General features: G+C 49.6%; 2 protein-coding genes, 1 non-coding gene and 2 pseudogenes across 3 annotated transcripts; 1 reads left to right on the forward strand and 4 right to left on the reverse strand.

The window, feature by feature from the left end:
* The first annotated feature begins 7,086 nt into the window (after positions 1-7,086).
* Positions 7,087-8,479, forward strand: LOC142422371 (protein FAM114A2-like; annotated as a pseudogene).
* A 3,239-nt stretch (positions 8,480-11,718) lies between these two features.
* L3MBTL1 (L3MBTL histone methyl-lysine binding protein 1) lies at positions 11,719-46,087 on the reverse strand. The gene is made up of 21 exons (XM_075528735.1): positions 45,952-46,087; positions 45,567-45,793; positions 45,072-45,213; positions 44,724-44,874; positions 44,491-44,614; positions 43,808-43,892; positions 32,428-32,510; positions 31,814-31,918; positions 30,813-30,948; positions 30,353-30,444; positions 28,864-29,015; positions 28,243-28,319; positions 27,670-27,755; positions 27,402-27,512; positions 26,208-26,322; positions 25,337-25,436; positions 24,972-25,169; positions 24,824-24,873; positions 19,747-19,904; positions 19,179-19,241; positions 11,719-14,301 (listed from the first exon to the last, which is right to left on the reverse strand). The coding sequence occupies exons 1-21, from the start codon at positions 46,085-46,087 to the stop codon at positions 14,203-14,205; spliced, it is 2,490 nt and encodes an 829-aa protein (XP_075384850.1). The 3' UTR covers positions 11,719-14,202.
* Positions 39,986-40,108, reverse strand: LOC142423667 (small nucleolar RNA SNORA32). The gene has a single exon (XR_012779271.1). It is a non-coding gene; the product is annotated as a small nucleolar RNA SNORA32 (small nucleolar RNA).
* Positions 46,088-51,989: 5,902 nt separating the features above from the next.
* LOC142423593 (U7 small nuclear RNA) lies at positions 51,990-52,055 on the reverse strand (annotated as a pseudogene).
* A 10,300-nt stretch (positions 52,056-62,355) lies between these two features.
* On the reverse strand, positions 62,356-67,663 carry SRSF6 (serine and arginine rich splicing factor 6). Its single transcript, XM_075528736.1, has 6 exons — positions 67,428-67,663; positions 67,059-67,207; positions 65,715-65,839; positions 65,365-65,573; positions 65,150-65,233; positions 62,356-65,068 (listed from the first exon to the last, which is right to left on the reverse strand). The coding sequence occupies exons 1-6, from the start codon at positions 67,532-67,534 to the stop codon at positions 64,705-64,707; spliced, it is 1,038 nt and encodes a 345-aa protein (XP_075384851.1). The 5' UTR covers positions 67,535-67,663; the 3' UTR covers positions 62,356-64,704.
* Positions 67,664-142,949: the final 75,286 nt, after the last annotated feature.

A 142,949-nucleotide genomic window follows, 5' to 3' on the forward strand; every position in this document is an offset into this window, starting at 1 on the left:
TCGGAGGCTGATGTCATCCACTTTCCTTCTACCTGGCTGGCTGCTCCGTCTCACACGCCCCTGCTGGCTTGTCCTCCCCTCGCCACCCTTCCCTGCTGGCCAGTCTCAAGCTCCATCCTGGGACCCCCTTCTTCCCACATTGCTCCCAGGTGGTCTCACGCAGTGCCATGGCTTTGAACACCTTGGGGGATAAGGCACTGGGCTGCCAACCTCAAGGTCAGCGGTTCCAGTTCACCAGTTGCTCCAAGGAAGCAAGATGAGGCTTCCTGCTCCTGTAAAGGCCGGCGGCTTCGGAAGCCCAAAGGCGGGCGCGGGGTTGCTGTTCACTCTGTCCTGTAAGGTCGCCAGGGGTCAGAGTTGACTCGATGGCCATTAGCTTTACACTCAACAGTTTCCCAATGGCTCTCTTGAGTTCCGATTCACTGCCCAACTCCGGGCTCATGTATCGAACTGCTTCCTCCTCGGTGCCCTAGCTCTATGCCTACAAGCATCTCAACCTTAACGTGCCCACAAAAGAATCTTGATTCACCGTCCTCCTACCCGGCCTCTGCCTGGTCCTCCTCCTTCAGTCCTGCCAGGCTCAGCAAGTGGCACTACCATCTCATAAAATGTTCAAGTGGGCGACTTGAGACTAACATGAGAAAGCTTCTCACCACCTCCACTCCCCAGTGGAAACGTATCCCCCAGTCTCCGCTGTTCCTTGGCCCTGCTGCAGCCACCCGGCCTCAGGCCCCATCCTCACTGAGCACTAGCGGCCCTGCCGGGGCAGGCTCAAGAATGGTCTCCCCTCCCTCCGCAAAGATAGCCACATCCTAACCCCTGGAGCCTGGGCCTGGTACCTTATGAAGGTGGCTAGGGTTCAAGGTTAAAGGTCAAAGGTCTGGAGGTGTGGCGATGAGCCTAGATTAGGAGTGGACCCTCAATAGAATCACCGGTGACCTCCTGAGAGAGAAGCAGAGAGAAATTATGGAGGCACAGCGGTTACACGTTGGGCGGAGACCCATAAGGTAGGCAGTTTGAAACCCCCAGCCGCTTCGAGAGAGAGAGAGAGGAGGCTCCCTTAGTCGAAGCAGAAACGGTTCGACTCTGTCCTCCATGGTTCCCGCGTTGAGAAGCCGCCTCACCACACAAGTTACAATGCCCTGCAGAAGTTGCAGTCCTACCTCCCGCGTGGCCAGTTCAACCAGCTGAGCCTCTCAGATGAGAGCTGGCCCCAGGCTGGCCCTGGCTGGCCACCCACGAGCTGCGGTTGGCTCATCCGTTGCTGCGTCCCAACAGCCCAGTGTGATGGCCCAGATGGCGACCACAGCAGCCGGTGTGGCTGTGGGCTGTGCTGTTGGGCACGTACTGGGCCATGCCGTCACCGGAGGCTTCAGCGGGGGGAAAAGCACCGAGCCCCCCAGGCCTGACATCACTTACCAGGAGCCTCAGGGAGCCCAGCCGGAGTAACAGTGGCAGCAGCAGTATGGCCCTTGTCACTATGAGATGACGCCGTTAGGGGAGTGTGCCCAGAACCAGGGCAACCGCAAGCTCTGTGAGGGTCTCGGCAAGGTACTGACGCAGTGCAAATGTGCACATGGATTGGCCTAACCACCTTCAGATCAAAGAACTGGGAAGTCATCTCTCATGACCAAGTCACCTTCACCTAAACCGATACCTCTGTAATGTGCACAAGTCAAACCTCGCCTCCATCATCAATCGCTTCCTTGCCTTCCGAATCACCATGGAAGAAGGCATTCTTCTGTATTGAGAGGATGTCAAGTTTGGGGCTGGGTTTGTGTGGCCCCCTGAACCTAGCTGCTATGATGTAATTATTTGAATGAATGAAAACAATGTTATTTTCTTCCAAAAAAAAAAGAGTTCTGGTCTCGGAAACGCAGCACGACAGTTCTCCCCCATCCTAGAGTCACCATGAGTCAGAATCGACTTGATGGCAGTGGGTTTCAGAGAGAAATTGACACAAAGGGAGGGGAGAAGGCAATGCTAGCAAGGAGGTAGAGGGTGGGCACAAGCCAGGCCATGCTGGTGGCCCTCGGAAGCTGGACAAGACCCAGAATAGCTCCCCCTGCCCCCGCCCCGTGACGTGAGTGGGCACAACCAGAAAGGAAAGGTAAACCTATGTCGATCACACTGGGAACGTATATGTGATACACTGTCAAGTTCAAAAAAGATTCCCAAACATTGGGTAGAATCACAATAGGACAATAGACAGTCCTGGACAGGGTGTGAGGAAAAACGTAGCGCAAAATCATAAAAAAAGACCAAACAAACCCACTGGTCCGAGAGCCTGCTGAAACCCTGGAGATGCTGGCCCTTTGACCGCCCCCCTTCAAACCTGGAACTGGACCCACTCCTGAAGACCAGCTGAGAGCCAGACCCCAGCCAGGCTAGGTTGGCAGTGGTACCCAGGAGGAACAGGCTCCTCCAGCAATCTATCCCTAGGGACCCCAAAGGAAGGGTTTGCCCCCAATGTTCAGAAGGTGGCAATGGGCAGGAAGAAAGGACGGATGGAAACAGGCAACCCGGGGAGGAAGTGGGTAGAAGGCTGTCCTGTGGACGATGTCACAATGAATGTCACACAGTACAGTGCGTCTACATTGTGATGCGGGGGACAAACTGGCTCTGAAACGTTTGCCTGCACCACAAGACAATATTCCTGTCTATATGTGGCTGTAGGAGGGTACCACTTTTGTAAAAGCAAAAAGTCATAAGCCCTCTGGGTACGCGTGGCTAGGTGCCGTGGCGTCCGTGCTGACTTACAGTGATCCCACGAGACCGAGTGGAAGTGCCTCACGGGATTTTCTCGATTGCAGTCCTTTATGGAAACACATTCGCTAAGTCTTTTCCTCCCTCAGAGCTGCTGAGTGGATTCAAACCATCAACCCCTCAGTTGGCAGACCAGCACTTAGCCAGTGCACCCCCAGCATCTCTTCGCTGGTAGACCGAAAAGGCTGAAGAGCCATGGCCTGAGGGCACCGCGGTGTCGCGGGTTGTTCTTGTTAGTTCCTGGGTGTCCCCATGTCGGCCCCACCCACAGGGATCACACACAACAAAAGGAAACCGCACTGCATCCTGCGCCAACCTCACCATCGTTTCCATCTTCGAATCATTGCGTCATCGAGGGTCTTATTTTGCTCGGACCCTCTACTTTACCAAGCATTGTGCATCTGGCTTAAGCCAAAAAAATCCCCCCAAACGAAACCCACTGCCATTGAGTCAATGCTGACTCATAGTGACCACTTGTGGGTTCCTGAGACTGTAACTGTGTAGAATAGAAAGCCCAGTCTTTCTCCCGAGGAGCTGCTGGTGGTTTCGAACTGCCCACCATGCAGATCGCAGCCCCATGCATAACCCCTGTATCACCAGGGGTCCTGTAGGTCTGGCTTAGGTTAGGCTTTGTACGACATGTGACTTTTCTCAAGACAGCACCAGCACCGTTGAGGAGCTATTTAGCAGCGGGCATTGACAGAGTGGCGGTAAGTTTGGTTTTGCATTTGGAAGACAGGTGGAAACATTGACATGCCCCAGGTGATCCTGCTCCATTCACCTTGACTGCATCTAGAGCCACATCCTGGGGCAGCTCTCAGCTCCTAAGGTTTCTTTCCCTCCTATTCCACTGTCTCTGAAGCTTTGGCCAGAGGCTGGCCATTAGCACCTTCTCCTGACTGTAGCCTCCCCCCCCAACCCCCACCCCCACCCCGACTTGACCTGGGTGGGGGGGAGGGGGCTGGTCATGAGTCTTCAAGGCTGTGCAGCCGGTCACACTTCCATCTCCCTGGACCTGCTGAGTTCTCTCTCCTTAGAACACATCTTCTAGCCCACCTGTCCCTTGTCACCTCCCCCAGAAGCCTTGCTTGGTCCCCTCCTGCTTTTGAAGTTACATGGCTTCTTGCTTGTATAATGAGCTCATTTGCATGCCTGCCTGCTGGCGCCCAGCACAGACCACTGCTAGCCCAGCTCACGTACCAGCCTGATCTGACTTGACTCTCACAGTTCCCTGACTTAGGAGTTACCATCCCTGTGTGGAGGAGGAGGAAACGGCGGCACGAAAAGGCGGCATGACATCATTGAGACCCACAGCTAATAAACCCAATAATTAGAATGGGATTGCGGGCCATCTGATTCCAACACCCATGGCCTGGAATTGCAGGAAAGGAGTAGGAAGTTAGGTAAGTAGGAAGGGAGAAGGAAGGAAGGTGGGTGGGTAGTTAGGAAGAATGTTGGGTAACTGCGAATTCGGAACATCAGTCAGTGGGGAACTGGAGAAGGAAGGCGAGAGGGAAAAGCAGCCAGAAGCAAAGGTATTAGGAAACAAGGGAGAAGTTAGGGAGATAAGATGAAAGGAAACGAGAGAAGAAGCCAGGAAGGAAGGAAGCTAAGAAAGAGGTTAGCGGGGTGACTGGTCAATTCAGCAGACTCAGCAGCCAGGAAGGCAGGCAGCTACCCCAGCTCTCACCTGCAAACTCTGGATCCCAGCTCAGGTGCTGGGGAGCAGCCTGGAAAACGGCTCAGCCCTCCTCTCTCTCTCCATGGTGCTTCTCACCTGAAACCCAATCCTGACTTTCTCAGCAACCTCCCCTGTCTGGAGCGACCTGTCACCCACTCACCAGAGCTCCCAAACCGGCTCCGAGCTCCCCGTCCCAGCTCTGCCGGCTATGAGCTGCCTTCGAGCTCTCCCGGTTACTAATTAACCACTGATCTGAATTATGATGCTGGTTGCACCCAGTGGCTCCTGGGCAGGCCCTGCCCTGGGGACCCTCTGGGCATGGAAAGGTACTGTGTGACCTTGGCCCAGTGACTTCAGCTCTGATGTTTACATCAGTTGCTGCTGGCAAGTGTCCTGCCTTGCAGGGAGGGTCTCTGAGGCCTCCTTTCAACACTGTCCCCCGTTCCCAACCCCTAAAATCCCATCTCCTAGTCAGGCTCTAGCCCTAGTTGTATAGTGGTTATGAGTTGAGCTGTGATCTGAAGGGTCAGCAGTTTGAAACCACCAGCCGCTCATCGGGAGAAAGCCAGAGCTTTCTGTTCCTATAAAGACTTACAGTCTCAGAAGCCCACAGGGGCCGTTCTACCCTGTCCTATAAGTTGCTAGGAGGCGGCATCAAGTCGATGGCTGTGAGTTTGGTTTGGGTTGTCAAGCTCCACTCAAATACAGGACTCTTCCAAGAAGCATCCCCTGGCCACCACCACCCACCCACTGTGCAGCCTCCATCCTTTCCCAGAGACCAAGGAGGGCTGAGGAGGAGAGGGGTCGCCTCAAGCCTCTTCCCGGTCCCCTGTGCAGATGGGTTCCTCCAGAGCCTGTCCATTGTGTGACACGTCTGATCTGCTTCCTCCTCCCTCCCTGTCCGACACCCCTTTCCTTCTTCCCACCCCCACCACCACCCCTGGCCCAGACTCGCTCTTTGTCTCCCAAGGTGGCTTCTTTGGGTGAGAAGACCCCTTTTCTTTGTTCATGAGAATGGTGTCGGGCAGGATGTGCCTTTGTGAGGTCCGCTGACTTTGCTAAGCATCAAATCTTCCAATCCATCCATGTCATGCGGCGTTCGGGAGTTTCATCATTGTGTTTTAGAGATGAATAGTCCATTGTGCGCATGTGCCAGAGTTTACCCCATCCCTTCCTCCACAGGCCGGCTACTGGGTTGGTTCTGGTCTGTTCTTGTTTGAAGCCAAAGCCTGCCTCCCACAGCCCACCCGTCCTGGCACTTCCCTGGGAGATGAATCACAGCTGAATTGAGACCCCAGCCCCCTCTGCTCTTTAGAAATCCCAGGTCTGGGAAGACTTGCTCTAGATTGACCCCCAGCTGCCCAGGCTGAGAGCCCTAACCGGAGACAGCCGCAGGGCCTGGGGGACAGGTGAGGAGGTCCGCCAGTGATCTGTTCTCAGGTGGCAACTCAGCCTGATGTTCACCTGGCTCCATCCGGCACTCTCTCATGAAAAGGTCCACGGCGTGCCAATGATTCTATGGCCTTAAAAACTGTCGGCTCTGACATGCTCCGGAGGATCCCCAAATTGTCACACTCCCCTCCCCCTTCTTCTTCCCCAGACACTGGCCTGTAGGTCTGGCCCCAACCCAGAGAGGGGAGGTGGCTGGTCCCAGCGCACAGAACAAATCAGGGCAGAGCCCAGCGCCCCACCCCTTTGCAGGGCTGCTCAGCAGCTCCACCAGGCTCCGCCCCCTTTGCGCTCACATGCCAGCCAACACACACACACACACACACACAGTGGTATTTCGTAACCTGAATCACAGCATTCTGGCACATGTGAAATAAAAAGCAAAAGCTTCTTTCCAACGCATCTTCGACCTCATTTCCAAAGGTGACCAAGCCCATCGCTATAGATTGTGACTCAGAGTAACCTTCCAGGACAAGGTAGCGGTGCATCCTTACAAAGCGCCACATCTTCCTGCAGAGCAGTTCCTGGGTTCCAACTGCCCACCTACTGGTGACCAGCCGGGAGCTTAAGCACTGCGCCCCACGGCTCTTAGGAGGGATTCCTGTGAGGCACCATCGAATCAGTTCCAAGGCATGGGTCCCCGTGTACAAGGGGACATAGCAAGGCGCAATCCTGAGCACCTTCACAGCCATTGCTGTTTGAGGCCATGGTTGCAGCCACTGTGTCAGTCCATCTCTGAGGGTCCCCCTCTTTTTCACCGACCATCTACTTTACCAAGCATGATGTGCTTCTCTGGGAGCTGGCCCCTCCAGACAAACCGGCCAAAGGATGACAGATCAAGCACATGTAGTGGGAGGGGGAGGGGGAGAGGGGAAAAGAGACTCTGATACCAAGGGCTATCAGTAGAAAATGTTTGGAGGGTGGCGGCGGCGGCTGCGGTGAGGGCGGAGGCTCGCTGGGCGTGGGGCTGCCGCCCCGTGAGGAGGAAGTAGGGGGCAGCGGTGGAGTGGGGGGTCAGTGCGGGGTGTGAGCGCGCGTGGGTCGCTGCAGCGCAACGTTGGTGTGCGGAGTGGTCGGCGTTGGCAGCGTCGGAGAACTCAGTGACTCGCGCGAGCTGGTGTCTGGTCTCCTAGGCGAGGGCGGCTACGTGCCAGGCTGGAGGCGCCGCCGCACCCAGCGATGCTCTAATCATGCCAGATAAAGATGAAGTTAAGACACAAGTGGAAACCAAGGCAACTCCCAGCCCTGAGGATGGGAATTGTGAACCAGCAAGGAATTCTGAGTCTGCTGACCAAAGCACCAAGCCAGAGAGCAAATCAGAACCTGTAGTTTCCACTCGGAAACGCCCAGAAGCCCGATCTTCTCATGACCCTGACACTTCAGATGCTCACCCTGTTCAGGAATTTCAGGCTTTAGGCAAAGATCCTTTTTCCAAAGAGGCAGCCCAGACTGGATGGGGCTACTGGGGCAGCTGGGGCAAGAATGAAAGCACTTCCCCAGTGGCTGGACCATTTGGTGTCTTCTCCAGCATCTCCACGGCTGTTCAGAGCACAGGAAAGAGTGTAATCAGTGGGGGTTGGATGCTTTAGAATTCACTGGGAAGAAGACAATGGATGTGATAGCAGCAGAAGGAGATCCAGGGTTTCGGAAAAACCAAAGGTCTGATGAACCGGAATTCTACATTGTCTCAGGTTTTACGAGAGGCCAAAGAGAAAGAAGAGCTGGGGACCACCAAGGAGGTTACCATGGAAACGGGCAGGAAAACTCATTATGGGTTACTCTTTGATGAATTTCAAGGTCTTTCTCATCCAGAAGCTCTGGAGACGCTTTCCCGAGAAAGTGAAATAAAGGTAAAATCTATTCTGAATTCTCTGAGTGGGGAAGCATTAGACACTCTAAAACTTGATTTAGAGCAACTCAAGGAAACATTTTCCTTAGAAGAGTTCTGTGATGAAGAAGAAGAGAAAAAAGGGGATGACGACTTTACCAAAGAAATAATGGAGTTGTTTTCCCAGCTGCACGTCTCCTCTAGACCAGAGAAACTCACCAGAGCAAGAAATACTGCTTACGAATGGATCGAGACATCTCTGAAGAAGCCATTAGTAGAGAAGGAAGAAGAGGAACAATATTTGGAAATACAAAGTACTGAGCAAGTCAATAAAAAATCAGTAGCGGATATCCATGCATTTGCAATCTGGAGCCTGGCTGAACTGACTGCTTGTTCAATTGAACTTCTCCACAAAGCGGCAGCATTGGTTCTGCACGGTCAGGAGCAGGAAGTGACCGCCATAGAGAGGAGCAGAGCCCTCTCCCAGATGACAGTTGTGCTGTGTAAAGATTTGTCCGTTATGTCTAAAGAGTTCACCGCCTGCCTCACAAGTGCTGGGGTCAAAGAAAAGGCAGATGTCCTGAATCCATTAATCACGGCAGTATTTTTAGAGGCGTCCAACAGTGCTTCCTATATTCAGGATGCCTTTCAGCTACTCCTACCTGTGCTGGAGATTTCACTCATTGAGAGCAAGACGGACCCGCCGCAGGCATGAGCTGCAGTCCCTGTGGCCTTTGTTAGGACATCGAAGAACTGAGCAGATTCAAGCTGGACTAGTAGCGTGGTCTGGACGTGCCACATTCTATTGGATGGATGCTCATGCAGAAGTGAGGAGAGGGTTTAGTATTGAAAGATTCAGGCAGGCGAGCAAAATGTAAAAGGAAAGTTGTTGCCTTCCCTGCTTAGCTAGTCCCACTTGTTATAATTAAATATGAAAATATTCTTTTGTAGAAGGCCCAAGGATAATGGCTGTAGATAAAGGTCAGTGGGGCACTCAGGAAAGTGCTCTTTTCTTTGGTAGCATGCACAACACTAAAAATTTTGCCATGAATGTAATTGGCTTTTTTCCAAAGGAGAAGGAACTTGATTTAACATTCTAGAATTCATATGTGTGGCCTATTATTGGCATCTAGAGTCTCCAGTCTAGAAATACAATCTATGCCTGTAAGAAATTTGAGTATGTATAAACTCTAATGATTGCTCTTTATAATGTGAATTTTTAGAAATGGTTATAAAGTTGCATCTGTTCTAAGCAAAGAGTTGAGATTAAGGAGGAAGTTGCAGAAGACTACATATGTAACCACATACATGAACTATTGCAGCATACTCTTGACTTCAAATAGCACCTATCTCCACCCTAGGGTGTCTGGATTCAAGAGCATTACGTGGAACTTGTAAAAATGTCTTTGCAGATATTGTTTCTTCAGGTTATTTTTCATGCATACCCTATATGCAGGATAAACTCTGTAACAGCCAACTCCAAAGGAGTGTTAAAGTTCGTTTAGTAATTGGAGTTTTTATTGTTTGAATATTGTTGAAAAGGACTCTGGAGTCCTATAGAAACTATGTTCCTTTGTAACAGTCTATTTTTCCTCATTCCTTTTTGTTTGTTTGAATGCAATGCTTAGTGTATTTTTAGATGTAACTTCTATCCTTACAGCCTTAAGCTTCTTTTGCTCAGTTCAACAACTTAAGAGACTAGTGAGGGCCCATCTTCCTAAAGGTCATTTTGGTTTCTACTTTTTGTGAAAAGTTCTCCAACATTGTTGTTTTTAATGATCCCTTAACTTTTGTGAGTTCTCTCATTCATCTTCTAAAACTTTCCAAATAAAATTTTAAAATTGTGTCAAAAAAATGTTTGGAAACGATGATGGCAACATATGTACAAATGTCCTGGATACAACGGATGTATCAAGATTTTTATGAGCTGTAAGAGCCCCCAATAAAATGATTTATTACAATTTTTTAAAAGCAGATATATAAAATTTTTTAAATCAAATAGAACTGGCAGGTCGATTAAAGATAAATCAGTCCCTTGCTTCATTCTTTGGCTGTCTCCACGGGTTTCAATGGCACGATTATATTGGCATCCCTCAATCTTTGTTTTAAAAGTTACCAAGGGGCTGCAAACTGATGGTGCTAGCAATGGCACGTCCTACTTGACGTGATTGAAAGTTGGAATGATACGATCTATGTATTAAATCCCACCTAAGAAGAATAATAAAAAAATAAAAGTTAGAAATCGTCACACGGACACCAAGTGGCTCCCTCCCTCCTATGAACACAAGGTGTTAGCTCCTAACCACTCCAACACTTGCTTGTATGACCTTTTACTTCCCCTGAAGCTAGCTCGGGTCTCATTGACTGGTTTCAGCTTCTTCGGACAGTTAACGGGGAAGCGCCATTCTCTGTCTGCACATTGCTGGAAGCCCCCTCATAAACGACCCTCATCAGCGCTACGGGAAAGATGGTAAAACCCTCCTTCTGCCCTCTCGCTCATTGTGCTTGTGGCTTCTTGACCTTGCTTGACCTTGGTCTTCACCCTGCCAACTGCTCTCACTGGACATCGGTCCACGTGCCAACTGGTCCTCCCTTTGCCTGTCACTCTGGAAACCCCCTTTCCTTTTTGGTTCTCCTGTTATCTCCCTCTTGATTTTTCATTGACTCATTCATCCGCTGTGGAAATATTTGTCCTCAGGAATGGCGAAGGCGTTCTCTCGCGCCTTCTCGTGTCCAACATGGAGAAGTGCCAGGTGGATTCATACCCCCATGGAGGAGACCTGCCCGCTCGTCGCTGGCAGCTTCTCGCTGCTCTCCTCATTCTGGCATGGTACAAGTCATGCAGCTTGGCGCCTCCGCTTTCGCAGCCACGGTGCTGGGCATTCGGTGAGGCCCTTCCACAGAGAGAGAGTTTTTCCCAACTCTTGGTCAACCTCCTTTTTCATTTACAATGCTCTTGTTTTCTCTCCTACTAAGACGACTCCCCATTCTTCCTTATTTTCCATCTTTTTATTCTGATTCCCGAGTGATAGGAGCACCATCCTCCAACCTTCCTGTGGAATTTGATCTCTGTAATCACATGCCAATTTCCAAGGGCTCTTCTTGTCCCATAATGCTCACTGGTACAGCAGGCGTGACTGGGTGGATGGGGTCACGTCTTCCTTAGAGGGAAGGGTGAGGGAACAACGGGTAAGGGTGGGTGCAGACTTACCGAGGTGGCCAGAAGGCGGCGTGTTTCTTCTGATGACGTCCCTCGGACACAGATTATGAGGACATCTACTGAGATGGCAGGGAGATCAGGGGGCAGAGGCTTGAGGAGCTTCAAAAAGGAAGCCAGAGCAGGACAGTTGGACAACTGCCCACGTGCCAAGCTGGCCCTTGTACAATTCCTCAGTTCCTCAGACATGTAAGCACCTAATCAAAGTGTGAGAAAAAATAAAGGGGGGGGCAAGGAGAGGGCTTGGGCGGCATCCTTGGTATTCTTTTAGCCAACTGGTTTGTACAGGTAGCAAAGAAAATAGGGGAACGACGGCAAGAAAAAAGGTCAGAGCCATCAAATGGGGCAGGCCTCCCAATTCCCTGCCTGCTCAGGCTCTGGGAACCTTCAGGAATTCTCTTGATGCTGCTGGATATTTCCACCACCTGAAAGTCTGGGGTTTAAGAAAATGGAAGTCCACACTCAATGGTCTCTGCTCTTAGACCTTTATACAATGGCTATTTCACATGGCTCCAAGGGGCCCCGCTGCTTAGACTCCCCAACCCAGAGAAGTAAGCCTCCCCACTTATCCCTCTACCTGGATTCCTGGCTTTAAGACGGTGTCAAGAGCAGATCCTTCGGGGCCTTCAAATCATAGCAGAGACCACGCCGTCTCTCCAGCAGAGGCAAGGCATGAAATCATTCTATGTTTGTACCATGAAAACAGAAACAGACTCAGGCTACATACCAACCAGTTGAATTGTTCAAGTTTATTTATGTTGTTCCAAACACTGACAAAACACACCACATCTTGTCACTTTTTCTCCTCCTGTGTGCCAACGACACAGATTCACAAGTTAATTGACCTCAAACCAGAGGATTCTCCTCAGGAGCACATGCTCACATATATGTTCTCTTGCGCGCGCGCACACACACACACACACACACACACACACACACACACAGGCAACACGAAGGTAACTCCACCAAAGCGCTTACAAATGAAAGTGCAAAGAAGCTTCGTTTTCTCATCTGCGCCCACTCACTCTGCTTGGGAATTACACTGAAACACTCTTACTGCTTGGGACCAGGGCTGGGCTGGGCAAGGGCTGGGTGAGGTTGTCGGCAGGGGGGCAAAGGGCAAGTTTGGAGAATCGGGCAGAGGGCACTCGGGCACCAAACCACCACCAACTCCCTCTTCCTTGCTGCGCTCCCAGGGCAAGGTGCAAGCGTTTCCTTGGGAGCATGGGCAGGGGTGAAGGGAGGCCAGGTTGGGCAGAGGCAGCTTTCTTACGTTCAGGGATTGGGTTTATCTCCCAGGAGGCGGAATTTATGCAAAAAGTGTGGAGGCCTCAGCACTTGGAGGCCTGGGGCCGCTTTCTCCAAGGCCGTGGGCCCTCCCCACTGCCTTTGTCTTAGGCAAGTATCCGGGAGTGCAGTTGGCAGATCTATGAGGCACATCTCAGCCTCTCTTCAGAAGCTCGGCAAGGTACCAGGGCCCCAGTGGTGCATCCCTGCTGCCTGCTACTCATATCACAAAGTCACTGAACTGAGGCCAGGGAGCTGCTGCCCCAGCAACCAAGATCAGAGATGCCCCGACTGGCTCCTCTTCCCCTGTGGTGAAGGGGCCCCAGTGCAACCTCTGCCAACCCAGCCCTCACCAAGTTGGCTTGTCCCCTTTCCTCCTGGGAAGGCTATGCTCAGAGCTGCCGCTAAAGGCTGAGAGGGGAGGGCTGGGTCCGAGATTTGAAATCCCGAGAGAGTTCAGCTGGGGCTGAGTGGTTGCCCTGGACTAGCTACCTGGGCCCATGGAGGGGGCCTTGCTAGGCTCGGGCAGGAAACCAGCAGAACTTGAGGTTTCTCCATTCTATGGGAAAAGTAAATGTCCTACTTTAACAAGAATAGCCCTTAACATTTTCCCAACACCAACCTTCCTATCTGCACCCTGTCCAGCACTGTTCTACGCGCGCACGCGCGCGCGCACACACACACACGACTGCAGGCCCCTCTTAGCACCTGGGGCACAGCAGCCTGGCAGTCATTCCTCATCTGCATGTAGGGCAGGTTTGTGCTAGGGCGCTGGCCCTTCCCACCCAGGCTGCTTCTCAGGAACGGGGCCTGGGAAGCAGGTTTGGCAGTGGCTCAGTGGAGCCTGGGTCCCCACTAGGATAGAAAGTCCAAGTCCCAGGCCTAGCAGGGATCTGGTTGGCAGTGCAAGACCGGTGGAGAGTGGGGAAAAGGGCTGTAAGGGAGCTGGGAGACTCAAAAGACGCTCACCTTCCTGACGCCCAACCTTGAATGGTCTTTGTAACTTTCTCAAGAATAAGCAGTGGACATTTAAGGGATAGTTCATATGTGACCTTATGGTGCATGCCTGCTAGACAGAGCACTACATTCTTATGACCATAGGCCTGGTCAGCCTGGGACCCTTCTCCCCTACTGGAGGGCTCTCGGAGCAGAGATCCTCAGCTCGGGAGTGGGAGGCTATGCCCAGCACTGGGAGCTACCAGGCCCAGGGGAGCTATCTCTCTGGTCCAGAGCCCCAGAGTGTATGCGATGTATCCTGGGGCTGGTCTCCTGGCCCAGTGACCAATCTAGCCTCTCCAGACCTACACAGGAAGGATATGTGTCTCCTTTGTGGAATCCCAAACTTTGCCACCTGCAAAGCCAACTCGGCTTACCCACACTGCCTGCTACTGGAACTTGGCATGGGACGGTACAGTGACCAGGGGTCCAGCGCTGGGCATGTCTAAGAAAGCATCCCGGCCCAGCCAGAGACACCCCATGGAGGCTATGAGAACAGTCTCCAAGGGGTCTGGCTAAGCGACCAGGCCCATCCAGGGCAGCAAAACCAGCAGGTGGAGCGGAGGCTGGTGGGATGAGGAAGGAGAAAGGAAAGAGTGGGAGAATGAGGCTTTGGGCAGAGGTCTCCGGCTCTACCAGACCGTCCTTGACCACTGAGCCCAGTGGCAATGACACAAGGCAGCTAGAGCTGGGGGGGCTGCCAGCGGCAGGGCGCTGCCCAGTTTCTCCGTCAGTAATGCTCCCCGTGCGCACTACTGCCTCACCTCTGGGGCTGCTGGCCGCGAGCCTTCCGCAGGACTCAGTGGCTAGGACTGCCCCTTCCCGGGTCTCCTCTGCACCTTCTAGGACGCAGCCCTGGAGAGGAGACCAAGTCAGGTGGGAGGCAGGCGTGGGTGGGGGTGGGGGTGCTCGGATGAGATGGGTGAAGCCATCGTCTGCAGAGGGCAGCCGAGGAGGGCCTGGCCCAAGCCGAGCCTGTCACTTGAAGGTGTCATCGGCGTTTTTGAACATGAGGATGGAGTTATAGATCTTCAAGGCTGGGCCCAGCTTGACGCTCATGATCTTCACAATGTCCGCCTGTGTCAGCAAAAGGAAGGCCTCGCCGTCAATCATCTGAGGGGGCGGGGCGGGGACAACGGAGAAGGTAGGAGGGGCCAAGAGGGCAGGGGGCGGGGAGGGGCGATGCGTGGGGAGTGGAGAGGAAGATTAGACCGTGAATTGGAAATTAAGGATACGTGGGGGAGGGGGGAGGAAGGCAAGGGTCAAGGAGAAGGGCGGAGAAAGGAAAAAAGCAAGACAGCAGTGGGGACAGAGAAGGAAAGAGAGAGATCCAGTTTCCCCCTGGTCCGCAGGCATGCACGCTCCCCGCTTTACGCCCGACTGGCCTGAAAGCCAGTGTTCCTATGCGCAAAATGCCTTCGGGAGTCCTTACTGTCCCACCGGTCAATCTGAGAGGCGCTCAGAGTGGGACCGGCCAACGCTGTGCGCATGCCGGTGTGATGTAACACCAAGTCCACAGGTGACCCCTGGGCGGCTGCCCTTGACCGAGAGAGAGGCAGGGAGGGAGGTGGAGAGATTGCGGTTGAAGTTCTCTAACTAAGTATTGGGGTCTATTTTCCCCGGGGTGGCGGGACAAGAGACAGGGCACCGCAGGAAAGCCACAGGCCAAGCACGTGATGGAAGATCTTTCTCTGTGTCGTGAGAAAAGGAAAGCGGAAAAGGAAAGGGGACTTCCTACATTAGAAGATATTTCCGAAACAGAACGCAGCTTGGACCCTGGTTTAAAACGCACCAATTGCAAAAGCTATTCTGGGACTTCCAATCTAGGCCAAGGACTAGATGGAATCAAGAGATTCCGGTCAATTTGGCAGGTAGGATGATGATATTGTGGTTAGGTTTTAGACACGCCTGCTAAAGTACCTGAGGCGCCCTGGTGATGTAGTGGGTTACCAGTTGGCCAGCTAACCACAAGGTCAGCAGTTTGAAACCACCAGCTGCTTTGCGCTCCCGAAATAGGCTTTCTACTCCCCTGAAAACATACCATCTTGGAAACCCACAGGGGCAGTTCTACCCTATCCTACAGGGTCCCAAGAGTCATCATCAACTCAGTGGCAGTGAGTTTGTTTGGTTCTGTTTGAGGCGGTGGGGTCGGAAGTGAGCTTGGTTTGGGCTGCAGTACTCAGCGGTGAAGCGTGGGGATGACTTTAATCCACTGAAAAATACTTCCTCCCCCAAAGAGGGGAAGCAGAGAGGAAGCCTCTGGTAGGCAGAACTAGAGGGTCTGGGGTATAGGCTGGGGCAGGGAGGGGCAGAGCTTGAGCAGAGGGAGAGATGAAGAGGGTGGGGGTAGGAAATGCTGCATGGGGTTAGGGACATGGCGAGGGGGGCAGGGGACAAGGAGGTGCCACTTGGCAAGGTGTGCTTGGCTGGGCTGGAGAGCCCCTGGATGAGATCACATGGCCCAAAGGACCCCCTCCTCTGGGCACCTGAACCCCCTTTTGGGGGAGATTGCCCTTGTTCTCATGTGCGATCCTCAAGAATTGCCGCCGATGTAACATCTATAGGGTACACTTCTTACCTGCCCAGGCCGTCTTACATGCTTCCCTACAATGACCTGTTCCCTCCTGGCAGCCTCCCTGTGAGGGGCTACCAGCGGCGCCCCCATCCCATTTTCCACATGATGACATGGAGGCTCAGGAGCTATGGGAGATGCCCAAGGGGTATGTAGTTCACGGTTCCAGAAGGGTGATTTTAACCACAGTGGGTGCTGGCTGGAAGATCATGCAGCTCAGTGTGTGTCCTGCCAGCCCAGCTCTCCCCACCACTTCCCACTCCATCCCACCCCACCCCCCAATGGCTGCTTCTCCAGCACTGGGTGTTTTCTGCTTTTGGACTCACTCCGCCACCCCGGACAGCAGGCCCTGTACAACCCCTCCTCCCTCACCCCCCAGCCCCTAGTGGTCCTCCCCATGCTCAGAGCGTCCCACTCCTATGGTGGCTTCCGTCCTTCCCAGAGCTCAGCTCCAGCAGCCCCACTCCTCCAGAGGTACCAGAGGGCTTAGGTGAATCTGCAGCTAGGGAGGGCCACCTGTCATTATTTGCTGACTGATTTAGACAAAAAATACCAAGGCTACAATGAGGTAGGCCGAGTAAAGGCTGGACGGATGATCTAAAAGACCAGGTGTCCACTCTGCTCTGAGCCCTCCCTCGTGAAGCAAGCCCCTGGTGACTAGTCTGCACCTCAGCTGGTAAGCACCCTGACCATCGGCGCAGCCATCAGAGCCGGCCCTCAGTGTAGCCAAAATAAGTCTCCTCCCCACAGCCTGGTCCCATCTGGAGAAATGGATCCTAGGAAAAGATCATCTTTTGCCCCCACCAGGGGCCAGATTCTGTCTGAGATCCCCTGTGATGCCAGCAGCCCGCAAGTGCCACCCCCGAGCCACTGTCCCTTCAGCGGTTGCTAATCTATATCATGGGCAGGCTATGCTGAACTACGAAAAGGAGCGTATGTTCAGGGGTGATGTGGCCCTTCTCCACCCCAGGGCTGGGCTGGAGGGCCAAGCACTTCGGTGGCTACCCAGCTGGCTGTGTCAACTGCCCTCCAAGAGGGCAAAGCCTAAGTAAGGAGACTCCCTGATAGAGTCACAGTGCTCTGGTCTGTCTCATGACACATGCATGCTGAAGACATGGATGAGACACAAAAGGCTGGTGAGCAGCATCGATGACAGAACCGCGATGGAAAACAACGAGACGACGGAACCAACAAGATAGCCTTTAATAAGGATCCATGTGCCGTTTTACATTATGCTCTGGAATGCAAACCCAGTGGTACAGGTACACGCTGGGAAATTCCGCTTGAAGCTGATGTCAAAAGCGCTGGGGCAGGCTTTCGTGAAGCCCAACGGGGCAATGTGGGGCTGCCCTACAGCGAGCGCACACATAGACCTCGCTAATAAAAATGCAGTGCTCTCAGCGAGGGCAAGAGAAAGCAACCTGACTATCCATGCACAAGAAGCCTATGCGGGCACAGTCAGACCACAAAACATCCCCCAGAACGGACCGCCGTCCACACAACACGGGCGAACCGCCAAGAACCACACAGTGACTAAAAATAAGACAGGCCACCAACCTCACGCCTGCTGTGTGGTTCCCTTTAGCCTGGGAGCAGTGGGCAGCGGAGCACACACCTTCCTGCACGGAGGAGATGCCGGGTCTCCCTTTCAGTGTGGAAGAGTCATGATCAAGGCCTTTCTTAGTTAAGGAGCACTGTGCATTCCAATGAGAGGGAGAAGAGGCAGTAACAATGTTTCCTCTTGGAAACCCTATTAGAGTGGCCGTGAGTTAGAATCCAGTCCGTGGCAGTGGGCTTGACTTATTGTTGTTGATATGCATTAAAAAGCGGAGCTCTGGTAGCTCACTGGTTAAGCAACTGGCCAAGACCTGGAACTGTCAGTGGTTCAAAACCACCGGCTGCTCCGTAGAAGAAAGATGACAAGTAGGTACCGCCTTGGGGACCTACTCTGTCCCAAGGGGTTGCTGGGCCTTGGGATCACCTCGGTGGCACTGGGTCTGCATTGACAAACTAGAGTTACCGTGACTTTGTTTCTGTCTTGTTTATTGAGCTGCAATGAGCATAGCACACAATTCACTGGTTCACAGTTCACGTCCAGGGTCACTCCACGGGGTGAGCCTGCACAGAATCCCCAACACACAGTGACCAGAATGGACAAAACCCCACAAATCGATCGTGAGCACTGTAAGGTGCTTTTAACAACTGGACTCAGTCTTTGCTTCTTTTTGTAAATCTCAAACTCTTCATTTATCTTATATGGAAACACTGATAAATTCCCATTGTTTCTCACTAATAATGAGTTATGACGAGGCGCTTATGGCAAAACTCACGATGTTTAAAAAAAGCTAGCAGTTTTATTGGCACGTAAGTCGAGGTACCGTTTCTCGGGCTCCCACTAAGCGGCAGTGAGGGTTAGTCCGCCGTGGCGGGATGGTGTGTTGCTACCTATTCGTACACAGGAGGGCGGCGATGACGCAGACTCGGGCGTCAGGATGCCATCGAGGCCAGCAGGGGCTCTGCCGTTGGCCATCACCAGACCCGTTTCGCTCGGCTTTGTTGTGCTCGGTGCCATCCAATGGGCTTCAACTGGGCGCATGGCCACGTGGCAGAGCGGAACTGCCCTAGGGGTTTTCTTGGGGGGCATTTTTACAAAAGGTCTTCCTCGCAGTCTTTTATACACCAGCTTTCTCCCAGGTTGGCTGCTGGGTAAGTTCTAACTGCCAACCTTTCAATCCGCAGCGGGACGCTTAACCACTGCACCACCAGGGCTCCTTACAGCTCCTTTTTTTTTTTCCCAGTTAAAATTTCCAGGCCAAGAGACGGTGGACAGCAGAAACTGGCAGAGCTGGTGTTTAAACCCAAACTCTCCAAAACCAGCCTTCTTTCAGCTACAACTTACTGCTGCTTAACTTGGGTCCTGATCTATAAGGGCGTGCTCGGATATACTCAAAAGAGGCTTTCAAATATCTAGTCCCTAGTGATCCGAAAAGTCCAGAGTTCGAAACCACCAGCCGCTCCTCAGGAGAAAGATGAGCTTTCTACTCCCGTACACAGTTCCCGTCTCAGAAACTCAGAGGCAGTTCTATCCTGTCCTATAGGGTCAGCAGGCGTCGACACTGACTCCATGGATGGTAGTGAGAGAGAGGGACTCTCGCTGGTGGAGGACAAAAGACGGGGCCAGAGGACAGACGAAGGGACACAACTCTGTCTCCCTGAGCGTGTCTCCGCCCAAGGGTGATCAGGACACAGCTCTCGGAGGCAAAGTCCACCCAGACCTCCCCCCAGGAATGGAGGTTACTCCAACTGGTCTCATCCAGGTGGGGACAGAGCTGGTGGGACACAGACACCCCCCTCTGTCTCCCACTCTACACGAGCACCTTACCTCATCTTTGAAGAGTCGTGCCTGGTCCTCATAACCCGTCAGAGTCTGAACAAAGCCGAAGACCTTGGAAACCAAAGAGGACATATTGTTAAGGGGCTGGGGGAGAGGTTCCCATGTCTCTGGGAGGTGGGGCGGGCTGAGTTTGGGGCTTGTCTCCCTGCTGGATTCCTAGCCACTAGCAGCACACCCAGGGGTGTGGCAGAGTGGCTACACGTTGGGCTGCTGACCATAAAGTCCATAGTTTGAAACCACCAGCGGCTCCATAGGAGAAAGATGAGGCTTTCTACTCCCATAGAGAGTTCCAGTCTCAGAAACTCCAAGGGGGTAGTCCTACGCTGTCCTCTAGGGTCCTTATGAGCCGGCGGCATCCACTCGATGGCAGCTGAGTGAGAGCAGCACCCCCACTCCTCAGCCAGCAGCCCCCACCGGGCAGCTGGAAGGCGCTGTGGACTGCCCCGCTGAGCTGGCAGTTGTCTCAGGCTCTGCCAGAGGGCCCCTCTTGAGCCCTCCCACCAGGGGGTGGGGAGGTGGAGGACAAGCAGAAGAGCAAGTGCCCCTCACTCCTCACCTCATCGATGGTCCACTTGGCCACTTCCGAGGCTGAGATGCCCGCCACTCCAGGCAGGAGTTTGCAGTGCTGCTCCCAGCACACAGAGAGGGAACGGTCGGGGTGTGTGGACAAGGCCGACATGAAGAGGGACCGGCGCATGGCCTCGGTGGTGAGCGCTGGAAGGCAGAAGCAGAGGCTGGCAGGGCTGAGAACTGACCTGATCTCCCAGGTCTGCTCCTACTCACACCACTGGGGAGACCAGTCGGCAGAGCTGATAGGGCCAGAGTCCTTTTCTGAGACCATCTCTTGCAGAACCCAGGGGGTGGTCCAGATCTCCTCACTCTCGATCCAGAGCTCACTGCTTCTAGGGATGGGCCCTCGAGCTACTGGCTCAGGTCAGCTGGGAAAGGAGCCGCCTGCCATCTCTCTGAACGGGCAGTTTCTGGAAGGTAGCTCCCACCAGCCTGGCCCCCGCAGTATCCCAGAAGCACTATTCTCTGGATACGGTGCCTTGAAATGGCCCCAATGTCCAAACGAGCTCAGCTTTCTTCTTCTAAGTCCTTTTGGGGCTCAACCAGCTTTCCTACCCCACCCGCTGAGCCTCAAGTCTCCACTTCTCTCCTCAACTCCATCAGCCCGGTCAATTCGGCCTCCGGACATTCCCGTCACCCAGGAAATCTCTGGTCTCCTCGCCAACTTCACAGGTGCCTGTCACTTTCCTTCCTGATCAGTTCCCAGAATCCTTAGCTCCTGGCCACCAGCTTCCAAGTTGTTCTGTGGATCTGGTGATGGGGATAGGTGTTCAGTCCTCTTTCACCAGGCCTGGAATGTGCCCACCTGAGCTGTGTCTACCTCTGTTTGGAAAGGCTTGGCCCTGCCCACCTCTACTGGCCACCATGGAGCTATGCTGCACTGTGGTTACTGTCTTATGGGGCTTGCCCAGCTTCTACCACGGTCCAAAACAGCTGGCTCTTTCCTGCCCATGTGGGGCCAGCTCGAGACAAAGGGGAATATGGCCCCTCCATGGCCCTCTTCTCAAAGGCCATCACTGTCCCCTACCCCCACCTCCCACCCCGGGCCATCTTTCTCTTCCGGCTCAGCCTTTCCTCTCAACTCTTCTGCATCCATGATCGTACCCAGAAGGCCTAAAATCCCTCTACCAGGCCCAATGGCAGCTCTTGGGTAACACTTGCTCCTTGCTGTCTTCCCTGTCCATCAGGCCCAAATCTGAGCTCCTGACCCCTGTGCGACCCCGTCCCCCGCACCCCAAATAGTGACCACCTTCAGCACCACCAAGGCATCTGCTGCCTCCAGACCAGTTTGGAGCACATCAGAGCCTCCCATAAAGGCCACCAGCACACACACTTCTTTCACCTGGCCACAGCCTGCCACCACACCCCCTGGTGCTCCCTCCTTGGAGCTGGGTCTCTGGTCTACCAGGAAGCTTGGGGTGGGGGTTGGGGTGCAGAGGAACAGGTTGCAGGTAGCTCCCCTCCGTATCCTTCCACACCAGGGCCCCACACGGGGCACTCACAGCAGTTAGGGTCTCTGATCTCACTGTAAACCACCTAGCTGCAGGTCAGGAGAGTGTCCCGCTCTTTCGAGTAGCTGGTGCTCTTGTGGCTCGAATGGCCCCCAGAAGTACAGTGAGGACAGTGATCAAGCCCTGTCCTCTCTTAGCGATCTACCAGCACACCCGGAGGCCTCTACAGAGGTCTACCCTGGATGAGTGAGAAGATGCCTCTGTGGCAGAGCCCACAGCGACCACTGTGAGAGAGCAGCCGGAGGAGCAGAATGCTGGCCAACCTGGGCTCTTGCCCCTGCTTGGTCCAGGGGCCTGGAGACCTTAGGCAAGTCCTTCCTCACTGTCCCTGGGCCTCCACCTCTGGAAAGACTTAATGTCCCAACAGTTCTACTGGGTATTTCTGGATAGAACCCAGTAGTCAAGAGCCCTCTGGTGGGCAGAATGGGAGTTGACCTGGGTACCAAGGTGCGGGCAAGCCAGTTCCGACACACAGCGATGCCTTTTGACCGTGTGCAAGAGAGCCAAACATTGGCCAGTCCCGCGCCATCTTCGCAATCGCTCCTATGTGGGAGCCCCCTATTATAGCCACTGTGTCAATCCACCTTGTCAAAGGCCTTCCTCTTTTACATTGCCCTCCACTTTACCCAGTGGACTCCAGCGATGAGTCTCTCCGGGTAACAGTCCAGTGTGTGAGACGAAGGGTAAACAACCTGGCCTCTAGGGAGCGTTCTAGCTGTACGTCTACCAAGGCAGAGTCGTTGGTTCTTTGGGCCACCCACCGTATTCCATGATCTCTGTCGGCACCCACAATCCACATGCATCAATTCCAGTCTTCCTTAACCATGGCTAACTTCCATGTGGAGTAACTGAAAATTACCATGGCTTGGGTCAGGTGCACCTTGGTCCTCAAGGTGTTTTAAAGAAGCCGTCTGTCGTCGTCGGTTTACCCAATGCAGCGTGTCCTCTGGTCTCTCCACTGCTGCTTCCCCGAGTAGCGATCGTGGCTCTAAGCAAGATGAAGTCCTTGACAACGTCCAGCTTCCCTCCACTGATCATGTCACATGCCCATCCAGTCGTGGGATCTGGGTCTTCTCGACTGAGTTGACATCCAACCAGCAGGCGGCAATCCTTCATCTTCCGCAACAGGTGCTTCAAATCCTCCTCACTTGCAACAAGCAAAGTTGGGTCATCTGCATCTCACAGGTTGTTAATAAGCCGTCCTCCGATCCTGATACTGCGTTCTTCTTCATATAATCTGGATTCTCTATGTGTGTAGCATACAGAGTGGCTAAGTATGGTGAGAGGACACAACCTCGACACTCACCTTTCTTTGTATGAAATAAAGTAGTACGTACTCCCTTGTTCTGTTCACAAAACTGCCTCTTGGTCCATGTACAAGTTCCACATGAGCAATATGAGGTTCTCTAGCATTTTCGTTCTTCTCAAGGCTGTCCATAGTTTATGATCCTCACAGTCAAATGCCTTGGCATAGTCAATAAAACACAAGTAAACATCTTTCTGATATTCTCTGCTTTCAGCCAACATCCCACGGAGAGGCAAGGAGAAGTCTCCTCACCAGGAGACACAACCTTGTGGTTGGGGGAATTGCTTTCTTCCACTAGGAGACAATAGAAGTCAGGCCAAGGGTTATTCCAGCAGACAGCTGTGCTCAGCACTCTGTGAGTCTTCTCCTCTAATCCTAGGCCAGCCGGAGGTAGCCATGACCATGACCATCATCATCATCATCATCATCATCTGTATTTTATGAACAAGGAAGCTGAGACCAGAGAGGTGGATCACCTGCCCAAGGTTGCACAGCCTGTCGTGGGTAAGGTGAGCTTTCCATCATGACACTACATATTGCCCAGGTCACTGGGACAACTTGGGTCCCACTCTGTTGTGCAATGAACCAGATAATTTATCCTGCAGCCTTAAGAGGAGAAACAATCAATGCAGCTGAGCCAACCTCCCCGGCACCTTGCTGTGTACCAGGGACTGATGCGAAGTGGTTAAACAGAGGCCACCACCCGGGGGAGGGATCGCTCGGCCCCTCCCCTTGAAGGGGAGTGAGACAGGAACTGACCCCAGGGTCAGTGATCTATGTCAAATACTCACTCCATACCTGAGTTATAAGTGAGTGATAGCCACTGCCGTGTGTCTACGCCGGAGCAGTAGCGCCCGGCTCTTATTTCGCCATCGTTAGTTCTTAGGAGAAAGAGGAGGCTGTCTGCTCCCATAAAGCCTGACCCTAGAGAGGGTCACTGTGAATCAGGGTCGACTCGATGGCTGTGAAGCCCTGCTGGCACAGTGGTTAAGCACTCAGCTGTTAACCAAAAGGTCAGTGGTTCCAACCTACCGACCGCTCTGTGGAGGAGAAATGTGGCAGTCTCCGTCTGTCAAGATGGATTGCCCTGGGGGCTATGGGACAGTGCAACCTAACAGCAGGGCCCGGGTGTTAGTAACGCAGGGACTGACTGTCCCAGCGACCCGTGGCAGGAGTCAGACCTGAGGCCCAGCTCTGCCTTTCCAAGCTGAATGTCCTGGGGCTGGTGCCGTCGGTGGCCGAGCCGCACCTCCTGCAACGGGATATCTGGGAGGACGAGAGCTACAGGACGGGATGCCTGTGAGAGGGACGGAGTTCTGGTGACCCAGATGAGCTGCTAACCACAAGGCCGGTTCTTCCAACCCAGCAGCCACTCCCAGAGGAGACCACGGAGGCTGCTCCCGCAAAGTTTTCTGAAGCCTCATAAGCTCTGTGTGGGGTCGCTATCATTGGGAATCAACAAGTGGGCAGCGGGGTGTGGATTTTCAGGTCACGTCCTGGGTTGGTTCCTTGTGGGGCTGCTGACCTTGTCGTCTGCCCCTTCCAGCTGTGCGGTGGGAAAAAGGGGATCCTGTCCTCTCCTGCGTGGACTCCGTGGGAGCAAGTGTCCTCGGCCCTGTGAAGTCCCCGAGTCTGAGCTGACTCGAAGGTGGTGGGCGGCTGTGCGAGCTAGGAAATACCGTGGGAAGCGCCGCAGTGCCCGTCCTGCTCCCTCCACGGGAGTGTTAACTACGATATGTCACGTGGCTGAACCTTAAAAAGCAGGTGTGTTAGCTGCTCTCACATGAAGAAACGAAGATTGGCTCAGAGATGCTAAGTGACTTGCCCCAGGTCCCACAGCTGGGCATGGGGGCCACAGCCTCCCGCCTAGGAATCCTAAACTCACAGGAGCGGAGCTGAGCTGAGCCAGGGGGCACTCCCTGCTTCACGGTGGAGAGCAAAGCCCAGGGAGGCCTGGCACCTTCCCCGCAGACACAGAGGGGCCAGAGACGCAGCTGACTCTCATGTCCGGTCAGGCCCTCAGTCTCAGTGAGAAAGAGGTGCTCACAATTAACCCAGGGCTGAGCCACGGTGCGCTATGCCGGGCAGGACTGTCCCCTAGAAGCCATGCTTGTCACCGTTATAGCTCCCAAAGTATCTCAAAGAAAGAGGCAGCCTCCCCACCCAGCTTCTCGCCTGGGGTCCCCTGAGCCTTCAGCCAGCAGGGACCGAGCGCACCTGTGAACACTTTGTGGCCAGGAACTTACCCTGGAAGTCGTCCTGCGGCATCTTCTGGTACTTCGGGGGACGTCCAATCCTGCAGGGAGGGACCAGGAGCACGCAGGGACTCAGAGCCTGGCCGTCCTGGGGCACCCCAAGGCCCTGAGCCCCTGCCTGCCTGCCCGCCTCCCGCACCGGCCGGGATGGCGGGGCTTCTTCCTCGGGGAGAAGCCCGACAGGCTCCTCTTCCTCGCCGAGGGCTCCGAGTCAGACAGCTCTGCTTTCAGCCGGCTCTGGTTCCTCTCAGCCAGCGGGCAGCCTGAGAGGCAATGGTGGGCTGTGAACTTGCCTGTGACGTGGCCCAAGCCATCACAACCAGGAGTCGGGCACTTCCTAGGGGAGGAGGCGCGGTCAGCAGGGCTGGCTGGGCACAGTGGTCCCCACAGAGCCCTCCCCTCCCACCGCTGCCTCCCGTTGGCGCCTGGTGAGCTGGCACACAGGGCCGTGCCACACAGAGCCTCCTGCCCACCACCCGCAGGGCTCCGGGGACCTGCACGCACCGCTGATGAATGCTGTATTTGGAGGTCCTAGTGTGTGGCGGGCTCTTACAGCTGAGAGGGGGGCACCCTCCAGGGGAGGCCATGCTGGACTCTCTGGGCCCTGGAGAAGCAGTAAGCAAAGAGTCAGCAGAGGGCTCTGGGGTGGGGAGAAGGGAGGGCAGGCCGGTCCAGACGTTAGACCCCCAAGTCCAAGGTGCCATGCCAGTCTGTGCCCCATTTCCGGCGACTAGCTGTGTGCCAGGCACTCGGGCAGGATTCTCACAGGCCGTGCCCTGAGAGGACTCTCCTTGGGGACAGTGACCCAGAGCTGGCATGGGCAGCTGCACTTCCCGAGTCACACCAGACTTCTCTCTGAATTTTCTGTTTTCCCATTTTCAGCCCTAAAATCTTGCCAACTCTCTTCCAGGCTCTCGCTGGGCAAGGAGTAAGAGCATGTCAGAGACGGACCACCATCCCTGGGAGACGGGGTGGGGGGTGCTGGGGGGGAGTGTGCATGTGGAGAAAGCCCTGGGTGTATGGGTAGTCCTGAGTATGGGGGAACCCTGAGTGTGGGGATCCCTGAGTTTGGGGGCCTTGAATGTGGGGGGTCCATGAATGTGGGGGAACCCAGAGTTTGAGGGGATCCCTGAGCATGAGGCTGGTTGAGGGGTGCCGTGCTGTGAACCCCGCTCCCTGGCTATGCAGAGGCCCAGCATGAACTCTCAGGAGCCAACCCACTGTGTGGCTGTGCAAGCTGCTGCGGGAACTGCCCAGTCCCTAACTGCCTCCTAGGCAGCGTTCCTGGGGAGCTTTCCTCGTCACATTCAATCCCCCCACTGACCAGACCCCTTAGGGAGACAGGGAAGGGCCCACATGCCCTAGGGATACACACGGAGAGGAGGCTGCAGGGGGTGTCCGGTCTTGGAGCACCAGCCTGCGGGGTGGATGTCGGGGTGGTCGGCGTCCATCCAGAAGTCGTAGGCGTGGCTCCAGCCGTCAAAGTGGAGCTGGGAGAAAAGGCCCCCGGAGGTCAGCAGCTCCTCATGGAGCCCAGCTTAGCCAGCAGCCACTTGGGGCTCCGGGAGGCCGTGCCCACCCAGGGCCCACCCCCAATAGCCCTGCTCAGCTGCCATGCTTCCTGCAGGTGTCACTCAGAGACGGGAAACGACTGGCCTCCGTCCTAAAAGGTAGGTCAAGAGAGGGGGCCAATACAAGATTCAAGATCTTCAGCTTCCTGGTTAAATTCTCCTCCACAAAGGTTCTAGAACTGCTGGGGGTCATGACTGTGCAGATCTTTTCAACTGAACTACTGAGTCATGTGCTGCATGAACCACATGTCAGCAAAACGATCACCAAAGCAGAAAGCGGATCAGACCACGCGGTAAGAGCCCCTGAGGGTATCAATATTCCAGGCTGCAAAGCAGCCACAGGACTCAGAAGTGTTGAGAGAAGCCTCCAGAAGGCAGTCTCCAAAGACTTACTGATATACAGCTGCACAAGCTACGTCCCGGTGGCATAGTGGTTACTGATTGGACTGCTCACCTGCAAGGTCAGCAGTTTGAAACCACCAGCCCCTCTGGGGGGGAAAGGTGAGTCTTTCTACTCCCGTAAAGAGTTACAGTCCTGGAAACCCACAAGGGGCAGTTCTACCCTGCCCTCCACGGCTGCTGTGAGTTGAATCAAGTTGGTGGCGGTGAGTTTGGATTTTTGCTTGAATTTTTTTGGCCAGGTGCCACATGGAATATCAAACAGACTATGAATTCTAGTTACAGCAGAGGCTGGAAACCTTGGAAGGAGTTGGAGGCAGTGACGGGGGTACCAGATGTTTATAATGTTCTCGCAAAATAAAAGGTGGTTTTGCATAATCATGTAATAATGATTCATTAATGCTTCATGCCACTATTTTAATAAAACCTGGAAGGTTAGCAAAAAATATATATAATAAGTGAAATAAAGACGAAGCGGTCTTCCCCATGATGCGCGGCCGCCCTCCTGTCTGCCACTAGCCTTTCAGCTCTGAGCACTTCCCAAGCTTCCTTCCCAAGCCGTGGACTGTCCACACCCCTGCCCGGGGTCCCAAGACCACCTTGATTCGGTAATCCTCCACATCCTCCACGCTGGCCACGCGGATCAAGGCCGGGTTCCTGCGGTCCACAGCCTCCAGCTTCATGTTGACCAGGAAGTTGTGGGGAGGTCGCTGCGGAGGGAGCAGGGGGCTTCAGGCCCAGGTTGAGATCCAGAGGGTGGAGGTGGAAGACTGCAAGCGTTCTGAGGGAAGGCAGGGTCCCCTCTTGGCCGTCTCCATGCACCTGTCTTTCTGAGCACAACTTTAGGGGCAGAGAGAGCTGACTCACCACTCTGAAGGCCCAAGTGGGCACAGCGGAGGTCCCGGTTTCTTCTAGATATTTCTCCCAGCAGAAGCTATCCGGGTCTGGGTAGTCTAGGGAAAAGGGTGAGATAAGGGAGCTCTGGGCTTCCAAGACCAGGAGCAAAGGGCAGTGGTCCTTGGGGCACATGCCCCCTGCACCATCACCACAGGGTCCTGATGGGCACTAACCAGACTTCACTTGCAGGGTGGACTGGAATCCTGGATCCCATTACCTCTGGGCCAGTGGCTCCCAGCCCAGCCCATCTACCTGAGCCCCGGAATTCTCCTCCTTAGCTTTAGGCTCCCAGCTTCCTTGATGAAATGGTCAGCTAACTTTTTCTCCCTAAATCTTGGTGGGGCCAGGGTTTGGGGAGGGTTCTTCTAAAATAACCCCCAAACTATAAAGGGTTCTTTACTCCCAGGCCATGAAGTGGAGGCCCCAGGACCTGCCTGTCTCCTCATCCTAACTGGAAGCCCCAAGGAACGAAGTGTTGCCGGAGGGTTGGGGCAAGAGGGGCAGGGGCCTGGCCAAGGGTGGCTGCTCGGGCTGCAGGGTCACCTTGTGGAGGGGTGAGGGGCTTTCCTTGTCTCTGGCACCAGCCCACCGGGTGGATGTAAGGGCTGCCGGCATCACACCTGAAACACAAGAAGACCCCAGGACCCCAGGTGACACCTGTGGCCAGGCCACCAAGCTCAGGCAGCATGGCTGCAGGGGCCCCCTCATCCTTCTTCTGGGCAAGCCTTAGCCTGAGGGGAAGCTGCACTACTGTGCCGTTACCTGGCACCTCCGTCACAGCAAGGCAGCCGTTCTCAACCTGCAGGTCGCGACCCCTTTGGGTGTCGAATGACCCTTTCACAGGGGTCGCCCAATTCATAACAGTAGCAAATTGATAGTGATGAAGTAGCAATGAAAATAATGTTATGGTTGGGGGGTCACCACCACAACATGAGGAACTGTATGAAAGGGTCGCGGCATTAGGAAGGTTGAGAACCACTGCTCTGAGGGAAGTGCCCAAATCACCTGTGGGGGGTTGCGCACCTCAATCTTGCTGTTTCTAGATGAGGCTTCTAAATAGTAAGCAGTCAAGACCGGGCCACAGGGTGCCTGCCCTCTGAAGGGTGCTGCCCCCACCCCTGCCACCCCTTAGTCCCCAGCGCAAGGCGGGGACCTGCTGACTACCAGTAGTCATAAGTGTCGTCCCAGTTGTCAAAGTGCACCAGGAAGCGGCCGTCCACCACGTCGGTCACGCTGGCCACGCAGATGAGGGACGGGTTCATGCGGTCGACGGCCTCCAGCTTCATGCCCGCCTGGAAGCCCAGTGGTGGGGCACTCTGGGGGCAAGAAGAGGGGCTGCAACTCGAAAGGTTAGATGAGTGTCCAAGTGGCCGGAGAGCCCATGTCCACGGGGAGGGGAACCACTCAGAAAGGAAGGCTATCCCCACCATCGCTCAACTCTGCACGTACAGACCGCTGCATGGGTGTGGGGTGTGCTGCACTGTCCCAAACAACAACAACAAAACCTACTTAAATCTGTATACATTTACCCCCCAGAATGGAGGAGGAGCCTCCAGAGTTGGGACTGCCGTCAGCCCAGAGCTCACAGGCGGACAGGGAGAGGTTGTAGGTGCCATCCCTGGGAGACAGAGCTGGGGGCAGGAAGCGGGAACAGGCCCGGGAGAGAAGGTCTCTCCAAGGCAGGGTCATAATCCAGAGCTGCCCTGGAAGCGCATGGCAGGGTGCACACATGTGGCTGGAGCAAGGTGGCCAGCATGCTGAGCTCAGAGGAAGCCTCGCTGGTGACAGAGAAAAGCAACAGGCAGAAAGCCATTCATTCACCCAGAGGGGCAGGCTGAGCACAAGTCCTCCCCCACCCAGGGGTCAAGGCTGGCCTGGGCTCAGGCAGTCAGGTTGCTGGTGGGTGAGGACCAGGGAGGACTGGGTACCTGCTGAGTAGCAGGCATAAGCTTCAAAAGAGGCTCTGGACAACCACTCCCCATGAGAGCAGGATGATCCCCACTGGTGTGCACGTTAATATACCTGCCGGGCCACATGCTAGCCCACGCTAGATGCCGGGTTTGAACGATCTGGCTTGGAAGTCTGTATGCCCCATCACAACAATGGATGGGAGCCCCTCCCCCACCCCCCAGCCACCTGGGAACCTAAAAGTAGGGCCTCTGGGGGAGTGGGGGCTGGGAAACACATGCCTTCGCCTCAGTGGCATGGTGGTGCCCTTGGCTGGCCAGGGTGGCGGCCTTACGATGTAATTATTTATCATGGGAAACCTGAACTGCTGGCAAACGCTGCCCATGGCCTGGGGCATGGGAAGGCAAGTGGTGAGCTGCTGGGAATGGGGGAGGAGCTCCAGTGCTGGGCAGAAGGAAGGAGGAAGGTGCCCCCTGAAGAGGTGCTCTGACCTGGCGACACAGAGCAGAGCCGCAGAACCCAGCGAGACTCAGACTCAACACCGCAAGGCTAGGGGTTGTGAAGGGAGATGGTGGAGAGAGCTTCTGCACCAGGGAAGGAAAGAGGGAACTGCCCCCTGGCCTCGGCCCTGGCCTGGCTGAGCCCTGATTTGGGATGAGAAGGCAACGACGGTCAGGTGCCCAGGCTGGGCAGCCTGTTGGGGACTCCGTCCTGGGGGTGATGGCACTTTGCTCAGGGCACTCACGTGGCTCTGGCTCACAAACAGGTGCTTGGGGGCAGCCTGCGCTCTTGTTCTGTGCAGATACTGGCTCCAGCTGAACTCCTCCTCCTTGTAACCTGGGCCCCTCGGGGGGAGGGGGACAAACAGAGTGCCGTGCAGACAGAGGCGGGCTGCAGTGAGGGTACCCCATATGGAAGCAGCCGCATCAGGCAGGTCTGAGGACCCTGCAAACCCTCAAGCACCTGCCCAGTGTCCCCCTGCAGAGCAGGGCAGGACTTGGGGCAGACACTCAAAAGGCAAGGCCAAAGCAGAAGTCCTGGTCCACCTGGCCTTGGGGAAGAGTCAGAGTCCTGGACAGATACAGTGACAACCAGGCTGGCTTGGGACAGGGCCCACAGGGCTCTGAAAGCACAAAGCTGGAAGGAAGGGGTCAATGGGCAGAATCTGGGGACTCACTGCCTTACTTTAGGGGGTGCGACCTTACCTTTGGGGGGCTGCAGCTTGTGCCCAGTCTTCTCAAACCAGCCAGCAGGGTGAATGTCAGGGGAGTTGGCATTGATCCAGAAGTCGTGGCACTCCGAATACCCGTCAAAGTGCAGCCGGAGGCGGTAGCCACACACCTGGCCCCATGGGAAAATCACAGAGACTCCAGTGCCAGCCGATGTCTCCTTCTCCCTCCTCTCCTCTGGCCTGGCCCAGCCCAGCTGGTAGACCTGGGAACCCCTAAAGCTAGCAGGCTCTCCAGGCTTCGCCTTTTGCCCCACCCCTCTTGCCCCACTCTCTCCGATCCACCAATGAAGACAGCACCCACCAGTTCCTGTACTTGGATCTCTGGGTGCCAGCCTCCCTGAGATGCCCAGGGCAGAACCCCAGGGCACCTGCCAAGTCTCGGGCCCTCACGGTCCTCTGATGAGGACCTTCCTTCAGTGTCTCTCGCTGCTCTCTACACACCTGGCGCTTTTGCCTCAGTAGCTGAACTAATGCCTGCTCCTTGGCCCTGGAGGCCTCTTCCTCGGCCCAGAGCCCACCTGTGCTGCTGCTGTTGCTGCCACTGCCCCACCCACTCCCTGGGGAACCCTGCTCCTCGGCTCCCACCCAAGCCTTCTGGCTCCCACCCAAGCCTTCTGCCCCTGGGCAGAACTAACCACTCTCCCCTGTGCCTCTTGACACCTACATGTCACCACCCTTGTGTTCCATCACCATTGTGCTGACCTGGAGTATTCCCTGGGTAACTGAACTCCCAGAACAGCGTTCTCAACCTGTGGGTCACGACCCCTTTGGAAGGTTGAAGGACCCTTTCACAGGGGTCGCCTGATTCATCACAGTAGCAAAATGACAGTGATGAAGTAGCAACGAAAATAATTTTATGGTCTTCCTTCTCCAAGCCCACATTCTCCAGGGACCCCCGGCAGACTGGGCGATCGACCAAGTACGGTGTGATTGGAGGCAGAAAGACTACCGTGATGGTACCAGCCCTCGGCTCACCTCGGCCACAGTGAGGATGAAGTACATGGACGGGTGCTGGGGGTCGATGCCTTCCAACTTCATGCCCAGCTTGAAACCATTCTTGTGATGGGTCACTGCCTGGTACTGTCAACCAACACACAGATTGGAGAGGATCCCGCTTCCCTCCAGGGTGCTCCGTGACTAGTGGGCTTGGGGTGGCGGAGCTGCCTTTAGCCCCCACCCACCTGGTACTGCCCAGAGTCTGCTTCAGTGGAGACCTTTAAGGAAGGGACACAGGAAGGGACAGGACAGCTCCTGGACCCCTTGGAAAACATGGGCTGCATCAGGGGCAGCCTGAGGGCTTCCTCCTTCCAAGGGAAGGGAAAGGTCAGTGTGCAGAGCTGAGTAGAAGGAACCAGAATTCAAATACCGGAGAGATGAGCCAGCCCGGGATCCACCTCTGTGCTTCTTCCCACCCAAGCAGCCCCTGCCTGTGTGTACTCCTAACGCTGGGCCCTTCAGCAAGCTGCCCCTTCCATGCTGCCAGGTCATGCGGGGTGTCAGGCCCAGAAACCCCCCGCAGGCGGGAATTTGATGCCGAGTCCCAGGACTGGGGAGACAGGCTCTTCCTAGGTGGAAAGTGTCCAACTCACGTCCTGGAAGAGGCTGACAGGGGCAGTGATGGCTTTCTGCTCTTCCAGGTAGCACTCCCACGACCAGGCTTCCTTCTTCCCACCTGATGAGGCAGAGAGGAGACCAACGCTCGACTCCGGGGGGTGGGGGTGGGGCAATGATTCTCCCCAGATAAGCTCTATTTTTGTTGCCTAAATAAGTCCATTTGTAGCCACCTGGTAGCCCCTGGCTCCACCCAGCCATGAGGATGCCAGACACCAGGGGCTCAGGCCTGAAGCTAGCAACCCCCACCCCCCAGGCCACTATCAGCACAGGTGCTTTGGGGTATACAGCAGCTAACAGCTGCTCAGTATGATCAGCGGCTAGTTTCAGCCTCGGGGGAGTTCTGCTCTGTCCTCAGCCATGTAACCTGGGACAAAGCTGCGTGAGGACTTCGTCACAGTGCCCCTGTTATGGATGAATGACACCTTCTTAAAATATATGTCCCATGATGCCCCTCAGTGACTAAGGGCGATACAGGGGACAGCACCGGAGACACAGTGTGGGAATTGCACCTGACCTGATCCCACCACACCGAGGCAAATCACTGGGGGAGTGCAGCGGAACAGCAAGGGAATGGAGTGGCAAGGTCCCCAGGGAATGCTGAAAGTGGACTTCGGGGCCAGGGCGTGGTGCCCCAACAGACTGGACTGGAAAACTTGCTCCTAAGGGCCAGCAAACGATCCCTGAACTAACTACAAGCTTTTCTCTTGTGAACTGTTTTATTCTGTTCTTTGTCAGTGGTTTGTTTTTGTTGTTTTGTTGTCTGGTTGTATACTGTTGCTTTGTTTTCCTCTGTCTAGTTTTCGTGCATGTTAGTGACTCCACAGGTCTGTCTGAATAGGACAGGCTGGATGAACTATCTGGAGGAAAAACAACGGGACCGACAGTTTTGGGGGGACTTGGGGTGGGGGGGTAGGGGGGGTAAGGAAGTGGTGTTAACAAACCCAGGGACAAGGGAAAAACATGGGACCCCAAATGGTAGAGAAGTGGGAGTGGCAGGCCTGCTGGGAAATGATCAAGGGTAAGGTTGCTTAGAGAAGAGGTATACTCTAGCCCAGGTGGCGATGAAGCATGGTAGTAGGGCAGGAGGAAAGTCAAGGGAGATGGAGGAAAGAGCTAGGAGTCAAAGGGCATTCATGGAGGTCTAGACAAAGACATGTACATGCAAATATATATAGGAGGATGGGGAAATAGATCTATGTGTCTATATTTATAGGTCAAGTATTAAGGTGGCGGAAGGACCTTGGGCCTCTACTCAAACACTCCCTCAATGCATGAATACCTTCTTTTATTAAATTGGAACTCTACGATGCTCACTCTCCCGACACAACGGCTGGAGCCAAAGTGTGTGAACAAGTAAATGTGGTGAAGAAAGCTGATGGTGCCCGGCTATCAAAAGAGATAGTGACTGGGGTCTTAAAGGCTTGAAGATAAACAAGCGGCCATCTAGCTCAGAAGCAACAAAGTCCACATGGAAGAACACACCAGCCTGAGTGAGCGAGTGGTCCCAAAGGGATCAGTTACCAGGCATCAAAGAACAAAAAATCATATCATTGACTGCACACCTCCATGATAGGATCGCTGAAGACAAATGGGTGCATAAGCAAATGTGGTGAAGAAAGCTGATGGTGCCCGGCTATCAAAAGAGATAGTGTCTGGGGTCTTAAAGGCTTGAAGGTGAACAAGCGGCCATCTAGCTCAGAAGCAAATAAGCCCACATGGAAGAAGCACACCGGCCAGTGCGATCACGAGGTGCCCAAGGGACCAGGTATAAGGCATCATGCAAAAAAAAAAAAAAAAGATATAAGTGTGTGTATGTATGTGTATATGTATATATGTATGTATATATATATCATATTAAATGAAGGGGGAAGTGCAGAGTGGAGACCCAAGGCCCAAGTGTCGACCAATGGAGATCCCCTCATAGAGGGGTTTAGGAGAGGAGATGGGTTAATTAGGGTGTGAGGTAGTATCGATGAAGAACACAGCTTTCCCCCGGATCCTGGATGCTTCCTCCCCCCAACTACCATGATCCGAATTCTACCTTGCAGGGCTGGATAGGACAGAGGCTGTACACTGGTGCATATGAGGGTTGGAGGTACAGGGAATCCAGGGTGGATGATACCTTCAGGACCAAGGGTGTGAGGGACGATGCTGGGAGAGTGGAGGGTGAGTGGGTTGGAAAGGGGGAACTGATTACAAGGATCCACATGTGACCTCTTCCCTGGGAGAGGGACAGCAGAGAAGGGGGGAAGGGAGACTCCGGATAGGGCAAGATATGACAAAACAACGATGTATAAATTACCAAGGGCATATGAGGGAGGGGGGAAGGGGGAGGGAGGAGGGGAAAAAAAAGAGGACCTGATGCAAGGGGCTTAAGTGGAGAGCAAATGCCTTGAGAATGATTGGGGCAGGGAATGTATGGATGTGCTTTACACAATTGATGTATGTATATGTATGGATTGTGGTAAGAGTTGTATGAGTCCCTAATAAAATGTAAAAGAAGAAAAGAGAAAAAAATGATTAGGGCAAAGACTGTACAGATGTGCTTTATACAATTGATGTATGTATATATATGAACTGTGAAAAGAACTGTATGAGCCCCAATAAATTGTTAAAATTAAAAAAATAAAATAAAATAAAATAAAAAGAAAGAGAAAAAAATATATATATATATATGTCCCTGGTGGTGATGCAGTGATGTGATGGGCTGCTAACTGCAAGGTCAACAGTTTGAAACCACCAACAGCTCCACTGGAGAAAGACCAGGTTTGCTACCCCATAGAGTTGCAGTCTTGGGAACCCAAAGGGCAGTTCACCCTTTCCTATAGGGCCCCTATGAGTTGGCATCTGCCCGATGACAGTGAAGCTTTGTTTATATATATATCCTGTAACTCCTAACCTTGAAACCTATAATCCCACTTGGGAAGAGGCTGTCTTTGTTATGTTAATGAGGCAGGATTTGTGTAGGGTGTGTTTAAGTCCATCTCTTTTAAGAGATCAGAGATTCAACAAGGAAGCTAGAGAAGCTGAACAGGGGGGTGCGGGGGGGGGGGGGGAAAGAGAGATGTCAAGCTGAATGGAAATCACCCAGGAGCAGCAGCCCAAAGAGACAAGGTCCTTCCTCCAGACAGACACAGAGAGAGACAGAGAGAGAGAGAGTCTCCCTCCAGAATCGGTGCCCTGAACGCAGGCTTTTAGCCTCCTAAACGGTGAGAGATCAATTTCTCTTTGTCAAGGCCATCCTCGTGTGGGATTTCTGTTCACAGCGGTGCTGGACCACAAAGACAGTCCTCTACGCTCCCAGAGGAAGAGCAGGTTCAAAAACAGAAGGTAAGCAGGGACAACAAAACACCGTTTGATTCATCTTCCCATGACCATGTCTCTGCCCACGGAGACACGGCATGCACATGTATGCGTGGTGTGCCCAGAGTTCACGGGTGGGCTCCACAGCCCTCTTGGGCATTCGCACTGTGTGCTCACAAACATCCAGCCTTGGGTGTTACACGGTCATCAACGCCCTCAGCCCAGGTCCTGCCCAGAGCGCAGTCTGTTTCCCTGGAGGGCGTCGCCGACTTCAGTTGAAGTCCACAGAGGACAGGAGCGAACTGCACAAGAACGGATGCCTGGCTCTCTGTTCTCGGGAAAATGCAAGGGATCTCAGTGACCACGCAGGTTCGTCCTTCATAAGACCGCCCTACTTTCTGCAGATCACTGCCTGCTGAGCTCACCCGCCCGTCTCAAGAATCATACCCTCCGAAGGGATGCCTTTCTTCTCTCTGCCTCTCTTTCCCAGACGCTAGCATGAACTCGGGGCTAGTTCCTCGCCAGGTGACTCACCTCAGGTACAGCTCAGGCTGTTTCTGGGTCTTCAACGTGAAGTTTACCTCCCAACTGGCCAACCTCTAAGCTCCCCATGCCACGGCAGAAAACAGCATGGATCAACCTCCTTTTCTTCTTCCCCTACCCTTATCCCCATGCCCCTCCCTGGACTTTTAATACTTTGCCATGCTCACCAACTAATAGTCTTGGAGTTTACCATCATGCACTGCTTCCTTTTAGCTAAACCAAGCTTCTGACTAGTTTTGGTGGTGCCGCTATGTGTGCTATGCTTACTGCCATGTGGCACACAGAGATGCCCCAGAGCCTGCGCACACCTTGCCTTTCATCTTCAAGATGCCTAGTGTATCTTTCACAATCCGAAAGCAGATGAGATGTCCACTAGACAGAGGCCCAGCGCTCTGGTTGGCGGAGTGGTTCCACATTGGGTTGTGATCTGTAAGGTTAGCAGTTCAAAGCCAACAGCCGCTCCTGGAGAGAAGGACGGAGCTTTCCACTCATAAAGGGTCACAGCCGCGGAAACTCACCGGGGCAGTCCCACCCTGCCTTGTGGGGGCACTATGAGTTGGCATCCGTGACAGTGAGAGAGAGGCTCAACACTAAACCATTTTGCAATTGGATTTCCTCCGTGCAAGCCCCTGCCTCTTCCTGTTTCCTGCAGCCTCTTCCCTGGTGGAGCAACTCTAATCCCAAATAAGGCCAGGGTTTGGTCAATGGCTGCGTAATTGGATATGGCTGTGTCGTTTGTGCACTGTTCATAGGTGCCCGGCCCAGGGAGGGGGCGGGTCCTGAAATCCTGCCAAGTGATGGGTTGACTGTATATGAAGAAAGGTGAGCCTTTCCTGCTTGGGCTTCCCAACAGAGAAGAGGGACCTTGTAATAAATTAGACCAGGGAACCGGAGCAACTAGCCACGGCCCGGGTCCTCCCTGGACTTCTAGAAACGGTTCTCTGCTCTTTCCTTTTCCCTACAACCAGCTGTTCTTGGCTAGCACTCGCTTGGCTAAATCATCCTGTCCAAAACCAAACTGGTAACTTCTCTACCAAAGCCTGTCCCCCTCTTGGTATCCATTTCTCGGTCAACTGGCACTGCCACCCATCCACCCAGCAATGAAGCCAGAAACTTGGAAGGCTCCTTGCTTCCTCATTTCCGGCCCCCAGGACACTGCAGTCACGGAGTTCGGCTGATTCCAGCTCCGAGATCTCAGATCTGCCTCGGGCTCTCCGCGAGCACCATCCTTCTTGCTATGAACCTTGTCCAACAGCCTCTTCATGGAGCTCACTGGGCAGAATGGGCTCTCAGAATAGTTCTAAAGCAGAAGCTTCTCAAATGTCACGTCTCTGTTTTCAGTTGGACCGGAGCGTCTCGCTTTCAGCCCGAACACTTTCCCACACAGTCTTCTGTGAACCAGCCCCTCCTTAATTTTCTCCAAGAAGATTCCTCTTCCTGGGAGACCCTGTCCCCGCCCTGACCCAACCTCCTGTCTTTGCTACCATCCTTCAAGCTCCTGCGCCTGGAAGGGGACTGGACACAGACAGATGCTGAGCACATGCTTGTGCAAATGGGTGAAGAGATGGAAGGAGCCTCAGCCCACTGCCCCCAGGAAGCCGGTCCTCACTCTGCAGGCAGAGTTGGTTCCATGGTGATTCTAGATCAACATCCACCAACCTATTGCATAGTAACTAACCAAAGTCAACCCACCAAATCTGCTGTCATCCAGTCAATTCTGACTCACAGTGACCCTATATGAGATTCTGTGGCAGTCACCTAATCTGATGTCAATTTAAGGATTGAGTGTAGAGGTGGAGTCTCAGCTGTCAATCTGGAGATAGCCAATGAAACTTCTGTGGATATGGCCTTCTCTTGAGATTCTGGGAAATCTGGGACTTCCCCATTGGAGGCAGGCGGAAGACACCTCTCTTTCTCTGCTACTCCCTGGGAGACATTGCAGAAGACAAGCCACATGGACGCAACCAGACCTCAGAAGCTGGAGAAGCCACAATGAGACCCCTGTCAGCGCTGAGATGTTTCCAATGACACTGGATCCAAAGACTTTCTACCCGCTGCCCTGTGATCTTCGGCCTTCGGCATCATTGCATGTGTTTTGTGAGTCTGAAGAGGAATTTATAAATTGCTATCAGAAATATGGGCTAATATTGGACTTATGGACTTGATCTGGACTGGGTTGGGATGTTTTCTCAATGTTTAATTGCTCTTGTATATAAATCTCTTTTTTATACACATGTGTGTCCATGGATTTGTTTCTCTTGTGTACCCAGACTACCAGTTTCCAAGGCTGTACAGCTTCAGAAGAAAAGCTAAGTAAACCCAATGAAAACAGAAGGATGTGAAAAAGGAAGAGACGAATCAAATTGGCAAGACTGGTAAAGAAAAAGAGAGACAGGATTTAAAATAATAAGAGGAATCAAAAAGGAAACAACTTTGGAAACTGATTGGATTCTGCTTGGCTTGACTGAACTATGGAATGATATATGTCTTAACTCCCAATTAATAAAAAATTAAAAACAAAAACAAGAAGGAAATCACAAGACATGTCCTGCAGGCATTAAAAGACAGGAAGCGATTACGAGTAGCTTGACGCTCATTTGAATTCCCAGCTTTATCTTTTCTCATCCACCGGTATGGAAATGGCTCACCCCCAGCGCCCAAGTCTTCTTCTTCAGCCCTCTGGATCTCCCTGTCCCACCAACCACACATCCCATCTTCAAACTTCCTTCTGCCCTGCACCCTCGTCCTCCTCTTCTGTTTCCAAGACTGATTTCGCTCTTCGCTCTTCAATGGTGGATTCCAAAATCCAATACAGTATTCCTCTCCCATCTTCGCTGTAGTCACCTCCCATGGCTTTAGTCATCTCAGGAGAGAAAATTTGCATATGAGTGCCTCGAAGCCAGACCTTTCACCACCGGAGACCAGGACAGCAGCAGAAATGAACAGCATGCCGAAATACCAGAACAACTGGTCACCAGGAGTCCACAGGGCGTCACAGGACCCTGCTCCTGGTTTAGAAGCGCTACAGACATGTCCTCGTATTTCTGTTTATTTCTTCTATTCATAATTGGCTCGTTTCCATACGGTTTAATCTAGAGCTCAGAACTAGTGTTTCATATAGGTCTCCCAGCACCCATGTTTGGGGATGCCCTAATTGAAGAGGCTGGCTTTGTATCCAATGGCCTACTTGTTTACCTGGGGAAAGCTATGAAAATGGCCATCTGTTTCCATGAAGTATAAATGGACCTTTTGGAAGTCTAATGAAAGCCAGTCTCATTCTAAACAGAAGGCGTTCACAGAATTCTGCACGGAAGTCTTGCTGACAGTGGCAACCCCATCAGTACCATCCACGCTTCTTTACATCTTCTCCCGGGTCAAAGTTTTTATTTCACAAGTCTTATTTAATGTGAATATGTTTTACACGTCCTTCATCTGCTGCCCACAATCAAAGGCACCTTAGTTTCTCCAGAGCTTGTAAAGAGTCATCTTCAACAGAGCCCGTTGTAACCCCACTGTGGGGTCAGTATAGCTTCCCAGAGAGCATCAGGGAATTACTTCCATGGACTGAACCGTCCAGTAGGTCTTAAAGAATCAGCACAAAAGCAAAATGCATTTTCCTGACCATAATGATGAAGCTTAGAGAACATGTAGAGTGTTTATATTTTTATTAGTGCTGATGGCGGCAACTGATGTTCCCCATCAGTTGAATGCTAGCTAGGTAGCAAAAAAACTTAGTGGGTCATTTTTCCGTTTTATAGTCATGCCAACAGCAAATCAGGTATCGCATTCTGGATGCCTGAGTACTGGCAATTACAAGCCACTCTTTGCTAAAACATTTTTTTAACTTGTTGTTATTCCAATCTACTCTTGAATGAAATTCCACACAATTCGTAACTTGTTTCTGAATTCCATGTAGTTTTCCTTCTACTTAAATTATCATCTCTGTCCTATAGAAAATGTTTGCAGATAAATAAACAAGTATTTCTACTCCAGCTCCAGTTGATACAGACCCAGGTCTACGCCAAACAAAAACATGTTTCTGCGATAGGCAGGTGGCTACAGATAAGCTCTTCCAGTAATACATGCCTGTCTTGGGAGAGGGGCGCGTCTGATCAGAGCACACAGGAGCAAGTAAAGAGGGAAGGAGAGAGTGGAACACGCCCTGGCCCACCAAGGCCCGAGGATGATATTCCTGCTCGGAGCAGCCAATGCGCAGAGAGAACCATAGGGCTGGTCACATTACTCACTGACCCATAGCACTACAGTGGACAACACTGGAGACACAGTGTGGGAATTGTGCCCGATCTGACCCCACCACACCAAGGCAAAACACTAAGGGCGTGCAAAAGAACAGCAAGGGGAGCAAAGCAATGAAGTCCCCAAGGAATACCAAAAATAGACTTTGGGGCCAGGGCATGGTACCCCATCAGACTCCACTGGAAAACACTCATAAAGGTCAACAAACAGACCTGGAACTATTTATAGACATTTTTGTTGTTGTTTGGGGTTTTTGCTTTGTTTTTGTGCTTATTATTGTTTTTGCATGTCTATCTAGATAAGAGGCACGATAAACAATCTGGAGGAGAAAACAATGGGTCTGATGGTTCCAGGGTGACAGGGGAGAGGGGGAAGCAGGGAAAGGAAGGGGGCTACCAACAAACCCAGGGACAAGGGTGCAACAAGTGATCTAAAATTGATGGTGAGGCGGGCATAGGATGCTGGTGGGGCTTGATCAGGTGCAATGTAGCCAAGAGGAATTACTGAAATCTGAATGAGGGTCGAACATGATAGTGGGACAAGAGAAAAGTAAAAGGATATAGAGGAACAAACTAGGAGGCAAAGGCCATTTACAGAGATCTAAATATAGGCATGTGCATATGTAAATACATTTATATATAACGATAGGGGAATAGGTTTATGCACTTATATTTATGTTAAGCATTAAGGTAGCAGATGAACAATGGGCCTCGACTCAAGCACTCCCTCAACACAAGAATGCTTTGTTCTAATAATTCAGCATTCTGTGAAGCTCACCTTCCTGACACGATCACTGAAGACAAACATAAGCAAATGTGGTGAAGAAAGCTGACAGTGTCTGGCTATAAAAAAATATAGTGTCTGGGGTCTTAACGGCTTGAAGATAAATAAGTGGGCATCTAGCTGAGAAGCAACAAAGCCCACATGGAAGAAGCACAGCAGCCTGTGCGATCATAAGGTGTCATCAAAGACCCAGAACAAAAAATTATATTGATTTGAATGAGGGGGAGGACAGAGCGGAAACCCAAAGCCCATCTGTATGCAATTGGACATCCCCTCATAGAATTGTCACAAGGAAGGAATGAGCCAGTCGGGGTGCAGTATAGCACCGGTGAAACATACAACTTTCCTCTAGTTCTTTTAACGCTTCCTCACCCACACTATCATGATCCCAATTCTACCTTACAAATCCAGCTAGACCAGAGCATGTACGCAGGTACAGATATGAGCTGGCAACACAGGGAATCCAGGATAGATAAACCCCTCAGGACCAATATTGAGAGTATTGATACCAGGAGGGTAAGGGGAAGGTGGGGGGAGAAAGGGGGAACCGATCACAATGATCGACATATAACCTCCTCCCAGTGGGGTGAACTACAGAAAAGTGTGTGAAGGAAAATATTGGTCGGTGTAGGACATGAAAAAAAATTATAAATAATCAAGGGTTCATGAGGGAGGGAGGGATTGGGTGAGGGTGGGAGAATGAGCTGATACCAAGGGATTAAGTGGAGAGCAAATGTTTTGAGACTAATGAGGGCAAGGAGTATACAAATGTGCTTCACATAAGGGATGTATAGACGGATTGTGATCAGAGCTGTAAAAGCCCCCGATAAAATGATTTTTAAAATAATAAAACAATAAATACACCTGTCTTGTTCTTAGTAAGCTACCTCCAAGAGACCAAAAAAAAAAAAAAAAAGCCTCTAGCCAGTGGCTTCTGAGGGGACTTGCTGGGTCAGTTAAATTCAAGGAAGAGAGACCAGCTTAGAAGGTGATGGAACCTGTTCCTGGTGGCTCCAGAGAGGTGGTCTTGATAGGTTTTCTCAATCAAGGGTGAACACACAGGGGCTCCTCAGGCAGTTTTACAAAACCTGGAAATTGCATCGGTGAGAAAAAGGCCAGGAAAGTTGCAATGAAGAATTTCCCAACAAGAAGCTCATTCTTCAAGGGTAGCAAGGGCTGTCCGATGAGAATTTTGTGGGGAAATCTTACTCCTCTGCCCCTACAGCCCTGGTTTTGCTCCTTCGTACTTCTTTTGGTTCCCAAATCACAAAAAAACAATAGTTTTCTATTTCGATACTTCGGTTTTATAAAAGTTTCCACGATGCCGATTTCAGGAGTGCTGGTGGCACAGCAGGCTCCATGTTGAGCTGCTAAACCACTCGGCCACTGCTTGGGAGAAAGATGAGGCTGTCTGCCCCTGTCAAGATGTAACGTCTCGAGGAGCTCTGGTGGCTTAGTGGTTCCAGGTCAGGCGGCTACTGCAAAGATTTAAAGTCTCGGAAACTCAAAGGGGTAGTTCTAGCCTGTCTTTTTAAGGTCACTAGGAGTCAAAATTGGCTTGATGGCCGTGAGCTTTCTTAAAGATGATTATGCGGCCATCCTTTTTGACTTTCTCTCCTGTAAGTAAAGCACTTTATAAGGAATTTGTTCAATAGGACACAACCGCAAATTAAAACGTGATGCTCTTCAAAGGGCATCGTTTGGTGCAGAATGTGATGGGGGACCAGCATACAAGTAGATTGGGAGAAAATATTTAGCACACATAGATCTGACAAAAGATTTGCATACAGAATATAGAATTAATAAGACGATAAGCAACCTAAAGAAAAATAAGGGGACATGTATATCAGAACTAACTTTAACCTACCCCCACCCCCTGCCCATGCCTAATTCACAACATAAAAATTCATTTAAAAATAAAATGAAAATACGTAACTTGAAGGGGGAAAAGAATAGGACCCGTGTAGGGTTGCTCTGTCTGAAAAACCTCTAAAAAGTGGACTACAACCGAGAAGAGGGCCTCCTTGATATGAGCAGGAGGGGGGGAAACACGGTTATTAATAGCTGTTCAAATGATCTATTTCCTATCAATGGATAAGATACAACACATTTTGCAAAGATGGGCCAATGGAGAAGCCTGGAGGGCCGGAGCTTACTCCCAATGACTTCCGTTCCATTTTCACTAGCACCAAAGGTTCTGATGGCGGGGCCCAAAGAGCAAGGTCCGAACCGTGAAGCCTTGCTCCCCCACCAAAGGGTTCCAGGGTTCAGATACTGACGGGCAGCGAGGCCAGTGCACAACTAGACACCAGGCTCCACAAACACATGATACAACCCCATGGGCACACAAACCAGAGTAACTGTCCCTTTCTCTCCCACACTAACCTCTGCTCCCCTACGTACCCAGAGCACAGTCACAACCCTCACCCCCATCACTTCCCAGGACCATAAACACACAGGCCACCGTACCAGACTGGCTGCTGCTCCACTCTTGGCTCTCTGGGGTGCTAGTGGGGGGCTGTCCCTCTGAATCCTTTTCTTCATCTTGCTTTTCCTGTGGAAGGCAAGCCTGAGCCCAGTTTCCTGCCCTCCCAGGCGGAAGCCAGGCCTGCCTGGCTCTCTGGCTACAGAGCATTCTGTTGGAATGACTGGAATGTCTTCTAGGTCCTTGAAAGCCAACAACCCATTGCCACCTGGGCCCAGACTAACAAGCACCCACAACCCAGTCACACAGTCTGCCCACAACTCTCCTCATGCCCAGGTGGGGAAACTGAGGACACACAGGCCTGTGCTGGGCGGATTTCGCCTGCCCCCTTGAACTGCCAGGCACAGTGTCCTCCAGCCTTTCTGCAGCTAGAGCCCCGTGGCCCCTGCCTGCAGTGCTGGCCGCTAGGCCCCAGGGACAACGATCACCTCCAGCACCCACGGCTACCTGTGGTGCCAGCTCCTGTGACTGCACCTTAGCGCTGACAGGAGTCCAAAGCGCAGGGGAGTGATTTACTCCTTTCCCTCCAAGCAGAATTAGGACCTGATTCAGGATGTCCACCCCACCCCCTCCCGCAGTTTGAAATCTCTGCGGGCCCTGTCCTCAGAAGACCCGGATTGAGCTGGGACTGGGGGGAACTGAGGCATGTCCTCTGCCCACTTCCTACCAGGGCCTCTGGCTCCGACTCGACCTCCGATGGGCTCTGGTATTGCCGGCACTTCCGCTTCTTCATAGGTTTGAGCAGCTCCGAGGCGCTGGCGCAGCCCAAGGAGTTCTCCACTATGACAGACCTGAGGGAGAGAACCACCTGCCCTGGACCCCTCGCCTACACCGCCGCCAGGAAGGGGGCTCGCAGACCTAAGGGCAGGGCAGCTGGGGCTGCAGCCCGCTCCCCCTTACCGCTCCTGGTACACCTGCGTGCAGCCCGCATTGCTGGAACCAGGATCCGGGCCGGCGCCTGGCTGAGGCTCGCACGCCTGGCACTGACAGGTGGGGTCCTCTTTTGGGGGGTCCTGGGAGCCATCTTCAAGGGGGTCCGGGGGAAGATCACCTGTAGAGGCCACCAGGTCCTCAAGGACACGCCCCTCCCAGGGCCCGCCCACCTCAGAGCCACGCCCCCTCGGGTTTGACCTCCACCTTGGCCCCACCCCCAAGACACACCTGCAGGAGCACCTGTGGCCCTGCCCCTGCCCCAGGCTCCTCCGGGTGGTCTGAGAGCTACTAGGCCCTGGGGCCAGGGGCTCCTACCCGACTGCTGGGTGCCTGCCTCGCCCTCTCCCACCGAGGGCTCTCCATCTTCGTATTTGGCTACGCCTTCACGCTGCAGCTCGGGGCTCTGGGGATGCTCGGCTCCCACCATGGTTAGCGGCGTGTACTCGCTGATCCGGAACTGGAGCGGGGAGAGTCAGAGGACCAGTCCTGGGCTCGCCCTGGACCCACCTTTGAGCCCGGGCCACGCCCCCAGAGCCCATCCCTCTCTCTGTCCCCGCCCCAAGCTATGGCTTTAGGTAATAAAGTTCAGCGTCTCAAGTGCCTGGTCCCCACAGCCCCCGCCTGGGAGCAACTCCTTCGAGCCCTGCCAGTCCCATGCCCAAACTACCTCACTCCAAGCCACGCCCTCAGCGCCCCTCCCTCAAAGTCCCACGCCCAGGATCCCAGTCTCGGCTAGAAAGCACACTCCGCCTCAAGCCCCGCCCCACAGATGCAGCGCCCGGCGGCTGGCCAATCCGCGCAGACACTGACCCGCAGGCCACTCCCAGGAGGAGGAGCCGCAGCCTCGGCCCACTCCAGGAGCCGCAAGGTGCTGGCGCTGGAGCTGGTTGATGGTCCCTCATTGAGCTGAGGCAGCACGGCAGCCGTGACGGGTTCACTGCCCGCCGCCCGCTCCGGGGCGCCCACAAGGATGGGCTCTCGAGGGACGCAGGACACATCCAGGGCATTGCTGGGCAGGCCGATAGTGGCCGAGCTGGCTGCAGACGGACACATGGACAGACATCACATATATGAGCCTAGTGACCTTGCCTCCATCCTACCACGCATGTCTGGGCAGGTGAAAGAGTCATCCCCTCCCCAGGATCAACTGTTGAAGCAGGTAAGGGGGTGCTTCTCCCTAGAACCCTTGGCCCACCTGCAATGATGAAGGCAGTAGTGGGTAGATGAGGGCCAGAAGTGGGGCTGTCTCTGGCCACCAGGTGGACGCTGACCTCACCTGTGGCCGGCCCCTTCAGTGTTCTCAGCGTCTCCATTTCTGCATGCCCCTCCATCCTGGAAAGCCTACAGGCTGAACACAGGCCCCACCCCAGATCAGAAGACAGAAGGAGTTTCTTTGAGGGGGCACAGGCCACCCCCAGACCAGCAATCTATGGAGAAAGGCTCCAGGTGCAATGGGGTAGGGTGTCTCAGGAGACCAGCATCAGATCTGGCTTCTGCCTCCAGCCAGGACCTGCACTCCTCCCTTACCCTCCTCTATAAGGTGCTTTGAAAACTGGGGCATGCGGAACTCACTCTAGGGAGCATGACCCAGGACAAGCTGCTGTCTGCGATCTTGAAGACACAGCCCAGGCCAAGTTCAAACTCACCTCCTTCTAGACAGCCACCCCATACACCACTAGAATCACTTCCGTCACCTTCCAGGGGATTCGGAGCCACCTTTCAGGTACTGATTTCATCGTCCAAGAAGGTGGGACCAGATCTTTTCTGATCAGGTTCTTTTACGCCCTTAGCCCCTTAGCCCATCACACTCACAACGGACACATGCATTTGAAGGGCCAAGAAGTAGTCTACGAGAACCCAGGCCATTCTTGATTTTGCTTAAGGAAAGCAGGGACAGCAGAAGCACTGCACAAAGGGTGGGTTGGGCAGGTGAGCCAGCATATGTTGGGGGAAGGGGAGGGATGGCCTAATGATGTATCAGATATATTCCACATCTACCATTTACTAAACTCCTAAATGTGCCAGCTGCCTCACTCACTAGCACTCTCTAATAGAATGTTCTGTGACAAAGGGAATGCCCCGTGCCTGTGCTGTCTCACGCAGTAGCCACTTGCCATCCGTGGCTAATCTACCTGAGGAACTGAATTTTAAATTTTATTTCATTTTAATTAAGTTGAAAGAGCCACCATGGCCAGTGGCTACCATCTGGACATCACAGCTTTACATCAGTCATTATCCTTGGTTTATTGTCTCCATCTCCCAGACACATTTTCATAGCCTCTTCTCTCCGTCTCCAGTGCCACCATGCTCGTCGCAAGCATGATCAGCTCTCCTTGGACTTCTGAGAGTGCCTCCTAACCCAGCTCCCTCTTCTGCCCTTCTAGAGGCTGCTCTCTAGCCACAGAGAGCTTTGAAAACACACCATATGTTTAATCCAGCATTAAAATTCTCCAGTGGCTCGGCATTGTCATTACAACATCAAAATGCTTTACCTTCCACAGTCTGAGCTGTCTTCCCCTCTGACCTCACCCTCCACCGAATCTCCATTCCTTCTATTGCTTGACCTGCCATCCTCTCTCGGCGTCTTCGCCCTGGCTGTTCCCTCTGCCTGAGATGCTCGTCCCCACACGCTCTCTTTGGCTAGCCCACTTCCACCCCCTGGGCGTCAGCTCACACAAGTCTTTCTAGACCATGGATTTAGAGCCACACCCCCACTCTCTCTCACTCCTGTTTATTTCCTTCTCAGCTTGTGCCATGTAACAGTTTTCACTTCTCTGTTTGTTTGTGTGTCCGTCATTGCAGCATGAATGTCATTTCCTAGAGAGTAAAAAAAAAGGTATCCTGTTCACTGCTGTATCCCAGCCCCTAGAATAGTGGCCAGCACACAGGGCAGGGGTTCGATACGTTGGAGTTCTGTAATTCAGACTGTTAAAAGTTTGCCAAGTGACCCGTTTCTGAAGAGAATGAACCCCCCCCCCCCCCCGCCCATGAAGAAGAAGCACTATAGGAATGATTGCTATCGGTTGTTTTGAGAGTGTTAGCAGTCCTTGACCGTGACTTCTGGCAGCTGGGTTAAAAAAAAAAAAAAAAAGACACGGGCTGAGGCTTACAGCAGAAATGGCTTTGAATCCCAGCTCGCCCACTTGAACACCTATGTGAGTAGGGATTTACCCTCTCTGAACATGGAGGTGGCAACAAGGTCTATCTCAGAGGACAGGGTGACAAGTAGATGGAAGTTACCTGCAAGATCCACATACCAAGAGGCCCTCGTCAAATATCACTCCAATCCCAGAGAGTTTAGTAACTTCAGGGAAAACAAACATGTAAGCTGATTGCTGGAAAAAATGGCTTGCCATGATTGCTGTTCCTTCTCTGCTTCCCTGTGAGTGTGTGGGCTTCAGCCCACCACAAGCTCATCATGAAGACACTTGAAGCTGCAAGTATCTTGCAGGCCTGTGGTAATAACGCCTGGTGAGGAGATGGCACTCAAGCGCCTCTGAATGAATGAATGAGACAGCTGAGAGCAAAGAGCAGTCAATAAATAATAAGAGGGGGAAACAGTATTGAGAACTGGAAGTGGCTTAGCCTTGGTTTGCCTACAGACAAGAAGACGATTCTGTTTGGCGGTGGGCCAGGAGGGAACAAAACATCAAGTCGTCTGGTAGTGGAAGCCCTCCCAACTGGGTTCCTTGCTGTCCCAGAATGGTGCTCAGCCAAGAGTGCTGCCCCTCCCCCCAGTGCTGTCCTTTGGGGGCAACCATCCAATGACTAGTTGGCATGAAGTACAAGGGCCCCCATTCCTTGCTTTGATTTAGGGCATCTGAAGGGTCACCGGGGCGCCCTGGTGGTACAATGGTTGAGGGCTTGGTTGCTAACTGAAAGGTCAGGGTTACAATCCACCAGCCACTTCTCGGAGGAAAATGTGACAGCCTGTCTCCTTCAAGATGAGCAGCTTTGGAATCCCCATGGGGTAGTTCCACTGTCCTACAGGATCACCAGGAGTTGAAACCGACCCAGGGCAATGGGTTTGGTTTTTGGTATGGGCACGAGCAGCCATCCCTGTTCCAGAAGTGTCTTGGGACAAACTGAGGCCTCTTGTTGAGGTTACACTGGCCGTTCAACTTCTCCATCTGCCCAGCCCTGTTGTCTGCACTATTGCCCAGGGCCAGTCCTACAAACCTCCTACTTACCGGTCCTCTCCCTGGGAGTCTTTCCAAGAAAGTGCTGTGTCCACAGCAGCGTCTGGCACGTAGTGGGTGCTCAGTAAATATTTCTCAAATGACTATACCATGTTTATTTTTATCGTGGTCTGCCAAGAGCCAGCCCACCTCAGCCCTGTAGTCTTCCAAGCCTTGTAAACAACCGATGCCTCATAAATGCCCTCCCCAAGAAAGGGCTTTCTACTCCCACAAACAGTGACTGTCTCGGAAACCCGCAGGGGATCGCTATGAGTTTGGAGTTGGGTGGTGGGTGGGGCAGGGTGGCACCCCAGACAGACACCTTGGGGACCACAACACATGGGGCGTCGTAGGGAGACTGAGCGCCACAAACTTGGGGCCTCGGGCCTGCCCAACCACAGCCTGTACTGCGGCTCAGCAGGATCCGCTTCCAGCACTCCCCCCCTACAACCCCGTCCTCCCAGGGTGTGTATAGACCCTGGCGGGGGGCCGCTGATCCGCCAGCTCCAAAAAGAGGTTACTTTTTTAGATGCCAAAATGGCGGATTTTAAAAAATTCTTTCTCTTTATAGGAAAAAAATTCTTTTTCGTTATAAAAATCAAAAATTAGTAAGAAAATAGAAAAAAAAAGTTTGCCAAAAGGCTCACTTCCTTAGAAAACCAAAATCCCGCCCTCGACACCTTCCCCTCCATGAATGAAAAACTCCTAACTGATTGCATTTCTCTACACATAAGCGAAGCCCCCTCCCCCCTGCCCCCTCTGCTTGCATTGGGATCCGCTCACCCCAGCTCCGCAACCACCCGGTCCCCTCTGCGCTCCGCCCAGACCCCCTCCACTCCTGGTTTCTCCAACATCCTACCTGCCCGCGGCGCTTGGAAGGAGGGCGGCACCGAGACGACACCCGAGCACGCGTCGCGCTGGGCAGGGGTGGGGCGGGGGGCGGGCGGCGCCCCAGGTCGGGGTCCAAGCCCACTTACCCGCCGGCTCCCTCCCTGCAAGGCCAGCCAGTGGCCGCCCCGCGCCCCCGAGTCGCGGTCCGAGCCCTGCGCGGCGCGCGCCTGCGCGCACAGGGGGGCGGGGCCGCCCCCCCTACCGGACGCACCCGCGCGGAGCCGAAGCTGATTTGGGGGTCGCAGGCCCCGGCGCCTCGGCGCTTGCGTCCTCTCGCCTTCCCGCCAGACGGAGGTCTCGGGAGCCTAACGCCCCACCTCGCCCTGGGCTGGTTCGCTCCGTAGCGAGTCCAAATGCTTCCCACCCTCCAGCGCGCAGTGGGGCGCGGAACCAGGGCTGGACCGGGAGTCTCCTGGGGACCCGCGCTGAGTAGTGGGTGACCAAAGACCGGCCCAGCACCCGAGCCAGGTGTATGCTCTGTGCAGTGCGTTTGGCCCCACCTGGGGAAGGGGAGCCCCGCAGAGTTAGAAACCAGCCTGGGATCAGAGGAAACCAGATGCGGGGCGCAGCGTAGGTTCTGGTGGAGGTCCTTCCTAGCAAGACGGATGGCATCGCCCAGCCTGGGTTCCACTTGTCACTGGTGCGACCAGGACGCCTCATTAGTTTCTCCTGCTTTTCCGTGTCTCGGTTTGTAAACCAGGAGAGACAAGCACGGACTTCGCGGCAGAGGGCTTGTCTTCAGGAATGGCTTTTGTACAATTGTCTGGAGCAAGCCCCTGGTCCTCTGTCTTAACTGCCTGCGCACGACCAACTACCCAACTCTCCGTGGAACTAACTGGTTCGCCTACACAAAAGACTCCTCTTCATTACACGGGTCATGGCTGGATCTTCTCAGGGAGGTGTGTCATTGGAGAGGTTAGGAGACAGCCAGCCCCAGGAGGGAGGAGAATGCATTGGTTTTGTGAGTGCTTAGTATCTTAAGGAAGCCACTAGCCACCTACTAAGGCAGAAAAGTTCGCACCCGGATACCTTGGGAACTCTTTGGATCCGTTCTCCCTTGTCCTACAGGGTGACTTCCTGTGAAATCGAGGACCGCCCACCCTGGGATTTTGGTTTGGTGATTCAGTCTACAGGTCATGGACACAGGAGAGACCTCCCAGTCACGCAAAGACTGGGGCAAACCCTCCACGTGGTTGTGATCATTGGGTTTCCGTTTATGTGGAATTTAACGATTCTGGTTGCCACGCCAACGCATTCCATGTGTTCTCCCCTTACTGCAGTGTCAATTTTTAACCACATCTCATATTATTGAGAACAGGATTGCATCAGGGGAGAATGCTGGTTGCCATAACAATGAAGCCTCATTCTACACACCATACACACACAGCCCTCTGCTCATTTTGCTCCCAGCTCTTCCCAGGCTTGGCTCTGGGTTCCAGGTGGTTTAATTTCAGAATTTGGAAGATTCAAAGAAAATGGTGAGCCTACCCAAGCGCTTGGCTCCTGGACCACAAATGTATCCTTTAGTGTTGATTACAACAGCCAAGTGGAAGCTGAGCTTGGGGGTGGAGGGGGTGACCCAGGAAGAAACCAGGGACATTGTCTTAGGTTCCCCCAAGGAATTACTCTCTGCCCTCTGGAAACAGTAGTTCGGTGGACTTCACATCCGGCTAGCGGGCTGGCTTATTTGAAGACCTTCAAGGAAGGAGAGCCCTTTCTAAATTGATTTTGAGAACAACGTTCTCTGCCTATTAAAGAGCCCGGGTTTTTCTTGCTGCTCGCGGTGTCCCCTTAAGGAGCAAGCAAGTCCAATCCTTCCCTTAAGCAACAGCCCTCTCTACTTTAGTGCCTTTTCCAAGCAACCAGTCCAAGAGCAGACCCCCAACACTGCGAAGTGTTGAGTAGAATCAGAAAACGGTGGGCAGTACACATCTTTCTGCACCTACAGAAACTTCAGCTCACCGTTGGGGCTGTCCGTGGATTTCAGGAAAGTCGGCAGAATGCTCTCTTGATTAACTTGTAAAAATCGGACTCCAGCGACCTGGTGCGCTGTGCTAACACTCATTGCTACCGGGTCAGTTCTGTCTCTGCGACCTTATAAGAAAGGGTAGAACTGCCTCTGTGGGTGTCTTAAAGTGTAACTCTTTTTGGGGGGGAGGTGGGAGGGGGGTTTTGGGGGAAAAAAAACCAGAAACCCTAATAGACAAATTCTAAAAGAGCTGTAAGGCTAAGACTGTAATTCTTTACTGCAGCGAAAGCCTCATTTTCCTCCTGGACTGTGCTAAAGGGGATGCCTAAAGATCCTGGAATAGACTGTAAGGAAGAAAGAAGGCGAATTCAGTGCAGAACTTGCAGAAGAAGGAGTCTTTTGGAACCCAAAACAATGAGGAAAGTGAAAAGAGAGCAACCCTTGGGTGGGGGTGGGGATGGGGGCCGGATATCCCTCTTGACTTGAAGGGCAGGCAGGCCTTGGCTGCTAGGGCCTTGGGAGTGACTAGACACACCGTGGGAGGTGGGGGCTTAGATCGATGCCATCCTAGAGACGGAACAAAAGCCCCTGAGTAAAGACTGAGCACTCTACTCCCCAACCCTATCCACGCAGTGCAGAAAGTTCTAGACAAACTTCATACACTCACCCAGGGAAACTGAAGAAGCTTGTCTCTTCCTGGGAGCTCAGCATCGAGGGGGTGGGGGCAAGTTAACCATGTAAAATCAAACCCTTAAACCTATACCGAGAGTGGGCTGGAAACATAAGATTGTACCAGACCCCTGGGCAGGTGTCTCCAAGCTAGAAAAGCAAGGCAAAGATTGATCTGGGACAAGCCAGACTCTCTCCGCAAAGGCCCAACTGTTCTGAGGAGACACAGCCACATGACTCAGGTCAAATGGGATGGCGCACAATAGAGAGCCACACGGCCCTCTGGAAAACCATGGGCCATACTCCACAGCGAGCAGGGAGACTAGCACCCACAATGACGAGAGAAGACTGCCGTTTGCAAGTGTCAGATACATCCAGGAACCCACAGTGATAGGAATGAATCCATCCATGGGAGTAGAGGCAAATTTTCCTGTGCAGGGTTTCAAATGTCTGATGTAGAGATTCTGCCTGCAGAGAGAGGAGCACAATGCCCCCCTCCTCATGGGAGCTGCCAGCGGTGACGTCTTCCAAAGAGAACTTGGTAGAAGGGGAGAGGAAGCCCCCTTTGCAGTAGCCAAGAGACCAAAGTCAGCATCAACAGACAGAAACTGTGCTGACAGTAAGATGTATAAATATAGATATTTGATATATATAAGTCAACCTTTGATTTAATGTGATGAAAGTGACGCTTGACCTCTGTGAGCTTTCTCCCCACAATCAGAAAAACTAATATTGATTTTTGCCATTTTTGAATTCTCGGGTTCTCAAGACCCATTCTTGAATAATAAAAATAATAAAAACCTAGACTTCCCACCCCCTCTTCCTTCTTTGCTGTTTTTCTTTCTTCTTTCCCTTCCCACACACGATTCCCTCTTCCTCCTTCCCTTTCTAAATTCGTAGCAGCTCATTTATTGCACTGCTGTCACCAAGGTGGTTCCAACCCCGAATGACCCGATGCGCAACAGAACGAAGAACTGCCCAGTCCTGTGCCCTCCTCACAATCGTCCCTATGCCTGAGCCCATTGCTGTAGTCACTGTGTCACCATCCTGTGAGAGCCCCCTCCTTTTCACTGCCCCTCCATGTGACCAAGCATGACGTCCTTCTCTGGGGACTGGTACCCTGACAACACGTCTAAAGCAGGTGAGGCAAAGTCTCACCCTGGTTGTAACGTCCTTCCAGACAGATGTGTCGGTTCTTTTGGAAGTCGTGGCTCTTTCAATCGTCTTCGCCAGCACCGCCATTCAAATGCATCAAACGCTTCTTCGTCCATTGTCCTAATTACTTATACTGAGATTGGGCCTAAATCAGAGCACCTCTTTACCAGCTCTCCTGGGTTCCTAGAACCACACAGGAGCCAGAGTTTTCTCATGTGTAAACTTCCAAGAGCTTCCCATTGCCATTCACGTAAAATCTAAGCTCCTCACTTAGCAGCTTACCTTGTCTTGTCTCATAGCGTCTCCATGGGCTAACAGACCGAGCTCCTGGTTCATCCTTCAATAAGACACATCTACTCCTGTCTCTGGCCTTTGAACTTGCCGTTTCTTATATCCAGAATGCTTTTCTTTGGATGATCATATAACTTCCCTCTCAACAGTTTAGTTCAAGTGTCACCTTCATTGGAAAGCCACATCTCTGACCGGTCTGTGAAACCACATTCCAGCCCGCTCACTCACCTATTGTTTTCATGGTCTTCAGAGCCCAGATCATGGACTGGAATGGTTTGTATGTTCGCCAGTTGTCTCCCTCCAAGAGTACTGAGATCTGCTCAGTCACTTTATCCCCGTGTCTCAGTGTTTGGAACAGTAGCTGTCTGGGACGTACTAGGTTCAGGACAAGTAGTGGCATTTTTATGATGGCTACGATGGTGGTTACATAATCTAGTGTCAACTTGCTACTATTTATGAGTGAAGGGGTGGAGGTTAGTCTGCCAATCAGGTCACAGTTTGATGTCCTCATTTGGAGACACACGGAGTTAAATAGCTCACAGGAGGCCATACACACTCTTTCTCTGCTTCATATTCCTGTTGACAAGCCACATGGAGCTGCGCTGATGGAGCCAGAGCCCTGGAGCTAGAGGAGCCATGTGGAGACCCATGCCAGTGCTGAGATGCTTCCACCACCACTGGATCCACAAAACTCTCTACCCACTGGCCTGTGATCTTCCTGCAGTCAGCATCATTGCATGGCTGCATGAGTCTACAGAGGGATTAATGGACTAGTATCGACATATGGGGCAATATCGGACTTATAGACTTGATCTGACTGGGCTGGGATGTTTTCTTAATGTACAATTGCTCTTTGATATAAAGTTCTCTCTTACACACATATGAATGTCTCTGGATTTGTTTCTCTAGTCAGCGTGGACTGACACAGCTACTTTGCTGTGGTGCTCAAGACAAGAAGCTCAATATGATTGTATGTCCTATTGTGTTAGTAAGGGAGGGGGAAAAAGTCTGCTATGAGTCAATTCTGTTTCAAGGAGCCCTAGTGGTGTAGAGAGTTAGGCTTTGGGCTTCAGTTTGAAAGGTCAGCAGTTTGAAACCACCAGCTGCTTCACGGGAGAAAGGTTTTCTACTCCTGTATAAACTTATAGCTTGGAAACCCACAGGGGCAGTTCTACCCTGGCTTAAAGGGCCACTATGAGTCCAAATCCAAGTGAGGGCAATGAGTTCGGTTTTCTGTAGCGTTTCAGTCGTACAGAAGTGACTGCCACGTCTTTCTCCTGTGGAGTGGTTGCTAGGTTTGAACTGCCAGTGTTTGGTTAGCAAGCTAAGTGCTTTAACCACCAGGGCTCCTTGAAGCATGATAAAAAACAAACTCACTGCCATCGAGTAGATTCTGACTCACCGTGACTCAACAGGGCAGGGTAGGAAACCCTTATGGATTTCTGAGACTCTAACTCCTTAGGGAAATAGAAAGCCTCATCTTTCTCGCCGACTATGGTAAAATAGACTTTATTTCCCTTCTCAAAGGACTTCCTCTCCAAGGAAGATCTTGCCAGTGACAAATGCCACTGAGGAAAGATGGCCCATGAGTTTAGAAGTCTCTCTAAGACCTATCACCTTGTTATGCTCTGGTTCGGTTTACCTTGGGCAATACCTGATGCCACCTGTTAGGTACTTTCATATCCCATAATTAGCTGTTCACAACAGGGTTGCTAGGAAGTTACGGACCTAATTGTTTGTACTCCACCCAGGGAACACAGTAGCTTTCTGGTACAAACCAGGGACCTACACACTTGGACTGTATAAGTCAATTGTGGGCGCCAGGGGGTTGGCCTCTCCTCTTGAAGAGCTAATCTACCAAGAGGCAAGAATAGCATTTATTGGTGAATTTTACTGCATCTTCAACAAGAATGAAGGTCATTCTCAATAACTAGGCTCTTGACATTCCAGAGAATGTGGACTTCACTCGGAGACAACACATAGTGATTGTGACAGGCCCCAGAGGATCCCTGAACAGGGACTTCATCACATAAATGTAGAACCCAGTCTCCTGGTTAAGAACAAGCAAAGCCTATTGGTTGGCAAACAATAGAGAAATAGAAAGAAACTGACCACAGCTTGGGCTGTCTCTAGCCCGTGCAGACCTGGGTAAAGGGTGGCCAGTGGGCTTCTGATCCACCATTTGGACTTCCCCATCCACATCCTTCTTTGAGGGGCGGGCGGGCCTCCTGTTGAGATCTGAAATGCCTTGGATGGATAATGTACCTGTGGGACTTGGATGTGCCCAGGTGTTGCCTGTCTGGTGCCTCGAATCTAAGGAAGATGAGAACATTCTTTTGACCAAAGCAGGTTCTTGAATTTTCTAAACTACAACAATTAAAAACAAGGTTACTGGGAGCATTTTGGAGGATGTCTATGTCCCTGCAGAAAGGAATCGTCCAGCAGGCTGATGAGTAAGGCCTAAGAAATGGTGTAGCCACAGAAACACGAGGTCAGATGACTCAATGACAATATTTGTTAAGATGGAGTACATTTCATCTAATGACTCCCCACCCCACCCCCGTGCACTTGTTAACTCGAGAAGCCTTTTCTGGCTTATTTATTTTTTCCCTGGCTTTTGATAGTGAATAAAAATACGGGACTTTTGTTAACTCGGCTTCATCTCCGACACCGGTATTTTATACTCATTGATATGTGAAGTATTCGTTGTTAGATGCCATCAGTCAGTTCTGACTCAGAGAGACACAAAGGAAAACAAAACCCTGCCCGATCCTGCGCCATCATCACGCTTGTTTCTGTATGCGAGGCCGTTGCTGTGGTTACTTTATCAGTCCATCTTGTCCAGGGCCTTCCCCTTTTTTGCTGTCCCTCCGGTTTACCAAGCATGATGTCCTTCTCTAGGGTCTTTCTCGACAACATGTCAAAAGTACATGAGAAGTCTCACTACCTTTGCCTCTAAGGAACCTTCTGACTGTACTTCTTCCAGTACAGATGTGTTGGTTCTTTTGGGCGTCCGTGGTACTTTCTCCAGTGCCACGATTCAAACGCATGGGTTCTTCTGTGATCTTCTTAATGCACTGTCTAACTTTCACATGCATATGAGGCAATTGCAAAGACCACAGCTGTGCCAGGCTCACCTTAGTCTTCAAAGTAACGTCATGCTCTTCAACACTTTAGAGAGATCTTATGCGGATTTACCCAGTGAAATGTGTTGTTTGACCTCTTGACTGCTGCTTCCATAAACATTGATTGTGGACCCAAACAATACAAGATCCTTGACGACTTCAATCTTTTATCCATTTAACTGGATGTTTTTATCTAGTTGTGAGGATTCTGGGCTTTTAAAAAATATCCTTTTATTAGGGGCTCATACAACTCTTATCACAATCCATACATACATCAATTGTGTAAAGCACATTTGTACATTCATTGCCCTCATCATTCTCAAAACATTTTTTCTCCACTTAAGCCCCTCACTTTTAACCCTGCCTCCCCACTCCCCACTCCCTTATGAACCCTTGATAATTTATCAATTATTTTGTCATATCTTCCCCTGTCCGACGTCTCCCTTCACCCACTTTCTGTTGTCCGTCCCACAGGGAAGAGGTTATATGTAGATCCTTGTAATTGGTTCCCCCTTTCCACCCCACCCTCCCTCCACCCTCCCAGTATCGCCGCTCACACCACTGGTCCTGAAAGGATCATCTGCCCTGGATTCCCTGTGTTTCCAGTTCCTATCTGTACGTGTGCATCCTCTGATCTAGCCAGACTTGCAAGTTAGAATTGGGATCATGATAGTGAGGGTGGGGGGCGGGGCGGGGAGAAGCAAGCATTTAGGAACTAGAGGCAAGTTGTATGTTTCATTGTTGTTACATCGCACTCTGGCTCATCTCCTCCCCGAAACCCTTATGTAAGGGGATGTCCAGTGGCTTACAAATGGGCTTTGGATCTCCACTCTGCACTCCCCACCTCATTCACAATAATATTTTTTGTTCTGCTGTCTGATACCTGATCCCTTTGACACTTTGTGATCGCACAGGCTAGTGTGCTGCTTCCATGTGGGCTTGGTTGCTTCTGAGCTAGATGGCTGCTTGTTTACCTTCAAGACCCCAGACGCTATATCTTTTGATAGCCTAGCAACATCAGCTTTCTTCACATTTGCATATGTACCCATTTGTCTTCAGCCATCCCACCTTGATCTTTTCTTTTTAATGATCTTTTGCTTTCTTCCTGGTGTTCTTGATCATCCCACTACTAATTAGGTCTTCTGTCATTAGTGTTCAATGCAGCAAACCTGTTTTTGAAATATTCTTGAAATTCATGTGGAATATACTTAAGGTCATGTTTTGGCTCTCCTGAACTTGTTTTTTCCCCCAGCTTCAACCTGAACTTACATTAGAGCTATTGGTGGTTTATTTCACCTGGCCAGCCTCATTTTAGCTGCTGATACTGTCTCTATTTTCTTTTCCCATAGATGTAGTCAATTTTATTTCTGTGTATTCCATCTGGAGAAGTCTATAGGTATAGTTGCTATTTGTGTTGCAAAAAGCCATTTTCAATAGTCATTGGTCTTGTAAAATCCTATCATGTGATATCAAGCTTCCTATTACCAAGACTATATTTTCCAATTACTGCTATTTGTTTCCATTTTTTGCATCCCGATTGCCAATAATTATCAATGCACTTGGTTGCATGTTTGATCAATTTAATACTGAAGATGCTAGAATCCCTCAATTTCTGCATCACGAGCTTTAATGGTTGGTGCATAAATCTGATTGAGAGTTGCATGGAGTATCTATGAATTCAGATAGATATAGTCTGCTATCATAGATAGCATTGTACTGATAGATTTTGAAATGTCCTTTTTGAACATGAATACAAAGCCATCCCTCGTTCATTTCCAAAATAGTAAGTCATATGATTCTTATTCAAAATGGCCAATACCAGTCCATTTCAGATAATGCCTAGATATTGATTTTAATGTATTCCATTTCATGTTTGACGACTTCCAATTTTCTGAGATTTGTGTTTTGTACATTCCAATTGTTAGATTTTTGCAGCTATTTCCCAAAGACTTTACTCCATTCATGTCATTATAGTCAACTCTACTAGAAGGCAGCTCTTCTTCATAGTTTGAGTGCCTTCTGACTTGAGGGGCCACTTCTAGTACTTCTGACAATGTTCTGTGTCTATTCATTAAGCCTTCCAGATCTAACAATATTTCAATGATACCCATAAGGTTCTCAGTAGCTAATTCCTCAGATGTGAACTGCCAACTCCTTCTCTGTCATCTGTTCTTAGTCTGGAAACTTTGCTGTAACCTGTTCACTTTAGATGACCCTGCTGGTATTTGAAATACCAGTGACATAGCTTGCAGAAGCATCTAAGATGCCACAGTGCGACAAACTGAGTAGACAAATGGTGGTGGTGGATATGTTTACTTACTGCCCGATTCACTGGCAGTTATTAGGGTTATGACAGGAAACAATACAGCTCTATTTGAAGAGAATTTAATAAAGGAAGTATAATAAAGGTGTGGACAGGATGTAGAAAAACCACAGCAAGTTACCCTTAAGACTCCAAATTTATCTGGATCTGGAAGAATGGGCAACACTGCAAAACTGTACGACCTTTGATCAAGGGAGGAGCCCTGGCAGCATAGTTGGTTGCTCGTTGGATTGCTAACCTTAAGGTCAGCAGTTCAAATCCACCAGCTGTTCCGTGGGAGAAAGATGGGACTTTCTGTTCCTGTAAAGATTTGGCTTTAAACCTCTAGAGACACAGGGTCACTGGGAGTTGACTGGAGGCAGTGAGTAGCAGCAGCAGGTGGTCAAGGGCCTCAGCCAGCTCATCCTTAGTTAACCCCTCGAGGAGGGAGCTGCGGGAGTACACATCCCAAACCCAATAGCCTTGCTCCCACATCCAGCTGCTGCTCCCTTGTAGCTGAGCCCGGCCAGAAACCAGAGGGCACGTGGACAGAACAACTAACATTAGTTTTTAGGGGCTTAGAATGAAAGGCAGACTATGGAGAAGCAAATGGAAGGTATAAATCTGTAACACTTGCTTAGGCAAAATGGCACAAATACTGAACATAGGCATACTTGGTATATAACCTTGGTCTCATGGACTCATCTCCAAACCATGATCTATAAAATGCAGATTGACAATTTTTACCCTGTGCGCCATTATGAGGTGGCATCAACTCAATGGTAGTGAGGTTTTTGGTTAAAGATATAGAACTGCTTTGCACCCTGTATAAGCTATTATTGTGAGCCCCCCATATTTTGTAGCAACCCCCCCTCCCCGCAAGCGCCCCCCCCCACACGTCGATTTAGGCTGTGGTCTTTAAGCTATAGTCTGCAGGGACAAAGACAAACAGGCAATCTGCTCCCACTTCACTCCCCTTGATCGGCAGGGCATGTTTTTCTCACAGCAATAGCAGGGATTCAGGAGAGCAAGTCCAATGTGCAAGTCCTTATAAACCCTAGTTATCCTGTATGTGGTTTTAACAATTGCCACTTACGTGACTTTAAACAGGTGGTCCCTGGCTTTTGAAACCAGCTAACTTAAAGGTTAACAGTTTGAACGCACCCAGTAGGGCCGCAAAAATAAATTAAAAAGACATGGTGATACTTAAGATTACCATCGCTCCATGGGAGAAATAGGGAACTTTCTACTTCTTATGTTTGTCTCAGAAATCCACAGGGGGAGGTTTACTCTACCCTATATGGTCACTGACTTGGAATCTGCTTGATGCCAGTGTGGCTTGCCTTCCTCCTTACATGTAACCCTATGGTGACCCTGGATCCACTTGGATCATACAGGCCAACATCCCCACCTCCAATGTTGCTATCACGCCCGCAAAGTCCCTTTGTAACAGGTTCACAGGTTTCAGGTATGAGAATGAGGAATTGGCGGGAGGGGTGTCGTGACTCAACCTAGCACATTACAAAGCTGCTAAAATCTCGTGGTTACAACCAAGGGGTTTTAACTAACTAGGCTTGGTGGTTTAGCAACAGTTCAAAACCATTAGCTGCTCCATGGGAGAGAGATGAGGCTATTCCAGTAGTTACGGCCTTTGAAGTGCATTGAGGACAGTTCTACCTTCTAACGGGGCCGCTGCGTCTATTAATAACTTAATGGCTGCCAGTTTTTCAGTTTAAGGAGCCGGATTGGGAAAATGGGTATTTTGGACTGAACTTAACTGGTTACACAAAGGCCTGTGGATACTTGTGTTTTACTTTCTCCAAGACTGAAACCTCATTTCCCCTTAGAAGGGTCATGTCTGTTATCACAGACTGTAGAAAATACCTAAAATAGAAGCTCTAAAACTGCAAGTGGGCTAGGTGATGCTGTTGGCAAACATGAAACTTTGTTCTGTTTCCATGTGTAAGAGGCATTAGTGGTCATGGATTGCTCCTAAGTTTGGCAAAGGTGAATTTCACTGTGTTCACCTTCTGAACCATTACTTCACGTTAAAAAAGTCACTTCATTAAGGGCTACAATGAGGGCCCAACTGGGATGGTTAGGCACGTCTGAACGCACATTTAGAATGTTTCTCCATCACAAAATGTGCCAATTAGTCCATTCACCAAATGTACGTAGCTTCAGGGACGTAAGGTGAGCAGTGTTTTGGTCATGTGTATAAATCGATTCTTCCACCTAGTTGGTTCCACTCAGCATCCACATTATAATAAAACTGCTCTTAAAGATTCTGCAATGTCAATTTTTCCTGAAGTAGTTTGCCAAGCCTTTCTGCCACACACCACTTGCACCTCCTAGGAACTAACAGTATCCTTGTCAACCACTTCAAACAACAGATCTTAATTTGCAGTACTTTCCACTACTCATGGCATGAAACTTATCACCGAAAACCTGTCATCACTGGGCATATCCGCCCCAAAGCAGCACATTTAGTACTTAGGGGCCCTCAGGTTGTTTCTCAGTAAGCTTACATACAACACTGCTTTGTCTTTCAACATTCACAATTGCTTGAGCCTATTGTTGCTGCCACTTTTGTCAACCCATCTGAGGGTCCTTTTACTTTACCAAGTCTCCCCAGTCTGTTCTCAAGACTCAATTTCACCAGCCCTACTTCTACTCTAGTGGCTACACGGAATAGACTGGGGTTGATATATTTCCCAAAAACACACTTTTGTACTGAAATCAATGGTTTCCAAGGGTAAATTCAAACGAGTGCTCCATGTCCAAATTAAGGACTTATTTCCATGTATTCTTTTAATCTTCCCAATTCACAAAGGCTTATCCCTACTGTTAACAGGTAAGGACACTGACAAAAGGTTACTATGCTGAGCCCATACTTGAATCTCTGAACAGCTTGTTTGAAGCTAGAACTGTTGGCCAATGGCAATCCCAATTCAAAAACCCACTTGACCAAGATGGTCCATCTTGTTTGGTAGTTAGTACGAACACACACATCCAAACCTTTCCTCATTAAGCATTTTATTGAGAAAAAGCATAAAATAGTTCAACAAAATGGGAGATGACACTCAGATGAAGGGTGGTGGGTGGCGAGAGTGGGAAATAAAAGTTGCAGAACTTAAAGTGGCCATAAAGGCACTGTGGCAAGTCAACAAACACTATCAAGTCAAAGATGGGCCATCAGGATGTCCCTAACTTACTGTTTCGCCCTTTATCTGCTCTATATTCATTCCAGTCACACGTAGAGTTCAATGTATGGCACGTTCCATATGCTCACATTTCACGAAGTGGGCAAGAAACATTTAAGTCAACTCTATGTTCTGATTAATACATTTGTTGTCTTAACAGGTTACACAAGGTGGTTTTAATAAACTTGGTCTTTTATAAGTACCTTATTTTTATGGGAGCATTCACTTATACAATTACCAATGTAACAGATTAACAATGTGAATAAACTTATTTATATGGGATTTACCGCCAGAGCCCAAAGTACCCTGGATATGCTTGAAAGCCCCATCACCCACCCTAATACTTTTTCATCTCCAGTAGCTATAGAAAGAGAACATTGATGAAAGCCAATTCTTATAAACTAATCCTTAAATTTTGAAAGGTTAATGGAACCTTGTCTTTCCATATATTAAGAATCACTTACTTTCAAATATACAAAAATGGTGGCATCATTTCAGATACCATGAAGAAATTTAAAAACTCAAATTCTAGTGTCTTTTGACTTAATACAATTAAACATCTATAAAAACACTTTCAATTCCCTTTGAAGTCAATTTAGATACTACTTCTGTCAAGTATTCCCACTGACACCTAGATCTTAAACTCCTATTCCAACCAACCCCATTTTATTTGGTGTTATCTCTTAGACAGTGACTACATAAACTGGCCTAGGACAGCGTGCTTTCTCCCATCTGTGACACAATGCACCGTCACTGCAGTCTCAACTCCACTGTCTCTTGGTAGCTTATATAGTGACGGTTGCTAGGAAGAGTGAGGCCAAGAACCCAAACTTTGATATCAGACTGAGGTTAATGTGTTTTTAAGTGACAAAACCAAAATGCAAGAATATATTAAAGTAATTCATTTCTCAAACTCCCATTACAAAAAAACTGGCCCTATAGATGTATGGACTAATCACCAATCCAATGACGCATGTAAATTTTCTGTACCAATAAAAAAAATGCCATGTAATATTTTGGATTCTACAGCGTTCATTACACTTTAGTCATAAAGAGAGAACAAAGTTTATGGTAAACCCATTTAATTTCTTCTTCAAATTAACCATACATTGTGTAGTTTACACAGCAAAAGATCTCACCAGTCATCTACTGTATATCCCAATATGAACTACAAAAGGGGCTGGACTGTTGGGTGGCATTTTCCTTTGCAGTAGGTTTTGACCAGTTGCTGTTATTTATCTGTGAATGATCTCATTAGAAAAGTTGCTCTGAGTAAGCAAGAATATGCAGAAGTTACTTTCATCATTTTTACGTAAGATTACCGAACCATAACCTAACACAGTATTATACCGACCATTTTTCAGGAAATGGGATTACTAGCTAACTAAAGACCCCAAGTATTTAGGAGCTATTAATTAGAAGAGTTCAATGAAACGCTCAGAAAACTTACATGAAACCAATTAATTTAGGCAAAACTTCAAAACAGATTGAATACAAAGTACCTTTTATTTTTAACTTACTTGAAGGGGCAGGTAGACTTTGGCAAATTTGATCAACAGCACAAAATAATGTTATCCAAATTGAATAATTTATTGCTGGTCAGAAGCTTGCCTTGCTTTACAACTTAAGTAGAATTTACATTGTTTGCACAAAAAAGCAGATGTTAGTATTAAAGGAGTTTACTATTGACCTACTCATAAGGCAGTCATGTTGGTAGCAAACTTTTATCTTTAACATAACTCAAGCTTTATAAAAAGCCAACATAATTGAAAATTTGAATTTCCCCTCTAAACCCTTAAGTATTCAAAGCTTCAAACAGTTAATTTAAAAATAACCAAACAAATAAAACAAAAAACCTGCAGCAGATTCTGCTGCAAACCTAAGAAAACAAAATGAAACTCTAACCGAGATTAATCTTTACAAAAGTTATTTTAGCCCCAAAACTATAAAATCAAAATTATCTTAATTCTACAAAGGGAGAGGGTCTTTGACTTCATGCCACCATTTATCTTTTTCACCCAATTTGGCCACAATTCAAATCGCCGTGAACCTCTTTTTAGGCAATTCCTCTTGCAGAAGAGACAGAGTATAAACATGAAAGAGTAACTGCCTAGCAAGTAAGAAAGTGTTCCATAACAGTGTGCAAAGACAACAAGAGTTCTGGGTTAATCTCTGGAGCTTGATCTGGACCTCGACCTTGACTTTGAGCGAGACCTAGAGCGGGATCTTGATGCGGCTCTTTTTGGTGGAGACACAGAGTGAGCCTTTGAAGGTGGGGCAGGTACGGGTGAATTGGATCGAGACTGGCTCCTCGATCTGGATTTTGACTTCACATCACTTTTCCCATTTTCCTTGGGTGAACGAGACCTACTCCTCGATCTGCTCCGAGATTTTTCATACTTATCCTTAGATCTACTTCGAGAGCGGGAACGGGAACCTCGATCAGACTTGGGCTTAGACTTGCTCTTTGATCTTGACTTCCTGCTTTTTGATCGAGAACGTGATCGACCTTTGCTCCTTGACCTGGATCTGAACACACAAATGACAATGACTTATCCGATGCGGCAACTGCCCCCAGCAGTCAGGAAGACAATCAACAGCATTATTTACCGGGAGCGACTTTTGGAAGCGCTTCGAGATCTACTGCGGCTGCTCCTGCGACTCCTACTCCGTGACCTTCTTCTAGATCGTGACCTACACCGAAAACAAAACAAATCCCAAGAAAGCTTAAGTCTCATCACAAAGAAGTGATAGAATACATTGTACCACCTCCCTTTCTTTGCATGTGGCAAACTCGCCCCCACCCCATGGGTCTTTCAAGTTACCTCGATCTGCTTCCAGAGTAAGAGCGCCTATGGCTTGTTCTCGGCTTATCTTCAATGAGCCGAATGTTTCTGCCATTTATTTCTGTACCATCCAGCTTATCCAAAGCTCGTTTCATGTCAGTGTAGGAGCGAAACTCAATCACACCCTCATTTGTGCGTTCTTTGTGAGCATCCGCATAGGTCACTTCACCTGCTTGTCTCATGAAATCCTAAATGGCAACCAGAGATGGCTTCAGTTTTAAAATCTAGAAAGATCGATATGCTATGCATGCCCCCACTAATAACATGTAACAGGAGCCCATCTTTTAAGCACCAAGCTTATCATTTCCATCCTTCATTATAGCACTCACCTTTAAATCTTGCCAACTGCAGCGACTAGAAAGATTTTCTACAATAAGCCTGTACTCTGTACGAACAGGTGGTCCATATTTGTCTCTGCCAGAGGTTCTCCGACTGCTGTATCCACCTCCCCCACCTTTATCACATGAAGGGAACAATTAGATGCTTTGTATTGACAGCAAGGCATCACGTTTTTGAAAGTTAGTACAAACATATCAACTTTTATTTACTGGAGTAGGACTTTGCTATCATATTGCTATACCTTTGAAACATTTGTGATTTGCCATAAATTAAATTAAGGGCAAGTCAAATAGGCTAAACCAACTCAACTTCACCTGCCATCTGTTAGAAGTGACTGCTCCTTTATTCAATTTACCTCGCTAAGTTTTATTTTACAGAACATTGTAAAATATAAAACTTAACTGATTACATGCATTTCTACATTTTACAAAAATGTTACTAGTTACACTAAGTACTTACATCACAGTGTGAGGTTTTTGGTGGTGGTTTGGCCACAAAACACGCAAGGTAACAGTCACCTAGTTCAGATTAACCAGTTTTGTCTAACCCTCGGAATCCTCACCATCACCCTGCGTCTAATGGCAAAAGGCTGCTGTCGTCATGGCTTCCGGTAAGGTCAGCCAAAGGGTCATAGGGCAAGGGTCACACAATGTATGGAAAAGCCAAGGCCAATCAGGAAAGGCAGTCATCTTAGCCTCAGTGGACACAGCCTCAGCCCCATTGGTCACTTTCAAATTGAAACATCAAGGACTTGTTAAAAAGTTTGAATTCAACATGCAACAATTTCAACATTTAACATAACCAACCCCCGCCCCCTCCCGGTAACATGCCCCCCCCATCTACTCAAATACAGCTTAAGGCTTTCTGTACATCTAGTGTGCGGCGCCTACGCCACACAACTTCCAAACCGTCCCCCCACTTTAGTAACGCTAAGCCTTACGCTTCCCGCCCCTCCCCCTCCTCGCCCCGCCCCCCTCCACCCAGCCAGCCCTAAACGTCTAAGGCTACGCTCGAGCTACCAACCCTGACAGGTAAGGGGGTAAGCACGGATACGGCCACCCCTTACGCCCGCCGTGAACAGAGCCCACGGCGGCACTGACAGCCCAGCCCACCCCCCAATTCAGACAACTAAGCAAGCTAGCCCCACCCCGCGCCCCCCGGGCTGGCGCGAAGGCGGCGGGGCCCGGAGAAGCCGGAAGCAAAGGTGCCCGGTCCCCGCGCCTGCCCGGGTTGGGGGCCCCCTCCGCCCCCCGCTGCCGCGCCCCCCTCCCCCGCCACGCCTGTGCCCAGCCCCCGAATCCCCTAGACGCGAAACGCGCGGGTGTCGGACTCACTGCGGCTTCCGTAGCTGTAGCCGTCGCGGTCGCGGCGCGGGCCCCGGGCCTGCTCTACGATCACACGCTCGCCGCAGAGCTCCTTGCCGTTCAGCTCGTAAACGGCGTCGTCGGCGTCGCGGGAGTCCTCGAACTCCACGAAGCCATAGCTGGGGGTGGTGCGAGGGCCCGCGGCGTCGTTAGGCGGGAGCGCGCACGCGCGCGCGCCCCCTCGGCCCCGCGCGCGCCCCTGCCACCCCGCGCGGCCGCCATCTTGAAGGCCCTGCCACGCGGCGCCGCGGCCTAGCTCTTTTCCCTCCCGAGCCCCGCGCCGCCCTCAAGCCCGGGAGTCCCGCCGAGAGCAGGTGCGGGCGCCCACCCTCGACTCACCCATTTTTAAGGTCTACTTCGAGGAGGCGGCCGTAGCCGCTGAAAAAGCGCTGGATGTCCTTTTCCCGGACGTTGTAGCTGAGGCGTCCTATGTAGACGCGAGGCATGGCCGCGGCGGGCAGAGGCCTGAAGGCTGGCGTCCAGCGGCGGGCAGCAGCGGAGCGGATGCGGAGAGTGCCCCAACACGCGCCTCACACCACCGCAGCAGCCGAGTCCAGCCACACAATGGCGCGCGCGCGCCAACCCTACGTTATAAGGGCGGAGGGGCGGGGCCATGCGTTGTGACGTCAACCCGCAGCCGCGTACCCGCCCCGCCCGCGCGCGCGCCCCGGAGCGCTTTGCTCTAGGCTAGGGTGACTTCACGAGGCCACCGTCCCGGCGGTTCCCGCGAAGTGCGGGTGTGCTCGCTCACGGGGCTTTTTGCCAGCCGTCGCCGCCTATTCTTTACCCTGTCGTTCCGCCGGAGACTCGGGTTCTAATTCATACCTGAGGAAAAACGATACCTCGGTGATCTCTCCGGGACTGGCCCCTGTAGGCGGGCTCGAGAGACCGCTGGTTTTGATTGGCTTTCGAGGTTGTCACACTGGCTCAGTCTGGCCTCTGATTGGCCGCTTTGCGACGCCAGACTCCTTCACCGATTGGGTCGCGCTCGGTGGGTGGAGAACGCGCTGGGGGACACAGTTGATGAGCCCGTTAAGCAGTTACGCTTCGGCCTTGGGCCCGGCGTCGAGCTTGCGTCCCTCCTGCCTTCCGACCCTCGGGGCTCCCGGCTTCCCAACGCGCTCCTCTCGCCCTCCTTGGGGAGGTACCTGTGTCCGTGGGCATGTGGAGGGGCGGGCGGGGGTGGACGTGGGAAGCTAACCTTGGAGGAGGCGCTCACCGCGTAGTCCAGCCAAGGCCGCTGGCTCGCAGGTAGGGAACCCGGGGAAGCTGAGCCAGACCCGGGGGGTTGAGCCCTTTCTCTCCCAGCCGGTCCAGACCGGTGCCTTCCGTACGTGTCAGGAGCGTGTGTCTGTGCGGTTCTCAGTGAAACAACCATTGAAGGCCGAGAACAGGATGAATCCCCCAAAGAGAGAAATTCCCGCGGAGCGTGGAAATTTCGTTTAATACGGGAAATGAGAAGTGCCCGGGTGGCGCAAAGCGAAGACGTTGGCGGCCGACCTGGAAGGGCGGCGGTTCGAACCTACGGTCGCTCCCGTGAAGATTACAGCCTCGTTCTACTTGTACAGTGGCCCCAGCTCGTCGGGATCCTGTAGGACAGCGTAGAACAGGATTGTCAAGGCTGCAATCTTTACAGACAGAACGATGAGGCTTTCTGTTCCCAGAAAGCCTCCGGGGCCGATCTCCCCTGCCTTATAGGGTGGCCATGCGTCAAAATGGATGAGAGATGGCAGTAAATTTTGGAGTAATCTCTGCCGAAGGAACCGTGGTGGTGTCGTGGGTTCTCCCAGGGCTGCTCATTGCACGGCTGTGTTCAGGAAAAGCACGAGGCAGTCCGCTCCTCTAAGGATGTAGAGCCTTGGACACCCTAGGGAGCAGTTCTAATCTGTTACGGGGTGAGGCCCGGCGACAGTCTTTACAGAAGCAGACTACCACATCTTTCCCTCCCACCCATAGGGACCTTACGCACAATGGAACAGAACATTGCGTGGCCCAGCGCCATCGTCACCATGGTTCCCATGCCTCAGCCTATACTGCCACTGCCGTGTCAGTCCATCTCCTGGAGGACTGTCCTCTTTTTCGCTGCCCTTCCCCTCTACCGAATGCGATGGCTGGTCTCTCCTGCCAACAGGTCCAAAGCATTTAAGACGAAGTCTTGCTATCCTTGCCTCTAAAGCACGCTGGCCTTACTGCTTCCATCACAGATCCCTTTGCCCTTTGAGCAGCCCAGGGTACTTTCAGTATTCTCTAAGCAGCTTGCTGGTGGGTTTGAACTTCTGACCTTTAGATGGCAGCTGAGCTGATCTCTTCCACACCAGGACTCCTCCTTATCAAAAGGAAGTTTCATAACCTAAATCCCATCAGTGGAAGAAAGTGAAGGAGCCTTGGTACATGCACTGGGTGCCTACAGAGAACAACAAAGACGCTTAGAGAACTACCTCAGGGCATGAATGTACCTGGAGAACATTGTGCTCAGTAAAACCAGTCCATCATGATAGAAAAAAATATTGTGTGAGTCAACTGTTAAGAAAATCAAGACAAAGGTTTTCATACCAAAGGAAACAGACTTCCCTGGTTACCAAGGAGGGGGTGGGTGGCGAGGGAGGGAAGATGAAGCCACAGGCTAGAGCGGAGCTAGGTGTTAACTTGGGTGCAGAGGAAGATGGTATTCCATAAGAGGGAGAAGAGAAAGGAAGAGGAAGAGCAAGCTAGGGGGTGGGGGTGGGGGTGGGGGCTGACAAGTAGTTATTGCATGTAAAACTGCTGATCCAAAACATAACCCCCAACTTAATTCTCAATAAAAACACAAACACAAAACATACCATACTACACAGGTGCCACTCCTTCGTTGTCACCGTCTTAGGTGCCACCAGAGTTGGCTCTGTCTCACAGAGACCTCGTGTGTAGTCTCAGTGCCAGCCTCACAGTGGTTCTCAACCGGAGGCTGTTGGAATGGAGAGCTCCCAGAGCAGTTTCACCCTGTCGCCCTGAGTCGGCATTGGCTCCATGGCGGTGAATTTGGCGGTGAGTGAATCCTTGGACGTCATTCTGGCCTCCGGCTCACGGCCTCCCTCATTGGATGATTTGTCTTTTTTCCTGCCTAAGACTTCATAAATGGGTCTTGATCAATTTTGTTTGAATTTGGGGTCTATTTTCCCCTAGAACACAGGAAAGGTGATTGGGAAAGAAGAGCTAAAGACAAGGGCAAACAGAACCCAGCTGCACGAGGCAAGGGTTTCAAAAGGTCAGGAAATCCTAAAACCAAACGCCAAACAGTCCAGCTGATTCCAGTGGCCCTGGGGCCAAGGCAGGACCAGCCTGCAGCGTCCCCGAGAGGGAGTCTTTGTGCAAGTTAACTCATCTATCTCCCATGGGGCTGCTGGCAGCCTCAACCCACTGAACTTGTGGTTAGCAGCTCAGTAGCCCCACGACCAGTGTTCCAGCTACAATAGTCGTGGTGTTTTCAGAAGCGATTTTAAAAACAACCCCGTTTGTAAAAATGGAAACTCTACACAGCAGAACATTCACCAGTTCAGTAATGTCTGCATGTACACGAGCAGCATTGATGACATCCTTCAGACTGGGCCTCCATCTCTCCCTCCTTTCCCAAGGGCTTCCTTCCTTATTAACACAGACTTCCTGCCTCCCAAGCACCCTACCTAACCTCGGCAGTTGCACAACAACTGGTTTGAATAGTTGCCGTATTGAGTCATTGCAACAGAAGCCACCTGACCCCTCAAACCTAAACCATATGCTATGTGGACCTGGAACAATGTCTATGGTTTGTTAAGTGAATGTTTCCTCTTTAATATATTAAGTTTTAATATACAAGGGGGTACTTCTCCCCCCAAAAGGGAAAAAGCCTGTTTGGTGGAGCTTTCGTAGTATACATTTTTCCCGCTAGGCGCGTATCAAGCAACTGGCTCTGAGTTAGTGCACCCAGTGGCACAGCCTGGGAAGGTTCTCTCGTGTCACAGTGAATTTTTCCTTAAAAGCATTTTCACGCAAACCACTTTTTTTTTTTTTGTAATGGCTGATTTAAGAGGACAGCGTGCAGCTGTGAAATTTTGTTTCCTTTTCAGGAAAAATGTCACAGAAACTGTTGTGATGTTGAACACAGCATAGAAGGACAGCGCTGAGGAAAACAAGTAGTTTTAAAAAAGGTGAAATGTCAATTGATAACAAACCTGTTCTGGACATCCGTCAATTCCAGAACAGATGGAAATGTCTACTTGGAGTGCAGTTGGAGTTGGTTCCACCAGGTCAAACTGTTAATCAAGCTTTCTATTTAGAGCAGTGGTTCTCAACTTTGTAATGCCCCTATCATTTCCTACAGTTCCTCATGTGGTGATCCCCCCAACCATAACATTATTTTCATTGCTACTTCATCACTGTCATTTTGCTACTGTTATGAATCAGGTAACCCCTGTGAAAGATAATCCGACCCCCAAAAGGGGTCACAATCCACAGGTTGAGAACCACTGATTTAGAGGTTCTGGGAAGATAGTGTAACAGCAAAGCAGAGTAAAAAAGGCCTGATTTGTGCCACATGGGGACTGGTTTCACCACCACGACTACACGTGCTCACAGTATAACGATTTTTGGCAAAAAAACAGCATGTAGCTTGCCCCGTGCACCTTACTCACCTGAACTCGCTCCATGTGACTTTTTGTTGTCGCAAATGAAGAGGGACATGGCAGGACAGTGATTTGATGATGCAGAAGAGGTGAAGAGAAAACAAAGGAGGTGCTGTCGGCCATCCAAACCGATGAGTTTGAAAAATGTTTCCAAGAATGGAGTTGCAGGTTCGACAAATGTATTAAGTGCAATGGAGAGTACTTTGAAGGTGTTAAGATTGTTTTGTAAAAAAATTTGAAGACAAAGCTTTGAAACAATTTGCTTTTTTGGGGGTACCCCCTCATATGTATGATCCCAGTTTTGTGTACCACCACCACCCGAGCCTTAGAAGCCCCAACTTTTTAGATAGGCTTCATGGGTTGTGATTGTTTCTGATCATCAGTGGGGTTACATCCTACATGATCATATCCCTGCCAAACGCTTGGACTTCATCCCTTACCAAGCCTCATCCCCCTTCTTCTTGCAGCTCCTAGCACATGCCAAGTGCACCTCACATATTGGAGTTTACATTCTGAGCATGAGGTTTGCAGAAAGTTAGGGTTTGTACGGGAGTCTTTAATCTATTTGAGTCTCCTCATAGATTCAGGCTTCATCGTGTTTTTTCCAACTTTTGACCTGTGGTGTAAAAAACCTGGCCCTTAGGCACAGTGTGTTTGTTCTGGCCAGGGAACGGGGAAGGGGAGCCAGAATGTGGCAGTGGAGAACTTAGACATTTGCCTGAGTGTGCCGTTGATGGACAATGGGGTACAGGGCCACATGGACCAGAGGACTAAGGTTTGCCTCATCCAAGCCCAGATAGTATCAGTTGCCTGATATGCATGTGAAAGTTGGACAATGAATAAGGAAGAATTGATGCATTTAAATGAGGGCACTGTTGAAGATTGACAGGACCCCGGACTGCCCGAAGAACAAACAAATCGGTTTTGGAAGAAGTGCACCCAGTGTGCTCCTTAGAAGTAACGATTGGACATTGGAATGCAGTGAATCATTTACTGTGACTCCTCTAGTTAAGGCTTTTGCTAATCCCGCCGAATGACCTTCCTTTTCCTGATGGGCCTTGGTAAGAAGTGAGGGAAGATATTGATTGGATTCTATGATCCAGCTCGGAGTGCTTGTTCACAGGGTTCATGGTGATTGCCATCGTGTGTATAAAACCAGCCATCTCAGAAGTGAGAGCTGGCCACCAGCTAGTGGTGGACCTACTTAGTCTGGGAGGCAGCTGTAACACCAGAGGAGCAGCAGCAGCAGCAGACTTGGAGCCAGGGCAGTGGACCACAGCCCACAGAACGAGTGAAGCAGAGTGCTTTGGGGCGGGAGGCTGGTTTGTGGACAGGGGTGCCTCTGGGCACTTCATTGAAGGAACTGGGTTTTTGGACTCAGAGCTGGAGGCCTGTGGTGCGGCGGGATGCCCGTTGGACATTCCTTAGCAGCCCTGGGAGAGCTGTGCAACATTGCAGAGGTTTGTAACGTGGCAGAGGCTAGGCCAAGAGGCTGGGGGCCACAGGCCTGCTTGTGGGCAAGGTGGAGAAGAAACTGTCCTGACCGGACAACTGTATCCTGAGTGTGTTGTCTGGGTACACTAGAGAAACAAATTCATGAACCCTCGTGTATAAGAAAGAGCTGTAGAGACAAGGGCAATTGAACATTGAGGAAATATCCCAAGCCAGTCCAGATCAAGTCCATAAGTCTGGTAGTACCCCATATGTCTGATACCAATTTAAACATTCCTCTTCAGATTCATGAAACACATGCCATGACACTGAATGCAGGATGATCACAGGCCAGTGGGTAGAAGGTCTTGTGGATCCAGTGGCAGTGGAAGCATCTCAGCGCAGGCAGGGGTTTCCATGTGGCTCCTTCAGCTTCAGGACTCTAGTGTAGCTCCATGTGTCCTGTCAGCTGCAATGTCTCCCAGGCAGTGAGTCTGTGTCCTGCCTCCAATGAGCTCTTTATCTCCTCAGGGCCTAATGAGGTCATTAAGCTGCAACCCGATTGACAGGCTAAACTCCATCCCTTCACTCGAAAGTCTCAAATTGATAACAGATGTAACTGCCACATTGAGCCTGTCTCACCTGAATTGCGTAAGCTGCTGACTTCCCTAATAAAACTCCGTAACCATGGGCATCGCCTGTGAGTTCCGCGTTGCTATTGCAAGGAGCCAGAAGGCCCAGCTGAAAGGCAGAGGGTGCAGCGAGGGACAAGCAGACAAGTCGGGAGAGACCCTCGCTGGGAAAGGACGTTATGCTTGGTCAAGTGGAGAGTCAGGAAGAAGAAGACTCTCACTGATGGATCAACACGGCGGTGGCACCTGCGAGGGTGGCGAGTGGCACAGGGTCTCACAGTGATACAGAACCAGACACCGTGGCACCTCACGACAACAGGGCCACGTGATCTTGCATCAGGCCCTGACCAATGTGGTCAGGGGGCCCTGCACCAATCGTTTCCACTTTTGTATCCACAATGGCGTGTGTCACCCAGTCGTGGTCCCCAACCTGCTTCTGTCATCTGTCCGCCTGCAATGTGATGAATTGATCTGCCCACAGCCATGGGTTTGTGACGTGGTTCCTTAGCTTTGTGATTTAACCTGGGGCGCTAAACCCTGGGTGCACTGCCATGGCCAAGAGCTGATGGCGTCCCTCATACAGATGATTCTCCAGTGTCTGTCCTCTCAACTTCCTGCCGAGGACTCAGTAAGAGCTTTTGTGGGGCAGTGGAGGGTGGGGGGAGAGGAGGGTCCTTTTTCTCTACCCCCTACAGCCCTCCAGCGTTTGCCCTGTGTGGCTCCTCATGCTGGGAATCCTTTTTTTTAGGTTTATTCCCTCGCTTTTCTGATCTCATGTCAAACTGCCTTATCAGAGAGGCTGCCCATTTTTAAATCATCCGCCCTCTCCTGGACTCTAGCAGTGTTTCCCAAGAGGGTGGTGGTGGTGGTGATGTGTGTGTGTGTTTTTGTGGGGGTGGGGCCTGCCCCACTCCCGTGGTCCCGGAACAGTCTGGAGGGGCTACAAAAGCAGGCGGCTACACCGTACCCTGGCTTATGGACCAGAGCACAGATGGTCTTAATGGCCGAGGGCTGCTGAATCTTTTTATTGCTTTCTGAAAAGGGGCAGTCGGTCGAGTAAAGTTTGGGAAATGATGGTCTCTAATCTCGTCACCTCCATCCCTTGACAGATATTTACTTGCTGCCCACCCCTTCCTCTGCACAAGTACATCCGCATCGGCAGACCTGGGGTGCTGGCTCTGCTTTGCTCTGTCCCTGCGCTTAGGAGAGCTCCAGGCCCACAGTAGGTGCTCCAGGCACACAGTAGGTGCTCTGGGAGAACAGCACTCTGCTGATGCTTGCTGAGCCCATGTCTCAGGAAAACCTCCCTGTTGCACAGCCATTAGTGTGCCCACCAGGGCAACAGGGAGCGCCAGTGCCCCACCTTCTCTGCTGTGCAGACACACCGCCTCTCTGAGGACCACTCCCCCAACCACCTCTGCCCTCCTCATCCCGGATGCAGGCGTGCTTAGCTCACTGGAGCTCACCTTTCTTCCACCTGAACTCCAATGTTGGTGAGGCTACATCGCCACCTGAAGGCACGTCCTGCTCACTACCCCGGGGTTGATTCTGGGACCGAGGTGAGCAGCTGCTGAGGGTTTCCTTGACTCCGTCATCAACACTTCATCATTCTCCCGAGGTGGTTTGAACCATCGACCTCACAGCGGGCCCACCTGGCCCACGACACCAGTACATTTCCTTCGTGGATCATTTGGATCACTTTGGTGGTGTCTGCTGAAGGGGAACATTTTCGTTCAGCTTCACCCAGCGATTCCATACCTGGGCGACACAGAGCCCACACGCACACACACCAGCGTTCATAGCCAAGCTAACAAACACAACAAAATAGAAAATAAGACCTGCTGCCCGGGTGCGGAGAGGCTTGAACACCCCTACACTGCTTGGGGGGGGAGGGGCAGACTGTAGCATGGGGGGCCGGACTGTAGCTACGTGCCACCTGGTCCCCAAAGCACTGTTCGCAACAGCAGACAGCACCACCCTCAGTCCCTCGGGGGAAGGACGGGTAAGCACACTGGTCCAGATACACAACAGACACGACGCGTGGCTAGACGCAGCCGAGCGACGCCTCGGCGAAGCACCCCCATCCCCAACCGGGACGAACCCAGACGACACCAGGGGAGTGAAATCAGCCCATCGCAGAAGCACCGAGAGTGTCGGAGGCCCCAGTATAAAAAGTCAAGAGAAGGTTTTCACACCAAAAGAAAACCAACGTTGACAGCTATCAGGGATGGGAGGGGCAGGGAGAGTCGCGAAGTCACAGCGTGTTAACTTGGGCGGAGGAGAGGGCAATGTAGGAGAGGGAGGCTGGCAAAACAGCCGAGGCAGGGAAAGACTTGAGGTTTACAAGGGGCGAAGCCAATAGAGGCAGTTCCTGTTATATACACATTCCCAGGCCTTGGTGCTCAGCCAGACATTCGAGCTGAACTGGTGTGGGAGGGAGAGAGAGAGTACACACACGCACACACAGAATATGTCTATTTCTTCATGCATATTTACCTTGTTTGCCAACCTATTCATGAATGTGGTGGAGCATACAGGAAGCCAAGTTATGAAAACTTGTAAGACATAACCAAATTCCTCGAGGGAAGGAGTCCCTGGGCCTGGGGGATCAGAACTCTATCCTCGGGGGACACCAAGTTCTCTTGGCACACCAGTGCATAAAGACAATGCTCTCAAAGTACGACCAGCGGGCCACATGCGGCCCGTCGAGGACATTTATCCAGCCTGCCGGATGATTTTGCCCTGTTTGTTTTTTTACTTCAAAATAAGATAGGTGTGGTGTGCACAGGAATTTGTTCATAGTTTTTTTTTTTTAACTAGTTTGAGTACCTCTGATCTACATCCTCCTGGGCAGAGTGGTGGAGCTGGGCCTACGACAAGTCTTAACAGCTCAGGGACAGCCATCTGAGGGGAAGCCATGGATCTCTCCCTGTTCAGAGGTAAGAACAGTGACAGAAACCAAGACACTTGGGAACCGTGAGCCAAATAGGCCAGGCAACTGCAGTCTCACAACCCGAGTCCAGAAGGACTAGATGGTGCCCTGCTCCCCTGTCCCTGCTCTGAAAAGCGGCACGGTAGAGAGTCCCAGATAGCCTGGGAGAACAAAGTGGATCACAACTGAAGCTCGCGACAGACACGAGCTTACTAGTCAGAAAGAGACAGGGGGGGACTGTGGCCCTTAGTCACCATCTGGACTGAGGTCGGGGACCTGAACTCACCCCTGTGGTAGGATAACCAACCATTTAGGATCAAAAGCACAGCATTTACTCAACCGCCACGTTGAGAGGGTTAGGAACGAAAGAGGAAGAGAAATGGGAAGCCCAGGGAGAAAGCAGTGTCACACCGATGGGACTGCAATGGGTGACCGTAAGGCGGGCGATCTGCTCGGTAAGCCCTCACCTGATTGTGAATAGTTGGAAAGATTACAGATGATCCCGTGGAAGCCCCAAATCCATTCGCAGTGTCCCCACCCAAACTAAACCTCCAGCGAACCCCCGCTGACAAGTGTCAAGGCATGGGAATGACTTTGCGGTAAAACGGGAGCCTTGCAAAGTGGACGATGGCAGATGTCTTAGATTGAAATGCAACACCTTATCATTTGATCTCCTCTTTGGCCCATTTTAAATTCTTTTTATTTAAAAAAATTTAATTATATTAAAATATTTTATTGGGGGCTTTTATAGCTCTATTAAAAAATACTTTTATTGGGGCTCTTGCATCTCTCATCACAATCCATACATTCATCCAGTTTGTCAACCACATTTGCACATATGCCGCCATCATCATTTCCAAAGCATTTTCTTTTTACTTGAGCTCTTGCTATCACCTCCTCATTTCCCCCCCTCCTTCCCCGCCCTCCCTCCCTCCCTCCCTCATGAACCCTTGATAAGTTATAGATTATTATTTTCATATCTTACATCATCCTTTGTCACCCTTTACCCACTTTTTTGTTGTTCATCCCCCTAAGAGAGGGTTATAGATTGATCCTTGTGATCAATTCCCCCTTTCTCCCTCCACCCTTCCCTAATCCTCCTCACATCTCTACTCTCATTGTTGGCCCTGAGGGATTTATCTGTCCTGGATTCCCTGTGTTTCGGGCTCTTATCTGTAGCAGTATATATGCTCTGGTCTAATCCAATTTGTAAGGTAGAATTGAGGTCATGATAGTGGGGTAAAGGAAGCACCAGAGACCTAGAGGGAAGTTGTGTGTTTCATTGGTGCTACACTGCATCCTAACTGACTCATCCTTCTTAAGGGGATGTCCAAAATGACTTTAGGTCTCCACTCCACGCCCCTCCCCCACCATTCACATTGGGTATGGTTTTGTTCTGGGTCTTAGATGCCTGATACCTGATCCCATCAACACCTCATGATCACACCGGCTAGTGTGCTTCTTCCATGTGGGCTTTGTTGCTTCTGAGCTGGATGGCTGCTTTCTTACCTTCAAGTCTTTAAGACCCCAGATGCTATATCTTTTGATAGCCAGGCACCATCAGCTTTCTTCATCTCATTTGCTTATGTGCCCACTTTGTCTTCACTGATCATGTTGGGAAGGTGAACATCACAGAATGTCGGATTGTTAGAATAAAGTGTTCTGTGTTGAGGGAGTACTTGAGTCGACACCCAGTGTCCATCTGCACCCTTAATTCTTATTTAGCTAGGAATACGTAGATCGATTCCCCTCTTGTTATATGTAAGTATATTTACATATGTACATGCCTGTATTTAGACCTCTATAAATGTCTTTTACCTCCTGGTTCTTTCCTCTATTTCCTTTTACTTTCCTCTTCCCCCACCATCATGTTCGGCCTTCATTCAGGTTTAGTAATTCCTTGTTGCTATATTGCCCTTGGTTAAGCTCCATTAGGCATTCTACACCCTTCTCTCCATTGATTTTAGTTCATTTGTTGTTCCCTTGTCCCTGGGTTGGTTCCTCCCATTTGTTGTTCCCATTTGTTGTTCCCTTGTCCTTGGGTTGGTTCCTTTCTTCCACCTTCTCTTGCTCTTATAGCTCTTATAACAATCCATACATCAATTGTATCAAGCATATTTGTATATATGTTGCCATCATTATTTTCTAGACATTTACTTTATATTGAGCCCTCGGTATCAGCTCCTCTTTTCCCCTTCCCTCACCCTTGAGACCCCTTGATAAATTATTATTTTCATGTCTTAACATTTTAAAAAATTAATTTTCGTATCTTACACTGACTTCTGCGTCCCTATACTTTCTTTTTTCCCTGTACTTTCTGATTGCGATTTTTCGACATTGTGTGTGGTCATCTTTTGTTGCTTTGCTTGCTTCCTGTTTGTGTTTTATATGAGTTTCTGTGTGTGAAATCCAGGATAGGTAGATCGATAGTGATTTCTTGGATCTGATTGGCCAGGGGGGTGACAGGGAGGATGGGGGAGATGGGAGCAACAGCAGTGAGTGTGAGAAGATCATGTTCTGAAATGACCTGTGGTGATTGACAAGTGTTCTAAATGTGATCGAATGATTAAATTATGCCATAGAGGAAACATACACCAATACATCTGTACTAGAGTGAGATCACTCAACCCACACTCAACCTTAATTCACGTGAATACGCCTTTACTGGCAGGTGTCAAAGGGTCACAGAGCCTAATCCTCCCTCTACCCAGAGTGCTTAAAGAGGGAGGTTTTCAGCCTATGGAATGAACCAGGCATAGGGGCATGCGGCATCACACTGTATGGAGAGCGGTCGACTTGGATACAAAGGCAGGTAATGTTTATGATATTGGGGAACACGGGACCTTACAACCGTGGAACGGGGTTTAGAGGCACCAGCGCAATTTCAAACACAGACGGCAATGAGCCAGCAGTTACAGAGGCTGCAAAAGGAATCACAGATGTGACAAAATAATAATAATTTATAAGTTTTCGAGGGTTCAGGGGGGAAGGGGGAGCGGGGAAGGAGGGTAAAAATAAGGATTGAATGCTAAGGGCTCAAGTAGAAAGCAAATGTTCTGAGATTAATGAGGGAAACGAATGTACAAAAGTGCTTGACACAATGGATGGATGTGTGGGTTGTGATGAGTTATACAATCCCCCAATAAAATGATTTAATAATAACAAAAAAGAGGAATCAAAGTTGCTACAAAATGGCTACACTCAGGCTAATGAATTACAGTATGGTCACATTGGGATTAATTGTGGGGGGTTTCTACAAAAAACGATTAAGACCAAGATCACAGCCACCAAGACCCTCTGGTGCAGCCCTCCTCCATTAGCAGACCCCCCTCCCTGTGTCGCTCGTGGCCGGTCCCTGGGAGCTGGAGGGGGCTCAAAGGCAGCTGACAACAATCCCACCAAAGAAGGAAGAAATGCACACGCATGCTTCTGAGAGAAGCCTACTGGACATTCATCACAACGTTGTGTGCAATAGCCCCCTGATTGGGAGCCACCCCGCTGCCCATCCACAGGGGACTTGAGAAAGATGCTGGGGTGCAGGGAGAGTGAAAGACAAGAGCACTGACGTCTGCAAATGACATCGTGGGACACAAGATACGCACAGAGGGCATGTTTGGTATCAGCTACCTCGACTGAGCAGTTTGATCCCAGGTTCCATAGATGGATCCTGATCAAAAGGAGGAAAATGCAAAATGGAATTCCAAGTTCTCCTGGACTCCAGACTTTCTGGATGAACCCTTGAAACTGTTGCCCGTCCCCATTGAGTCCCCAGTGTCCACAGACCAGGAACGGGCCCAAGGCTAAACAGCAGACAAAGAGCTTCCCCTGTGGATTTTAGCAGCTGTGCTTCAGCGGGAATGTAACACCTGTGGTTAGAGATCCCTTTGGACCATTGTGAATTCATTCTGAATTTTGACTATTCTCTGCTTTCTCTTAGACTGAGGCCTCTGTTTTGTAGGATCCTGTTGTTGATCCTTGTTTTATATGCTTATCTGAGTAGGGGAAACCTGGGTGTGTGTGTGTGTGTAGGAAGACAGGAGCTGGATTCATGGTTGCCTGGGGGCATGGGAGGGGGTGGTGGGGAAATGGGGAAGCAGCACCAAGAGATACAAGAAGAAAGAAAAGGTTCTTAAGTTGGCGTGGTCATGATTACACAACCCTGCTTGATAGGGTGGACCCCCTCAATTGTATGGCATGTTAACTCTTAGAGCAATCAAAAGAAAGGGCACCCTTGGGCCCAGCCCATCTGTAAGCCTTAAACCAACAATATCCTCGGAAGCCTTCTTAAGCCAAGCATTCCTTTAGCTTCCCTAGCAGATGCCACAGGGTTCTCCGTGGAGAGCAGATCCCTTCTTCACAGTCCCTTCTTAGTCTGGAAGCTCTGCTGAAACCTGTGCCCGTTGGTGGACAGTGAGGGTGGCGCAGGACCTGGCAGTGTTTCGTTCTGCAGGGCATAGGGTCGCTATGAGGCCCGCCACCGCAGCTGACACAGTCAGGAATGCCTGCTAGGAATGGTGTGCTCCGTCAAGCTGTGTCAGGGGCCCTGCTGGTGTAGTGGCGATCCGTCGGACTGTGATCCGCATGGTTGGCAGTTCGAAACCACCACTGGGCTGTAATTGAACCGCCAGAGAAAGACCAGGCTTTCTGCTCCAGGAGCTGCTGCTTTAGGAAACTCACAGGGGCAGTTCTGTCTTGTCCATGAGGGTTGCTATGTGTCAGTATTGACTCCTGGCTCTGAGGTTTAGTTTATCTGGTAATCACACGGACAACAACAGCAACTGAGACAATTAGACAGGAACGCTCAGGGGCAGTGAGTTTGTGCTACTGGGGAAGGGACACCTTCACTGATGTCCCTGTATGGAGATCACTAGAAAGGGGCTTCCTGTAAGGGGTCCTGGGGTCCTGGCCATCCTACATTCCTTGGGCTGGGTGCAGGTGACATTGGCATGTGTAGTTAGCACTTGCAGACTTTCCTGTACATATATATGAGGGTACTCGCGTCCCCCAACCCAGAAAAACCTCCACTGGTTGGAGCTTTCACAGTACGATTTTCCCCACTAGGTGAGCATTGAGCAACTCGCTCTGAGGCAGTGCACTCAGTGGTGTCACCTGGGAAGGTTCTCTCTGGTTACAGTGACTTTTTTCATAAAAGCACTTTTGCTCAAACCTCTTTTTTTTTTTTTTTTGTGAAGGCTGATTTAAGAGAACAGCGTGCAGCTGTGGAATTTTGTTTTCTGCTCTGGAAAAATGCCACAGAAACGGTTGGGATATTGAACTTAGCTTGCAAGGATAGCGCTATGGGAAAAATTCAAGGGTAGGAGTGAGTGGTTTTATCATTTAAAAAAAGGTGAAATATCAATTAATGACAAATCTTGTTCTGGATGTCCGTCAACTTCCCAAATGGATGAAAATGTCGACTCAGTGCATTTGGGATTTGTTCCACCAGGTCAGACTGTTAATTAAACTTTCTTTTTAGAGATTCTGAAAAGACTGCATAGCAGTGTGTGACAAAAAAGGCCCGATGTCAGGCTGGTCTGGCCAAACCTACATAAAACATAAGATTTCTTCATTATCGAAAAAAAAAGAAAAAGGGCCTGATTTGTGGCAGACGGGGACTGGTTTTGCCCCACGACAATGCACCCGCTCACGTAGCCATCTCAGTGCACCAGCTATTGGCAAAAAACCGCATGCTTCTCTTGCCCCATGCGCCTTACTCACATGACCTTGCTCTGTGCAACTTCTTTTTGTTTCAGAGAATGCAGAGGAATTTGAAAGGACAGAAAGAAAAATAAATAAATAAGGGAGGTGAGTCATCCACACAGATGAGTTTGAAAGTAGTTCCAAGAATGGAATCACAGATTTGACAAATGTATTAAGTGGGTTGGAAAGTACTTTGAAGGTGATAAAGTTGTTTTGTAAAAAATTTAAAAATACATAGCTTTGAAACAAATTTTTCGTTTGTTTTTTGTGGGGGGTACCTCCTCTTATGTAGTACTTCAATGAAAACAGAACAAAATGAAACAAAACCCCAAACTAAACCCACTGCCATTGAATGGATTCTGAGTTTCCAGAGAACACAGCCTCATTTTCCTTCCCCGGGGTGGCTGGGGGTTTGAACCACTGACATTGTAGTCATCCGTCCAGGGGTCTTTCAATGGAATTTTTTTTTTTGATGGTGGGTGGAGGAACTGTAGAGAAATCTCTCTCCCAAAAAACAGTTACGACGAGTGACCTGGCCTGGGACCTTCAGGTCTTCCGGAAACTGAAGCTGTACCGCGGACTTGCTTCAGAGACTTTGCCCAGGAACGTCAATTTGTCACTCCATTGGTGGTTCAGGTTATAATTTCGGGCAGGCAGCGTGGCGCCGAAGGTGCGGTTCTGTTGCCACCTGGTGGCCGTCGGTGTTATTGCAGCGGCGTTGCTGCAGTGACGCTGTCACTCAACCCTGAATGGCGACTTCTGTGGCTGTTTACCGGAGTGCAAACCCCATTCTCTCTCCCGCGGGGCTGTTGCTGGTTTCAAACCGCCAACCATGAGCATCACAGCCCAACGCATAACAACGACCCCACCGGGGCTCTTTACACCAATTGCCATCAAATTGGTTCAGACTCCTGGTGACCAATGGGCTACAGGGGAGCCATTTCTTGGATGTAATTTTATGGAAGGAGCTCACCAGACCTTTCTCTCAGGTCACTGTTAGGTAGATTCAAACTTCCAACCTTTAAGTTAATCAACTGCAGACTCCTGGTGGGGGTCTCTGAAGACTCCTGAGCTAAACCTTCTAAGGGTCAATGCCCTTTCCTACCTAGACACTTTCTAGCCTTTTCTTCAACAACCCCCTTGGTGGAGCATTCCCTGCCGAGCCAGACATCCAGGCCGGATAGGCCTCACTGTGAGTAAATTGTTCTTTTTATAAAGTAAATCTTTGCTGCCTTCAATGTCTCCCTTCCAGACCTCCTCCTGCCTCTGGGGCTGCTCAGGTAAATTGCATCTTTCTCCAAATGGCTCTTTCAGATAGGGACTGCCCTCAGGACGGAGCCCAGCCCTCACCCCACCGTTGGCCCCCCACTCCATGTCCACAGGTGCCCCATCTCTTGCTCCTTCTGCAGCCTGGCCACAAGTCTGTCCCTCGTCCGCTGGCTGCTGACCTCTCCTTTGTGTTTCCTTTCAAGTATGGCCCTCCGAGTTGGCCTCGGCCTCCTGACTGCCTCTCTCTGGGCGACCACCTTGTTCACTGCGCTGTTTGCCGAGGAGGTCAAACCAAACGCCGGTTGCCGCAGGGTTGGTTTGCCGCACGGCCACTTCACGTGTTGTGGAGTAGAAGGCTCCGTTGTGGAATCTTGGCTCGGATCCTTAGTGCAGCCGGGCCCTTCTTTTGGGGTGCTGTTTGGTTGGGTTCGAACTGCCGTCCTTTAGGTGAGTCGTCCAGCGCAAACCAGCTGCACCCCTCCTCCCCCCTTTGGACATGGGTGGTGTTGAATCCCTCAGTCCCAACTCTCCCGCTGCTCGGAGCCAGAGGGCTGGAGACACGCCTGGAGTGGCCTCGGCCATTGTGTCCTGCCCCGTGTGTCCTTAGACGGGCGCAAGCTAGAGAAAAGAAAAGACACCCAGTGCCTCCGGCAGGCGGGCTGTCCCTCCAGAGAGAGCAGCAGCTACCTGGGGACAGTGGGAAGTTGCTGAAGACATCGAGTCATAGACCCCACAGCCTGCTTTAGGTCTTCAAGGCAGTCTGACTCCCAGGAGAGGCCGTGCTGGGGTCCACTCCCACCTCGCTCTTTGTGAGCTGCGGCCTGCAGGCGCCTCACCCGCCCCCAGTCCCACGCCACACTATGCAGGCACATTTAAGCGGCAGCATGTTCCTGAAGGAGACTCCTGCCCCTGCCTTGCAACACAGTTCCGATTCTGGAGGCCGTGACCCCTCCTGTCACAGGGCAGCAGAAGCCAAGGGCGGCGGCGATGTCCCAGAGAGCACCCCGAGCTGGTGCCCAGGGTGTGGAACAACCTCCATGAGGGTGATGGGAACCGAGGAGACCTGTGCCGGGCCCAGGGGAGAGACCATGGACCAGCAGACCAGCCTGGAAGGCTGCCACTCAAGACTTGAGTGAGCATCGTGTGAATGCTTAGCTGCTTGGGCTCCAGCCGTCACAGTGAGAACCACTGGAGACAGGGGGGCCTGGGAGTCTGCATCCTCCCGGGTGACTGTGAAGAGCCTTGGAAGCGCAGCCGGTTAAGCAATGGGCTGTGACTTTCCAGGGCAGCACGTCCAACCTCCCAGCGAGCTGCTCTGCAGGGGAAGGTGAGGCTGTCTGCTCCCATAGCAATTTTACAGCCTTGGAAACACTGCGGGTCAGTCTTGCTCTGTCCCATAGATGGGGTGGACTCAGTGGGAAGCAGATGGCCAGGTGACCACAGCAAGGAACGGGGGTCTAGGGCCTCCCTGCCAAAGGGACTGTCTGGGGACACCGTGATCCCTACCCCAGGTGACCTGTGGGCGAGTTGACGTCTGAGAAGCACTGTGAATACATCAACTCGATTCATTCTCTCCATCCCTTTTTTGGGCGTGGTTATTAGTTGGGCTGTGATCTGAAAGGTCAGCAGTTCGAAACCACGGGAGAAAGACAGGGCTTTCCATTCCCGTAAAGAGTGACAGTCTTGGTAATGCGCAGCGCCAGCTCTGCCCTGTCCTGTAGGGTGACCAGGAGTCAGAGCAGACTAGACGGCAGTGAGTTTGGTTTTGGTTAAGCCTTTTCCCGTTTGGTTTCCATATATCAGTTTGCCATTATGAAAATAATGGACTGGAAGGAAGCCAGGACAACTTGTCCCCAGATGTTCAAGCAACTCGGCTCCTCATAGCGCCAGACTGGAAACAGCCCAGATGTCTGTTGACCAGGCAGGGGTGCAGACACTGTGAAAGAGTCAAGCCATGGAGCGTCATGCTGCAGCAAGAAGGGACTGACTACAGACACATTCAACGGCCCTGATGAGTCTCAGATGAAGAAGCCAGACACAAAGGACCATTTGGTGTTTGAGTCCAGTTATGGGGCATTCTGGGCAAGGTCAAGCCACAGGGCAGGAGGCAGGTGAATGGTTGACAGGGACTGATGACTGGGGAGGGGACTGACTACACAGAGGCCGGGAGGAACTTTCTGGAGGGAGGAGACAGGTTCTGGAAACCCACCCACTGCCCTCAACTCCATTTCAACTCAGGGAGGGCCTGGGGAGGCTTCCCCAGGCTGCAAATCTTTACCGGCCGGGGTGGGCAGCCAGCCTCATCTTTCTCCCGTGGAGTGGCTGGTGGGTTTGAGCTACCAGCCTTGCCGTGAACAGTCCAATGCCTGTGCTAAACCCATGGTGCCCATTGGTCAAAGCTAACTGGATGTCCAGAGGTCCTGCCCCCGCTCTGAAGGATTTTGTTATCTGCTTTGAGGCCACCTCCTTTGGACTGGCTGGAGGGACTCAGCTGAGCCCAGGGTGTCTGCCTCCGCCGGACGTGCACACTGCCTCACACTGCGTCCCGGCCATGGCCATTGCCAGGAGCGGCATCATCTGGATCCAGTGATGCTGAGAAGTAGTGTTTGAGGTCACTCCGGGGGAGCACGGGCCTCTTAGGACACTGGCTCTGAGACTGAACATCAGCCTCTCCTGAAGGGAAACCGCGACTCTCCCCTACGTTCTCAGACGGGGTGTTTCCACCCCTCCAGGGTGGCAGGTCTAAGCCATGGAGACCTCATTCCTCATCTTCTGTGCCGACTGCACAGTGACATTTGTCCTGAGGCAGCTTTCCAAAGACTTCTGGTATGCACTGGTCCCCGGGGCCATGGCAGCTGTCTCTGCGCACCCCAGAACCATACTGCCAGGCCCTGGGCGGTGTCCGGAGGGGACCCCGTGGGGAGCCTGCAGCAGAGGGACCACCTATCTACCAGAGTCCCCAGGGCTGCCACCTGTGGCCCAGCCGGCTCACCAAGGACTCCCCTGTTGGTCAGAGACATCAGGAAAACGGACCTGGCCGAGGGAGTGGAAGATTTGGGTGTGGGGGACCCTTCCCTACGGACCCCGCTGTGACTCCAGCCCTGCAGGTTCTGTGGGTTCCTGTTTCTTTCGGGCTGAGGGCCATGGAGGGCAGGGCGTGACTTCTCACCTCCGGGAACTGCCGGCCCGTGGGTTGCCCGTCTGTCCTGAGGGTCTTGTTCAGAGGAGATGCTCCCGAGAGAGGAGCCCGGTGGGCGCCGAGGCCCTGCGGGGAAGAAGGGGCGGTGTTGTCTCCGGGGTCCCCTCCTTGCTCTGGGTGGAGTGTCCTCGCGGTCGCTCTGACCTGAGCTCGGCAGCTCGTTGGTGGCCCGTGGGGCAAAGGGGACATCGTGTCCTGGGGTCGATGCCAGCTCCTAGCCCCCCGACAGGACAGGGCCGAACTGCCCCGTGGGTTTCCAAGACCGTGCTCTTTGTGGGAGTAAAAAGCCTCGTCTTTCTCCCCGAGCCGACACTAGCCGGCACTGGCAGCCAGCAGAGTTGAAGAGATTTATAGTCACAGAAGGCTGTTTTCAAACCGAGAGCTGGCGAGGGCCTGACCCATCTTCCCGGGGCGACCTATGCACATAGTGTGTCCACTCCACGAGGCCCGGTGCCCCCAGCATCCTGCACAGGCCGGGTTATGGTTAAGAATTTTTTTAAAAAACATTTTATTAGGGGCTCATACAACTCTTATCACAATCCATACATATACATACATCAATTGTGTAAAGCACATCTGTACATTCTTTGCCCTAATCATTTTCAAAGCATTTGCTCTCTACTTAAGCCCTTTGCACCAGGTCCTCTTTTTTCCCCTCCCTCCCCGCTCCCCCCTCCCTCATGATCCCTTGATAATTTATAGATTATTATTTAGTTAAGAATTTGTAAGAAGCTGATGGGGTATCCTGCGGGTTCGTTCACCCCAGTTGCTAAGCTAGCTGCATTTTTCAATCATGAGCAAACCTACCCAGAGTCCCTTGCTGATCCTGGATTCCCTAGGGCTCCTGAGTGGCAGAGGGCCAGGAGACACATCCTGGACAGTTAACGCTACTCTGGTGCCATAGTGGGTTATGTGTTGGGCTGCTAACCAGAGAGTCAGCAGTTCAAAACCACCAGCCGCTCCAGGGTGAAAGGCAAGGCTTTTTCCTCCTGTAAAGAGTAGACAGTTGTACCCTGTCCCATAGGGTCGCTGTGAGTCGGAATGGGCTCGATGACAGTGAGTTGGTTTTAGGAAGTCCCCAAAGCTGTGTGTGCCCCGAGCAGCTGGTCTGCTTGGCTGCAGGATGTGGTGCACGCATGCCCCCCAACCAGTATACTGATGGCCCCCCTTAATGAGGGAACTGTACAATCTCATGGTGGCCGCACATACTTTGTGTGCCTCCATGCTGTCATGGGTGTACAGGTGGGGGCTGGGGGCGACTTGCCAGTCCCCAGATATCCCCGAAAGTAAGGTGTTTGCCTCCTGACACCTCTGCAGAGGAGAGGGGACGCCAGGCCACTTGCTGTTCAAACGGAGGGGGGGGGGAGGGAAACGACTTTGTGCCCTGGTTGCAGGTTACAGTGGAAGGCGGGTGTGAAGGCCCTGAGACTGGAAGCCACCTGCGTGATCTGGATGTGGGGACGTTGGTCTTTCCACCCACCTCCAGAAGCACCCAGAGTGCACTGCCCTTGAGTCAAGGCCGACTCATAGGCGCCCTGCAGGGCAGGGTACGTGTCGCTGTGGGTTCCCCAGACTGCACCGCAGGGACTAGAAAGCTCCTCTTTCTCCCGAGGAGCGGCTGGCAGTTTCCAGCTGCTGACCTGGCAGTGAGGGACCCAGTGGTACCCACTAAGCCATCAGGATGCCTGGGACCCACGACAGGGCTGCTCCACTCTGTTCCTACAGCATCTGAATAGCACCTAGCACAGAACTTGAAAACCAAGCACACAAGCCATTGGGTTGATTCCGACTCACGGGGACCCCATAGGACAGGGTAGAACTGTCCCTGTGGGTTTACAAGATGGTAGCTCTGTATGGGAGTAGAAAGACCTGTCTTTAAAGCTCCCATGGGAAAAAAAATTAAAAAAAAAAAAAGCTCCCATGGAGAGGCTGACAGTTTTGAACTGCTGACCTTGTGGTGAGTAGCCCAGTGGTAGTTACCACGGCACCAGGGCTTCTGGTACCTACTTAACTCACTGCCGTAGATTCAAAGTGGATGCATAGTGACCCTATAGGACAGGGTAGAACTGCCCCTGTGAGTTTCTGAGACTGCAATTTTTTTTTAATTAAAAAACATTTTATTAGGGGCTCATACAACTCTTATCACAATCCATACATATACATACATCAATTGTATAAAACACATCTGTACATTCTTTGCCCTAATCATTTTCTTTTTTTTTCTTATCTTTTTTTTTAAAATTTTAACAATTTATTAGGGGCTCATACAATTCTTATCACAGTTCATACATATACATACATCAATTGTATAAAGCACATCTGTACAGTCCCTGCCCTAATCATTTTTTTCTACTCTTTTCTTTTTTTACATTTTATTAGGGACCCATACAACTCTTATCACCATCCATACATATACATACATCAATTGTATAAAGCACATCCATACATTCCCTGCCCCAATCATTCTCAAAGCATTTGCTCTCCACTTAGGCCCCTTGCATCAGGTCCTTTTTTTTTTTTTTCCCCTCCCTCCCCTTTCCCCCCTCCCTCATGTGCCCTTGGTAATTTATACCTCGTTATTTTGTCATATCTTGCCCTATCCGGAGTCTCCCTTCCCCCCTTCTCTGCTGTCCCTCTCCCAGGGAAGAGGTCACATGTGGATCATTGTAATCAGTTCCCCACTTCCAACCCACTCACCCTCCACTCTCCCAGCATCGCCCCTCACACCCTTGGTCCTGAAGGTATCATCCACCCTGGATTCCCTGTACCTCCAGCCCTCATATGTACCAGTGTACAGCCTCTGCCCTATCCAGTCCTGAAAGGTAGAATTCGGATCATGGTAGTTGGGGGGAGGAAGCATCCAGGATCTGGGGGAAAGCTATGTTCTTCATCGGTACTACCTCGCACCCTAATTACCCCATCTCCTCTCCTAAACCCCTTTATGAGGGAATCTCCATTGGCCGACACTTGGGCCTTGGGTCTCCACTCTGCACTTCCCCCTTCATTTAGTATGGTATATATATACATATACACATATATACACACACTTATATCGTTGTTGTTTTTTTTGCATGATGCCTTATACCTGGTCCCTTGGCACCTCGTGATCGCACTGGCCGGTGTGCTTCTTCCATGTGGGCTTTATTGCTTCTGAGCTAGATGGCCGCTTGTTCACCTTCAAGCCTTTAAGACCCCAGACACTATCTCTTTTGATAGCCGGGCACCATCAGCTTTCTTCACCACATTTGCTTATGCACCCATTTGTCTTCAGCGATCCTATCATGGAGGTGTGCAGTCAATGATATGATTTTTTGTTCTTTGATGCCTGGTAACTGATCCCTTTGGGACCACTCGATCACACAGGCTGGTGTGTTCTTCCATGTGGACTTTGTTGCTTCTGAGCTAGATGGCCGCTTGTTTATCTTCAAGCCTTTAAGACCCCAGTCACTATCTCTTTTGATAGCCGGGCACCATCAGCTTTCTTCACCACATTTACTTGTTCACCCACTTTGGCTCCAGCCGTTGTGTCGGGAGAGTGAGCATCATAGAGTTCCAATTTAATAAAAGAAGGTATTCATGCATTGAGGGAGTGTTTGAGTAGAGGCCCAAGGTCCTTCCGCCACCTTAATACTTGACCTATAAATATAGACACATAGATCTATTTCCCCATCTTCCTATATATATTTGCATGTACATGTCTTTGTCTAGACCTCCATGAATGCCCTTTGACTCCTAGCTCTTTCCTCCATCTCCCTTGACTTTCCTCCTGCCCTACTACCATGCTTCATTGCCACCTGGGCTAGAGTATACCTCTTCTCTAAGCAACCTTACCCTTGATCATTTCCCACCATGCCTGCCACTCCCCCTTCTCTACCATTTGGGGTCCCATGTTTTTCCCTTGTCCCTGGGTTTGTTAACACCACTTCCTTACCCCCCTACCCTCCCCCACCCCAAGACCCCCCGGAACTGTCGGTCCCGTTGTTTTTCCTCCAGATAGTTCATCCAGCCTGTCCTATTCAGACAGACCTGTGGAGTCACTAACATGCACGAAAACAAGACAGAGGAAAACAAAGCAACAGTATACAACCAGACAACAAAACAACAAAAACAAACCACTGACAAAGAACAGAACAAAACAGTTCACAAGAGAAAAGCTTGTAGTTAGTTCAGGGATCGTTTGCTGGCCCTTAGGAGCGTTTTCCAGTCCAGTCTGTTGGGGCACCACGCCCTGGCCCCAAAGTCCACTTTCAGCATTCCCTGGGGACCTTGCCACTCCATTCCCTTGCTGTTCCGCTGCACTCCCCCAGTGATTTGCCTCGGTGTGGTGGGATCAGGTCAGGTGCAATTCCCACACGTGTCTCCAGTGCTGTCCCCTGTATCGCCCTTAGTCACTGATTGGCATCATTTCTCATAGTGGGGCCAGCCATGTTGTTCTCTCTGTGGACTGGCTGCTCTACTCAGGAACATCATCCTCACGGCCTGGTGGGCCAGGACTGCAACTTTTTATAGGAGTAGAGAGCTCTTTCTCCTACAGAGTGGCAGGTGGTTTTGAACTGCTGACCTTTCAGATCGCAGTCCAATGCTTAACCACTTACACTAACAGGGCTCAGAGCACTTAGTTCCTAGTAGCTACTAAATGTTCCTATTATTATCTCACAAATGCAAATTCCATCCATACCTTGCCCCCTCTCCAATTTCGTCTTGGAGATTGTTTTCCGTGGATTTGCGAATCTACAAACCAAACCCGTTACCATGGAGTTACCCCAACTCATAGCCAGCCCCGCCCCGAGTGAGACAGAGTAGACACGATTTCCGAGGCTGTCTGTCTCACGGAAGCAGGTAGCCTCATCTTTCTCCCGTGGTTGGATGTGGATTTGAACCACTGACCTCTTGGGGAGCAGCTAAGTGATCGACCACTGAGCCACCCGGGTTCCCGGGTACGACTCTTAGTTCTGCGTCTTCCAGGAGCGTCCAGCTCTGAAGGCCAACCCTCAGCTGTGCTCAGGCCAAGAGGCAGCTGTTCGAAGAGCATGAGGGTGACCGGCCGGTTTGAAACGAGGAAAAGGTGTGTGTCAGGTGCGATCCTTTCCCCCACTCATTTCATCGGGATGCCGAGCAAACACCGCGAGGAGCAGGCATCGGGACTGGAGGAAGGCTCAGTACCAGCTGCGTGTGGGCAGCTGACGACTGGGCTTTGTGAAGCCCCTGGGGCAGTGTCTCCTTCTCCATCCCGCCCTTCACTGCTTCCTAGGTTGCTCTTGCACCCAGCGCTCAGTGATCTCCTTCTCCCATCTTTTGAATCCTGGACATCAGCATTCCCTCACAAAACACTTTGGCAAAGAGGAAGCCCAGGCGTTCGTGGGCAGCTTGGATCAGGTCTGAGAGCACAGTGTCTTCCCGCTGACTCTGCACCCAAGACTCTCTGGAAAGGGACATGCTAACGGGTCCACTCTCCTCCCTGGGTCCATTTCAGCAGTGAGGGCCGCATCTGTCTAGAGCAGGGGTCCTCAACCTTTTAAAACAGGGGGCCAGTTCACTGTCCCTCAGACCCGTTGGAGGGCTGGACTATAGTTTGTTTTTTAAAAAAAACTATGAACAAATCCCTGTGCACACTGCACATATCTTATTTTGAAGTAAAAAAACAAATGGGGCAAAAACACCCGGCGGGCCAGATAAATGTCCTCGGTGGGCTGCATGTGGCCTGCGGGCCATAGTTTGGGGATGCCTGATCTAGAGAATATTCAGGACCCCTCCACTTGACAGCAAGTCCCCAGTTTATGGACAGAAGTGGAGTAGATGTCTGGGAGGGGGGAGAGGAGGGGAAGTCAGAATCACAGAACTCAAAAAGGAATTATCAGAGACCCCAGCGCCTCCACTTTGGGAAATCATGAGGTATTTTGGTTACGGGCCGGAAGCTGCAGGCAATCTGATCTCTGTCGGTTCCTCCTGCCCCTCAGGTGTGCTCCATTTCAGTGGGCGAAAATCAGAGCAAGTCAGGGACCTGGAGGTTGGGCCACAACACTTGCCCGGTGAAACCTGAGAGGATTCGAAACACTTGCTGATGAAGCTCACAGGCTGCAGCCTTCTGTAGGCACAAGTGTAAAGGAACCCCAAGGCGTCGCAGCACGATCTGAGAAACAGCAAGGATGGAGGTGGTCCAGGATTTGGGTTTACTTGTATCCTCCGTCGGGGAAGCTGAGAGACCGAAGGGAGGAGTGCACTGGGCACATCCGCTGCACAGACTTCTTTAAAGGGTTTAAGAGCCAAAGCATCACTTTGAGAACACGGTGACCTTGAACCAAGCCGTATGGAATTTTCACTCGCCTCATATGCATGTGAAGGACTGAAGGAAGACCTCGGAAGGACTGATGTATTTGAAGTCACGTGCTGGTGAAACATATTGAAAGTACTCTGAACTGCCAAAGGAGCCCTGATGGCGACATGCCTTATATGTTGGGCTGCTAACCACAAGGCCAGCAGCTCAAACCCACTGGCTGCTCCCTGGGAGAAGGATGAGGCGGATTTGCTCACGTAAAGATTTACAGTCTTGGAAACTCAAAGGGGGCAGTTGTAGGCTGTCCTGTGGGGGCCATTGTGCGTTGAAACGGAACTGATGCCAGGGGCCTTGGGTTCTTGACATGACTGGAGGGGGCTCCTGATGGCGCAGCAGGACCCCGGCACTCGGCCACGTAAGTACACGACATAATCGGCTTTCAACTCAAAATGTTGAGAAAATTTTGCATCGGAGCTCGAACAAAACATCGGAATCTGACCCGACACACCTGATTTTTATAAACAAAAGCAGTTCAAGTTTCGGTCACTGGGCGCTAGTCGGTGTTGTTAGAACGTGATGTTTAAACCGTTTGCAGCTGTGAAGTAAACCCTTTTAGAAAACAGTTAAGGAAGCTCCGACAGCAGACCACATTAGACAGATTTTTGTTGTTGTTGAGAAAGCCAGCTGGGTCCTAGAGAAAAAAGGCAAAGAGAGGAAAGCGCTCCTGAAAAGCAGCTGCCAGTTGATTTGATGGAAGGGGATCCCCTTCCACACAGTGACCCTCTCCATCCCGCCTCTCCACATCCATGTCCACAGATCCAGATCCCCATCTGTGTCAAGGTATGAGCCATACTGTGGTTGTTAAACACTATGTAAAATGTGTTTCTTAGTTATAACTCTGAGCTTATGTACTTTGAAACTTCTCTGTCATGTTTTGTATAAAATGGCAAGGTTAGGGTAAACACTTGGAAGTCGAGTATGGATTAATCCATTTTCACTTATTTTTTTATGGGAAAAATTGATTGGGAACTCGACCAAATTGCATCTCAATGCTCCTTCCAGAGTGGATTAGCGCCCAGTTCTGGGGTTCTACTGTCCTGTGGATTGGGCATTGTACTGCTAATGGCAAGGTCAGCTTGGTGGGAGACAGATGATGCCGTCTGCTGTCTTACAGATTTCGAGTCTCTGAAAAACCTATGTAAAGTCCCTATGACTAGTTATTGGGTTTGATTTTATTTTACCACCACAGTGGGAAACCCGTGCTTAATTCCTCTGGGGAATTGCCTCAGGCCTAAGGAAGAGAATGGCTTTTGTCCCACAGAAGGTGGCAGGAAGGCGGGGGAGTTTAGGCATCGGTTGCCTGGCTGTCCTTGGGTGAGAGTGGCTTACGGAAGCATCGACTCTCTGGCTCTTGAGCTTCCTCACCTGGCCGACGGTTTGCTCATAGGCACAAGCCAAGCCTGGGGCAGTGTGGCACAGGTGTGTGCAGCAAGCTGACTTTGGCATGTAGCGTGTCGAGGTGCGAGCTAGGACGACAGAGTGGCACAGACAGCCACTCCCTGGCTCCCCTGGCAAGTCTGGGTTGATGGCATGTTCCCCAGAGAAGAATGTATTGGTCGTGTGTCGCTTCTGGTAAACGGGAATCCACTTGTGTCCTGCAGTGGACGCCCCTTCTCACCCTGCCACTCCCCTTTGATTACCAACCACTCCTTGGCATCTCAACTTGGTCGAGGGCTGCTCTGCCCTTTCCACAAAGGCTCAATAATAAAACGGACCGAAAATAACCACACGGGCCTCAGATTTTGGATTAGCACATGAATGCCTGTTTACCACAGGAAAAGGCGTTTTGATGTCTGCTGAAGGCAATCATGCTGACCAGGCTGGTGGGACCAAGCGGGGCTCTGATCAAAGCTTGCCTGGCAGACCTCAGGAGATGGGGGTTGGGGCATCAGGGCAGGTAGAGTGGCCCTCTCCAGGTAGGAAGCCGCTCTTTCAAGGACACACAACATGACCTTCAACAAAACAAACACCACTCTTTTTGGTCCTTTGGGTGGAAGCAGCACCAAGTGCCTTGAAGAAGTGGAAGGGCCAGGCTCTGGGTTGACCCACCTGTACACTTTTCCTGGGTCCCCTTCCTCCTCTGTAAAATGGACTCCAGGCCACTCAGAGTTTGGGGGAGAAGTAACTCAGATGGTACATCTTCAGTACCTGGGATGGCCCAGACCACGGGTTGGCAAGTGTTGTTTTTGTGTGTGTGTGTAAAGGTCTCCCAAACCCACTGCCCTTGAGTTAAGTCCATTCTGATTCCTGGCAATCCTACAGGAGAGAGTGGAGCAGCTCCCCAGGATTGCCAAGGCTGATTATCTGTCCAGAAGGAGACTGTCACGTCTTTCTTACATGCAGTGGCTGGAGTTTGAACCTCTGACCTTACCGTTAGCAGCTGAATGATTTAACCACCCCACCACCAGGGTTCCTTGGTAAAGATACAGAAAATAGATATTTCTATTTTCCACAAAATAGGGTTTGTGAGCCATGTGTCTCCTTTGCTGCTAGTTCATCGGTGCTATACTGCACCCTGACTGGGTCACCTCTTCCTTGTGACCTTTCTGTGAGGGGAGGTCCAGTTGTCTTTGGATCTCCATTCCATGCCCGGCCCCCCTTCACCGTGGTTATGATTTTGTTCTGGGTCTTAGATGCCTGATAGCTGATACCAGGGGCACCTCATGATCACACGGGCGGGTGTGCTTCCGAGGAGGTCTGTCTTGTTTCTGTCTTCATACACATTCTTTCCTAACTCCTCTCACCAGGTTGTCTGTGCAGAGGGGGTAGGAGCATCACGCTTCCTGTTCCGAATTCAGGGCCAGGCTGGCAGGCACTGCAGACAATCAGTCTGTTACCCCGAGGGCTCAGTGTTGCCTGTAAAGAATTAATGGCCAGGAGAGGCGTCTGCCAATTATTTTTCCACTAAAGGTGTAGAGATTTCAGAAACAGAGCCAAGCCCATTTCAGACCCAGGCCTCCCGGCGCTGGTTGGCCATTCTGCGCCCCAGCAGACTTCCATCCCAGGAGAGAGTGCTGGGAGACAGGCTCTCTCCTTCAAGGATAGTCTCAGATTCCCAAGTGTGTCCCTGCTTTCACCAAGAAGAGGATGAGGATGGGAAGGAAGGACACGTGTATCTCGTGAGTCGAGTTCCCCAAGGGCAGTAGTTCTTCACCTTCCCCATGCCACAACCCTTTCACACAGTTCCTCCTGTGCTGGTGACCCCCCAACCATAACATTATTTTTGTTGCCACTTCATCAGTATCATTTTGCTGCTGTTATGAATTGGGTGACCCCTGTGAAAGGGTCATTCGACCCCCCACAAGGGAAGTGACCCACAGGTTGAGAACCGCTGCCCTGGAAGCTGGCCCGAAGACAAGGGCTCAAGTCCGAGACGATTGGCAGGCCATCTCCCGAAACACCACTAGGCGTGATCGCTCACTCACTCACTGCCATCGAGTCTGTACTGGCTCCTAATGACCCTGAAGGGCGAGTGGAATTGCCCCTGTGAGTTCCCCAGACTGGAACTGTGCAGGGGAGCAGTCTCTCCCATGGAGCTGCTGGTGTTTTCGAACTGCTGACCTTGCAGAGTGCAGCCCCATGCGGAACCACTGCTCCACCAGGGCTCCTACCAGGAGTGCTGGAGGAGGGGGCAGAAGAGTTGGCGTGCTGTTAATCAGAAACCGGAAATGCAGCATAATTTGGGATTTGTCGGCTGTTGAGATTCTGTTTGTTAAGAAAGACCCAGAATGTAACCGCCCTTCCATTGTAATAATAAAATTCCTCTGAAATTTACAGACAAAGATGCTTTAATTCAGGAAAGGGGAAGCAGGACATTTGGGTAAGCATGGAGGCTGAAACCTTAGAGGGTACCTGTCTGACAGCCCCTGGAGCAATGAAGATAGCAGTTGATGGTCTGATAATCCCTCAGAGGGAATGTAATCTGTTTCCTATGACCCTGCTCCCTTTGTCTTATTTCTTGAAGGTCGTTTGATCTTTATAAAGCTTGTTAATTATCTCCTGGACTTGTTACAAAACCTGTTAGTTATTTGCTCCTTGCAAGCTGCCAGCAGAGTTTCAGGTATTGTACTTGTTCGATTTTCACGGTATCTTGAAACCGTTTGGAGGTAGAAACCCACTATTTTCTTTTGTCAGCCCTTGCAGGAATAAACTTAGAATTTCTTCAAACTGGTCTCTGTCTTTGGCCAAAACAGCGGTGGGCATCTTGGGCCCTTCTCTGCCGGCAACAGGTAGATGAGGAAGTGAATCGGGGACGAGAAGAAGTGCATTAGGGAATTGCCAAGCCACTGACCCTCCTGATCGGAGCCGAATCTCACCTGAGGACTCATGTGGAAGGTTAACGATTTACACTAACGCTCCTGACTTGTTGACTGCTGGTGGCTCTGAGGTTTTAGCGATTGAGGACCTCCAGCCCATCTCACTCGGAGGCAGAGAAAGTCTGTAAGGCAGGAAAGGCAGGTGTCGGCACCTTGCGTGCCTTGAAATGGCAGGACCTGAGCACCCATAGCTACCACACCTGATACTGAAGGCCTTCGTGGCATGACCCAGGCACATGGCATCTGTGATCTCACTGAATCCTCACCTACCTCCAGGGCTGCATCTTTGTCAACTCCGCTCTCCCTCAGCTGCATTCTCGGGGTTGGGAGTAGGGTGAGGCGAACGAGGTACAGAATTAAGGACACACACACACACACACACACACACACACACACGAATACCGTACTCAAGATAAAAAAATATTTTCATGAAATATTATTAAAAATCAGGGAACCCAGAAAGAGTGCATTGCGTCCACAACAGATCAAAAGCTCAACATTCGAACGCAGACGAGAGCAGTCGCCCTGCTCAGTCCTATGAAAGGCGGAGGCAGCAGGAAAGGTCTTTCATACTGATAGTGTTCATCATGGATGGTTTTGCATTCATCTTCCAAGTCTGGCTAGTTTCACGACAGGCTTGCAAATTTCTTCTAAGTCCCTGGGAGTGCCCAGGCTCAGAATGATCCCTGGCTGGCCTCTACTACAGGGGCTGTTAGAACAATCTCTGAGCCATGTGATTCTTTATAAAGGGACTCAGGTGGTATAACTGAAGCACTCAGCTACTAACTTGGAGGGTGGCAATTTGAACTCACGCAGACCCCCCTCCCTACCTTGTGGGGAAAGAGACCAGAGGTAGGTTGCTGGAGAGAGTGCAGTTCTTTGGGTGGTGAGTCCCTCTGACTCATAGCGACCACCCACACAGCAGAACACCAATGCTGCCTGGTTCGGCACCATTCCCCAAGGAGTTGGGAAACTCTTGGGGGCACTTCCGCTGTCTCATATGGAGTCTCTGAGTCTCTGTGAGCTGGAAATCCATTAGCCCAGTGCTTCTCAACCTTCCTAAACCCGCAAACCTTTAATACAGTTCCGCATGTTGTGATCCCCCAACCATAGAATTATTTTCATCGCTACTTCATAACTGTGATTTTGCTACTGTTATGAATTGTCATGTAAATATCTGATATGCAGGATGTATTTTCATTGTTAAAATTGAACATAATTAAAGCATAGTGATTAATCACAAAACAATATGTAATTATGAAATATTTGTGTTTTCCGATGGCCTTAGGTGACCCGTTTGACCTCCAAAGGGGTCGCGACCCACAGGTTGAGAACCACTGCACTTGATGGTGCCCAACCACAACAAAGGTTCTTGGCGGTCTGGTGGAATATGTGGACCCTTTTCTTGGATATTGTTTATAAATGTTTGCAATAAAATACATAGTATGATAAAATAAATAAATTGCAAAAAATTTGCAAGGGGGTATACAAATAGAGATGCTGGAATTAGTTATCTATTACCATGTAACAAAACTTAGTGGCTTATAAGTATACATGTTGATACTGTTGACACTGCTGTAGGTCAGGAATTCCGAGTGACTGGGGGTGGTTTTGGTTTGGGGACTCTTGGGATGGTGCATTCAGGATGAAGCTGAGGCTGCTGTCCCCTGAAAGCTTGACAGGGGCATTCTGGACGGAATTGTGGCCTCCCAAAATATATGTGGTGACTCCTGACCCTTATGCCGGTAGTTATAATCTGCCCCATGGAGGGAGCCAATAAAATGTTGGGTGCCAACCAGTTCCCTCGGACCCACAGGCAACCCTACGTGCCACAGAATGAAACACTGCCTGGGCGTGTGCCAGTCTCCCAAGCGTTGTGTTTAAGTCCATCATTGCAGCCGCTGTGTCAGTCCATCTCGTGGTAGGCCTACCTCTTTTTCAATGTCCCTCCCCTTTTCCAAGCCCCGTGCTTTCTCGAGGTACTGGCCTCACTTGGTCACGCGTCCACGGACGTGAGATGAAGGCTCAACCTCTGGGACCATTTGGGTGGTACTTCTCCCAAGACAGACTTGTTTGTTTGTTTTTGTCTTTTATTATTATTATTTGTTAAACTTGTTTGTTTTTCTGGCGGACCAGAGTGTTTTCATGATTCTTCTCCAGCATCATAGTTCAAATACATGGATTCTTCTTGGGCCGTTCACACTCAGTGTCCTGCTTTCGCATGCAGACGCGGGAATTGGAGCACCGTGGCCGGGGTCAGGTACACCTTGGTCCTCAAGGTGACGTGCTTGCTCCTCAGCACCGCAGAGGTCTTGTGCAGCAGATCTGCCCAGCGCACTGTGTTGTTGGATTTCTTGACCGCTTCTTCCAGGAGCACTGTCTGTGGGTCCAAGCGAGATAAAACCTTCGATCTTTCTCCAATATAATGATGTCTATTAGCCCAGTTCTGAGGATTTTGGTTCTCTTTTATTGAGCTGCAATCTATACCGAAGGCCACAATCCTTGATCTTCATCAGCAAGCACTTCAAGTCCTCCGCACTTTCAGCAAGCCAGGTTGTGTCATCTGCATTTCACAGGCTGTTAATAAGCTTGCCTTTAATCCTGATGCGGAGCCCTCCCTGACGTAGACCAGCCTCTCGGGATTATCTACTCAGCACACAGAGACATCACTTCTGGCACCATAGCAACACGTAAGCCGCCACGGTATGACAAACTGACAGATAAGTGGTGGAAAATTAATTTATTAGAAGAGATTTATTTGGGAAGAGAAGATTAGCAAATTGGGTAGTACCAAACTGAATGTAGAAAGGTATGAGGGAGTACCCCCCAAACCCTGATTTTTTTGTCAAAGCTATGTATGTAAATTTTTTTACAAGACCACCCTATCTAGGGGGAGCTGATCACAATGATCAACACATAACACCTCCCTTGGGATGGGGAAGGAACAACAGAAGCCATGGGGGAAGGGAGATAGCAGTTGGTGTAAGATATGAAAATAATAATTCATAATTTATTAAGGGGTCATGCGGGGAAGGAGAAGGGAGGGTAAAAGTTGATGCTAGGGGCTCAAAAACAGTAGATGTTTAGGAAATGATGTTTGGAAAGTAAATGCTTAGAAAATCATGATGGCAACATATGTACAAATATGCTCGACACAACTGATGGATTGTTATAAGACCTGTAAGAGCCCCTCCCCCAAAAATACCTTAAAAACAAAACAACTTCATCACCTTCAAAGTACTCTCCATTACACTTAATATATTTGTCAAATCTGTGATTCCATTCTTGGAAATCTTTTTCAAACTCATCTGTTTGCATGCGTGACAGCACCTCCTCATTTTTCCCCCCTTCCATCTCTTTTATGCCATCAAATCGCTGTTCTCTCATGTCCCTCTTCATTCTCAGAAACAGAGAGAAGTTACACAGAGCGAGGTCAGGTGAGTAAGGTTAGTGGGGCAAGAGGGGCATGCTGTGTTTTGCCAAAAACTGATACACAGAGATGGCTTCCGTCTGCCACAAATCAGGCCTTTTTTGGGTCCCACACTGTTACACAATCTTTTCAGAACCTCTAACTAGAAAGCTTGATTAACAGTCTGACCTGGTGGACTCCAAGTGCATTATCCCCTTCACATCAAACAAACACAAACAAACCCAAGCGAGCACATTCTTGATCTTTGATCTCACTTGACAAGTTTTTTGGGGAGAGGCGATGATGGCATCTTCCACAGGCTTGTCTGATGTTTGCTTTTGGGGTCCTAAGAATAACACCATGTCTCGTCACCAGTAATGACCTTGGGGAAAAGGTCTGGGTTGCTCCAGAGCTGTTCTTGTGAAGCGTGGCCCGTTTCCACGTGATGCTCTTTTCTCAGTCAGACTCCGAGGCACACATTTGGCAGCAACCCGTCTCAGTGCCAAATCTTTCATTACAATCCGCTGAACCGAGCTCCAAGACGGTCCAGACAACTTCCCGTCTCTTCAGTGCTTCCTCCTTGGTCTTCCAGGCCAAGTGCATGATTTCTGTTGACGTTTCTGTTGTATTGGGAAGTTGACAGGTGTCCAGAATCAGGTTTTTCATCAAACGACACTTCACCTTTTTTGAAATGGGAAAACCACTTGTACACTTGAGTTTTTCCATAGTGCTGTCCTTGTTAGCTGTGTTCAACATCGCAACAGTATCTGAGGCATTTTTCTCCCAAGCAGGAAACAGAATTTCACAGCTGCTTGCTGTTCTCTTACATTGGCCATCGCAAAAAATGAGGTTTGAGTGAAAATGATTTTATAAAAAAATTCATTGTGACCAGAGGGAACTTTCCCAGGTAATGCCACTGGGTGCACTAACTCAGGGCGAGTTGCTAGATGCTCACCTAGCGGGAAAAATGTGTACTACGAAAGCTCTGCCCAGTGGAGTTTTTTCACATTTTGTTTTCGGATACCTCCTTGTATTGACCCAACCTGGAGGCAAAGAAGATTATTTCTGGTCAACTTGTTCATTTACAACGGAAATGCTATTAGAATTTCATCGATTCTTTGAGGGTGGAAGAGCTGTCTGAATCTCATTGGTTAACGAGGGTGTCCTGATTACAGGACAATTAGACTTAAGTTTTGGTAAGGACAGTGTCCACTCGACTCCCGAGGCCATTTTGTTAACCACATGACTCCATATTTATTTTGCTTAGCAACTTTGGGCAATGGGCTTTCTTTGCTAATGTTAAGAAGGCGGTCTTCTTGTAGGCTGTGTGTTCAGTCAACCTCTGTAGATCTCCGAGTAGATCAAGCAAGCAAGTCGGCACAAGAGAAAGGGAAAATGCATGCCACATGATTGCCAGGTACCTATGACTAGAAGCCGCCAAGAAGCCAGAAAGGACCTTCTCTGAGGATGGGCAGAGAGCGCCTTTTCCAAGAGCTACAATTCTAGCCTCCTAAATTGTGAGAAAATACATGTTTGTTCTTTAATGCCAGTCACGTGTGGTATTTCTGGATAACTGAGGCACAAGGCTCTGGGCCGAAGGGCCGCGGGCTCTCGCCATGAGAACTGTTTAGCTGCTTCAGTGTCCTCAGAAGGCACCCTGCTAGAATGAGTGGACCCCGGAAAGGATGGTGGGAGCTGTAGGATGGTTCGCTGACCTGGCCTTGCAAAGCACACTATTATAGCTGCAATCTCTCGTTGGCTACCCGGGTCAGCCATGCTCGGAGAGTGAGGGGGCCAGACCGGGGTGTGGTGGCTCGGAATCAGGATTGGCCGAGGGCCATCTGACTGCCAGGGTGCTCCTAACTTCTCCTAGTGGTGGCCCTGCTGCAAGGGGTCTGGGAAGCCTGTCGCCGTCTTAGTCATAAACAGAGACCAGGGTGATTTGAGAAATTCTAAGTGTATTCCCCGCAAGCACTCGCAGAAGGAAAACAGGTTCTCTTCTTGGCTGTTTCTGATCCTCAAAGTTAACGTACAGGGAACAAGTGTGTTTTTTTTACAGGATAACACAAAGAGATGGGCAGGTTTTTACAAGGATATAGGATCCAGTGGATACTCTGAGAAGGCAGGTTTGGCAACGATCAGTAGGAAATTATCCATACCTGCATTTCCTGCTGGGGCCCTGAGACCACGACCACGACCACCACCACCACCTCCTCCACCTCCACCGCCACCACCACCACGACCACCGCCACCACCACGACCACCATCACCACCACCACCTCCACCACCACCTCCACCACCACCACCACCTCCACCACCACCACCTCCACCACCACCTCCACCACCACCACCTCCTCCACCGCCACCGCCACCGCCACCACCGCCACCACCACGACCACCGCCACCACCACGACCACCACCACCTCCACCATCACCTCCACCATCACCTCCTCCACCACTTCCACCTCCACCACTTCCACCTCCACCACCACCTCCACCACCACCACCACCACCTCCACCACCACCACCTCCACCACCACCACCTCCACCACCACCACCTCCACCACCACCACCTCCACCACCACCACCACCACCACCACCACCTCCTCCTCCACCTCCACGACCACCACCACCACCACCACCACCACCACCACGACCACAGCCACCACCACGACCACAACCACCACCTCTACCACCACCACGACCACAGCCACCACCACGACCACGACCGCCACCACCACCGCTCCAGGCTCTCTTGGTTTCCTGAATGAGGGTGCACTTTGTGCCTGGCTACTTAACTGAATGCCTTGTTAGCCTCCTCCCGGAGTTGGAATATCCCTGCTGATTAAGTGTAAGAGGAATTTTTATTGTAAGGGAAGGGGGCTGTTACCTTTTGGATTTTTTAACCAACTAACCCTTGCCTTGCGTTACAGTTCTAGGATCAGTTCCACTCTCCCACGTCCCTCCATCAGGGTGTCCAATAACCACTGTCCTTTTGAAGTCATGCGGACAAACGATGCTTGAGATATTGGTAACAACTGCCACATAATATCAAGAGCTCTGTGATTTCCTGCTGGTGACAAAGTCCTAGGTACTGGTTCATGGCCCAGGTTTAGAGTAGAATGGAATGCTACATTTCCATTAGAAGCAGGTGCAAATACAGATGTGAACATTTTTGTTTGTGTAATCCACGGACCTCCTGAATTGAACCCACAGACGGAGTTAAGAACCTCTGGTCCAGAGGACACATTTTGTAGTAAAATATAAATAAATCGGGGCTTTAGAGTGAAAGGCCTGGGTGTGACCCCCAGCCGTCACTTTAATGACTCAGTGAGGCAAGTCTTACTTTCCTTAGTCTCTAAAATGGGGATCGCCACTTCCCAGTTGCTGTGGAGATTAAGTACAATTTAAGTGCTTAAGGCACTCTAGGCACTGTGTGTGTGTGTGTGTGTGTGTGTACTTCACAAGGCTCTCTCCCATCCCAAGTGCCTGCAGGAATCTCTGGATTTGAGTGGCTGAGCAAGCTGCACATCTCGCCCCAGATGGCGCTCCTGGTTCATCTTTATTTTTAGTTTCTGTCGGGATGAAAGATTTGCAAAGTGTGTACACCAGGCAGAACAAATAGAATCATGACTCACTTTTCATAAATGGTGTAGCGGATTTCACATACTTTCATGCTTGATTTTTCACCACATATCAAACTGTTAGGAGGGGAAAAAATCTTTCCCTCTTTCTTCTGGGACTGGGGATCTGTGTCCCAGGGATCAGGAGGCCTGTGTTCCCCCCTTCCCTGCACGCAGAGCGGGAAGCGCTCTCCCCCCTCAGCCCGGGAGCTGCATTCTGCCCCACACAGAACCATTTTTTCCAGCTCATTAGAACCTGGAGCTAAGATAAAGGAGGGCAAAGCCATTAGGTAGCAATTTATATGTAAATGTGGAAGTTGCCAAAGAAAGGGTTGCCTGATGTTCTCTGGGAAATATTCAAGTTGGGACTCTTCTGGAAGGTGGGAGCATCAACTTCCTGAGCTCTGTAGACAGGAGCTCTGTGTTGAAGTGTCCACACCTAACACCTGTCTCCCATGCTTACCTACCAATCCCCCTCCCACCTCACAGGTATTTTTGGTAAACCATGGTGCTGATTGTGTTCTTTCTGTAATGTGTCAAAAAAATCACTTATGAAAATATGTCCTGGGAGGACAGAGAGGGGTTGGCAAGCTAATGCAGGATGTGAGTCTTATTTGTGTAAAAACAAAGGTAACCTTCACCACCCCTTTGCCAGGCTCCAGATGAGTCTTAGGATCCGCTGGTTCTATGTCAACTTGGCTCTGGCAGGATTCTCCTTTGGTTGGCAGTTGAGAACTTCCCCACGTTGTTTTCTACCACAATGGAATCAACCCCAGGAGGGAATCACTGAGCAGCCGAGCAGTTGTGGGAGGACACCACGTTGTGCTCACAGGGAGCGTGTACATGGATCCAGAGGCCACTGTGCAAACAGGACAAGGGTTCGCTGCAAGGTTTAAGACCAAGAAACTAGTGCCTGTCAGGGTTGTAGGTTCTCACCATACTTCTTGGATCTGTATGCCGAGCTAATCGTCAGAGAGAGGAATGGAAGCGCTGGCTGACGAAGGTCAAGGATGGTAGCCTCAGTATGGATTTTGACTCAATGTAAAGAAAACCCAAACCCTCACAGCTGTACCCGTAGGTAACATGATCAATGGAGAAAAGATGGACATTGCCAAGGATTTCCTTTTGCTTAGATCCGTATCAATGATCATAGAAGCAGCAGCCGAGCGAGCAGGTGAATCTGCTGAACGAGAGTACTTTAAAGTGTTGAAAATCAAGGATATTACTTTGAGGATTAAGATGTACCTGACCCATGCCAGGGTATTTTCAATCTCCTCGTCTACATGTAAAAGTTGGATATTGAATAAGGAAGACTATGGTAGTTACATAATCTCAAGTCAACTTGAGTGAAGGGGTGGAGTCTAGCCTGTCAATCAGGTCACAGTCTGATGATGTGTCTTTGTGGGTGTGGCCTGCTCACGAGGATTCTGGGAACTTCCTCTCTTTTCTCCCTGGAGGTGAGCCACACACTCTGCTTCATTGAGACACTCAGAGAGCTGGAGGAGCTACATGGATATGCACGCCAGGGCTGAGATGCTTCCACTGTCAATGGACCCACAAGATTTTCCACACATTGGCCTGTGGTCTTCCTGCATTCAGCATCGTTGCATGGTTGCATGAGTCTGAAGAGGAATTTATGAACTAGTATCGGACATATGGGCTAATATTGGATTTATGGACTGGACTGGGCTGGGATGTTCTCTCAATATATACTTGCTCTTGTATATAAAGCTCTTTCTTTTACACATATGAGTGTGTCTGGATTTGTTTCTCTAGTCGACTCAGTCTAACACAAAGACCTAAGAAGAATTGATGCATTTCAATTATGTTGTTGGTGAAATGGACTCTCAAAAGAACAAAGAAGTCCATTTTGGAAGAAATACAGACACAATACTCCTTAGGGGCAAGGATGGTGAGACTTCTTCTCACATACTTAGGATATTGGTCAGGAGAGATCAGTGCCTGGAGAAGGACATCATGCTTGGTAAAGTTGTGTGGCAGAGAAAAAGAGGCGTCCTTGTTGACAAGATGCATTTAACACGGTGACTGCATCGATGGGCTCAAACATAACAATCGTGAGGATGACACAGGACTGGGTTGTGTTTCATTCTCTTGTACACAGCGTTGCTATCAGTCGGAACTGACTCAATGGTATCAAACAACAACAACAACAACAACAGTGCAGGGAAAAGTTGAGGAGAGGAGATAAGGGGCCAGGGTATTTCATTATTTTTTTTTTTAATTAAAACTTTTTGTTCTATTAATATTTAATTAGTTATTGTGCCCAATCCTACATTTTATATAAGTGGAGGACAGTCACTAGCAAAAGCACTTCTTGGGTTTGATCCTAAGCCCCTTGTCAAAGGTCAGAAATGAATTGAAGAATGTTCCCAAGACCAGAGTGGCACCTTCTCCCTAAAGCTGAAGAAAAGCTGCTGATTTCACCCCCATTGCAGGCTTTTCTTTAGTGCACTTGGTAGTTTCCAACCGGTCCTCTCCCCACCCTCTCCAGTGAGAGTCAAAGCAGGGGAGGGAGGGAGGGAGGGAGCAGAGGAGAGGGTTGACGTTTTTTAGTTTTGGTCATGTTGAGTCTGATAAGCTGGCAGGACCTCTGCATAGAGATGCCAATATATATTTAAGTATCTGAAGCTCACAAGAGACATTTGGGCAATATTAAAATAACAAGTTGGTTGAGAAGTAATGGTGATAAGATGTCACTCCCCTGCCTATGCTGTAAGACTCCTGGTTCTCCCATCATTACTTGTCAATCAACTTTGGGAGTTCAGGTTTCTCTTCCTAGCCTTGAAGTGTTAAATTCTTCTCAACTTTGTCCTAAGATCTGTCCTTTCCTCAATTATTATTTTAATGTTCTGCAGTGTCTTAGTTATCTAGTTGTGCTATAAAAGAAATGCCACAATTTTATAACAAAGAGAAATTTGTTCTCTTATGGCCAAGAGGCTAGAAATATGAGTTTGGAACACAGGCTCTAGGGGAAGGCTCCCTCCCTTTGCTGGCACTGGGGAAGGTCTTTGTCCCCATTCAGCATCTGTAAACCTGGTGTCCCCTGGAGATGTCCAGGTATCTTGGCATCAATCTCCTGGGTCTAGGAGGTTCTCAACACAGAGATCCAGGTCCAAAAGGTACACTCTGCTCTCGGATCTTCTTTCTCATTGGTAGTCAGGTCCCTTCTCTCTGCTCATTTATTGCTTGTAAGATAAGTGACTCAGGAAAGGATTTGACTTGAGAAGGGGTGGCCATTTGGGTCAGGGCTGCCTTGTGCACTTGACAAAGGATAACAACTTAAGTAAAAGTTGGATTTGCGTCATGCGCTCCTGGAAGGCTGCAACTTGAGATATACCCAACCGGTAATAGTTAGATTTTGCGTGAACTTTGCTGGGCCAGGTTTCTCAGTGGATTGGCATTGAAGACAGTAATTTCCTTTGACATGATCTAATACAGGGTAGGTCACTTTCATCATGGGATCTGCTACGAGAAGTCCCTCAGGTGTAGGAAGCTGACAGTGGGATGCAACACTCTTATTCCGATCACAGCCTTGGGACAATCAATTGAAGGGACATTTCCGTGGGATTTTGACCTGCTTCCAATATAAGTGGTAGCTGAGGAAAACCTTGCCTTTTTTTTTTTTGGCTTTGGCTGGATCCAGTATCTGGCTCATCAACCTCTCATTCTTTGGATTGAGCCAAAGGCCTGTCATACTGTCTGCCGATCCTGGGAATTGTCAGGAGTTTGCCATCCGAGTCTGCCCATTTTAGATTCATTCATCTCTGAAGCCACCAACCTGTTGTCTTCCTGCCAATCTTGAGTTCGTCAGCCCAAGAATCAAGAGAAGCCGCCAGTCTAACATACGACCCATGGGCTTAGAACCTGCCTGGTATTGGCCTTGCCTGGTTTTTACAACTTCCATTAAGCTTTAAAGAATATTTTAATGGATGTAGATAATCTGGGTTGGCAATTTTTCTTTCAACACTTAAAGATTTTATTCCATTGTCTTTGGGCCTCCATTAGCTGTAATGCAAAGTCAGACGTCATTGATACCATTGTTTCCCAGTATTCAAATCTGTAAGTTTTCTCTGGCTGCTTTCACAATATTTCTTTAGCTTTGGGTTCCAGCAGTTTGGCAGGTGTGATATGTATTGCTTTTCTTGGTATGTTTTTCTCTTTGGAGTTCTTTGAGCATCTCAGATCTGCAAGTTTATGACTTTCACAAAAATGGGGGAAAATTTGGCAATTGTTATTTCAAAAAGTTGTTTTCAGTCTCTCTCCTCTTCTTCTAGGGCTTCAAACACATATGAAGGGGTACTCCCACCCCAAAACCAGAATTGTGCTGGGAAGAGAAGTGCTTTTGTAGTATGCATTTTCCCCTCTAGGTAAGCCTCAAACAACTCACTCTGAGTTAGTGCACTCAGTGGCATTGCCTAGGAAGGTTCTCTCTGGTTACAGTGAATTCTTTCACAAAAGTAGGTTCTCTTGAACCTTGTTTTTTTGTGATGGCCTATTTAAGAGAACAGCATGTGGCTGTGAATTTTTGTTTCCTGCTCAGGAAAAATGCCACAGAAACTGTTGTGATGTTAAACACAGCTTATAAGGAAAGTGCTATGTTAGTCCAGGTAGATTAGAGAAACAAGTTCATAGACACATATGTTTATGAGAAAGAGGTATATATACAAAAGCAATTGAAAATTGAGAAGACATTCCAGCCCAATGCAGATCAGGTCCATAAGTCCAATACTAGCTCACATGTCCAATACCAATCTATAAAGTCCTCTTCAGACTCATGAAATACATGTAATGATGCTGAATGCAGACCAGTGGGTTGTAAGTCTTGTGGATCCAGTGACATTGTAGGCATCTCAACACTGGCAGAGGTTTCTTTCTTTCTTTTTTTAAACGTTTTATTAGGGGCTCATACAACTCTTATCACAATCCATACATATACATACATCAATTATATAAAGCACATCTGTACATTCTTTGCCCTAATCATTTTCAAAGCATTTGCTCTCCACTTAAGCCCTTTGCATCAGGTCCTCTTTTCCCCCCTCCCTCATTGATAATTTATAGATTATTATTTTGTCATATCTTCGCCTATCCAGCGTCTCCCTTCAGCCCCTTTTCTGTTGTCTGTCACCCAGGGAGGAGGTCACATGCAGATCCTTGTAATTGGTTCCCCCTTTCCAATCCACTCACCCGCTACTCTCCCAGTATCGCCCCTCACACCCCTGGTCCTGAAGGTATCATCCACCCTGGATTCCCTGTGCCTCCAGCTCCTATATGCACCAGTGTACAATCTCTGCTCTATCCAGACTTGCAAGGTAGAATTCGGATCATGGTAGTGGGGGGGGGGGGAGCATTTAGGATCTGGGGGAAAGCTGCAGTCTTCATCGGTGTTACATCACACCCTGACTGACTCATCTCCTCTCCTAAACCCCTCTGTGAGGGGATCTCCAGTGGCCGACAAATGGGCTTTGGGTCTCAACTCTGCACTTCCCCCTTCATTCACTATGGTAAGATTTTTTTTTGATGATGCCTTATACCTGATCCCGTTGGCACCTCGTGATCGCACAGGCTGGTGTGCTTCTTCCATGTGGGCTTTGTTGCTTCTGAGCTAGATGGCCGCTTGTTCACCTTCACGCCTTTAAGACCCCAGGCCCTATCTCTTTTGATAGCCGGGCACCATCAGTTTCACCACATTTGGCAGAGGTTTCTACATGGCTTCTCTGGTTCCAGAGGTCTGGTTGTATCAGGGTAGGTCCATGTGGCTTCCCTTCTCCCAGGGTGTAGTGTCATGTGTCTTGTCAGTAAAGCATCCCTCAAGGGGTGAGCAGAGAGAGAGAGTCTTCAACGGAGTGAGTAGTGAGAGAGAGTCTCTCCCTCCTCCAGGAGTTCCCAGAATTCTCAGGAGAAGGCCATGCCCACACAGAGGCCTGCTTGGCTATGACCCGATTGGCCCCACCCCTTCACTCTTAATCCTCTCAAGCCCAATTGACACCAGATTATGTAACTGCCACAGCACTATGGGAAAAACTCAAATATACTAGTGTTTCTCTCATTTCAAAACAGGTGAAATGTTGATTGATGACAAACCTTGTTCTGGACATCCATCAGCTTCCTGAATGGACGAAAATGTAGACTCAGTGCATTTGCAGTTTTTTCCCACCAGGTCAGATTGTTAATCAAGTTTTCTATTTAGAGGTTCTGAAAAGATTGCATAACAGTATGCACAAAAAAGGCCTGATTTGTGGTAGACGGGACCGGTTTCGCCACCACAACAATGCACCTGCTCATGAAGCCACCTCAGTGTGCCAATTTTTGGCAAAAAACAGCATGCCTTTCTTGTCCCATGCACCTTACTCACCTGACCTTGCTCCGCGTGACTTCTTTATTTCTTTGAATGAAGAGGGACATGAAAGGACAGTGAATTGATGATATAGAAGAGGTGAAGAAAAAAATCCAGGGAGATACTGTCAGCCATCCAAACAGATGAGTTTGAAAAATGTTTCCAAGAATGGAATTGCAGATTTGACAAATATATTAAGTGTAATGGAGAGTACTTTTAAGGTGATAAGGTTGTTTTGTAAAACAATTTAAATACATGACTTTTGGGAAAAACATTTTGTGTTTTGCAGGTACTCCCTCAGATGTAAAATGTTCAATATTTCCCTGCAGGTTACTGAAGCTTTATCAAGATGTTATAGTCTTTTTCTTTCAATTCTTTTGTTTGGATAATTTCTATGGATCTATCTTCAAGTTTGTTAAATCTTCTGTCACTTCTGCTCTGTTAAACCCATCAATGAATTTAAACAAAAATCCAAATGTTGTGTTTTCAAATTCTAGAATATTCATTCAACTTTTTTCTGTGGTTTCTATTTATCTGTTCAGATTTTCTGTTTTCATTTGAAGCATATTTTTCTTTTGGGTGTTCCTGAAGCTTAGTTAGCCTACCAACCAAACCAACTACCATGGAGTCAATTCTAACTCATAGTAAGTAATTCTAACCCTTTGTAAGTTTCCAAGACTCTAAATGTTTACAAGAGCAGACAACCTCATCTGTCTTCAGTGGAATGGCTGGTGGGTTTGAACCACGGACTTGGTGGTTAGCAGCCCAGTGTCTAGCCTACACCACCACTAGTTTCTGGTAGTTAGAAGAATTGCTTTAAAATAATTTTAGCATTGGTTGGAATTTCTAGGAAGCAGATGCTGAGACATAGTTAGATGTGAACAAGACTTATGGTGGAATGACCCCTGTGAAAGGAAGTGGGAGGAAGCAGGATGGGGAAGGGAAATCCTGTCATGACACTCATCCAGTATGACCTCTGCCAGCCAGTCAGGGACGATCTGGAGCAACAACCACCTTCTAAAGAAATCCCTCGTTGTACGGAAATGCTTATTCTAATGCCCTGCTCAGTCATTGATTAGAAGCCACCTACCCAGAGAAGATCATGGCTTTGGTGTCAAAGCTCAATCAGATCCCAAAGAGTCAATCACTTTTGGCTAATAGTTAATCAGACTTCTTACAAGAATATGTTTAGGAAAGAGCAGATTAGAGGGTCATATTCCTTTCTTTGTGCCACTGGGATGGCTGAGTGGTTAAGGCATTGGACATAGATACAATGGCTAGTGCCCATGTGGGGTTGAACCTCACTCAGAGTAGAACAGTTTTAGGAGCCCTAGTGGTGTAGTGGTTATGGGTTAGGCTGCTAACCACAAGGTCAGAAGTTTGAACCTACCAGCCGTTCCAAGGGAGAAAGACTTGGCTTTCTACTCTTGTAAAGAGTTAGTCTTGGAAATCCACAAGGACAGTTCTACTCTGTCCAATAGGGATGCTAAGAGTGAGAATTAACTTGATGGGTTTGAGGTATTTTTTTTTAAATACCCTTTGTCTGCACATTGTCTGCTAATTCCAATATTAGGGTCACCTGAAGTTTGCTTTTCATTGCTTGCTTTTCTTGGTCATATGATCTTTCTTTAGATGTTTAATAATTTTGAATTTTATTCTGTACTGGGAATGCTATAGTATGAAGACTCTGGATTCTTCTTTGGGAAGATATACATGCATACACACACATGCAAAGACACATATGTAATATATATATATATATATATATATATATATATATATATATATATATGCAAGTAATGAACTTAATTGGACTTTAACTACAAAGTCTGCTTTTCCGCAATGGGTAGTAGTTTATTCTTTTAACTTGCAAGTGTGTGAACTTAGCTAAGCTGAATTACATTCCACAAATTCCCTTCCTTTCTTGCATGTTTCTTATTCAGATGGCCATACGAGGGAATCTTGTGGGAAACTGTAGGGCAGAAGTGAAGCAGCAGCCACTTCCTAGTTCAAACACATCGCTGTTTATCTGCTGGCTCGTCTGAGTTCTTGCATATCATTGAAAGCCTTCTTTCCATCCCTTCACAATAATTATTTCCCAGCCAGGGAGAGGAACTTAGATGGAAATCATCTGATCTCAGTGGACGGAGAGACTATTCAGGTCTTTTCTGAGTCCTAGGAAAATTTCCTCTGGCATGTGTCTAATTATTACCTCTCTTCTTAACTCTTATTTCTTCCTCTGCCTGGAACGTCTTTTCTGTGTGTGTTATGTCTCCTGGATCTTTCCTTTACACCCTTTCCCTTTTCCTTCATGACTTTTATCCTATCATCTTTCTTCTCTAAGCTTTAAGATATTTGTTATACTTGATCTCCTAGGATTGTGGTTCAGGGCTCACTGATGACATCCTCACTTTTAATTCATATACTGATTTTTTAAAGCTCAAAGTTCTTGTTTCTAAACTTCAGAGCCCCTTTCTTGATGCATTTAAGTTCTTAAAGCCTACTCTGGGTTTTAAAATTCAGGTGTTATTTGCCATTTCCAGCTGCAGCTCTGTCTGGTGGACCTGTGATTTGACTGTTCTACCTCAACCTCTTTGTAAAGTCTGTCTGCTCCTGGCTTATGAGTGTACTTAAAGGTGGGAGAGAAATATCAAAACAGGTCTCTGGCTCTCAGGCCCTTGTGGTTCATTGACGACTGCCAGTCTTCTCTTAAGACATCCAGAAAAGTGTTCTCTGGCCTTTCCAAACTCTGCCTGGTGCTAGAGTGGGTGAGTCAGCCCATATGATCAAGTTCTTGGTCTTTTAGTCAGGAGGAAAGCTCAATAGTCTCTTGCATGGTCTATGGATCATGAAACTCTAGTTTTTCCATAGAGAAACCACTTTTGGTCCTCAGAACTACATTGCTCACTCACATTGTCCAACAGGGAGGGAGCTTCACAATGCCCTTTGTGAGGAGCCGGTCCGTGTTCAGAAAAGACAATAGGCTGGAGCTGGGTTGAGAAGGAATGAAAGTCCTCTTCGAATTCATTTTCCCTCCAAATCCCCTTGTCCAAATATAGCTTCCACCACGTTAAACACTTGTCTCTCATGCAAATAGAAAGTGAGCAAGTGTCAAAGATTTAATTAACTCATTAATGAAGGAACCAGTAAGATGGCAAGGAGAATCGAAAACACACGATAAGAGAATGTTTCTAGTCACTTAAAGAATGTTGGCGTATGATCACAAAACGCATATGAAAGAGATCTGTAGGCCTTGGATCCTTAAACTGTGTAATATTAAAAAAAATTTTCCCCAGCAGTTTTGTTCACAAGTAGTTTACATATCATATAATTCAGTAGTTCAATCATTCAATCATATAATGGAGAATTGTACAGTCACCCCCACATTCTTTTTGAACATTGAATTTTCCATAGTGCTGTTGGTTTTCAACAGGTTGACTGGGGACTCTTTCAGACGCGGAAAGCTCTCCAAAATCAATAGCAGGTCAAACAAACCTGCATTAGAGCACGCTGCCCAACAGAAATGTAATGTAAGCCCCCAAAGGGAATCACATAGGCAATTAATCACTTCATTTAACCCAGTGCATTCAAAATAATGGCATTTACACATGTAATATGAAAATTATTAATGTGACTTTGACATCCTTTTATTTTTCCTTATTAAGTCTTTGAATTTACATTCATTTCACGTCTCACTGTGGAGCAGCGAAGTTCCAAGTGATAAATAGTCACTTGTGGCTAGTGGCTACTGTCCTGGATAGTACACAGCACTGAGTCTAACTCCTGGCAGCACCCCATGTGTCAGAAAAGGACTCTTCTCCCTAGCATGTTCCGTGACCAAGTGTATCACCAGGTCTTTCTTCTGAGGCACTTCTGGGTGGCCTTCTTTCGGTTAGCAGCCAAGCACAAGGACATGACCCCTTCCAGGGGCCTCAAACTCCACTGGACTCCATTGGATGGCACAGCTCCTAGATAACCAGACAATGGAGCTGATGCCATCTGCCTAGCAACACCCAGCACGGTAATATCGCTGTCTCCTTTCCAAGTCTCTGACCAGTTTCACTAAAGTCCTCTTGTGTTCATGCTCACTCTGGAACCCCAGGTGGTAGAGAAAGACAAGTTGAGAAGAGACCAAGTGGGAATGAACTCTGAAGGAGCAGGGGTGTCTGAGGGTTTGAGCTCAGGGGCCAAGGCCCCACATTTGCTGATGACATCTTTGTTCAAGCTCGAAAACCAGGCTGCTCTTGGTGGATGCCTTAGCAGAGCCACTCGGGTGTCTACGGTCTCCTGCCAGGGGGCAGGATTTGTCGAGGAAAGCCAGGTTGGATTCTAATTTCCACTTGCCCCTTGGCCAGGTGCCCATGTGCACAACACACACTACACGGCCTCACTGGCCAGGCTTACGAGGGTTGATAAGCGGCCTCATGGCCGAATGATGAGCCCTTTGCCGTCTGGCTGGAAGGAGGGTGGGCAATGAGGAAACATGGGCAGCAGGACCTGGGGAAGACCGTGGAGGCAAGCGGAGACAGTCTGCTTGTTGGCATTTTTGTCCCCCAAGAGAATCAGGAGGATCAGGAATTTGGTGGGAGAGGCTGGTTGGAAACAGTCTCCATGAATAAACCATGGATACAGACCAAGGAAAGTCAAAGGCTTGTTGAGCAATGTCAAGGTCTAGGGCAACAGACCTTCCTGAGATGTAGGCTGGAGTGTGGAATGAGTACCCCTCTGGTAGCTAGAGATCAGACAAAAGCTTTGGCTTTCATCAACTACTGTGTGCCAGACACCTTACCGAGGCTAAGTCGTTTGGTTATAAGCACCCAATGGTTACTTCTGCTCAGCAGGTGAGAAGGCAAAACCTAGCCCTGCTAAGTGACCTTGGCTGTTTGGCTCCAGAAGCTGTAGGAAAGGCACCCCTTTGGTCCGGACTTCACCGCTTTCCAGATGTGGGGTGATCCCTTCTGACTTGTCTTCCAGGGTGTCTGTGAGGGGAGAGAGCAAGTCTTAAGAATGGGTGTGCTAGAGCGGGTTGACTGGAGAAACAAATCCAGAGACACTCCTATGTGTGTGAGAGAGTACTTCACATCAGAGAGCAATTGTATATTAAGAAAAGATCCCAGTCCAGTCCAGATCAAGTCCTTAAGTCCAATAGTAGCCCATATGCCCAATAGTAGTCCATGAATTCTTCTACAGACTCACACAGCACATGCAATGAAGCCGGAAGCAGGAAGAGCAGAGGACAGTGGATGAAAAGTCTTATGGAAGCAGCTCAGCCCTGGCGTGGGTCTCCTCGTGGCTCCTCCAGCTCCAGGGCTCTGGCTCCATCAGTGTGTCTCCGTGTGGCTTGTCAACAGGAACGCCTTGCAGGGAGTCTGTCTCCCACCTTCAGAGAGGAAGACAAGAGTTCCCAGAATCCTCAGGAAAGGCTCACACAGGGGCCTCACTGGCTGTGACCTGATTGACAGACTAGACTCCAACCCTTTGCACAATGACAGATTATGTAACTGCCACAATGGTAAAAAAAGCCCGAAAGGGAATCCTCTATTTTGTTGGTTTGAGTCGAAATGGTCTTATGTCACAATGCCATGCCCAAATGCCAAGTGCTCTGTTACTGGGGATCTGGAGGCAGGTTTGGGCTCAGAGACAGACCCGGGTGTCCTGGAGAAGAAGGGGTGTGGGGACTGGGTACTGGGAAGTCAGGAGTGAGACCCGCCCTCCAAGTCCTGCCCACACACGCTGAAGCCCTTCCCCTCCATGAAACCATCTTTCTATTTTCTTTCTTTTTAAATTTAGGAAAACATGCCCAAATCAGCTTTATCCCAGTCTCAGCCCCCATTTTATAAAACGTAACATTTCCATTGACGCTCCCGAGCAAATCACTTCTGTCAGCCACCAGCCTTGTAAAAGGAATGAATGTGTTTTCTGTGCCCATAATCACCCCTCCTTGGGAATGAGGTCGATTTCAATGACTATCTAATAAGGGAATAAACTCGGCATTAAAGAAAGAAAATCAGAATCCGTCAGAACCTCGAAGCAAATGGCAAAGGCGCTTGAGCTGATGAAAACCAAGAGTTTTTAAAAAGGCCAGCTTTATCTTTTCCTCCCCTTGAAGACAAAGCTGAAGGAATTGTTATTCGGCGTCGGAGTATCGATTCCTCCCCCTTCACCAAGTAGATCTGCCCCCAGAAGGTTCCCTGGGAGAGGGGGTGTGGGGGGGCGCTTGCTACTCCAGGAAAGATGGACAGTCTGGGAAACCCGCAGGGGCAGCTCTCCCCTGTTCTATAGGGTCGCTGAGCTTAGTCTTTATAGGAAGACATCATCTGTTTTCTCTCCTGCAGATGTGCTGGGTGGTTACAAGCCATCGAGCCCCAGGGCTCTTGAGGAATCGAATATTGTTAGGTACTAGCGAGTCCGGTCCGACTCACAGCGACCTTACTTAGAACAGAAGGAGACCCTGCCAGGCCCAATGCCACCCTCACAAACGTGATGGTTGAGACCCTGTGTCAATCCAGCTCGCCGAGAGTCCGTCTCTTTCTCCACCGACCCCCTGTTTTACCAAGCATGATGTCCTTCTCCAGGGACTGGCTCCTTCTGACCACGTGGGGCCAGTGATACAGCTGGCACCCCCTTGCTATTCTGACATTCTCAATTGAACGAACGGTTAGTCTGTTTCACGTCCGGGCTTCTGTAACTCTGACACGGGGGATTACCTGCAATTGAGACTAAGCTGAACAACCCATTCTTCAATCTGCGGCCTCCAGACCTAGGGGGGCCTGGCCTCCCCAACCTGATAAGGGTGGCTTATAATTAGCATATCAATTGCCCTGTGGGACTCAGACATTTCCTGATCTGTGCACAGCTCTGTGTCCCTGTCAATCAATATCCCAGCTCCCATAACACGGCTGCCACTGCACGGAGAGTCTGCAGGTGTGGAAACTGAGGCTCAGGGGAGGAGCGTTTCCCCTTGAAGGGCTCAGAGTTCTTCTCGGGTTGGAACACATTCAGGGCGACTCCCCATCTGGTGCTCTCAGTGGTGTGTGACCCGGGACGGGGCAGATGGTACCCGACATTATTAATAAAAGAAGGGAATGTCTGGAGAGGTTACTAGAAAATTGGTCTCAGCTGTATTTGAAACATTTCCCCTGTAATTTTCCCAACTGTTGGTTTGGCCTCTCTATGGAATATTGGGTGCAGGGTAGTTTACAAAAAGCTGCAGGTCGCCTCACTTAATTAAGCCAATCGGCAGCCTTCGTATGCTTCATCATCATCGGCTCCAGTTTACATAGGGGAAACAGAGAGCCAGGGAGGTGAAGCAAAATGCTAGAAACAAGGGATTTCCACAAATTCCCTGCTCCCTGCTGGGGAGTTTCTTGTTATCTGGTACCTTCCAGTTGATTCTAACTCACAGCCACCCGTGTGACAGAGTAGAACTGCCCACAGGGCTCCATCTTTAGGCTCCTAGCACTTTCTCCTGAGGAACCACTGCGTGATTTGAACCGACAACCTTTGGGTGAGCAGCCAAAGGCTTCACCACCATGCATCCTCAGTATCTTGGGATTTTTTTTCTTGGTGCTCCAAGGGCAAAAGGGATACCTAACACAGTGGTTCTCAACCTGTGGGCCGTGACCCCTTTGGCGGTCGAACGACCCTTTCACAGGGGTCACCCGATTCCTAACAGTAGCAAAATGACAGTGATGCAGTAGCGACGAAAATCATTTTATGGTTGGGGGGGTCACCACCACATGGGGAGCTGTATGAAAGGGTCGCAGCATGAGGAAGGTTGAGAACCACTGCCCTAACCAGTTATATGTCTCTGTAAGTGATATGTCTTTGTAACTATTTATGTCCTAAATGCTGAGTAGTTATTTGAAAAACAAAAACGACTCCCATTGATGGAAGAAAGCCCAGTCTTTTCCTCCATTCTGAAACAACCAGAAGCACCCAGTGATGGAACGGGGATGCCTGTTGGGAGGTGCGCACGTTCCCAGACCTCAGACTCAGAACAGACATCTCCACCTTCATTTTCTGCTCTGCACTGATTTTCTCATGGTGCTTGCTTCTCGGCATTGGGGTTGTGGTGCCGGAGAAGAAGACGGAAGGGCCCCGGCCTGCTAAAAGCACAAACCGATGCATGCTGGAAGACGTCAGGCCTGAGTGCTCCTGAGAGGAGTGAGACTTCATCTTACATGCTTCGGACATGTCAGGAAAGACCAGTCCCTGGAGAAGGACAGCATGTTTGGTAAAGTGGAGGGACGGTGGAAGAGAGGAAAGCCCTCGATGAGATGGACTGACCCAGTGGCTGCATCAGCGGGCTCAGGCAGAGGAACAAGTGTGAGGGTGGCGCAGGACCGGGCAGTGTTCGTTCTGTCGTGCACAGGGTCTCAGTGGGTTGGAGCTGATTCGATGGCACTAACAACAACAGCAACATCAACAACAACAGCTTTTTTTTATCACCGTGACCACTGAAAACCCAGCTCTGTCAAGCTACCATGTCATCAGGAGGGGTGGCGTGGGAGCAGAGGTTGAAACTGTGGATTTGTTGGTGGGCGTCTGAAGGTTGCTGCTGTGTTTCAGGCCAATGTTTCAATGTTTCTCCTGCCCCTTGCGTGTTTGCCGAAGTGCCCAGGGGTGTTGTGGCACATCGTTGGGGAAATGGAAGCATAAGGGGCGGGGCTAGTGAGTGGTGGAACGGGGACTTGAACTCGAGCACTCAACTCCTCAGCCCGTGTACTTGGCGCAAGGCTAACTGGCATTGCCTAGTACGTACCAGCCGCTAACTCTTAGCTACCTGCCCACCACGGTGACGCTGACTCATGGTGTGCGTGTTGGGGAAGAACCGTGTCCCTGCTGAGTTTGTGGAAGTCGGTTCCCAGGTCTTTCGTCTGAAGTGCTGCTGGGTCAACGTGCCTCGCCAACCTTCCGCCCCCGTCGGCACGTGGGCTCGTCTTCAGCAGACGTTTGCTGAGCAGCTGCCACTCAGCGCCAGGCTGGGTGGGGCCGGGGTGAGGAGGGGACAGTGAAGAATGTGTTCTGGGATCTGTTTTTCGAGGGGTCCCCCTCTTGTGGGCGAGGGACATCAGATGTAACTCAGCTGGGAGGTCAGGGAGTGCGAGGTGCAGCCTTAGCCGGAGAGGGGCCAGGCACGGGACTGGGGTGGCTGCCGTGATGTACATGCCGCCGTGCGGGCGACACCAGTGGAAATATGGATTTGAGAATGAAGAAGTGGCTGGCCCTCCCTGTTCTACACGCAGTCAAATCATCCCAGAATTATATTCAGATGGATCGCTTCTCGGCCTTTTGGCTCAGATCAAGTGCAGATATTCAGATAGAGAAGAATCAGAGCCCACCGATGTGGGCAGAGCAGGGGGCTTGGGCCAGTAACCTTGTGATGAAGCAATGGGGCAAAACAAAACACCCAGCACCCCACCCTGTGGGTAAGATGTGTGGCAGAGTCCTCCCTCAGAAGGGGCAGGGCCCCGGGCCCTTGGGGTCCCACCTGCTCCAGAAGCAGTGATTCTAGCAAGTCTTTCTTCTCAGCATCTATACCTGTCTCTCCTTGTTGCTGAAAGTCCCTCCTGCCCGTCCTTCCCTGTCTTTGGACTGGACTATCTGAATGCGGGTTTCTTGTTTATTTTAAACGTGTTTTTTTTTCTTTTTAAAAATTATTTTATTTTAATCGTTTTATTAGGGGCTCGCACAACTCTTATCACAATCCATACATACATCAATTGTGTAAAGCACATTTGTACATTCATTGCCCTCATCATTCTCAAAACATTTGCTCTCCACTTAAGCTGCTGGCATCAGGTCCTCATTTTTACTCCTTCCTCCCCGCTTCCCTCCCTCATAAACCCTTGGTAATTTATAAATTGTTATTTTGTCATATTTTCCCCTCTGTGACGTCTCCCCTCACCCACTTTTCTGTTGTCCATCCCCCAGTATTTATTTCCTTTTAAAACAGTTTAATTCGCATAAAAACTTTCCTCTAGTTATTTTTTTCCCTTTTTTTTACATTTTATTAGGGGCTCATACAACTCTTATCACAATCCATACATATACATATACATACATCAATTGTATAAAGCACATCTGTACATTTATCTTGGGAGCTCCGCTGCATTCTCTATCCGAGGTCGGGGAGGGGAGATAAGAGGACCACCTGCCTGACGTGCCTCAGAGTCCACATATTCTGGACGCTTGCTGGAGGTGGAGGGAGAATCTGGTTCCCCTCCCTGCTGCCAGAGGGACCTTCATAGAAGGCGCCCCTCACCACTGTCCTCTTCTGGTCTGATTCCTTCGGTGACACCCCCGCCCCCCATTGACTTAAAGTCCAAACTTGGCACTAGACCCCCTGTGATAAGATCTCTGCCTAACCCACTGCGACTTGTCATTTTAGGTGAATTGTGGTGGTTGGAAACCAGAGTACTCCCCAGGCTCATATGATTTTGCCTGTACTTGTGGGGAACTGAGGACAAGAATTTATGCAAACAAATTCTCTACACTCATAACTAAGAACCTTGGTGGCCGAGACTCTGGTGGAGTGAGGCCTTCACACCCCTGAGTTGGAGATAAATCCCAGTAATATTCTCCTAACTAAAAACTACCTCCACAATGTCTCCCCCCCCCCCCCATAATAATGCCTCTATTTAGATGCTTCTTACAAGCTCATGGTTGCTTACTCTATCTGCTTGAAGGTTATCTGCGTAAAGGTTGTCTACTGGGGAGTTATCAGGCCCTATGGTCTGCCCCACCCTAGGCACAGCCAACGCCCTTCTGATACTGATCTGCCTATCAGATGATTCCCCTGGAGAAGAGCTCAGAGACACCTAAAGTCAAGCCGATCAGGGACGGCCAAGGTTAAGTTGCTGTCTTAACTCTAGAACCCACCCACCTTGTCACATGCATCCCCTTGCTGTTACATATGTGTTTACCAGGGCTTGCTAGCCCAAGACTATGTAAGTGTGCTGGGAAATACATTAGCTCTCTCGATCTGCTTCTGGTCTCCATGGAAGGGGTGAGCCCTTGCATGCCTTGTCTGATGTTTCTTTAATTTACCCTTCAATTACACAACCGCTCCTTAGGACTCATTCGGTTGTGGGGGCTGGTCCCCACATACACTAGTCCCTCTGTCTGATTAGCCTTCCTCATTTTTTCCCCCTTCAAATCCTGCTTTTCCTTACAGGTCTGCCTCAGCCCTCTCCTTTATTACAGAGGGTTTAAGACATCAACCATTAAAACTTATGATCTGCTAAATTGGCAGTGTGGGCTGGGCTCAGCTGGGCGGCTCTTCCGGTGTAGACGGGCTTCTTCGTTTGTAGTGTACCGGTGAGTTGACTGAGGCAGGCTGATTTATGATACCTCTTCTACTGGAGAAAGACAGAGCTTTCTACTCCCCTAAAGTCATGCTACAGGATGACGGCGAGTCAGCATTGACTTGACAGTGAGTTTGCTTCGATTTTAATCCAGGCTGTCTGGGATGATGGGAATCTCCATCCAGACTGCGTCACAGGATGACTGCTAAAAGCTTCAAAAGAAGCCAAACCCACTGCACAGGGCTGTTGGCGCCTTTGCTTGCATCCTGCTTGCTAGCGTTCTTTTGGCCAAAGCAAGGTACATGGCTGAGCTCAGAGTCAGAATGCGAAGTAGCACAGCAAGAAGAAAGCGCAGCTGAGTAAGGAGGGAAGTTGGTACCATTTGCACTACCACCCACAGCTGGCCAGCCGGGGCCTTGGGATACCAGCAGGGTCTGCTGTGTGCCTTTCTGACCCAGTAGCTCCTGGGGGCCTTCATTGAAGGTGACCCCGTTTTCCCAGCCCCTGGTACAAAGGAAGTGCTCAGAGATGACTGCCTTCGGCCCCAATGCCCACTAGGCTTAGAGGAACGCTCACAGAACCAAAGGGGAAGCTGGAAGCAGGTCAGTGGAATGAGGTAACAAGAGGGAGACAGACAGTCCTTTTCCAACTTTTCCTCAGCAGCTCAGGGTTGCAACTTTGTCCCAAAGAACGATCTGATTCGATTCAGCTACAGTCTGGTCTCCACCTTTAAATGCTGGGAACCGCATAAATCAGCACATTTCCCCCAAAGCAGAGTCTATATCCAGCACCACCAGGCTGCTCGCCATAATTAGGCCTCCAGCAATGATTGTTTTTGCTCCCTGTGTTTTATCACCAGCCTCCTTACCAGGGAAGGGGGCGGACAGGGATCGGCATCAGGATGCTTGTGTGCCGGCCTAACATGGGAGGACTCGCGGGCAGGAGATCAGATGGAGGCTCCGGCCTGCGCTTCATCTTTTCTCCCTACGCCCAGCTCTGTCCTGTACCTGAAGGGGGCTATATCTACGTGGATAGTACCCCTCCTCCCCCTGCATTCCCCAGTCCTCCATCTCTGCATGTGTGGGGCGACGGAGCCCTTTAGCAGAGGGCTTTTACAGGCCCTGCAAGCAGACTCTGGGACATTTCGCCCTTAGGTGTCTGCAGTGTGGCCTGAATATGGGAGTGGCCATCGCTTTGGTCCTGCGGATTCTTGCCCCGTGGAGAGGTGGGCATGGCTTGGGAAGGTGTCAGAGAGGAGCCCTCTAAAGTAAACACACAAGATAGGGAAACGGGTCACACCTGAGTCTGAAGGTGGTTCCTTTGTGTGTGTGTGTGTGTGTGTGTGTGCAAAGTTGGAAAGGCATGGGGGGAGGGCTTCTCAAAAGTCTGGCTTTGTCACACTGGCAGCAGGCCAGGGCCTTCTGAGAACTCCATGGAGTAGCCTGTAGAGCCAGAATTCTGGCCAGAGTTCTCATGTGTGCTCAGCCAGGGATGGAAATAGAAGGCACCCGCAGCTGTTTCTATTGGGCTTCCACTGCTGGCAGGGAGAGGGCCGGGCGGAGGGAATAGACGAGCAAATGGAGGAGATGTGACTTGCCCCAGGCCACACACCTACCAGTGGTGGAGCAAGGTCCTGCCCAGGTGGACTCCATAAATCAGTGCTCCTGCACCGCACGCCCAATTTCAGGATCATCTTAATTGGTATTAGTCTAACCCTTGAACTTCTAATGAAAACCCCCAAACTGTAAAGATGTGAGGTGGGTGAAGGCTTACAGAGCCCATGGGTTTTCCATTCAACTTTCGATACACACGTTGTTTCATGTCCTTGCTTGCAATCCCCACAACGCACCAGCACATCTCCTGCTTCTTCTCGGTTTCCTGTTTCCATGCCTCCTCCTTTCCCAGCCCGCCGAACTTCCTCTTTAGGGATCAATGTGTGGTTTTTGAACATTCCCTTAGTGATGGCTATCCTTTCCCAGGATGCAGTGAGCATTCCAGGACTGAGACTTTATCCCTGCTGTGGACAGAAGGAGTAGACCCCACGGAAGCATGCTTTCTCCTTCCATACGATGGGGCGGGCAACGCCATGTCTTTGAGAGAATGAATACACGAGGCATGGTGATGGTTGTGGTGGTGATGGTGTTGACGATGTCTGGACTCCCTGAAGGAACTGAGGGCCACGGTTTATACACCGGGCTCTGGTGAGGGGTGCTTGACTGACGCACCGCGATGAGACAGTTGGATTCTCCTAGATTAGACTCAGACTTAAGTTCTAGTGAGCTCACCTAGGCCTTCAGTCGATCTGCCCTCACTCTCTGAGTGACCATGGCTTTTCATGTCCCCCAGATACCAATGACCCCCAGTGTATCTCCTAAGCAGGACTTGCCCACGGCATTCCTGACTCATCCATTCATCCCAACGACTCTGCTTCAACACAGCTCTGCCCGCACGTCTCCATCTTCACTGCTGCCTCCCACCCCCACCATCTCTCTGGCCCAGTCCACATCTGAGTCGACTCGATGGCAAGGAGTTTCTTTGTTTATATTAAATCCCTCTGGTTTTATGGAAACCCCTGTGCATGTTCTTCCAGGCGTTGCTCTAGCTTGCTTCCCTTCGAAGCCAACACTCGTTACTTCGTTCTTATAATTTGCATATTAATCTATGTTTGTTTAGTCTGGGGATGGGATGGAAAGAGGATGGGGAGTGAGATAGGCTACAGACTTACCGTATATTCTCGAGTAGTAACCAACCTGAATATAAGTCGAGGCACCTTACTTTACCACCAAAAACTGGGAAAACTTATTGACTCAAGTATAAGCCTAGGGTGGGAAATGCAGCAGCTACTGGTAAATTTCAAAATAAAAATAGATACCAATAAAAGTACATTAATTGAGGTATCAGTAGGTTAAATGTTTTTGAATATTTATTTCAAAGAAAAACAGTAAACTAGCTCTGTAAGTGGGAAAGAAGGTCAACAAAAACAATATGACGTCAATAATAACTATGCATGCTGTGATACTGCATTCACTGCGTCACTACATCTGCTGCCTTACCCCATGTACGCAATGCAGCTTGTGTAGTTGAGGCCTAACGCAGGCTGGTGATATTCCAGAATGTGGTGACGTGACTGTTTGCATAGAGCAGCCTGTGTTCAGGCTCATGGTGTGCATGCTGCATCGTGCACGCTCTGTGTCGCTGCCTGCGCTGCGTTACTGCATAGGCAGCGTTGCCACATGTGTCTGGGAAGTGCTGACACACCACATGCAACTAACGGGTGCACAACGCAGGGCGGGCATTCTGAGCCCTAACACAGGCTGCTCTGTGCAAGCACAGTCAACACTGGGTTAATAAAATAACAATGTAGCAGACTAAGTACTGTAAATAAATATATATCCAAGACCAGAGATACAGTGTTACTTGTGTTCAGCAATGCTTGGGCGGAGCAAGGGGGCGTGACCAAGCACGGGTCAGACTGTAAAGGCTCCGTCATTGGTCACAGCCCTGGAGAAGAGCGGGAGAAGAAGAGCGGCCACATGAGACATTCATCTGACAAGGATGCGGTGTGCCCCGGTACCAGCACACAGATGCGCGCAGGTTCTTGCCCAGTACAGCACGGATAACACAGCAGAGCGGCGATATCAGCAGTCGTCAGGCCACCCACAGAGGTTTCATACGACTTTTGTATACATTTGAAGTTTTCCATCATGACACGAAAAAATATGCAAAGTAGAAGAACTGATGGGTTCTTGTTGGCCCCTGAGGCCTGATGTTGGCTTTGTCGAGTTGCGCTCCCTGAAGGCGCCACCAGATGGCACCGTCGTTTCTTCTTTGGCAGCTGCCGTTCAGAAGCCGAGCTAGACTCCCGTGTGCCGCATGCCACCAGGCTCCCCGCTTTCCACACACGCAGGGTGCTGCGGAGAGTGGATACTTGGGCCCCAGTGTGGATTTTTCCTTCTCTGACCCCTGTCCCTCACGGCTCTGGATACTGGACCCATCTGCCCAGACGGAGGAAGGGGTTCTGGTACTGACTTTAAGCTCCTACCCCATTGTGTCCACTCTGGTTTCCTAAGGCCCACCGTGATTTTGGATTCTCCAGTGGGGTCTCAGCTCCCCCCACACCTGGAGATCTCTCTCTGGTTCCCACCCGGGGTTTTGGGCTTACAGTCCTATATCCTTCCTCCCCTTAGCCTCCCCTTCCCCTGGGCAAGGAAGGGCACCCCACCTCCCCAGGTGCACAGCCCTGGTTGGGGCTAGAACCATATCTCCGGTGGACTTGGCTATGGTACTGAGTCTGTGAGCACTGAACCGGGTGTTAGAAAACTTTGGTCTCTCGCTCAAGAGTCCCTTGGTCATTTTGAGAAAGTCATGTTCCCTTTAAGAACTAGAACAATGGTTTCCTAGCTTTCTAAAGAAGTAGAGCTCCATTTTCAGGACCACAATCCATAAGAATCATCAAGGTGGTGAATTCTGGACCCACCTGGGGGAGTTCAGTCACTTGGACTTCTGGATCCACAAAGCCCCACCATCCATCCATCCATCCATCCATCCATCCATCCATCCATCCATCATCCATCCATCATCCATCATCCATCCATCCATCCATCCATCATCCATCCATCCATCCATCCATCCATCCATCCATCCATCCATCCATCCATCCATCCATCTGTCCATCCCTTCAATGACAGTTCTCTAACATGCTGTGCTGCAATCCCAGGAGATTGGAGATGGTCTTGCACAAGCCTAGATCCAATCTGGAACATACTGTCTAAGCAGATGACTCCAGGTTCAAGGATCTCAGAAGCGAGAGCACCTGCCTGCACGAGGAAGGCAGGGCTGGCTTCTTGGAGGAGGTGACATTGGATGGTCTTGGGAACAGCTGAGTCTAGAAGGACTTGGAAGGCACTGAGATGCTTGCTTTCTTGATAGATGCACTCTTGTATAGGATAGAGCAGTCACGCTGGGGCGGGGCTTGAGGAGACTCTGTGAGCCTTCCCATGCCTGGATGTGCATTTCTCTCCCGGCTGTCCCATCCCCCTAATGGCGTAGCTAGGCCCTGCTCCTTCTGAAGTGTCACCAGAGGATGTCTGCAAGGAAACCCACACGCCCCCCCAGAGGGAAATTGCCAATAATTGGTGATGCTGAGGACAGGAATGGTTTCGTGTGGCCCTGATGAAAGGCTGAATCCCAACCATTTCTTCCAACTGCTGGGGTAACAAGGTACCAAGATTTTAAGTCCCCTTGTGTTAGTCCAGATTGACTAGAAAAACAAATCCAGAGACACTCATATGTATGTAAGAGAGAGTTTTATATCAAAGAGCAATTGAATATTGCGAAAACATCCCAGCCCAGCCAGTCCAGATCAAGTCCATAAGTCCAATATTAGCCCATATGTCCAATACCAATCTATAAATTCCTTTTCAAACTCACCCAGCACATGCATGATGCTGAATGTAGGAAGATCACAGGTCAGTGTGTGGGAAGTCTTGTGGATCCAGTGGTAGTAGAAGCATCTCAGCGCTGGTGTGGGTCTCCACATGGCTCCTCCAACTCCAGGGCTCTGGCTGCCATCAGCCCAGCTCTATGTGGCTTGTCAGCAGGAATATCTCCCAGGGAGAGTATGTGTCCCACCTCCAGGGAGGAAGACAGGAGTTCCCAGAATCCTCAGGAGAAGGCCATGTCCACAGAGAGGCCTCATTGGCTATGACTTGATTGACAGGCTAAACTCCACCCCTTCACACAAGTTGACAGTAAATTATGTAACTCCCACACACCTCTTCCTCCCTTCATGGGCAGAATGCCCCTTCATCGCCTAATAGAAACTTGTGATTCTAATTAAGATCAGTGTGCATAAAACTTATTATTTCAAGTGAACAAATATAAAATAAGAGATTTCACTTAAGAGATGGGAAACTTTGGAGCAGGAGGGGTAGGTGGGACAGTCCTAAGGGGGAAGAAGAAGAAAGACCGAGACTGAGAAGAAAATAGGTCCCAGATTGGGAAGGGAGGGAAGGTGAAAGGCAGACAGACATACAATGAGCCGAGGGAAGAGAAGAGACGCATATGGCAGGGCCTCGTGTCTGCTCTGTTCAGAGCTTGCTCTAACCTAAAGAACCAAGCCTCCTACTCCGATCGGCCTTATAGGACCGGAAGACCTACCTCTGTGGGTTTCCCAGTCTATAAGTCGTCATGGGAGCAGATGGCCTCCTCTTTCTCTTCGGGTAGTGGCTGGTGGGTCCGAACTGCTGACTTTGCTCCCTCTGCCACCCGGATTCATGCTATCGTCTAAGACTCCCATTTTTTTTTTTTACTGCTTTTTCATCATACCCAGCTTTCCTCTTGGGCTTTGTAGCAGGTGTTGTTGATGTCTCGCTTATCTCAGCTTGGCACTTGACATCCCACACATGCCCCTTGCATCCTGCTGTTGGTGCCCACCATGCTCCACCAGGGGCATTTTCACAGCCCCAGGTGCTTTGGCAGTCTAGAGATTCCCCACGGGAGGTCCAGGATAAATACTCCATGCCCTCCTTCCTCTCTTGTGCCAGTTCAGAAGTGCACACTCCACAGCCTCTCCCAGAGGTCCTCATGGAGCTGAACTCTAGTTGCCCACAATGGCGACTGGGCTGACAATACACGCTGAACCAGCTTCCTTCCCTCCCTACTGTTCTTCCTCTTCCCTTACTGGAGGGGTCCCTGGGGCACAGTGAGAACGATGAGATTTTCTACTCTCACAAAGAGTTACAGTCTCAGAAGCCCACAGGGGCAGTTCTTCTCTGTCCAATGTGCCCTCATGGGTTGGAATTGATTGGATGCCAGTGAGTTTGGCTTTTTGGTTGGTTCCTCTAGTACTTCCTGGGGTCATGCCCCCAGTACATTTCTTGCACTAAAGGTTTTATTTTGAGGTCTCCTTCTTGGGAAACCCAACCCTAAGAATGACTTTTATGGCAGTTACATAAACTCGTGTCAACTTGAAGGTATTGAGAGTGAAGGGGTGGAGTCTAGCCTGCCAATCAGGCACAGCCTGAGGATGGCTCCTTGTGGGCATGGCCTTCTCATGTGGATTCTAGGAACTTCCCCTCTCTCTCTGCATTCGTATTCCTATTGACAAGCTACACGGAGACTTAAGGACTTGATCTGGGCTGGGCTGGGGCATTTTCTTAATATGAAATTGTTCTTTCTTTATGCATACATGAATGTCTCTGGATTTGTTTCTCTAGTCAATGCAGTCTAACACAACTGTGTGAGTCTGGGTGTGTTAGAGAAACAACTCCACAGAAACTCATATGCATAAGAGAGAGTTTATATAAAGGTTAAGCGCACATCAAGAAAACATCCAACCCAGTGCTGACCAAGCCCATAAGTCCAACATTAGCTCATATGTCCGACACCGATCCACAAAGTTCTCCATCTCACAAAACACATGCAATGAAGCCGACTGCAGGAGGAAAGCTGAGTCAGTGAATGTGTAAGCATCTCCGCACTTGGAGGGGTCTCCTCACTGTGCTCCAGCACCCAAGGCTGCATCGGGGTAGGTCCATGTGGCTTCTCCTCAGGGATGTTTTGCAGGAAGTGAGCCTTGTCAGCTGAAGCAGGGACCTGGCTAAGGCAGCTGCACCCTGGTCTGACCATCACAAAGTAAGAGACCCGAGAACTAGAAAGGCGAGGCTCACCGAGCCATTTATCCCTCTGCCCTTCAATTAACTCCACATGTGTTTATCAGCCAGGTTGGCACAATAAACTTTAACTATCAACTTTATTAAGCTTTTATTTGAGGACTTTGTTGAGGACTTTAATTGCCACTGAGTCAGCTCTGACGACAACTGTGCTCATAGGGTTTTCAATAGCCGCTGTTTTAGGAATTAGATAAATAGGCTTTTCTCTCAAAGTGCCTCAGGGTTGACTTCATCAAACTTGAACCTGTAGTCTTCGGATTAGCAGCCAAGTGTGTTAACCCTTTCCACCACCCAGGGGATTCCTGAGTTTGGCCAGACCTGTTTGCAAGGCATAGTGACCATTGCCTTATTCTCCAGGTTCACGGCAGGATTTCTGTGTCGAGGGCTTGTTTTCTTAATGCACGTTGATACTTGGCTCTCTCTGAAGGACACTCGAGGAGGAAATGTTGCAGTGGGACCTTTGAGTTAGGAATCAGTTTATTCGCAGTACCTGATGTTTCCATTTTGAGGTCCGAAGATTCTATTTACATCAAGCGTCTAGGGCACCTGGGATGAGAATTGATAGTGTGTTAGATGTATATACTCAGCCTTGCTTATCACCCCCTTCATTCCTCCCCATTCACTCCTTCATCCATTCATCCATGAGCCACACCTGTTCCAGCACACCTGTACCATACGCCAGATATCTTTGCCCCTTGACCTTGCAGTGTGGGGCAGCCTGGAATTCCATTTCTGATGAGGCTTCTAGTCACCTGGTCATTCATTCCATACTGACTGGATGCCTCTGGATGCCTAGCACAGGACTAGATCCCGGGCACAGGTGTTGGCTCCAACTGGAATCCCACACCGCAACTGAAAACAGCAAAAATTTTCACCAGGGCAGTATCAAAACCTGAATTAAAAAAAAAATCTCTCTGAACCCAAAGCAACATAGAGAATCGTTACTGGCTTTTGCCCCTCTCTGTTTGGTTGGGTGATAATTCTAAGTGGTGAGCAAGGCCATTGGACCATTGATGTTTACTTTGCATGTGGCGCCCATGCAGGCGGAGGGCTGCTCTGGCACCTGGCTGGTAAGGGCACGGTTCAGTGCTTCAGCAGGTGACACCAAGCAGCCTCAGCCACAGGGGCTGACTGCTGTTCCCCTAGACGGCTCACAGGCTAGTCTGAGGTCCCTATCTCCTCTTGGGGCTGGACCTCCTTCACAGTCACTTGAGCTGTGTCCATTGAGGACGAGGGAAGCGTCCTGCAGTTGAGAACATATGAACCCTACCCCTGGGAGAGCTGGAGGAACGGCGTCTCGCTTGGGACAGATTTTCACATGAACAGAAATCTGGCAGGTGAGGGTCAATGTGCCTTACTTACATTTGAAATGTGTGATAGTTAAATTCCAGAAGTCAAAAATAGTGTCGCCTCTTGTATTCAATCTCAATGTAAACAGACGATCACACGTTGTCCTTGCGTGTTGACATTTCACTTTCTCTCGCAAATCAAATGTTCACCAACGCCAGCAAGTAGTGGGAGGCAAACGGAATGTTTCCATCGGGACCCACTGTTGTCTCGGTGAACACAAACGTGATGGCAGCGCCTGAACAGAGCTGCTGCTTCAGAATGTGCTGGGTAAGTGTGTGAGGCTGTTGGAAAGGGGGGCTGCAAGTGGAGGGAGCCAGCTGCCCCTGCAAACACAGCTTCGAGGTTATTCCAACTTACTGATGATACTGGCTCAGAACTATTTTAGTGTGTCCTAGCTCTAGTTGCTCCCTGCACATGCCTTTATGCATATTATTGTCTGCATATTATCGAAGGCTGACTTGTTTATTTTTTATTGTAACATGGGGACTATAAGACATTTTCTAAATAGAGGGAAGGACCCGGAGGCAAAGGACATTTATGGAGGTCTAAATACAGGCATATGTATATGAATAGAACTATGTACTCTTATCTATATGTTAAGAATTAAGGTTGCAGATGGACATTGGGCCTCAACTCAAGAACTCCCTCAACAAAAGAACACTTTGTTCTAACAGTCCAGAATTCCATGACGCTCATCTACCCAACATGATTGCTGAAGACAAAATGGGTGCATAAGTAAATGTGGTGAAGAAAGCTGATGGTGCCCGGCTATCAAAAAATATAGTATCTGGGGTTTTAAATGCTTGAAGCTAAACAAGCAACCATCTAGCTGAGAAGCAACAAAGCCCACATGAAAGAAGCACACCAACCTGTGTGATCATGAGGTGTCGATGGGATCACGTACCAGGCATCTAAGACCCAGAGCAAAATTATACCCAAGGTGAATGGGGGGGGGGTGAGGGGCATGGAGTGGAGACCCAGTGTCCATTGTAGACAATTGGATATCCCCCTACAGAGGGGTTACAGGAAGGAAATGAACTAGTCAGGGTGCAGTATAGCACTGATGAAACACACAACTTTCCTCTAGTTCTTTGGTGCTTCCTTCACCCCACTATCATGACCTCAATTCTACCTTACAAATTGGATTAGACCAGAGCACGCACACTGCTACAGGTAAGAGCCCACAGCACAGGGAATCCAGGATAGATATGCCCCCCCCCCAACAGGTCCAACAAGGAGAGTAGAGGTACCAGGAGGGTTAGGAGAGGGTGGGGGGAGAAAGGGGAAATAAATCATAAGAATCAATCTAGAACCCTCTCCCAGGGGGACGAACAATTAAAAAGTTGGTGATGGACAATGTAAGATGTAAAAATGTAAGATGTAAAATGTAAGATGTAAAAATAATAATCGACAACTTATCAAGGGTTCATGAGGAAGGGTAGGTGGGGAGGGAGGGAAGAAATGGGGAGCAATATCAGGGGCTCAAGTGGGAAGAGAATGCTTTGAAGATGATGGCGGCCTATGTGCAAATGTGCTTGACACACTGTGATGAATGTATGGATTGTGATAAGAGATGTAAGAGTCCCCAATAACAGTATTAAAAAAGGTATCTCCTAATGTGAATATTACTTCGTATCTCTCGAATTCTGGTATGGGACAAATCAGAGATGATACAGACCGAGAATTTTTCAAGTATAAGAAGATAGAAAATAAAAGGAGATGTAAACTTTGCAACACAGACCTGGTTGGAGCCGTGATCGGCATTTAGAGCACACCTGAGGTCTCACCGTCCGCTGAACACGATGCAGTGCGAAGCCCGAAGGCAAAGGGGATCGAAGAAAGGGTTCCAGATCCACAGCATTAAAAAAAATCAGACACGTGTTCTGCTGTAGAATGTGTAAACATGAAAATAGATGAACAAACAATGGTTGATGTATTGGCTGAATTCGTCTTTATTAATGGTTGATTGTGTTAGGGAATTGAATATTCAAGATTCTGTCACATTTTAAACCTGGTGATTTCTTCAGTTGGTTAAAAACATTTTCAGTCAACTCGGGGAATATTAGGAAAACAATAGCTCACTTGTCATTAAAACTTAACTCCCGCATTTGTAGCCATCTAGAAAAATGGCTGTTCTCCGTGGAAGTGGCCAGTATTTGAGATGGTTAATTCGAGGAGTTAACGCTTAGTTCACACAAGACAGTAAGAGATAGCTGTTGACACTGGGAATGAAAGAATCCACAGAAAGACACACAGGTCTGCACCGAGGAAACACAGAGACTGGCTCTCGTGATTACATCGGTTGGTTTGCTCAGATGTGATGGTGAAATTGAATGTCAAAGGTCAGGGCAAAATTACAATTTTGGACACTCACAGTGTGTGCTGACCCTCAGACATTAACTATTGCAAAGTTTGGTGAGAGCAACAAGATTTATAAGAGAGGATTGACTGGCATAAAGTGTGTCGCATAGGCACTTCCTTAGTTATTAAAGATGCAATAAAAGGTACTGAACCGGAAGACTTTTTGGGAGACTGTCATAAACTTGTTTGAATACTTCAGATTTTGACATTGGCTACCAAATTTTTAGAAAGTACTTTCAGGGAACTTTACTGGATTGCCTAACAAGATGGAACAGTATGCCTGAGGCTGGGTTCTCTAGAGAGGCAAAACCGGCAATGCTTGTAGACATTCTTGCTGTTAGGTGCCATTGAGTCAGGCCCAACCTGTAATGTCCCTATGCACAAGAGAATGAAACACCACCGAGTCCTGCAGCGTCCTCACAGTTGTCCCTGTGCCTGAGCCTGCTGTTGTAGCCACGATGACAATCCATCTTGCTGAGGGTCTTCATCTTTTCCGCTGTCCCTCTAGTTTGGTGGGATAGATGTATGTATATATAGAATTTTTTTATCCAGAAAATGTTGTACACAGTTGTACAAGTGGGTCAGTCTGAATTCAGACAGGTTCCAAGATCATGGGTCAGATGTTAAGCCGTTGACTCATGACTTGGGGGCTGAGGAACCCAAAATTGGCAGAGAGACCATAGGCTGGTGGCTGAAGAGGTGAATGTGTCCAAGGATGACATGTTAGGTGACAGGCCAGAGAGTATGTTGCTGATGGCTCCCAGGTTTGGTAGGCAAATGGCAGGCTGTTGGTTCAAGTCCAAAGGATCTTAAGGTGATGACTCAAATGCAGAATCCAGATCTAGCAAAGAACAAGTCAACTTTCCTATAGCATCCACTTATATCGAAAGCATGCCACACTTTCAAAGACACTTCCTTTCAATTGCATCAGGGCTGTGACCAGGGTAAGAGGGTTGCATTCCACCCAAATTGTCTTACAGCTGATTGGATGCTCACCACAGATTCCATTACGGAGTTCATTACATTGTGATTCCATGTGCGATTACTTATTATGGAGGATTACTAGGCCTTAACTGCCAAGCCACTGCGAATGCTGGCCCAGCCTAGGAAAAACCTCAAAAGATGCAAAAATCTATGCAGTGTGTTAGCTGAGAATTCTATGAAGTATTATTCCAACGACAAATGGGCATATGTCAGACTAATTTTGGAAACTTTAAAACCATTGGAGAAAGTTATGGTAAGATTGTATTGTGAACAATTAACTGTGGTTGATGTTTTTGCTATATGGGTGGAAAGTAAACTAAAAGAAAGAACTTTTAATAACACACTTGGAAACACGCAGACATTTAATGTCAGGAAAAAAGTTGTCATTGAAAGTGAGAGCATATTAGGGCAGGGTTGTCTATATTTTTGTTATCGAATTCTAAATTGGTTCTTAAGATGAAAACCCCAAACCAAACTCACTGTCAGCGAGTCAATGCTGACCCATAGGGACTGCCCTGTGCGTTTCCAAGACTGCACGTGTTTATTGGAGCAGAATGCCCAGTCTTTCTCTCGAGGAGCTGCTGGTGGTCTTGAACTGCCAGTCATGTGGACGGCAGCCCAACACATAACCCTTAAACCACCAAGGCCCCTCTTAAGATGAAGGTGATGTTATATTTAAAAAGCATTTGTGAAATGATCGAAAAACTGAAAAGGAGCAATATTAGAAGTAAAATACAGGAAAGCAATTCAGGAAGCACTCTTGTTTCAAATACGGATGTTGATGAGATGGAATTACCATATACACTCGAGTGTAAGCCGACCCAAATATCAGCCAAGGCACCTAATTTTACCACAAAAACTGCATGAAAAATGTGCTGAAAAAACCCTCAGCTTGTACTCGAATGTATATGGTATCTCTCAAAAAGAAAGAAAATTAAATTAAAATCAAACGACTGTACTATTACTATTATAGTAATAGTATTGATGATATACAAAGAGTTGAGAGGAAAAAGAAGCATTCTTACATTTTGAAAAGAAAATCATTCACAATATTCCCAGCTATCCAGGACAATGTTGAGAGAGTTTTCTCAGGTTTGAAATTCATCTTGCGAGAAACGGAATCAACACATTGAAAAAAATATCAAGTGACATTCTTTTAATTAGGTGTGAGCTCTGGAGGTACTCTGTGGCTAAGTGTTAGACCGCTAACTACAAGATCAGTAGTTCAAAACCACTAGCTGATCCTTGAAAGAAAGATGAGGCTATCTGGTCCCATAAAGATGTATAGCTCTAGAAACCCTATACAAGGTCACTATGAGCTGAAATACCATATATACTCGTGTATAAGCTGAGTTTTTCAGCACAAAAAATGTGCTGAAAAACTGGGATTCGGCTTATACATGGGTAGGTGGCACCCCAGCGAGGTGTAACATCTCACTGTACCCCTCTTCCCCCTCCATAACGGGAGGAGAGCCTGTTATCTCCCGGGTGATTGCCGTGTCTCCATTGTTCATTCAAAGCCCTGCTGACACTGCAGGGCTTTGAATGTTTGTTTACTCACATCTAACCAACCAGAGCCGTCTATCTTTGAATAAACCTTTTAAAGACTGTGTGCGAAGGATGTGGCATGAATGGATGTCATCTGGTCATGCCCGACTAACAAAAGGAGGAAATCTCATGAAACCTGACATAGAGTTAATAGCAAAGTGGGTTCAAGATGCATGGGAAGACATTCCAGAAGACATGGTGCGACGTGCCTTCCAGAAATGTAGTATTAGCAATGCTATGGATGGCGGTGAAGACTGCGCTTTGTATGAAAATGACAGCAGTGATGGTGATGACCGCGATCTCAGTGAGGACAGCGTCTATGATGACCTCACACCAGCTGAAGCTCTGCATTGGGATACGGATGATGATGAGGAATCCAGTTTTGAAGGATTTTAACTCTTTACATTTAGCTTGGTTGCTGATTGAGCTCAGGGAATAGCACTCTTAAGGTATCATTGTTGATACCTTATTGTTTTTGTTGAACCTATTTTCCACATACTGTGCTGGTTTACTAATGTTAAATGACTTGTCCTTTTATTTATGTTTTTATTTAAAATAAATATTTAAATACATTACCCCACTGATGTCTCAATTTTTAGTAATTTTATTTTCATTTGTTTTGATTATTGAAACTCACCAATAGCTTCTGCATTTTCCACCCTAGGCTTATGCTCGAGTCAATCAGTTTTTCTGGTTTCCCAGGTCATAATTAGGTACCTCGGCTTACACTCGGGTCGGCTTATGTTTGATTATACATGGTAGATTCAATGGCAGTGGGGAGGGTGGGGTGGGAAGGAGAAACCGATTACAAGGATCTACATGTGACCTCCTTCCTGGGGGACGGACAACAGAAAAGTGGGTGAAGGGAGATGTAGGACATTGCAAGATATGACAAAATAATAATTTATAAACTATCAAGGGCTCATGAGGGATGGAGGAGTGGAGAGGGAGGGGAAAATGAGGAGCTGATGCCAGGGGCTTAGGTGGAGAGCAAATGTTTTGAGGATGATGAGAACAATGAATGTACAGATGTGCTTTACACAATTGATGTATGTATATGTATGGATTGTGATAAGAGTTGTATGAGCCCCTAATAAAATGATTTTAAAATGTTTAAAAAGTTAAAAAAATAAAAGTCTGGAAACACACGGGCAAAAAAATAAATAAAAAAAATATGGCTGATTGCAGTTGATGTTTTCTTAATGAACTATGTAATTGTATATGGATGAAATCTATATTTGTAATGAAATGTCTATTTTATGTAATGTTAGGGAAATCTTCAGCTTAGAACTAGGATGATTATGAAAGTATTAAATATTTTATTGTGCTTTGTATTTATGTATTGAGGTATTAAGTAGGATACTGAACTTTGTATTTCTAGAATATTTTGTGAATGAATTCATAACAGTTTATGTGATTATTAAAGGCTGTTAGTGAAATGTTGCCTACATCAAAATTAAATTTGTTTTCAGTGTATATTATAGAATTGAGTTTACAATTTCTCATTCAAATATCTTGATTTTCAGTTTAATCTTTATCTGTATGTTAGCAGTTTTTTTGTAATCAAAATAGGATTTTTAAAAGTGACTCAGTGCTACAGTGAATTCTAGTATATTAAAAACATAATTAAAACAATATCATTTTATTATGTCTTTTTTGTATCAAAGTGTTTTGAGTCACTGATGAAAATTGAGCATCATTTCACCTTAGATTTAATTTTTAATGAAGGTGTAGAAAGAAATAACTTAATATTGCTATTTTCAAAACTAATGGTAACATTTTGGGATGATCGAAATTCGAGTTACCGGTAATATAAAAGTAGGATATTTGTAATATAAGAAACAGTTTTGGCAGCTATATTTCTTCAGATGAAATTTCCCCAGGTTATCAATTTGCAAAATATAAGTTTGAGATGAAGGAAGCAGGTTTGAGTCTGTTCAAACTGGTTTAGTTATGGCCAACAAAGTGAAGACTAAACGGAAATGAATTTTTAAAATTTTGTTGAAATGGAATGCTGAGGAGGAGAAATATTATGGATTGAAGCCATTCCTGGCCATACAGAGATGGCTAGACAAGGCCTTTAGGTCTCAGAAGGCTGGCAGCCAGGAGGGTGAACTCAACATACCATATATTCTTTCTCCCTGGGTATAGCTGGTGGTTTTGAACCCCAGACCTTGTAGTTAGCAGCCCAAAGAGTAACTCACTATACCACCAGAGGTCCTAGAGAAGAGTTTAGTTCGATAGAATTGAGAACCACTCACCAACATTTGTATCAATGGATTGCCTAGAGGCTGACCAAGCCTCTTTGTACAGGAGATTTCCAGGGGTCCTCAAACTTTTTAAACAGGGGGTCAGTTCACTGTCCCTCAGACCTGTTGGAGGACCAGACTATAGTTTAAAAAAAAAAAAAAACTATGAACAAATTCCTAGGCACACTGCATATATCTTATTTTGAAGTAAAAAACAAATGGGACAAAAACACACGGGCTGGATAAATGTCTTTGGTGGGCCGCATGTGGCCCGTAGGCCGTAGTTGGAGGACACCGGTCACTTGACAGTGAGGAACAGAAAGCAGATTAAACTTGGACAGAGGGACTGTCTTGTATGTCTTCACAGGCTGGGAAAGGTTTGAGATATTTGGATTTTATCATTGCCATCATCATCATCACCCTCCCTCCCCCCAACGTTTCTGGAATTCATACTTGAGACACCTGGGCAGGGCTGGGAGGGTACTGTCTCTGATCCCCCCTCCATCATCTCATGGGAGGATCCAGACTTCCCAAAGGGAGTGAGTGCTCCCCGCCTGTCGGAGATGGTGCCTGCTTGCTGAGTGTGGGGACAGGCAGGACCGAGTGGCAGTGCTCCAAACTTCTCATTCGCCACCAGGCCCACGTCTCACCCTTTCCAGCAGCATCTGAAGTGATGCTCGCAGAGAAGTTGGAGACCTCCCAACTGCCCACCCTTCCCGGTGCCACTCTGAAAACAGGGCCAGCAGATGGGCAGAGAGCCCTGCTCTGCAGAGGGCCTGGAACACAGCTCCAGGCTCTGCTTTAGCAGAAGAGGGACACCCCACCCCATGCAGATTGCTCAGACCTGGGGTATGGCAGGGACCAGAGAGGAGGAAAGGGGAGCCAGGGCAGCCTTGTGCTCATATCGATGGGGAAAACAGGCTCAGAGAAAGGCACGGCTCACCTGGAGGGGTAGAGCAGGTGTTGTGGCTTAGCCAGTCCCCGCTCTATACCTGGCATAGCCACTATTCCCATCCCCTGGGAGCTCTACCAGCCAAAAGCGATTGCCAGGCTCAGGCCAAAGCCCTCGCCGCTCACCCCAGCCAGCTGCTCCTAATTCTGCCTGCAGGCAAAGATGGTGCCCCATGGGGCCCGTTCCAGTAAAAAGAGCCTTGGTGTCTTCTCTTCAGACACTTGTTGTTTATTTGTTTAGAATCATCTCTATTTTTGTTATTTGGAACATTTTGTTGTGCTTTAGATGAAAGTTTATGTAGCAAACGAGTTCTCCAATCAATAATTCCCACACAAGGGGTTCCGTCAGATTGGTTGCAGCCTGCTCTCTTGGTTCCTCTTTCCCATTCATCCTGTCTTCTGCCCTCACACTTTGGGTTTCGGGCCAAATGCTAGCCTTTGCGCTTTACAGCGTTGGTTCTTTCAGGAGTATCTTTTCCCCGGGTGTTACTATTGATCTGTGGGTTTATCTATTCATTGGATGAAAAGTGGCCTCCAGGAATGCCTTCAATTTCAAGTTAGAAGGTTCTCAGAGGGGGATGACCTTAGGGGTTTCTCCGTCTCTTTGAGATCAGCCGGTCTGATCTTTTTCTTTTTCAATTTGAGAGTGGTTTTTCACGTTTTAACCCATTCTAACTGGGACCTTCTATTGTGGTTTTGGCTCTAGTAGGTGGTATTGCTGCTGGGCACCATCTGAGTTCTCTTGTCCGAGGACGTTGTGGTTTTTGTGGGCCGCTCATTAATCTTGCGGACTGATGATTTCCTGGGTCTTTGGTTCTCTTGATTCTTCTTCGTTCCAGGTGGAAGCGACCAAGACTTGCTTCTCAGATGGCTGCTCATCAGCTTGTGAGACACCAGGTGCTAGTCACCAGGCCAGGATGTAGAACGTTATATTTATGGACTGGGTTTTGTCAATTGATGTCGGTTTTTGCTGAGAACGCTGGTTGTAGTCCTAGCACTTACTGTCGTGGTCCTTTCTCCATACATGCTTCTCAGAGTGTTCCTTTATCTCCGTCACATTGCTGACCACCCTGCGCCGCCCCCCCCCCCCCATTGGACATTGCCTTTCCTTTCACCATAATGAACACTTGTGGATGTGTGGGAAACTCACACTGAGGGAAATAGGACGAGGACTCTATTCCCTAATTCAGAGGGAACCTGGAAAGCCAGTATTTCATGGTAGGAAAGCCCCCACTTTGATAAGTTAGAGGTTAAGTCCAAGCACATTATCCTGCTTTAAATATTCCCACTGATTCTCCCCTAACAGCTATGCTGCCGTAAAGTGAGCACATGGTTGATTTTATCTCCCTACAGAAGCAGACATCCTTTTACTATCTCCTCCCACCGTGACACCCAACCCTCCTTGTACCTTCCCCCAATGCAGTTACTTGGTTTCTCACCTAGGAGCTCAGGGATCTTAATGTAGATACCACCCACCTTGTGATGCATGTAACTATTGAATATGCATGTCTTATGGCTACCTATAAATGTCCCAAGACAGTAAAGAAGCTCTTTCTTCTCCAAGTTCCACATGGTCCATTAAGAGGGGCTGAGGTGAGCATACCATAAAACGTGTCTGACTCCTTTATTTTATTCTCTCTCCTATCCTCTATGACTTTACTTTAATCTTTATATATTATCACCATACAGTTGCGCCTACTGACCTTTCGATTGTTGGAGGCAGTCTTCCTCTGACATGTATGATCTAGCTATCGACTTTCTCTCCGCCTGTCACCCATGACTGGTAGCTATCAAAGAATGTTTCTGTGTGTCCACCTATTCTTGACTTTTTTTTTAAACATTTTATTAGGGGCTCATACAACTCTTATCGCAATCCATACATCAATTGTATAAAGCACATCCGCACATTCTTTGCCCTAATCAATTTCGAAGCATTTGCTCTCCACTTAAGCCTATTCTTGACTTTTTGTGGTAGTGGTCTCATGCGGTATTTATTTTTTGTGATTAACTGATTTCACTCAGCATCATGTCTTCCAGATTCATCCATGTTATGTGGGGTTACGCAGATTGATCGTGATTCTTTATTGTTAAGTAGCATTCCATTGTATGTGTGTACTGCGGCTTGTGTATCTCTCTACCTGCTGTGGAACACAAACGGTTTCCTCCTTTTTGCTTTTGTGAGGAAGACTGTGATGAACATAGGATGTGTCTATTCCTGACAGAGTTCTTAGGTCTCTTGGATTTATTTCCAGAGGTAGGCGTGGGATTGCTTAGTGTTTCTGTTTTTTTCAGGGAGCTTCCACAGTGCACCATCGCGGTCGCGCCATTTTGCGATCCCACCATCAATCTGTAAGAGTTCCCATCTCCTGACAGTCTCATCAGCAGCATGTGTTCTCTGCTGTTTGGCTGGTTGCCGTTCTTGCTGGGGGGATACGGCAGATCCCCGTAATTTACAGCTGCATCTCTCTAGTAGCTGGAGCTTGAGTCACACTGTGGGTTAGGTGTTGGGTTCCTACTGCCAGTTGACAACTCAAACCTACCAGCTGCTCCTTGGGGAAACGTGAGGCTGTCTGCCACCGCCAAGATTCAGAATCTCAGAAACCCAAAGGAGCAGTTCTACTCAATCCTGTAGGATCGCTGTGTGCTGGAATGGGTTTGGTGATGGTGGGGTGGAATGGCTGGCAAGGAGCCCTTGTAGTGCCATGGTTAAAATATGTGTTTGCTAACCAAAATATTGGTGGTTTGGATCCATCAACTGGTTTGTGGGAGAAAGAGGTGGCAATTTGCTTCCACAGAGATTTGCAGCCCTGGAAATTATGTAGGGAAGTTCAACTCTGTTCTATAGGCTCACTCTGAGTGTGTATCAATTGACAGTGGTTGGGTAGTGGCTAATGATCATAAGCATCATGGATAAATCTTTTAAGTCTCTAATTAGATTTTTTCTTAAAGATCGAACCTTGGGAGGAGGTGCTACTGTAATTGGTATTGCTGTTATAATTTCCTTTTTGGAATTCCATTTGTTAAAAAGATGATTCTAAGAACCATTTTTGTATGTTGTTCTTGCACCCTGCTGCTTTGCCGAACTCTCCTCTTAGTTCCAGTAACTTTCTTGTGGAATCCCTGCGTATAGTATCCTATTCCATGAGGCTAGAGGTAGGCTTACTTCTTCCGTAACAGTTTGGCTATCCTTTATTTCCTTTTCTTGCTTTCTGGCTCTAGCTAGGACTTTGAGTACAACGTTGAAATAGTGGTGGCAGAGAGCCCCTGAGTTGGTTCCCATTCTCAAGTGGGAATGCTTTGGGTCTCTATCCACTGAGGGATTTTTTATATATATCCTCAATTACATTGAGAAATGCCCCATTCTATCCCTATTTGCTGAGAACTTTTGTTAGGAAAGAGTGTTGGATTTTAGAAAATGCTTTTTCTGCATTCATTAAGATAATCACGTGATCCTTCTTTGTTTTAGGCATGTGATTAATGACAGGGATTGGCTTTCTATCCCACTTGGCTATGATTCTTCATGTGGACACACGATTGAATTTTATTGGCAAACAGTTAGTTGAGAATTTTTGCATCTGTGCTCATCAGGGACATTA

This window comes from Tenrec ecaudatus, chromosome 12, assembly GCF_050624435.1.
Source record: "Tenrec ecaudatus isolate mTenEca1 chromosome 12, mTenEca1.hap1, whole genome shotgun sequence".
Taxonomy (NCBI): domain Eukaryota; kingdom Metazoa; phylum Chordata; class Mammalia; order Afrosoricida; family Tenrecidae; genus Tenrec; species Tenrec ecaudatus.

Excerpts from the sequence above, each read along its gene's own strand:
- SRSF6 (XM_075528736.1), bottom strand. The coding sequence starts at position 67,534 with ATGCCTCGCGTCTACATAGGACGCCTCAGCTACAACGTCCGGGAAAAG. Across the intron at positions 65,840-67,058 it reads CTACAGCTACGGAAGCCGCA|GTGGGGGAGGTGGATACAGC; the intron begins GTGAGTCCGACA and ends CATGTGATAAAG. Across the intron at positions 65,234-65,364 it reads TACTCTGGAAGCAGATCGAG|GTCACGATCTAGAAGAAGGT; the intron begins GTAACTTGAAAG and ends TTTTCGGTGTAG.
- L3MBTL1 (XM_075528735.1), bottom strand. The coding sequence starts at position 46,087 with ATGGAGGGGCATGCAGAAATGGAGACGCTGAGAACACTGAAGGGGCCG. Across the intron at positions 44,615-44,723 it reads ACGCAGGTGTACCAGGAGCG|GTCTGTCATAGTGGAGAACT; the intron begins GTAAGGGGGAGC and ends TCTCTCCCTCAG. Across the intron at positions 30,949-31,813 it reads TCATCCTCACTGTGGCCGAG|GTGTGTGGCTACCGCCTCCG; the intron begins GTGAGCCGAGGG and ends CCATGGGGCCAG.